At 44.0% G+C, this 144,179-nt stretch overlaps 2 protein-coding genes across 14 annotated transcripts in view; one reads left to right on the plus strand and one right to left on the minus strand.

The window, feature by feature from the left end:
* The first annotated feature begins 25,122 nt into the window (after window positions 1–25,122).
* CASP8 (caspase 8) lies at window positions 25,123–93,820 on the plus strand. 4 transcript variants are annotated; one of them, XM_029606245.1, is made up of 10 exons: window positions 25,123–25,172; window positions 34,443–34,764; window positions 45,329–45,437; window positions 52,790–52,928; window positions 53,012–53,089; window positions 57,535–57,606; window positions 60,717–60,787; window positions 67,271–67,409; window positions 76,052–76,553; window positions 92,961–93,820. In XM_029606245.1, exons 2-10 carry the CDS (start codon window positions 34,454–34,456, stop codon window positions 93,094–93,096), a joined length of 1,557 nt encoding a protein of 518 aa, XP_029462105.1. In that variant the 5' UTR covers window positions 25,123–25,172; window positions 34,443–34,453; the 3' UTR covers window positions 93,097–93,820. The 4 variants fall into 4 exon arrangements, with proteins under 4 accessions (XP_029462105.1, XP_029462103.1, XP_029462106.1 ...); XM_029606243.1 differs by lacking the exon at window positions 25,123–25,172 and adding an exon at window positions 25,895–25,944; XM_029606246.1 differs by lacking the exon at window positions 25,123–25,172 and adding an exon at window positions 25,895–25,944 and having other exon boundaries at window positions 53,036–53,089.
* Window positions 93,821–112,392: 18,572 nt separating this feature from the next.
* Window positions 112,393–144,179, minus strand: part of FLACC1 (flagellum associated containing coiled-coil domains 1) — a 238,547-nt gene continuing 206,760 nt past the window's right edge. For all 10 annotated transcript variants that reach the window (XM_029606249.1, XM_029606250.1, XM_029606255.1 and 7 more), the window contains 2 exons: window positions 115,602–115,711; window positions 112,393–114,427 (listed from right to left, as the gene is read on the minus strand). In XM_029606249.1, the coding sequence (XP_029462109.1) occupies window positions 114,358–114,427; window positions 115,602–115,711 (180 nt within the window). In that variant the 3' untranslated portion in view covers window positions 112,393–114,357. The remainder of the gene's footprint in view (window positions 114,428–115,601; window positions 115,712–144,179) is intronic.

A 144,179-nucleotide genomic window follows, 5' to 3' on the forward strand; every position in this document is an offset into this window, starting at 1 on the left:
TTGGCTAAGCACTTAAACTGGATTCTACCTAATCTAGTGCACCATGATCAGGCAGGATTTATCCCTAATCAGTCCGCAGCAGATGATGTTTGTAAAATTGTTGATTTACTATGGTGAGTACTTAAAGAAAGTGTTCCTGACGGAGATCACGTGATGCAGTAAGGGAATCAGACATGAGATTTCCCTTCTCAGCCTTACCGCCTCCATCCTAGCCCATCCGAGGCATCCCTTCTCTATTTCACTCGGATGAACTAAAGCTTTAATATCGTGGGACTGCCTAGATCACAAATTTTGTAAATATGATGTCCCCGAGCCGCAAAGAAAGATTAAAGAAAAGGAGAAGGCCCGACCACCTGACCAGGCCCTTGGATGAGGAGCCCCATCACTCGGGAGGCCTCTTCGCCGGGGGCGCTCACAGAGATTAAATCGGCGGTCCGGGAGGCCTTGGGGCCCGAATTGCTAGCCATCCCTACCCAGCTCACAGAACTGAACGCCTCTATTGCGGGGTTCGAGTCCCGTTTTCTTGCAATTGAACAGCGAGTGTCTGATATCCAGGACGACTCTGCTGACACCAGACGGGAGCTGGATGCCCTGAAAGCCACAGTGGGAAAGCAGGTGGACCGGTTAGAAGAACTAGAGAATCGATCTCGACTGTCAGACTTACGGTTTGTGGGCCTGCCGGAAAGAGTGGCTGAAAGGGCCCTGGCAGCATTTTTGGAGGAATGGCTGCCCCGGGCACTGGAGATTTCCCGAACCCATGGGCCATTGCGAATTGAAAGGGCCCATCATATAGGCCCCAAACGTGATGCAGAAGCGCGCGCCTGCGCGTGACGATGCCAACATTTTAAATTTTCAACATAAGTCAGCGATTTTGAGGGCTGCGCGCACTGGAACGGGCCTGGTGCATGAAAACAAAAAATATTGGTTTTCCAGGACTTTTCGGCCGGGCTCAGTCAGCCAACGAAGGACAATGGCCGCCATATTGTACCTGCCTCTACACGCTGAAGATCAGGGCGACTCTAGTCTACCCGGCCCGCATCCGGGTCTTTACTTCGACTGGTATGTGCTGGCTTAACAATATCGAGGAAGCCCAGCAATATTTGGCTTCCGTTGCCCACTTTGGTGCCGTGACAGCGGGGAGCCCCGGAAGTGAACGGAGCAACAACTAATGCTGCACGCAGTAGACTGGTAAGATCTGCGGCCACTTGGTTTCGGAGGATGGATTGGTTGCGCCCCACATCTTACTATGCAGTACTTTTTTTTTTTTCCGGCTCTGTTCCTCCGGTACTGAGCCTGTTTCCCGCTGGGCTGCTCGGGATACTCCGAAACGAAGGCTCGGGGACCAGACATGGCTGCTGCACATGGTTCCACCGCGCGATCCACCATGCGATTTTTTTTCTTCTTTGGTTCGCTCTACAGGACTGCTAGCATGCACCTGTGCTCCAAGCCCACCTTCCAATCTTGGATTTTTGGTATTTTCTTTTCCTTTTCTTTTTTGTTGCCCTCTCCTAACAATTTTTGTACTCCAGAGCTACTCGCTGCCTTGGACATGGGGCTCTGATTTATGCTACTGCTCTGTTATATATAACCTTTGAATGACTCTGGGTTCCTTTGGGACCATATAGTAGACAAATATGAATTTCTGGGAGGTTTTCCTACATTACTTGTTCCTCCTTTCTCATTGTTCATCTAATTGAGTTATCCATTTTACATTTATACATGGTGGGTGCTGGGTGGGGGGGGGGGGGGGCGGAGGAGCTGTAGGCATTGAAGGGAGGTATACTGATGCATTTGGGTGTTTCTTATGCTGTGATGGGGGATTCGACCTCAATATTCCCTTCTCTAATGTAACTTGGGATATAGGGAAGTCACGTACGGAGATCTCGGCTGGGAGGATCTCTGTATTTCAATGTACTCTTTATTTTTTCATCTCTTTCACTGTTGTCATAGACACTGGCTAGACAATCAATTTGATTGATTTCTTGGAATATATGTGGTATTAATTCTCCCATTAAGAGAGTGTAAATTCTCACCCTGTTAAGGAAAAAATCTGCGGATATAGTGTTCCTTCAAGAAACGCACCTTACAGATACTGAACATCAAAAACTATGTCGGGATTGGGTGGGGTCAGTGCCTTTTCTTCTGCTACCACTAAATCCGCTGGTGTCGCCATTTTGATACACAGAAGACTGCCTTTGTCTATTACACATGAAATCAAAGATCCCTTGGGTAGATATATTATTTTGATTGTGGAATGCTTTCAACGGAAAATGGTGCTCTGCAACCTATATGCCCCTAATAATCCAGGCATGGCATTTTTTCAGACTATACATGATCATTTAGTGTCCTTTATGCATCATGGTCTTGTGGTGGGAGGAGATTTCAACACTATCAAGATCTGCAATTGGACAGAGGGGGAGATACTAGTCACACTAGAAGTCATTGGGGTAAACCTTTTTCCCTGTTTGAACAAGAACTGAATTTATTGGATGCATGGCGCATTTTAAACCCCACAGCTATTGATTTTACTCACCTTTCTCGTGCGCATGCCACTTATTCCCGCATAGATTACATCTTGCTTAGCACTGGTCTGTTTTCCCAGCTTACTGATGTGGGTATAGATAACATCATCCTCTTGGATCACGCCCCTATTTGGATGGAGTTGACTTGGGTGGTGGGGACCCCTGCTACATTCCATTGGCGCTATCCATATTACTTAGCTGAGGACAATGATTTTAGGGCGCACATCCAGGCCAAGTGGAATGAATATGCTTCCCGTAATGTCCAACACATAGAGGATCTGGTATTATACTGGTATGCTTCTAAAGCGGTTCTAAGGGGGGAAATCATTTCTTATGTAACGCACCGGAGGAAAATGTTAGATAAACGGATTCTTACTTTAAGCTCTCCACTTCGCAGTGCTCGACAGCATTTGCTTGTTGCCAACTCCCTGACTTTAAGGGCCCAGTATCTATCCGTGCAAGCCGCTCTGAACACTTATTGCACCAGAGGGCGAAAAAAGTGTGTTGTATTACCAACATAAGCTTTTCCAAATGGGGAATAAGCCAGGTAAAATGATGGCTAATTTAATTAGGGCCAGACGAGCGTCCAGTTTTGTGGCGGCCCTAAAGACACCCACGGGCCAGCGGGTTACGGATACTTTCAGTGTCCTACAGGTTTTTAGGGACTATTATGCTACCTTGTACTCTGCTGAACCCCGGGAGGTAGTTCGAGGCCAGCAGTTTTGTGCTGGGCTAGAGCTGCCCCGTCTTACTCCTGAGCAGCAAGATCAACTAAATCAACCAATTTCAGAGGGGGAGACTCGGAGGGCTATTTGGCAGGCAAAGCGTTTCAAAGCACCAGGGCCTGATGGCTATACTGCTGAATACTGCAAGGCTTTAACAGACGCCCTGACTGGTCCCCTTACAAGAACTTTCAATGCCTTGGTTGCCCAGGGTACATTTCCACGACACAGTAATGAAGCCTCTATCACGTTGATACCTAAATCAGGGAAGGACCCGCAATCCCCTGCTGCATACCGACCCATATCGTTATTAAATGTTGATCAAAAATTGTTGGCAAAAATATTAGCTGATAGATTGGCACTGATCCTTCCTTCTTTAATTAAACCGGACCAAGTGGGATTTGTACAGAAACGTTATGCCCTTGCGAATATCCGCAGGGTACTGGCGGCCATGGCGTTATGCACACAGTTTCAAGAGCCCTTTTTGGCCATAAGCTTTGATGCGGAAAAGGCTTTTGATAGGGTGGAGTGGAATTACTTATTTAACATTTTAGATGCAATGAATATCACCGGCTGGTTTCAAGAGGCGGTTTATCTTCTTTATAGGGACCCTGTAGCGAGGATAGTGGTCAATCATTCTTCTTCTGACATCTTTCCAATATCTAGGGGAACTAGGCAGGGTTGCCCTTTATCTCCTTTGTTGTTCTTGCTCCAATTAGAACCACGTCTATTGGCCATTCAGCAGGCTCGACAAATAAAAGGGGTTCGCTTTCAGACTCAGACCTTTAAGTATGCGGCATTTGCCGATGACCTCCTGGTCTTCCTGACAAGTCCCAAAGACTCTCTGCCCCATCTACTGTCCCTTTTTAATGATTTTGGTTCTTTTTCAGGCTTTCGCTTAAACCCCGATAAATCAGAGGCACTGGCTTATCCGGATGTGCTGCGAGACCAATGGGAGGGTCCAATTCCCTTGCTTTGGGCGCCGGGGCGCATACGATACTTGGGGATTTGCATATCTACGGATCTATCTCAGCTTTATGAATTGAATGTACGTCCCCTTTTAACTTTCACTTTAGAACAGATGCATCGATGGTGGTCTTTACCCTTATCCTTGGGAGGTCGTATTAATCTTTTTAAGATGATTATCCTGCCCAAATGGCTTTATGTTTTTCAAAACTTGGTGCTTACTTTAAAGCTTAAAGACATTAGACGCATGGAAAGTGGTATGCGTGGGTTCTTTTGGCATGGGAAAAAATCTAGAGTGGCTCTACATCATTTACAGAGTAAGTGGGGGTTTGGGGGTCTCAATGTTCCCAATCTATGTTTATATAATTGGGCAAGTAATTTACGGGTGGTTCGGGAGTGGCTGTTGGGAGAGAGCTTTTATACATATTTAGCGGCAGACCGTATGATCCTGGGCACCCGTGACTTGAGGTTTGTTTTACAGACCACTTGGATAAATTGAATCTGCCGGAGCCGTTGGCGGGGTTGATTTCCCCGATTCGGAGGGCATGGCTACGTTTATTAAAGTTATTGAAGCTTCCTCAGGGCTGTGCATATTTTCTACCTTTGCAAGGCAACACTGATTTCTCCCCTGGTACAACCTCCATAGTTTTCCAGAGATGGGTGGCCCTTGGAATTACGCAAGTGGGTCATGTTTTTGATGATATGGGCCAATTGCTTACTCTTCAACAATTGGCTGCACGCTATAGTTTGAAGCCTTTATCTGTTTTTGCGTACCTGCAGCTTTCCCATTACATTAAATCACTTCTGAGGGGCAGTCTGGTACCAGAGGGGGTTCGGGCGATTGCGGATTGTTTTCTGCTGGAACGGACCTGAGTACCCTCCCTTTCGCACTATCACAATCAGTTGCGGAATTTAGTCTATCAGACTCCCTGCTCCGCCTTGGCGGAGCATTGGAATAAGGAGGGGCTGTTTAAGGTTACGGCCACACAATTGGGAACCTGTTTTAGGCACATTGCCAAAGTTTCCTCTACTTCTTATTATCGTGAAATGCAATTTAAATTTCTCTGGAGAGCATATGTATCCACTCAGGTGGCGTTTCGTTCTGCTCTGGTGCCAGCAGACATGTGTGGGAAATGTAATCGGGAAAGCGGCACTTTATCTCACTTGTTTTGGGGCTGCTATGTCATTCAACATTTCTGGAGATGTATCATATGTTATTTGGCTGGGTTACTGGGTCTCCCCCTCCAAGCCTCTCCTCTTTTGATACTTTTTGAATGTATTCCTTTACTACGTATCTGGGACACTGGGCATCGTATGTTGTTTATGAAAGCTTGTTTTGTGGGGAAGAAGTTGATTCTATTGCAGTGGAAGGAAGCGTCGGCGCCCACTTTCTGGGCCTGGAGGAATCACTGGCATCGTCTGATGCAGATGGAGTGGATGTCGGCCCGCACAGATCCAAGACACCGACGACTGTTTCTACAGATATGGGATCCTTACCTTCAGACATTGCCACACAGGGTGCGGAGTTTGCTCCTTAATGACTGATTCCTCTTGCTACTCAGTCTTGATCTTCAAGTTAAGGGGTTTGTGAACCCGCATCACAGTATGATTCGATCAATTGTTGGTTTTGGAGGGGGGGGGGGAGGCAAGGGTGGGCAGTGATCTAGTTGTATTCTGACATATTAGTGATTGCATTTGTTGTTCTATTTTAGCTTGTTGAATGCTGAAGGACACATGTGTCCAACCTGCTGTATGATTATTGTGGATGTATGCAAAATGCAATAAAAATTGTTTATACAAAAAAAAGAAAGTGTTCCTAGTATATTTTTATCTGTCAATGTGGAGAAAGCATTTGATATGGTGCATTGGGCTTTTCTATTTAAGATGATGTTGAAGATGTGTTTGGCCCTTTCTTTCTCCAGTAGCTTAAAACACTATATAACTCACCAAAAGATCGACTGGGGGTCAATGGAGGTTATGGGGACAGTTTCACAATTGGCCGTGGCACAAGACAGGGATGCCCTTTGTCCCTCTTACTTTTTCCCTTTTTCTAGAACCTTTCACTACTAACATAAGAACATGCCATACTGGGTCAGACCAAGGGTCCATCAAGCCCAGCATTTTGTTTCCAACAGTAGCAAATCCAGACCATAAGAACCTGGCAAGTACCCAAAAACTAAGTCTATTCCATGTTCCCGTTGCTAGTAATAGTAGTGGTTATTTTCTAAGTCAACTTGCCCCCCCCTTCCCTCCCACCCCCCCCCCCCTTCTCCCCCTCCCCAGTTTATTTTATCAGGTTCTTTGTAAAGCCCTGTTGGCTACTTATTGTTCTATGGAAAACGATGTGATGTTTTCTTAACGAATGTCGGTATACAAAACATTCAAATAAAAATAAAAATAAAACTTAATTAATAGCAGGTAATGGACTTCTCCTCCAAGAACTTATCCAATCATTTTTTAAACACAGCTATACTAACTGCACTAACTACATCCTCTGGCAACAAATTCCAGAGTTTAATTGTGTGCTGAGTGAAAAAGAACTTTCTCCGATTAGTTTTAAATGTGCCACATGCTAACTTCACGGAGTGCCCCCTAATCTTTCTACTATCCGAAAGAGTAAATAACAGATTCACATCTACCTGTTCTAGACCTCTCGTGATTTTAAACACCTCTATCATATCCCCCCTCAGCCGTCTCTTCTCCAAGCTGAAAAGTTCTAGCCTCTTTAGTCTTTCCTCATAGGGAAGCTGTTCCATTCCCCTTATCATTTTGGTTGCCCTTCTCTGTACCTTTTCCATCGCAACTATATCTTTTTTGAGATGCAGCGACCAGAATTGCACACAGTATTCAAGGAGTCTTCTCACCATGAAGCGATACATAGGCATTATGATATTTTCCATTTTATTCCCCATTCCCTTTCTAATAATTCCCAACATTCTGTTTGCTTTTTTGACTGCCGCAGCACACTGAACTGATGCCTAGCTCTCTTTCTTGGGTTGTAGCACCTAATATGGAACCTAACATTGTGTAACTATTTTTCCCTATATGCATCACCTTGCACTTATCCACATTAAATTTCATCTGCCATTTGGATTCCCAATTTTCCAATCTCACAAGGTCTTCCTGCAATTTATCACAATCTGCTTGTGATTGAACTACCCTGAACAATTTTGTATCTTCTGCAAATTTGATTACCTCACTCGTCATATTTCTTTCCAGATCGTTTATAAATATATTGAAAAGTAAGGGTCCACTGCCCACTCTCTTCCACTGAGAAAATTGTCCATTTAATCCTACTCTCTGTTTCCTGTCTTTTAGCTTTTCTAATGACATTAAGGGGGTCGGTCTGGGTGAATTGTAATTTAAATTATCATTATTCGCTGATGATATCCTTTTCACCCTTACTGATCCCTATTCTTCATTGGAAGTGGTTTCAACTAAATTGAATTGCTTTAGTGTCATTTCAGGTTTTAAAGTTTACTTTGAGAAGTCTGAAATCTTAAACATTAATTTGGATAGGCCTACTGTTAACATACTATGTCTAGCTTTTCCCTTTAGATGGACTAAGAGTTCTTTAAAATATTTGAGGGTTTATATTGGGGCCTGCGTGGCTGATTTGTTTTCTATAAATTATGGGCTGTTGGTGAAAGCTATAGATCGACTTGAGTAAATGGGATAGGGAACATTTCTCATAGCTGGGTCGAATAGCTATAATTAAAATGAATATTCTTCCGAGATTTCTCTGTTTGTTTTTAACTTTGCCTATATATCTAACTGCTGCGATTTTGCGTTCTTGGCAGAAGAAGAATTTTTACTTTATTTGCAAAAAGCGTTCCTCTAGGGTTTCCCAGGTAATATTATTTCAACCTAAAAAGCGGGGTGGTTTGGGAGTCCCCAACCTACTGTGGTACTTTGCGGCCTCTCAAATTCGTGCACTACTTGATTTTCACGGATCTAGTACTATAAAGCAATGGGTTGTACTTGAGCAAACCTTGATTGGTATGATGCCTTTATCTGCACTCCAGTGGCAACCCCAGTCCACTTGCACCCTCTAAAATGTTTCCCTCTAGCTTTACAAATGATGTTGAGGGTATGGTCCCAGTGGAAGTGTAAACTGGAAAGTAATAGCTCCTGTTTTTACCTCTCTCATCTCTTTCATAACAAGTCCTTGCAAATGGGCCTGCACTCCAAAGCATTTGAGACTTGGAAAGCAAATGGTATAACACAAATATAGCAGCTTTTCTGTAATAGCACTTTCTTGCTTCCCATTGATATTTCTGATAAGTATCAATTGGAGAGGCTGAACCTTTTAGAATATGCTCAGCTTCGGCATTTTCTCAAAGTCATTACAGAACACATCAGCTCTAAGGCAGGGGAAGTCTTTATTTGAAAATGATTGTGGCCAGGTCGATACACTAAAGGGTTTAGTTTCTAAAGTGTATTGTCTGATCAATGGGCCCATCTTGGATAATTATAGGTTGTCCTATATGCATGCATGGGAAGTGGATTTGGGAGTTCATTTGAGTGAAGATGACTGGAACTCTTTTTTTCTGGTAGATGCTCCATTTCTGCTAGCCTTCAAGAGAATTATTACAAGCTGTTATTTCGTTGGCATCTAACTCCTGCCAAGCTTCATCATATATATCCCTCAGTGAATGACTTGTGTTGGAGGAATTGTGGGGATGTGGGAACTTACATGCATATCTGGTGGCATTGTAAAGTTATTGTACCCTTTTGGCAACGAATTGCTGAATAGATATTGACTATTATGGGGGTGGGGGATGTATTTTTGATGCCTGTTACATTCTGCTTGGGAAACTGGTTGAAGGTCTTGCAATTCACCAGCAGCAATTGTGTCAACAAATCTTCATTGTAGCTAGGTGCGAGGCAGTTCTACTTTGGAAACATTCTGATGCCCCTTCTCTTTAGTATGTAATATCTCGCTTATAAAAACACCACAGACTAGCTTATCCCACAGCCATGCACCATAACCATTTGACACTATCTAAGAAAATTTGGGCTCCTTTAGATAAATGGCACTGGTCTCAAGGTGTGAGTGCTCTTTAATCCATGCCTAATTGGGTGATGTATTAGATAGCATTTCTAAACGTTATGATTTATTATTAGTTTTTATTTCGATGCATGCTCTCAAGGTGACTCCTTAGAATGTTGTCTGGGGTAAAGTATTTTTGTACTACTTTTTTGACATGTCCAGTGGGGTTTCTGGTTATGATGATACATGATGTGATTGGGGTGGATGTTGAGAACTATGGCTGTTTATTCATCTTCATTATTGTACTGTTTCTTTGTGAACACCCAATAAAAATGTTATAGCCACTAGCCACCTCATGTCATGTTATAGTCGCTAGCCACGTCATGTCGTGCTTGGCTCACTACTCCCGGTACACTCGCGGCTCTAGCCAGTCACTGCTGCCGCGTTCCTCCTGGCTCCCTGTGCTCCATGTGGCGGCTGGGACGCCGATGACCAGCGTTCCGACCCTGGTCCTCCCTAGGCCGCGCACGTGCGCCATCTGTCCTCCCTTTAAAGGGCCAATGCGAGAACTCCAGGCTGGCCCCCGGCTGATGACATCACGGGCCCGGGATATTTAAAGACTACCTCCAGCCACCACTAACCTACTTGGCAACGAGTTCCATGGTTCCCTATCTGGTATCTGCTCCAGTACTCCGGACCTTTTGTTTCTGCTCTACGGATCCCTGTGCTTCTTGTTTGGTATCCTGTCTCAGCACTTCCTGCTCCTCTGGGCCTGGCTCAGCGCTACTCCACCTGGGACCCTGTCTTGGCATTTTCCGCTCCTCGGGGCCTGGCCTAGCGCCTCTGCACCTGGGACCTCATCTCAGTGCTTCCCACTCCTAGGGGTTCGGCTCAGCGCCCTCTATACTTGGGACCCTGCCACAGAGCCTGCCGCTCCTCGGGATGGGCCTCAGCACTTCTGCACTGGAGATCCTGTTTCAGTGCTTTCATTCGTCAAGACCTGGCTCAGCGCTGTAACACTACTGGACTGTGTCTCTGTGTCCCCGCTCCTTGGGGCACCCCCCAGCGCTACTACAACAGAAGGTTCTACAACAGAAGGTTCAAAAAAGAGCTAAAAACTTGGATGTTCACTAAAGCATACCAAAACACCCAATGACTCTGTGCTACATATAAACATGAAGAATCAATCCAATGAACGTAACTAACCTCTACAGCTTATCAAATGAACTATGCTTATAACGACTATGCTTACAATGTTAACAAGCATGTGAATTTCTGTACACTGTTAAACATCGATACTTTGTAAACTGTTGTGATAGCGAAACCGAACGACGGTATATAAAACTCAATAAATAAATAAGGTCCTCTCACTGCATTGCCGTGTCTCAGGCGGTTCCTCTGCTCTGCCACTCTGCTCACACCTGCCATAGCGGATTCCCCGCTCTAGTCCTAATTCAGCATACTACTATACAAGTCCCTGCTTCTGCACCTCCTCACCTCGGGGCCACTCCCACGTGGTTCTGATCTACAGTCTTCGGAGCTGCAGTGGTCTTTCACCCCTTGAGACTTTCTCTCCCTCTCCTTCTGGGAGTACCTCGGACTGTACCTAACCTCATTGACACTCTCTACTTCCAGTTGCCTACTCTCTCCGGGACCAGCCGGCCCTGGCACCCAAGGGCTCAACTTGCGGGGAAATGGCGAAGTTCCTTTTGCCTCTGTTCCCGGCCAGCCTCGCCTCCCGACGGTGGGGACCTGTGGGGCCCAACCCCTCAGGTAGCATCAACCCCACCTCGGGCCAAGGATCCACAATTCCTATCAAAAAGTTTCCAATTGTAAAAAGAAAACTGTTGCCTGAACATTTGGCCTCTTAAGTCCTCTGTGTAACCTGCCAAACAGACCCAGCTATCTCAGAGCCTATGTTCCATCAGAGCTTTTAGTCATTACTGTACTTGCAATCTGCCAGACCGACCCGGCTGCTAGTTCAATTCTATAATTGCTTCTCTCAAAAAGTTTAGAACGCACTGTGGTGGGTCCGCTTGCCACTAGTGATCATAACATGATCAAATTTGAACTAATAACTAGAAGGGGAACAATATGTAAATCTACAGCTCTAATACTAAATTTTCAAAAGGGAAACTGATAAAATGAGGAAAATAGAAAAAAAACTGAAAAGTGCAGCTGCAAAGGCTAAAAGTGTACAACAGGCTTGGACATTGTTTTAAAAAACCATCTTAGAAGCGCAGTCCAGATATATTCCATGCATTAAGAAAGGTGGAAGGAAGGCCAAACTACTACCGTCATGGTTAAAAAGTGAGGTGAAAGAGGCTATTTTAGCCAAAAAAAAAAAATCCTTCAAAAATTGGAAGAAGTATCCATATGAAAAAAATAGGAAAACGCAAAAGCATTGTCAAGTTAAGTGTAAAACTTTGATAAGACAGGCTACTAGAGAATTTGATATGAAGTTGTCCTTAGAGGCAAAATCATAATTAAAAATAAATAAATAACCTTTTAAAAATGTATCCAAAGCAGGAAATCTGCATGGGAGTCAGCTGGACCATTAGATGATCGAGGGATTAATGGGACTCTTAGGGAAGACAAGACCATTACAGAAAGACTAAGAGGCAGATTTTAAAAAAGTACGCCCGCGTGTACTTTTGTTCGTGCACCCGGCACAAACAAGAGTAAGCCGGATTGTAATAGATTCACGCATATACATTAAAATCCGGGGTCGGCACGTGCAAGGCTGCGCAAAATCAGCAGCCTTCCTCCGTTCCCTCCGAGGCCGCTCCGAAATCGGAGCGGCCTCGGAGGGAACTTTCCTTCCACCTCCCCCAACCTTCTCCTCCCTTCCCCTACCTAACCCACCCCCGGCCCTAACTAATTCCCCCCCTACCTTTATTTCGAAAATTACGCCTGCCCGAGGCAGGTGTAACTTGCGTGGGCCGGCTGCCGGTGCGCCATGTTCCAGTCCGGGGGCTGGTCTGGAGGTCGCGGCCACCCCCCGGGCCTGCTCCCGGAACACCCCCTGATGTCGCGCCAGCCGCAACACGCCCCTGACATGCCCCCCAGGAAAGTCCCGGGACTTACGCGCATCCCGGGGCTATGCACATGCTGGCAGCCTATGCAACATAGGCTTGGCGTGCACAGGGGGAGCTTGGGCAGGTTTTCGGGGGGGGGGGGGGGGGCGGGGGTATGCGCATATCCTTTTGAAAATCTGCCCCTAAATGAATTCTTTGCTTCTCTATTTACTAATCAGGATGTTAGGGAGATACCGGTTCCGGAGATGGTTTTCAAGGGTGAGTCAGATGAACTGAACCAAATCACAGTAAACCTGGAAGATGTAGTAGGCCAGATTGACAAACTAAAGAGAAGCAAACCACCTGGCCTGGATGGTGTGCACCTCAGGGTTCTGAAGGAACTAAAAAATGAAATTTCAGATCTATTAGTTAAAATTTGTAATCTATCATTAAAATCATCCATTGTACCTAAAGACTGAAGGGTGACCAATATAACCCCAATATTTAAAATGGGCTCAAGGGTTGATCTGGGAAACTATAGACTGGTGAGCCTGACTTCAGTGCAGGGAAAAATAGTGGAAACTATGCTAAAGATCAAAATCACAGAGCATATAGAAAGACATGGTTTATATTTGTGAAGTCTTTCGAACGTTTTATGCTACCCTGTACAAGGCTGATCCGGATCTGCCCCCTGATATTGAGCAAGGGTTTTTTTCAGATATCTCTTTACCCAGCCTTTCTGGAGCTCAACGCGAATTCTTGAACCGCCCTATACAAACATACGAGGTCACTAAAATCATAAATTTGATGCCCTCTGGCAAATCTCCAGGACCAGATGGGTTCTCTTACGACTTTTATAAACTGTTGGGAGTCCACACGGCGGTCCCACTAACTAATTTCTATAATGTGGGCTTGGCTACGAATTCCTTTCCTAATGAATTCAATAGTGCCCAGATCATAGTTCTCCCTAAAGCTGGAAAAGATGCGGTCAAACCGGAATTTTATAGACCTATATCCCTGTTAAACAGCGATTTAAAAATTCTTGCTAAGATTCTGGTGGAACGGCTCAATATGATTCTCCCCCAATTAATTTCCTCTCAACAGGTAGGATTTGTCAAGGGCCGGAAAGCTACGGGTCATATTTTAAAATTGCTCACGGCTATGCATTTTTGCCAACAACAAGACAGGCCAATGATAGCCATGGGCTTTGACTCTGAAAAAGCCTTCGACAGGGTAGCATGGCCATACATGTTTTCTGTATTGGATAGATATGGTTTTGACGGTGCCTTCCTAAAGTACATCCGACTCTTATATGACGCTCCTATTTCCCGGGTCATTGTGAATAATACCTGTTCCGATAAAGTGTTAATTCAGAGAGGGGTGCGCCAAGGCTGTCCTCTGTCACCACTTCTTTACATCCTTACAATAGATCCACTCCTTCGAAAAATACAAGCAGATCACAACATTCGAGGATTTGAGTTAGCTGGTCATTCGTTTAAAATAGCGGCTTTTGCTGATGATATTCTGGTTTTTTTTGACTAGCCCATCTACTTCTCTGCCCCCGTATTGTCTCTACAAGAAAGATTCGGTGCTTTCGCGGGGTTAAAAATCAATAGGGACAAATCTGAAGCACTAGCTATTACGTCTTTGGTACAATCACAATGGCAAGGAACCTTTCCCCTCTGGTGGGCTCATGAAGAATTTAAATACTTAGGGGTCTGCATACCGGCACATTTAGAGGATATTTATCGTTTAAATATCACACCTAAGATCCAGTCTACTCAGGACACACTAAAGCGATGGCACAACCTACCACTATTGCTGTCCGGCAGAATTCACCTTTACCAAATGGTAATTCTGCCAAAATGGCTTTACATATTACAGATGCTGCCCATCTGCATCTCTACACTAGATGTGCGGATCATTCATAAAGCCCTTCGGAAATTTCTATGGGGAGGGCATAGGGCTCGGATTCCTTTACAGATGTTACAACAACCACTAGACAAAGGGGGGTTGGGATGCCCGGACTTAGTTTCTTATAATATGGCCTGTAACCTACGCCTGGTCAGAGACTGGATTTTTCACACCTCTGTTTACCTACCCTCCCAAACTTTTATAGCATGGTATGGGGTCTCGTCTCTTAATGGTCTCCTACACATGCCATCGACACACCTCCCATCCCATCTAAAAAGTCACTTCTTAGTACTGACATGCAGAACTACGTGGACACGTGTATGCCGCCTATATCAGCACATTTAAGGGAATCTGGGAGTACTCCTTGCTCAAGGGAGAGATTGGTGATGTCGGCGATGGGTCTTGCTAGGCAGTTCAGAATTAGCTTGAGTGTTTTTGTTGAGATGGGGTCCAGTGGGTGTGCTGCTGGGTTGATTTTTCGAATGATGCGATGAATGCGACTGCGACAAATAGCCTGCTATCCCTAAACCCAGGGTTTGTAAAGCTTTTTGCAAGACACGACTAAACTGGTATCTTTTTAACAGGACCCCAGACGAGTGTACCAACAGCGGTCCGCCACATGTTGAGTGCTGCATCCGCAAATATGATTCCGTGCAATGCACTGGGCAAGTGGATTCCCCATACCATTCGCGGAGGATAACATTTATTCCTGATCCCAATTGGTCGGTTTTAGACCTGCGAATGCAAAGGGTCAGTTTGCCATCCTCAAGCCTCGCATCCGCCAATCGCACGCAAGCATCTGAAGGCCCATTCCTAGAATGAGCCGTCAGCTTGCTAACACGCAGAGCCGCATAAAAGGCCAGGGAGAACGCACATTTAAATAAAATAGATTCAGCGATATTAAAACATACAACCTCCAAGCACCCAAATATGTTTCTGAGGATCTCAATAGTTATGGGCTTTCTCATATCCTTTTTCTTGGCGCTCTCCCTGGCCCATCCCAGCATAGCTCTCTTTATTGGGAACAATTCTGAATAGCTGGGGAACCCCTGCAGCCTGGAAAAGAAGAAAATTCCTGCTAAGCGATTCACCACCACCGCTCTGGACTTTTCTTGCCTCTTGCAGTGCAGTACATATCGCAATAGTGAGGTCACCGAGATTGGCCAATCAACTCCCTCATGTGGCTCCTTCCCCAAGAAGCTCTGTAAATCAAGCAGAGCGAGGCGGGTAACTCTTCCACATGTTCACCGACAGTGACCTCAAAATCAGACCCCAAAGTCCGGAGGGCCAAATTGCCATACCACTCCGGGTATGGGGGTTGGTAAACGGTCTGCCATCGGGCGAGGCTTCGGAACATTGTGAACTGTAAACGGGAGAGAGAGTCTGCAATGTTATTGTGCCTACCAGGAATGTGGGCCGCTCGGCAAATAATATTGAAGCGCAAGCAAGTGAGCACCAAATGCCTGATGAGAGCATTAGACTCGAAAGTGCGTGCAGACAGCACATTAATCACTTGAACAGCAGCCATGTTGTCAGATTTGAACACAATGTGGGACCCGACAAGTGACTCATTTATTTATTTAATGCTTTTCTATACCGACATTAGTGTACAACATCATACTGGTTTACATTTGAACTGAAAGGTAGGAAAATACAATGAACAAGGGTAGGGGAAGGGGGAATCATAAGAAAATTTCAAAAAACAAACAAGACAGTGAGAATTAAAGCAAAAAACTAACACTCTTCCCATATATGCAGGGCAACAACAATAGGGAATAACTCAAGGAAGGTTAAGTCCTTGGTGACCTTATGCTGTCACCAAACAGGTGGCCACCGCTCTGCGCACCAAGCCCCTTGAAAATAAATTCCGATGCCAACACCCCCCACCGCATCCATGAATAATTCTAGCTCACTATTCTGCCTGGGAGGATCCTGCAAAAATGATACGCCATTGAAATCCCTTAAAAAGGTTTCCCACACAACCAAATCCTGTTTGATTGTGCTGGAAACCCGTATTCAGTGATGTTTTTTGCGCACCCCAGCCGTAGCTAATGATAACCTGTGTAGGAAAGCCCTGCCCATAGGAATTACTCTGGAAGCAAAGATAAATAACCCAATCAAGGACTAGAACTGCCTCAAGGTGGCCTTCCTAAGGCGGTGCATTTCAGAGATTGGCTCGCGAAGCTTGTACACTTTTTCCTCAGGAAATCTCGACAACTGGGCCACTGCATCTAGCTCAATCCCGAGGTAGGTAATTTGTCTCGACGGTCCTTCCGTTTTATCCTCTGCTAAAGGGATGCCGAAATGTCTAGCTACCTCCTTTGTAGTGACAAGTAGGTTATGGCAGTCGGCGCTGTCCCTCCCCACCAAAACGAAACATCGAGGTTGTGAACCACCTACCTCCCGACCGATTGCTGTTCGATTACCCACTTTAAAAATGAACTGAATAATTCAAACAATGCGCAGGAATCAAACCGCCCATCGGTATGCAGCGGTCAAAATAAAACTGCCCCTTAAAATGAAAACCCAGCAAGTGGAAGGATTCTGGGTGCACCGGCAGAAGGTGAAACGGCGACTCTATGTCTACCTTAGCCCTGTGCACACAGGGTCCCGCATTCTTAAGCATCTGAATAGCAGAGTCGAACGAAGAGTACGACACGGAACATAGATGAGGATCTATTCGGTCATTGATCGAATTACCAGGAGGGAAGGAAAGGTTATGTATAAGACAGTAGTGCCCCGGATCTTTTTTGGGAACCATACCCAGGGAGGATAATACTAAATTCAGAAATGGTGGGGAAGGAAAGGGACCCACTATCCTGCCTAAAGACAATTCTGATTATATTTTCTTCTCAGCCTCCTCCTCATGCATAGATAGCGATTGGGCGTTGCCAGGTGGGGGATCTGGCGTCAGAGGGGCCATAATTTGACTCGGAATTTGGAAACCGTACGTGAAACCACTGCAAATCTGCTCAGCCCTTTCAGGGAAAGGATAACGGTCAAGCCAGGGGCGCATCACATCATTGCTGACCGGGGTTGGGGCTCGAGAACTCAGCCGGGTGTCCCCCATGTGGCTGCTGTATCTGTCTGCGATCCCTGGCAATGTGGCAATGTATGGCAGGGTGGGAACCAAAACCGCAGGACGAGCAAGCGTGCTTAAACTTGCAGTTCGCCCACATGCAGTGGCCAGCATTGAACTGCTTGCACATGTCATGCCTCCCTGAACCTTGAAATGTTCTCCTATCTCTAGTATATGTACTCCTATCTCTCGTATATCCGGAGAATGAAACAGCTCTATCCGCCCATGAGGACTTCTGGATAGTCATCTCATCCAACCATAGGTCTATTAATCTATGTTTCCAAGAAATGGAGGGATTGTGGGATATGCTTTTCCGAAAGGGAACATCATAGTTTAGCCAAGCCCATCCCCCTGCCTCTGCGCTGTCATTATGGTGTCCATGTATCTAATAAGGAAAGGGGACTGGTCAGGCTCGTGTTCCACAATGACACTCATGAAAATATGAAATGCCCTAATCCAATTCTGTATGTGTTTGGCCACTTTGGGTCGTTTTTCTTTTATCTCGCCCGATCCCCCTTTTTCTGGCTCAGCTTCCAAATCAGTAATCAGAAGAGAAAATATATCAATAAATTCACGCTTCCATATCTTCTCTTTAATTGTAGCCAGAATGCTGTGAGCCAGACCTCGCATAAAACTTCATCCACTACCTGTGGAGCTGACGTTTGGGATACTGTAATGGGGATGTGGGCTATAGGAGGAGTAACATCAACCGGCGACTGAGAGGTATGAACCGGCAACTGTGATACTGGAAGTGGGGGTGAGGTTGGCAGGGGAGGTGCAAGGCACGGGGTGATCTGAGGAAGAGGAACCATTCCTGCATCCACCAACGCGGTCGCATTAGCCAGCATACTAGTGCCCCCCCCCCGACTCATTCAAGGAGTGAGAATCCCAGACCGCTGCTGCTGAACCTTTGTGCCCCGTATTCCTCTTTCTTTTGTAGGAGTGAAGCGCATTGGCCAACTCCCTCTCAGTGTCACTGCCTTCAGAAGACAAGAAAGTATCGAAATTTGAGGGCTTACCTCGTCCTATGTCAAGGGTAGTAGCCTTCAAACTAGGAGCCGTAGAAGCTCCAACCGATGGACTAGGGGCTGTCAAAGCTTCCTAATGCCGCCGGCACCAGCCCGGAGTAGTGCTGGGGCTTATCAGTTTCTTGGCTGGGGCCAACAGAACGCCTTTTCTTTTCCACCAACGCTGATGCGTTTTGGCACTTCTTTTGTGCAGCGCTGTTGACCGACCTCGTTGAGATGAAGAGAGCGCTATCACTTCTTGCACTGATGCACCTTCCTGTGTGAACACATGCTCTACTAACGGAGGTCCCTCGGCCATCCTGCGAGACAAAAGGGGAGGAGTCCCCGAGATGCACTGCCTTACCCATTCAGTCTCATGCGCAGCTGCGTGTTCCTTAACCTCCAATAACAGCTGATCAATATCACTTTTTTGGATCCCTCCTGCTTCCTGCACCTGGACTTCATTGTAGTCTGCTTTCTAGCTGTCCGATTGCTGCTCCTTTTCTTGGCTGTGGTCGTCCTCTCTGCAGTGCCCTCCGCGGTCACACCCTCTTGGGGAACCTGAGGCCTTGCCAAGATACAGGCTGTACCGACATCAAGCTGTGTTGGAACTCTTTTGGGAGACGCCATCCCAAAATAGGAAGTACTGTAAAAGGTGTTGTGGAAAAGATATAATTAATAAATAAGCAATACTACCAGGAAACAAGTGCCCCTCCAATTTTATTTTTTTTTTACTGTATAAGATGGCCACCGCCGCTTCTACCCTAGCAGTAATGGTAGCCACTATGAGGTCCCAGTATGAAGGCCGCCAACCATTTTGCCCCTTGAGCAAATTGACTGTGGGCAACGATTAATATAGCTGCAGCACTGTGGCCCATATGCACCAATGGTCACTGCCATGCTTCCCCCATCGCCAAGTGCTGGCACCCAACATGGCCGCCGCCATGTGCTGGCTCACAACAAAAGGCAAAAGTTCAGCGTTGGTGCACACAAACTACAGGAAGACAAGAAAGTATCCATTGCATGTCTGGGGTATAATGGATGCATTAATTATATTCAATCAATATCCACATGTGGGGCACTTTAATATGAACCCTTTTTTTTTTTTTTTATAACAGATTGTTCTTATTTTAAACATTACAAGGCCGCTGGCCCTAACACGATAATGTGCCTTAAACGCAGGGTCTCTGTCCATTTAAACAGTAAACATGCCACAGGACCTTTAATACCAATTTTTTAAATAATAAAACATATATATAAATTGGTTTATCCAGCCTTTTGCCCTGGTACAAAGCTTCTAATCATTTCATTTTAATCTTACTTTCCAAAGGAAGAAAAGTCAACTTTTGCAATCACCGTGTGCATGTGTGTGTGTGTGACCAGCAGCCACTACAACACCAAATTTTAAGGGCATGCAAAACCTGGAAAGTAAGCTCCATTAAATCTGGGGAACTTCTTGAAATGAAGACCTGCCCTTTGTACATAAAATTCCCAAGATATATAAATATATATATATATATATATATATATATACATAATATATACTCATGGCCAGTTCTCCCCCAAGCATGCTTTAATAATGTAAAGATAGGGTCGCCGACCCTATCAAGCGAAAGCAGCTGGCCGTGTTAAATAAAGCCGCTGGCCTGTAGTGCTTTCATGGGCCACTGGCCCTTTTATTAACCTCCCCCCCCCAATTAAAGCCGCTGGCTCCCCCACTCATGGCCTGATAATTAAGGCCGCTGGCCCTTTAAATGTTAGACCCAAAAATGTATATATATATATATATTTTTATATACTACTGTGCGCAGCTCTCTGGGATAGCGAGGATGCCATGTGCAGCCTCCGTGGGAAACCGAAAAGCCCTCCGCCGACCGGTCTCGGATTCTCTCCCCTGCTCTCCGGGGCTTCCGGCTTCTTGTGCCGCCGCTGGGCTTCAGCTGCCTTGCAAAAAAACCGGCAGGTGAGCTGCCGTGCAAAGACGGCAGGCTTCGTGCTCAGCCTCCTGAGCTGCCTGGCTGTACAAGCCGCACAGCCACCTAGCAGCCTGCCTTCACAAGAAAGCGAAAAATACGAAAGTGAAACCTGCAGCAGCTCGCGACGAGAGAGAAGAAATTGAAATCGCTGCAAAATGATGCCGAAGGTAGAGTAAAACAGAACAAGTAACCAGATCCCAAAGGTGGGAGATGAAGCTGCTCTGACGGTGCCTGGCCGAAAAGGGGGGTCCGCCCACACTGGTTCCCCCTTTTCTACCAGCCACCACCCCCCGGCCCTCTCCTACCATTGCCTACCTTGCCTTCCACACCCCCATTGTGCCCTGCTCCCTTACTAAGTCGCCGGCTCTTAATACCTCTTTATTGCTGCATAGTGAGTCCGCACCTTAAACACTGTAATTCTTGCCACCACATCTTAAAAAGATACAGTTGCACTGGAAAAGGTGGAGAGAAGGGTGACCAAAATGATAAAGGGGATGGAATAGCTCCCTTATGAGGAGAGGCTAAAGAGATTAGAGCTGTTCGGGGCTGAGGGGAGATATGACAGAGGTCTATAAAATTAGGAGAGAACAAGAACTGATAAACATGAATCAATTATTTACTCTTTCAGATAATACAAAGACTAGGGGGCATTCCATTAGGGTCGCAAGTATATATTGAAAACAAATGGGAGAAAATTATTTTTCATACAATGCACAATTAGACATCTGGAATTCATTGCCAGAGAATGTAGTTAAGGCAGTTAGCATAGCTGTGTATAAGAAAGGTTTGGACAAATTCCTGGACTGTTATTAACCAAGCAGTCTTAGGGAGTAGCCACTACTTTTTACTGGCATTAGTTGCATGAGATTTATTTACTGTTTGAGTACTTACTTGCCTACTGTTGAAAACAGGATGCTGGGCTTGATGGACCTTCATTCTGACCCAGTTTGGCAATTTATGTTCTTTTAACCAGTTTCAAGCACACAATAACAGTACCAATTATTCTAAAGAAATAAGTCCCTCTACAGGATTATGAAAGCCCCTCAATCTTAATTTACTGCTAAAATGTTTTGTTTAATTAAAAGGATCCGGATTTATTAAGGCTATTTTATTCTACATCTGTGTTTAGGGAAAAGCATAATAAATTAGGCACAAAGAGGATAAATTAGCACAAGTTTGAAACTTTGGTGCAGTAGCATTCAATATCCACTGTCAAAAATATTCTGCACATTTCAAATTATGGATAACATGCTTGCTTCAGCCTTAAAGCTAACTGACCTACCCATATCATCACTCTTTTAGGGACAGATACATATTGTAAACTGTATGGAGAAAATAACACAATGTTAAACAATAACCTTTTGCATATGAAAGCAGATTGTAAATGAAACTCCACCCAGGAGTGTGGTCTGTACAAGGATGGATTCCACCTCTGCATATAGACTTCTGAAGGAAGATGTCCTTGAATGAGTTCCTATTAGTGCACTCAATCCCTCTACCCTGTGACCCAACATCAAAGTAAAACACTGCTGTTATTATTTCAGGAACCAGGACTATGGTAAGAGAGTTTCACATAAAGGATCAAATGTAGACAGGTTTGAAACATCTATATACAACGTAAAACAGATTTTAGTTTTTCATTTACAATTATCCAAGGATTTTTACCCTATTTGGATATCCCCTTACCAACTCAGCCGGCCATGGTAGCAACAGTTCGCAGTTCAGGATCATCAACCATAGCTCCCTATAGAATCTGGCTAATAAGGACCCTAAATGTGGTTAGTGCAGTTAGTGTAGCTGGGTTCAAAAAAGGTTTGGATAAGTTCTTGGAGGAGAAGTCCATTAATGGCTATTAATCAAATTTACTTAGGGAATAGCCACTGATATTAATTGCATCAGTGTCATGGGATCTTCTTGGTGTTTGGGTAATTGCCAGGTTCTTCTGGCCTGGTTTGGCATCTGTTGGAAACAGGATGCTGGGCTTGATAGACCCTTGGTCTGACCCAGCATGGCAATTTCTTATGTTCTTAAATCTGGTCACTAGGTGGCGCCATTTAGCAATGATTTGAGACCATCCCTGGTGAAAATAGAAACTAATACTAATCTCAAATTCCTACATAATAGGGATTGTAAAATAATCCTAAAATGTATGCTGGTGCCATGAAATAACATCAATTTCCTGGTGTGTAGCCAGATGGACTCAGAACGAATGGGTATAGTATGCTCGTGCTAGCAGTTGGAGATGGATCTGACGTCAGCACGGGTATATATACCCCCACAGGAAGCGCAGCAACTCAGTAATTTCCATCTCCAAAGCAGTTTGGAGAGCCTGCACGCTCGCTGAGCGTGTTTCCAATCTACTTTCTATTTTCTACTTTCTTCGGTCCTTGATGGGAGCCAGTCGGCCCACAGCTTGGGATTACCTGCAGGTTCTCGGTCTCATGGCATCCACCCTGGAAGTGGTACCCTGGGCAAGGGCCCATATGAGACCTCTACAATGCTCCCTGCTCTCTCGATGGAGCCCCCGCTTCCGGCATTACTCCATGCATCTACCTCTACCGGCCAGAGTGCGGACTCAGCTACGGTGGTGGTTGCAGTCCAACCACATGAGCAGGGGGTCAAAGATGTCCTCCCCCACGTGGACTCTGCTCACCACAGATGCCAGCCTGAGCGGCTGGGGAGCACACTGCGAAGAACTCACCACGCAAGGGTGGTGGAACAGAGAGGAGTCCGGGTGGAACATCAACCGTCTAGAGGCACGAGCAGTCCGGCTAGCCTGCCTGCAATTAGCTCACAGACTGAGGAACAGAGCAGTCAGAGTGATGTCCGACAACGCCACCACTGTGGCATACATCAACCGCCAGGGCGGAACCAGAAGCCGACAGGTCTCTCTAGAGATAGCCCCGCTGATGTCTTGGGCAGAGGCGAATCTTCAGGACATCTCCGCCGTCTACATTGCCGGGAAGGACAACACCACGGCAGACTTCCTCAGCAGAGAAAGCCTAAATCCGGGAGAGTGGCAGCTGTAACCCACAGCCTTCCAGATGATTGTGGATCACTGGGGGATTCCGGACATGGACTTACTGGCGGACAAGTCCAATGCTCAAGTACCCAGATACTTCAGCCGTAAGCGCGATCCGTTCTCACACGGAATCGATGCCCTGGTTCAGCCATGGCCTCCAGGGACTCTGCTATACGCCTTTCCTCCGTGGCCTCTGCTGGGCGCCATCATCCACAAGATTCAGAAACACCGGGGCCTAGTTCTTCTAGTGGCACCAGACTGGCCAAGAAGACCCTGGTACGCGGACATGAGAAGACTGCTGGCAGGGAGCCTCTTCCCCTGCCTCCTCTCCGGGACCTTCTACGTCAAGGTCCCATCCTTCACGAGGATCCGGCTCAATTCTCTCTTACGCTCTGGCCATTGGGAGGGCTAGACTGAAGAAAAGAGGTTACTCGGAGCCAGTGATAGATACACTCCTCCGAGCGCGCAAGTTCTCCACATCCCTCACCTACGTTAGGATTTGGAGAGTGTTTGAAGCCTGGTGCAACACTCATGGCACCAATCCACATGCGACTACTATCCCTATTGTTCTGGATTTCCTGCAGGATGGGCTTCAGAAGGTCTATCCCTAAGCTCCATCAAGGTTCAGGTGGCTGCGCTGTCTTGCTATGGTCCCAGGAGGGATGGCAAGACCATTGCCACGCATCCAGATGTGTCTCGCTTCCTGAAAGGAGTTAAGCACATTCGTCTGCCACTGAAGTGGCCAGTGCCTTTGTGGAACCTCAACCTTGTTTTGGATTTCCTCGCGGGATCCACCTTCAGACCCCTTCGGGGCCTGTCTCTCCGTTCTCTAACCTTGAAGATGGTGTTCTTATTGGCAGTGTGTTCAGCACGCCGCATCTCAGAGCTACAAGCACTGTCCTGCCGTGATCCCTTTCTCAGAATCACTCCGGAGGCTATCCATCTTCGCACGGTTCCCTCCTTTCTACCTAAAGTGGTCTCACAATTTCACCTTAACCAAACTATATCCTTGCCTACCACAGCGGGTTTGAAGAAATCTGAAGAAGGGCGTTTACTACGCCATCTCGATATCGGCAGATTGCTGCCCAGATATCTGGAATTGACACAAGACGTACGAAAGACAGACCATCTGTTCGTCCTGCACAGCGGAAAGAAACAAGGCGAAGCGGCCTCTCGGCCCACCATCGCCCACTGGATTAAAGAAGTTATCCGAGCAGTTTACGTAGAGGCCGGGAAGTCTCCGCCTCTACAGGTCAAGGCTCATTCTAGCAGAGCACAAGCGGCATCTTGGGCAGAATCCAGGATGCTGTCGCCTGCAGAAATATGTAAAGCAGCGACATGGTCCTCCCTCCATACCTTTTCCAGGTTCTACCGTCTGGATGTCCAGGCCAGGGAGGACACAGCATTTGCGAGGGCAGTCCTACACGGTCCTCAGGCAGCCTCCCACCCAGGCTGGGAGTAAAGCTTTTGTACATCCCATTCGTTCTGAGTCCATCTGGCTACACGCCAGGAAATGTTGAGATTACTTACCTGATAATCTCCTTTTCCTTAGTGTAGACAGATGGACTCAGCATCCCACCCAGCTGCCAGTGTACATGGGTTTCACCGATTCAAGGTAAGCCATGTCATTTGTTTACATAAGAGCGTCCCCTCTTGCCAGGTGTTGACGCCTTCCGGTTGGGAATGCTGGTGGTCTCCAGCTACTATCAATCGGTCAGGGGAATCCTGTTTCACTATTTCACTGAGCGTCAGTACACACATCCATAACAGCTTTTGCAAGGAAGATTACTGAGTTGCTGCGCTTCCTGTGGGGCACTAGGTGGCGCCATTTAGCAGTTGCTAGCAGGTGCTAGCAGTTGGAGACGTCAGATCCGTCTCCAACTGCTTGCACGAGCATACTATATCCATTTGTTCTGAGTCCATCTGTCTACACTAAGGAAAAGGAGATTATCAGGTAAGTAATCTCAACATTTATATCAAACGTGGGCTCATGCTGAAACCAGATAGAACAGTAAAAACAGTGCTTACTGATCATAGTCATCTGACCACTCCAAAAAGTTGTATTTACAAAACTTAAAAAAATTGAGGAGTGCTCTAAAAATAGTAAAGTGACAGTGGCCATTGTTTTGCAATCAATTCCTGCAGCGGGGGTGGGGTCCATAGGAGACTCTCAATGCAAAAAAGAGGCAAGTGAAGGAGAAAGAAGTAATCAACACAAATTAATATAGAAATTAATTAATTTCTAAGGAAGAGAAGCCCTCAGATATTAAGAATGCACATAAGAATAAACTTTAGGTATACTGACTGATATAATCATTGGTCTGGAACTCCCACCTCCTTCTTTTTTAATATTATTTTGTCTATAAAATTCTTTATTGATATGAAAATTTCTTAATTTTTCAATTTCAATTTTTTTTATTTTTTTAAGATTAAAAAATTGTGCAAAATTCTTATTTTGTGTCTTTCTTACTCAAGAATCTTATCCATGAATCAAAAGCCAAAGATCACAATTTGTCAACTCTCAAAAACAAGCTACACGCTGAAGGCCACACATTTTAAAAACTGGTTTAGTTGTTGTGATCTAGACTGTGTGTGTGATTCATATAGGTTTTCTCTTACCGGTAGTAAGAGAGTGCAAAACTCAGACAGGAAGTTGTAGCAACTTCCCTGTCCAGTCTTATGCTTCCTCGTTGCAGGCCTGAAGCCTCAGGCATCACATGGCACGGGTAAGTAAGCACTTTGCCTGGCCGCCCCATCATCCTGAGAATGCTGGACTATCAGCTCTTTCTTTCCTAGGGGTTTTGGAAGCTTTTCAGACGAGATCTCCCAAAGGTTTGACCACGTTTCTTTTTCTTAGACAGGGCTTTCACTGAGTTACAGACTTAGCTGTTTCAATTTCACTTCTCAGTGGTACTTCTGAGAAAGATTATGCTCTGTTTTTATTTTGCAATTGAACAAGGAGAAAGGAGGATCAAGCAATAGGTCGAAGGTCAAAACTTTATTGGACTAACTTAATATTATCTGGGCCTAACGTTTGAGAGTTTTCCTCCCTTTGTTAAGGAACAAAACACAACACTGTAAAGACTGTCTATAAACGCATTTAGATTTATTATCACTGCTTTTGTGATAGGTGGCTAAACTGTGTCTGTGTATGTAGGTGTGGGTGTTTGTGCTTTGTGTCAGAGGAGGCAGAGGGGAAGGGATAACTTTCTGCAATGTCCTGAGAACGGTCTGGAGTTCAGATTTTAGGAGATGGGTAGGTGTTGCAGTGGTCCTAGGGTGCAGAAGTATGCAATAAATCCTGATGATAACAAAGTCCAGTCTTTTCCATCATAACAATATTGGGGATGCAGCACAAAAATATAAAGTCAGAGGAAAAACAGTAATGCTACAAATAGATTACCATAGAGGGCAGAACCTGGAGTGATCCTTATGTTTATTCCCTAGTTGGAAATCCTTCCCTGACTAGTTTATCCTAAATTAATTAAAACACTCCTAATTCTTTGGCATTTCTTTTGCTTCAATACAAGACTTGCTTCTGATTTGACAGTGAAAACATTACAGTATTTTCGATGGGAGAAACCCTGGAAAAAAAGCTTTAAAAACTCTGCCTCATGAGGGTCCTCCCATTTTTATCCTATTTATAGTTTGCTTTTAATTTTTAAGTTTAAAATAAGACTGAAGACTTTGGAGCAGATTAGCTCAGTGACACTTTAACATCAGTGCTGGAAACAGTTCCCCCAGTACTGTAGGCCAATGGTGATGAGTCTTCTGGCTTAGGCCTGGATTCACCATTTTAATCCAGAGAAAACGGGGGTGGGGCCTGCGAAAGCCAGCAGCCTTCACACCACTGCGGTCTTTTCGCTGCCGGCTTTCGCATCCAATAGCTCCACCATGAAAGGTGGTGCTATTGGGTGCTACTGGCGACGATAACGGTGCTTACCTTATCGCCGCCAGTGAAAACATCGCAGCGTCCAACGCCCCGACTCCTCCCCTCGCCTCCCCAACTCCACCCCGACTCTGCCCCCGGCAAGCTATCGCATGCGATAAGCGATAGAAAATGACCCCCTTAGACAGAAATGTCCACCTTGTGACCTGCAATGGTGTGAATTGACACACGACAGGTTGCACAGCTGAAAAGATTTGTACACATACCAACAGTGCATTGTAAGGCACAAGGTTGAAGGATGCCCATTTAGAGGTGTGTATGGAAAACAAGTTCATTTTGTTTAATTTGTCATCTTTTTATTTTGTTTCTTTTTCCCATCTATTTTTTTTTGTTTTTTTGTGTTAGTCATTTTGTTTTTGGAATGCACAAATTTTTACAATGCAGGCTAATTTTTTTGCAAAGCACATTATTATGCAAGCATGATTTAGTCTATTTATTTATTTATTTATTTGTTTGTGTATGTATGTATTTTTATATATCTCGGCACATTCGGAACATCACCTCGGTTTACATGTAACAAAAATGCAGCAACAGGCTTTACAAGCAACACATAAGGGAAATAATATAGCAACAGGCTTTACACAGTAAAACATATATGAGAGTATTAGTGTGCTTTTCATTTGCAAATAACATGTATTGCAAAAAATAGCACAGGCTAAAACAACACAACAGAACTACATTAGGTTTTTGTCTTGCTTCTGATGGAAAATAATCCAAAATGAAACAGGAAATTTCATTGGTGTTCCATATTCATTTAAAAATGACAGCACATCCCAATTGCCTGAGCAACCTCATCAGCCAAAACTTAAGAGAAAAATCAGGCTAGAACTCCATGAGCACACAGCCTGCAGTGTTAGTTTACTTAAAAACTGTTTAATCTTAATATGAGGTTAAAAAATTCTATTAAACAGTTTGTAGTCTAAAAGAGATGCTGAATCTTTTAATTTGTAAATTTGGATCTATCTACAGCACTCAATACAATTGATCATGATATTCTTACTAATCAAACATCTGTTTTGGGGATTAAGAGACCAGTGTGGCATCGGTTTAAATGTTTTATTAAAGGAACAATCCCCACAGATTGGCCTTGAGTGATGTCTTGTGCCTTGGCTTCAGCCCCAATGTTCCATTCTTGTGCCTCTTCTATGCAGTCTGTAACATGAGAGTATTAGCAGGCTTGCTGGAAAAATCTAGCACACGTTTTCAAATGTTTGTGGATGATATATAGCTCTTTGTCGTGAGTAAAAGTGTCTTCACCAATGAAATGAAAATGCTAAACTTTGCTATGTATCGGTTGCACACTGAATGAATGTGAGAGAAAAAGCTTAGACTGAACCTTTCAAAGTAGAAGTACTGTGGGTAGGAAATTACCACCTCCAAACTTGGCGGTTCCCCTGTGCTTGGGTGGATTTCTTTGTCATCTCAGGTCCGTGGACTTGGAATAAGGCACTATATAATATGACCCCAAATTATTTAAAGAATGCTCTTTTATCTTATTAATGCCCTGTCTAGAATTCTGCACTCAGCACACCTGGGCCTTTTTGCCTTAACCAATCTGAAAAAATTCCATTTGACTAGCACAAAGAGTTAAGCCTTTGCTTACATAGATCCTTACCCATGGAATCTGCTTCCCAAATAAATCAGATTGATTAAGGATGATCTAATTTTTTGAGACAAGTTAAAACTTGATTATTTCAAAGAGCTTTTAGTTGATTTTTATTTGTGGGTTTATTTTGTTTTGTTCTCAGTTTGTTGGAGAGTTTTTGCTTGCATTTTGTTGGGGGTTCATTTTCTTCATTGCTATTTATTTTGTCTTGCTTTGCATGTTTCATATAGGTCTCAATATGTGTTTATTAATTTTTTTTCTGAGTAATATACCTAAATTGCTTTAGATATGTGTAACCCCCTAGCGGGGCACAGAAAATGCTGAGAAGCTCTGACACCATTGGGAGCCTTCTGCCAGTCTCTCAGGTTTTTAGGGTTCAGCAAGATAGGCCAAGCATATGGCATAGTGGAACCGAGCTAGAAGCAGGCAGAGAGCCCTGTTTTCTTGAGCTGGACAAGGAGGGCCACTCACCCAAGAATCCCTTCTGTGAACCCCAATACCTCTCTTTTATCTGGTGGTTGCTGGCAGTCAAGGTGACCCCTGCTCCCAAACAAACTCAACATCAAGCATTCTTCCACAACATTGAACTTTTATTCCTGGGGTACCAGCACAGAAACTATTTACAAAGATTTCAAAGAGGGTATTGCACGTCATTTGCACAGGCTTCACAGCCAAGATATAATTTTGTCTAACTCCAAACACAATTAGAAATAGATTGCAATAAACTTAAGCTGTCACTTTACCCAATACCTCCTCCAAACTCAAAGAAATATGTTGCTCACATTTCTATTAGATCCCACAAACACAATGTAAACTGTATATCCCACTCCCACCTTCAGCTGGATACTTCCCATCCCTCCATATACAGCCACATCTGCTCCCAGAATGAGATCAGCTCTTCACGATGTGGACAAATACAGTACTTTCTCCTGGTCCTGCACTTATGTTCCCAGCAGCATTCACGGACATCCCCAGCATCCTTAACACTTCTTCTTCTTGTAAGCGTTCCCTCTTCTCCTTCCTCTGCTTTCCTTCTGGAAAGGGGCCACCTCCTCCTGGTCCTTTCTCCTGTGGGGAAAGCCCAGACTGGTTTGCTGGAGCAATCCTTAGTGAACAGGATGACTTCAGCCTTGGGCCTGTCCCCTAGAGAGGGAAAGCTCCTGCAGGGCCCACTCCAAAACGCAAGGGATCCCTGGGCCCACCAGTCCTGGCTGGCAGCTCCTTCTCACCCCTAATCCATGGTGGGCTCTCCTGCCAAACCTTTCATCCATAACATTCCCATTGACAATGTACGACCTTTTCAGTTACCATTTATTTTTGCAACCTGGTGGCAATTCACTGGCAAGGAACATCCATTTTTTTCCCCAAAGAGTCAACCTTAGGGCTCCACCACTCAAAGACTCCTCCAGCCCTTACTCTAAGACATGGCCACAGTTTGGAGATCCCATCACACATGTTTATTGTTCTATGTATTTTAATTGTCTTATACTATGTTTATTGTTGCATTTCTATTTTTGCTATTGTTCTAAATATAGTATTTTAACTGTTTTGATGTTTCTCGCTTTAATTGTTTTGTTTTTTTTCCTGGAAAGGTAAGTAAAAAAATTGTAGGCATGACTAAATTTATTCATTGAATACATTAACTTTTATATGACCATCCTGAGGATTATCCAAAAATTATATTGTAATGCATGAGCTTTCAAGATCAAAGCAGAGCTTTCTTCAGATTGACTGAGGAAGGCATTTTTGTGGCCTCAAAGGCTCATACATCATCCTCTTTGCATAAATTCTTATGTTGGTTCAATTTAAAAATATTCTAGTTTACAAAGATCCCAGTTTTCTCTGTGACTAATACAGTTATCAGAGCTCTGCACTACAGTCATTTATGAAGAGCATTAGCAATAAATGGAAAAAAAGATCCTAGTACTACTGGAAATGCTAAAATAAATATGATATACAGGCTTATTCATTTTATTAAACCTAGGGGCAAAATGTTGTAAACCAAAATAAGTTGCAGCTGACAAAGGGCTACCCTGTTCTTGTTTTGTGACATCATACACAAACAGCTTGGAAACCTCTCTGCCTGAGTTAGCACCAGGGGCCCAGGAGAGGCATGCCCAGACATGCCTTGCATGCAGATTGCTTGCCATAGATGTATAGAATCCCCGTCATCTTTCTGCTGTACTGAATAACAATCCCAGGTGCATGTTAATTTGGTTCATCTTTGTACGTGTTCTCTTTTTGTGTGTATATCATGCATGGCTTTTGCCTGCAAGGCACTAATGTAGCCTTGTTTTTGCTTGCAGAAATGCTTCTTTATTGTTGTTGTTTTTTGTGGTTTTTTTTTTAAACTTGAGCATATCCTGTTTTAGGGGCATTAAAAATGGGGTGGAGGGTTGGATAGATTTATGTGGGGGCCATGATAGTCCAGATCTGTGCAAACAGGCATGCTGGAGATGAAAATGATACTCCCCCACTTCATACAAGTACAATACACAAGCCAATGGTATCTGCCTAGATGTCATCACAGTTGGCTTGAATCTCCATATTTGGTGGAAGAGACAGAAGGAGAGGATGTGGAAAAAGGGGCATCTTGATGAAATGGGGCATATTTGGCCTGCTTTGTGAAATTCTTACAGGACCCTGAATGGGGACAGAGGTTTGGAGCTCTGCAAGGGGTTCTGTGGCCTTGATCCCATGCATTACTTGCATTCTTAACTCAGCCGCTATTTGATAAAGCATTTATACATGTTAAATAAAAAAAAGAAAACTTAGACAACATTGGGGCAATATTGTAATATTCAATTATGCATATTTATTTCTAGGGTTCTATAGCTGTCCAATGTAGTAGAATACATAATTTAATATCAATGTCTCTATTTTTTGGCAAATTTTGTAGAACTGGGTTCCTGGGAAAAGCTGGATATCTGTGAATTGTTTGGTTGGTTACTCATCCTGAGCTGTGATTTTTCAGGGTTTTCCCCATGTGTTCCATAACTTTACATATTTGCTATGATAATTTGCCATATGTTTTGTACTGTTCCCATCTGTTCTACCAGCAGGCCCAGCGCCATAGAGTGTGCAAACCATGCAATTGCACAGGGTGGCACACCTGGGGGGGGTGGGGGGGGGGCGGGCGGTGCCAGGATCTGGTAGAGGCCCGTGATACCGCCAGTGGACCTGATCTCACCGGCGTGGAAGAAGCAAGAGGCCCGTGAGGCCGCTACTGGACCCCATCCCACTGGCAGTGGAAGAAACAGAAGGCCTGTGTGGCTGCCGGTGGACTCCATCCCGCTGGTGGCAGAAAAAGCCCATCCTGCAGCTCCTCCTCAGGTGCTGGCCCCATGGTAATTCACGGTGCTAGCACTTCCTGTTCAGTTGCAGCAGACTAATCACTGTAGTGCTGGATTCTGCCTTCATTTTTCACCAAGACAGTAGCTATAAGCAGAGCCCCCAGTTTCCTGGGGGAGATTTTTCAAAATTCTGCAGCATATTTGCATAATTTTGCATAAAGTTTCACAACTCTATGTAGAAAAGTCAAATTTTATATTGAAAACCATTCATCTTGTTTAAAAACAAATGTTTAAATAAATGATATACAAATAAATGTATCAACTACAAAACTCAACAATTTATCAAGTCAAGATATACCCCCACACTGGAAAATTTGAGGGGAGAGAGTGGCTAGTTATAACCATTTCGTATCAAGACAGATCTATAATTAGACATTCATGTTACAAGTAAGTAAACCATTTTAAACACAGTGGTCTAGTGGTTAGAGAAAATAGACTGAGAACCAAAGAAACCAGGATTCAAATCCCATTTATATTGATGTTCCTTGTTTTCTTGAGCAAGTTACTTTATCTCCAATTGCCTCAGGTACACACTTACGGGCCGATACAGTACAGTGTTAGCCCGAGTTTGGCCGCGCGTTTTCGACGCGCTAGCTTTACCCCTTATACAGTAAGGGGTAATAGCGCGTCGAAAACGCGCGGCCAAACCTGTGCATGTTGATGGCCCTATTAGTTATTCCCGTGCGATCCAGAAAGCAAAATGTGCAGCGAAGCGTCAGCTGACAAAACCCGCTGACAGCTGCTGCTCCTGTCAAAAAGGAGGCGCTAGGGACGCGCTAGTGTCCCTAGCGCCTCTTTTTACTGTGGGCCCTAATTTGCATAGGCCACCCTCCTGAATCGCGCGCCCAGGAGAGTGGCCTGTGCGTGCGCCGGGTGAGCGGGCGCTCGTCGGCTCTCCCGCGCATTTTTCTGCATCGGCCTGCTAGATTGTAAGCTCTTTTGGGACTTATTGCATTTGAATTGTAAAAAAAAAAGTTATTTAAGCTGCCTTGAGCATTATTTGGAGAGATAGATACAAAATCTAAAATAAGTAACAAATTTAACAGTGAACTGTCACAGTTAAAATTGAAATAGTGCAGCCATCCTTTTTATATTTTCTTGACAAAGTTGTTTTCATCTTTCAGAGTGTATGTGTTTCTGTATGCTAAAAATGCACTAGGTATCACCAGTTTATCATACTGTTAATTACACAGAAAGATATTAGCACATATATTGGATGATATTTGCACATATATTGGTAGACTCCTAGTAATAGATACAAAAGGAAGTTGATTTAGCAAAAGTGTAAAAATTGTCAGCAGCAGTGTGAGTCATCAAGGCTTCTATGAATTGAAGTTTAATGCTTTCTTTGCCAGCTTTCTGTGCCAGCTATGAGACACCAGCAGTTACTGACTTCCTAAATACATCCAAGTCTATGTTAATGGTGTGTGATTGATTAATTATATGTGCAGTGCAAGAATCTTTTTATAAAGCTTACAAAGATTTAAGAGATCTTTGAGGGATCAAACATTCTTGACAGCTTCACATTCCCTCCACTCACTTCGGACAGGAGGAAGGGAATGCTGAGGGAGAGAGAGAGAGTGAGTGTGTGGGTGTAGGGGAATAAAAGAAGAAGATACTCTGCAGGCTGTTTGTGAGGGGAAGGACTGCAGTAGGAGCAGAGAGCAGAGACTGAAGGCAGATAGGCTCCCCTGCAACTTTGTGCAAAGAATTAAATTAAGGAGTGTTAAAGCTTTCAGCGGTGTTGATTCTGTGTCAGATTGTAAAATAATAAGCTAATTATGCAGATCTCTGTGGATCCCACAATCACAGGAGGCTAGGGCAGGGATGCTTAAACCTATTCTTGGGGGGGCACAACAATCAGGTTTGTAGGACAAATGAATATGTATGAGAAATATTTGCATACATAGGAATCTCATGCATATTCATTAGATCTTTCTTGAAAACCCAAGGACCGATTTGAGCATCTCTGGGCCAGGGGCTAAGTTACTTATCCGGCCAGCTCTGAATATCGGACCCTATTGTGTTGTATCCTAGTGTTCATTTCCACCAGAAACAGTAATTATAGTGTTGCATCCTGGTGTTTATTTTCAAAACATAGTCTCTGTAGTTCTACATCCTGGTACTCATTTGTACCACAGGCAGTCGCTTATTATTGTTTCAGATAATGATGCTCAGAGTCAGTCACTGTTGTCTATCCCAACATTGGTACTTCATATTCCTTCAGTAAAATTAGATACATTAAAAACAGAGGACAACCATCACTATTTGGGCTTGCAATGCTTCTTACATGTTTTCCTCTCACTGCTTTTCTAGATAAAAACTAAATGAAAATGGATTTCCATAAGCTCCTGTACAGCATCAGTGAGGATCTGGATACAGATGAGCTCTCTGCTCTCAAGTTCCTATGCCTGGAGCTCATCCCCCCAAAGAAGCAGGAGGGTATCCGAGATGTTAAGGACCTCTTCCAAAAGCTCCAGGAAAAAGAGCTCTTGGAAGACAACAATCTTTCCTTCCTGAAGGAATTGCTCTTTCGAATAAAACGAAATGACCTTCTCATCCGAAAACTGAGCATCAGCAGGGAGGAAATGAAAAGAACACTCCAGGTGCCGGGCATGGCAAAGATTTCTCCATATAGGTAGGTGGCAGATGCAGGAAGCAGCACTCACTCACTCCTTTGAGCAATTACTTTACATTGTTGGAAAACTAAAGGTATTTTTGACTCTGGCTCTTACTGCAACAGTGGTTCACGAATCCAATGGTGAGCAACCTCAAATAGGCAAGGTAAGCAAATGAATCTGGTTCTTTGACCAAAATGATTGGAAATATATCAGATTAATGTGGGCATCCTGAAAAACAGACCTGGTAGACTTGAGGACATGATTTAGGAGCCATTACTTTACAACTTATTTTTAGTGTTCCTAATGAAAATATAAAATGAAATGCCCTCTGAGCTTGATCCTGATTGACTTGAGAGACCTTGCTATCTTAACATAGGAAAGAAGAAAGGCAAAATGAAAATTTTCCTAGCATGTAGACAGATGGACTCAGGACCAGTGAGTTATGCTCCCCTGCCAGCAGATGGAGACAGAGCAAGCAGATGTCACGGTATATATAGTCCTGCAATGACCCTATCCTGCCAGTATTCTCTGTCTCAAGCAGAGACGGAGGGGGATTGCCTTCATTTTGAAAGGTGAATTCTAAATTGAGGAAAAGGAAAAGCCCCGCTCTCCCTCGGTGATACCTAAAAGGTCCCCCCTCAATTGAAATATTCCTGAGGTGATTTCCATGGTCACTCAGAGGTGTACCTTGGTTTGGAAGCCAGTTCCCAGCGTGGACTTTGCTGCTTGTGCAGCTCAAAGGCAGCAGTTACAGGAGGCTGAGCATGGCAGTGACAGCGGCCTTGGAGAGAACGGGCAGCACGCGCAGGGCTCGGCGCGTGCAAGTTGCACAAATGTGCACCCCCTTGCGCGCGCCGACCCCGGATTATATAAGATACGCGCGGCTACGTGCGCATCTTATAAAATCCGGCGTACTTTTGTTTGCGTGGGCGCACTTTTAGAAAATCTACCCCAGAGTGTATGTGGCGTTCAGTGTGCCCTCACGTGCACAACTTTTTAGTGCATTCAGCAGCGCTCCGACTGGGCGCACGTGTTGTACGTGCACCTTGTCACGCTTATTCCTTGGTGCCAGAAGTTTGTGCGCATAAATTTTTCTGCACGAGCCAATTGCATGCACTGTTACCGACGCTAATGGCACCAGTAACCAAGAAGCCTAAATGCCTTTCTCTGCGTTGCCTGTCATATTAGGGCTTCTCAGCCTGACCTGTCTTCCAACATGTGTAAGCGCTGTGCAGATGCTCAGGTAGAGTTGTCTTCCTTGGATTTAGCTAAGCCTGGATCCTCCCATTCTGAAGATGGTCTGGTTCCGGTGCTGGATCTTGGTGCTTCCTTGATTGGCTCCTCCACAGGAGATGGCAGTTCTGTTGGACCCAGTCCAGTATCTTCTGGACTTGGCCTGGATCCAGCTGCTTTTTCTCAGATCGAGTTTTTTCAGGGTTTACAAGCCTTTGTTCAGGCTCAGGCCTCTGCTTCTCCCACTCCTGTCAGTTCAGACCCTAAGCCGGTGGCCCCTCCCTTTTCTATTCCTATGGTTAAGAACCGAGGCATACCTTGTTTCACCACAGGTTTCCCCGGCAGGGACCCAGATGGCACAGATGATGAGGCGTATCCTAATTCATTGGAAGATGGGGGAAATTCCTCCTGGTTTGGAATCATATCTGACCATGTTACAGTTCTTTCATAAAGATGAACTGCCGGCCCTGATTTCCCAGACCTTGAAGATGCTGAGAATGCCTGGGGCAGATCCTATGTCAGAATAGAAGACAAATCCCATTTTGGTTTCCTTGCGTAGATCTTCTTGCATTTTTCCTGTTATGAATGCTAATCAGGGGCTGATTGATCTTGAATGGGATGCCCCCGGAAGCGAGTTTTAAAGGGGGCTGGGCATTAGAGGGTTTCTACCCTCTGGATCCAACTGCGAGAGAGCATTTTGAATTTTCCTAAACTGGATTTGTGCCGTCTCTAAGTGGATGACTATTCCCATGGAAGGAAGAGTGGCCTTAAAGGATGTGCATGATAGAAGGCTTTTGATGCAGTGGCAATGACCTTACAGATTGCTCTTGTGGCCTGTTCTTGTCTGCTTCTCTCTCAGGAGGTGAATGATTCTGGGGTCAATTCCAGAGCAATTATGGATCCCGCTGCCAACTTTTTAGCAGATGCGGGTTGTGATTTGGTCCGTATTTTGGCCAGAGGAGTGGCATTGGTGGTAGTGGCTAGACGTCAGCTGTGGTTGCAGAATTGGTCAGTTGATGCTGCATCTAAAGCTAATCTTATGAAAATGTCCTTTAAAGTGGGGTGAGTCTCCACTCCCCCGGAAGATAAGAAGAAACAGTTGCAGGGCCCCTTTTCTATGAAGGGGTCATATTAGAGGTTCCCAGTGTTTTCATTCCTACAGGAACTCCACATTTCAGAGGCCTTGGCATTTTGATAGGTCTTAGTCCTTTCACCCCGACAGTCTAAGAGAGACCTGTCCTTTGCTTCCCAGTGAAGGTTTGCCGACACTCCTTCTGGACAAGGAGATAGGGGGTCGCCTATCTCTCTTTTATCAGAGGTGGGTCGAGATCACATCGGATCATTGGTCCTGGAAGTGATACGGGAAGGATATGCACTGAAATATTGCAGCACTCCTTGGGACATGTTTATGGTGTCTCCTTGCTACTCCTCGCAGAAGAAGCAAGCAGTGGAATCTATGCTTCTAAGGCTCCTCAGGCTGAGGGCTGTAGTTCTCATGCATATGTCTCAGGAAAATATGGGGCGTTATTCCATTTATTTTGTTGTGCCCAAGAAGGAAGTTTCCTTTTGTCCCCATCCTGGACCTCAAGAGTGTCAACAGTGACTCATTTTCATATGGAAACCTTGTGCTCGGTGATAATGGCCATGCACTCGAGGGAGTTCCTGACTTCCCTGGATCTGTCTGAAGCATACCTTCATATTCCCATCCAGTTGGAGCACCAATGTTTTCTGCGCTTTGTGGTACTGGATCACCATTATCAGTTTTGGGCACTGCCCTTTGGTCTAGCTACCACTTCCAGAACATTTTTCAAGGTTATGGTGGTCAGGGCGGCGGCACTGAGAAAGGACGGAATCCTGGTGCACCCACACCTGGGCGACTAGCTGATTTGAGCCAAGTGCTTGGAAGAGAGCAGCCTGGTGACCAACAAGGTGATCTCCTTGCTGCAAGAGCTCAGTTGGGTGGCAAACCTGGCCAAGAGCAGTCTCCAGCCTGCTCGGTCGTTGGAATATCTGGGTGTTCAGTTCAATATGAGGCTGGGCAAGGTTTTTCTGCTGGATGCACGGATCCAGAAATTGATGTCCCTAGTGTGTCAGTTGATGAACACGGTACACCTGGCGGTATGGAGCAATCTTCAGGTGCTCAGTTTGATGGCAGCAACCCTAGAACTTGTGCCTTGGGCGAGGGCACATATGTTTCCTCTTCAGCACTCACTGCTGTCTCGCTGGAACCCGCAATCTCAGAACTATTCGGTTCGCCTCCACTTGCCGATGGACAACTGTTCTCACCTGCAGTGGTGGTTGCAGGAAGCTCATCTGAGAAGGGTTATGTCCTTGTCCTCCCTGAATTGGCTGGTTCTTAGGACAGAGTGAGTATCCTGGGTTGGGGAGCTTACTGTCAGAGCTGGTGGCCCAGGGACAATGGATGACTGAAGAGGTCCTCTGGAACATCAATTGCTTGGATGCCCGGGTGGTCCGGTTAGTGTGCTTGCAGTTCAGCCAGAGACTTCAGGGTCAAGCGGTCCATGAGATGTCAGACAATGCAATGATGATGGTCTGCATCAATCACCAGGGATGAATCAAGAGACACCAAGTGTCACAGGAAATAGATCTCCTCATGGAATGGGAAGACTCTCAGCAGTGAGAGTCTGCACCCTGGAGAGTGGGTGTTGTCTGCCAAGGCTTTTCAGTGGATAGTAGGCCGTGGGGCCTCCCCGTCCTTTAACCTGGTGGCCACTGCTCGCACTGCAAAAGTTCCTCGTTTCTTCAGTCACAGGAGAGATCCGTGGTCCCTGGGCATCAATGTACTCACATTCAGGCCTGGCCGGAAGTCGAGTTGCTTTATGCCTTTTCTCTGTGGCCTTTGGTGGGCAGGATCATTCGCAGGATCGAAGACCACATGGGGCTAGTACTTCTGGGGGCTCCAGGTTGGCCCAGGCATCTATGGTAAGCGGATTTGTGGAGGCTTCTGACAGAGAACCCCTTTCATCTTCTGCCACACACAGATCTTTTGCAGCAGGGGCCAGTTCTTCACAAGGATCTGGCTCGGTTCTGTCTTACAGTTTAGCTCTTGAGAGGGCGCGCCTGTTGAAACGTGGCTATTCTTCTGCTGTGATTGCCACCTTACTCTGCACTTGGAAGTTCTTCACTTCTCTAGCATGTGTGTGTGTTTGGAGAGTGTTTTGAGGCCTGTTGTGAGGAGTCCGTGTTCTTCTTCGTTCAGTTAAGATCCCGCTTATTCTGGATATTTTTCAAGATGGGTTGCATAAAGGTTTGGCCCTTAATTCCTTGAAGGTTCAGGTTGCGGGTCTTAAACTGCTTCAGGGGTGAGGTGAATGGTATCTCCTTGTCGACCCATCTCAATGTGGCTCATTTCTTGAAGGGAGTGAAGCACCTTCGGCCTCCCTTGAGGCTGCTAGTTCCCTTGTGGTGTCTTAATTTGGTGATGGATTTTTTGGTGGGACCTATGTTTCAACCACTGCACAGCCTTTCCTTGTGGGTATTAACCTTGAAGACTGTGTTCCTGGTGGCTATATGTTCTGTGCATTGCATTTCTGAGCTGCAGACCTTGTCTTCCCAGGAGCTGTTCCTTCGGGTGACTCCAGGGGCATTACAGCTGCGTACTGTTCCATCCTTCTTGCCTACGGTGGTCTTGGACTTTCATTTAATTCAGTATATTTCATTGCCGTCCTTGGATAAAGTTAGGGATGTGGAGGAGTATCGTCTCCTGTGTTCCTTAGATGTCAAGAGACTTGTAATGCGGTATCTGGAGGTTTCTGAGCCTTTCCTGAAGACAGATTGCCTGTTTGTCCTTCATGGTGGAAAGAAGCAGGGTGAACCAGCTTTGTGGGCTTCGATAGCTTGCTGGATTATGGAGGTGGTCATGGCTGTGTATGTGGATGCTGAAAAGCTGTTGCCTACTCAGGTTAGGGCTCATTCCACTAGGGCTCAGGTAGTGTCATTGTTGGAGGTTAGATTGTTATCTCCTATCAATATCTGCCAAGCTGCGACGGGGTCCTCCTTACACACTTTTTCTAGATTTTATCGTCTGGATGTGCAGGCCTGGGAGGACGCAACTTTCGTGCGGTGTTGACTGGACCACAGGCAGCCTCCAACCCTGTTCGGGAGTTGCTTTGGTACATCCCACTGGTCTTGATTCAATCTGTCTACACGCTAGGGAATGGAGAAATTACTTACCTGATAATCTAGTTTTCCTTAGTGTAGACAGATGGACTCAGCTTCCTGCCCTTGGCTGCTGAATGCTTGTATCAATGGTCCTCCTGTGGGGCTATGGTTCCCAAGGGATTACTGGTAAGTGTTCAGACAGTCCCTAGCTTGAGGTACCTATGTTTTTACTTGAGTTCAGTGTTTATTGTTGGTTGAGTACAGATATGGTTGACTGTTTTTTAAACATGTTTTTAATCAAATATTTTGCTAATCTGTCCACAATTGCTTTTGAAGAGAATACTAGCAGGCTGGGGTCACTGCAGGAGAATATATACTGTGATGTCAGCTTGCTCCATCTCCATTTGCTGGCAGATGGTCCTGAGTCATCTGTCTATACTAAGGAAAATGAAATTATCAGGTAAGTAATTTCTTCAGTGCCCTCTGTCTTGCCAATCTTGGGTCCCTTAGATTGAATGTTATTGCAGATCCTGAGCAAGGGTCAGCCAGATGCATCCTTGGGAGGTCAAACCTGGGGACAGAATCCTCATGGGGCTTGCTTCTGGACTCAAGATCATCCTTGAGTCCCAGCCTCCCCTTTGCTCTTTATTGCAGTGGCATGATGAGTAAGCAGGATGAACACATCACCTGAGGAGGTGGTGGTAGAGCATATCTCTGTGAGAGGGCTGCCCCCCTCCAAACCCAGAAGTCATATCAGTGGTGAGGTTTCTGAGAGCTGCAATAGAGGGAAGCTTATTGATGCAGATACCTCAAGTACTGTTCCTTCCCTCTGATCTGATAGTTGTCCCCCTTTTGGAGGTTTTCATTTACCAGTAGGTGCTTTAACGTAATGCGGTCTGTTTCATCAGGCTGAGCTCCATAGGTGTGCGCCTTTTGTAGTGACAGTCTTTGGCCAAATGTCTTCTCTTCTCACAGTTAAAACAAGCTGGGGTGGCCTGAGCTTTGTGACTGGGTTACAGAACTAGAGCTGACCTGCTCTGAAGATCGTTGCCGGTGTCCCACACTCTTACTTTATGCTTTTTATCCATGGCTTGGGCGAGTTATCTTTCTAGTTTCTGCACTAATTCTGGCATCAATTGGGTCTGGTGGAAGGCATCCGCTACTTCCAACACTTTCTCTAGGATGAGCCCTGGGTGCTAACACACCCAATTCCACATAGACTGTCCATCCGATCCAGCAATTTCTCTAGGAGGACCTGATTGGCTATTTTGAGGCCTGTCTTCAGCTTTGACAGTAGCCACTTCTACTTGGCATCATTTAGCTGATGAAGAAGGCTTCATGGACTCTCCACAAGTTGTAGGCTACCCCTCCCAAATAGATGCCATTATGTTTCCATAGTGTAACCTGCCCTTTCCAGGATTGTGATTTTAACATCTGAAAGCTGGATTTCCCATCTGGATTAGCAGCTTGAAAGGCTGCTCAACGTTTGCTTGTAATTAGATTTGAGAGGTACATGGACCAGTCTTGCAGGCGGTCCTTTCAAAATTCTTTAAGAAAACTTCTGGATCTTTACCTGCCTTCATTTTAAACAAGATTGGAAGCAATGGGATTGTTCATGGTGTGGTGACATGCACTGCTTGGGCTAGTTTGGAAACCTGCTCATGTAAGAGTTGAACCCCTCTTTGGAGCTGCTGCTGCCCTTTGAAGGTCTGAATTACTTGCTCCATATTAGCCTACTGGCTACGGCAACACAGGGTTCTGCCCTGTTCAGGAGTGCATACCAATAAAAGTCTCCCTTTCCCTCAGGAATAAAAGAAGGTAAAAACCTGCCTGTTACGATCTGACTCAGTATATAAATCCAGGCAGAGCTAATCTCCTTAGCCTACTATAAAATAATCTTTAAGAACATAAGAAATTGCCATGCTGGGCCAGACCAAGGGTCCATCAAGCCCAGCATCCTGTTTCCAACAGAGGCCAAAAACCAGGCCACAAGAACCTGGCAATTACCCAAACACTAAGAAGATCCCATGCTACTGATGCAATCAATAGCAGTTGCTATTCCCTAAGTAAAATTGATTAATAGCTATTAATGGACTTCTCCTCCAAGAACTTATCCAAACCTTTTTTGAACCCAGCTACACTAACTGCACTAACCACATCCTCTGGCAACAAATTCCAGAGCTTTATTGTGCATTGAGTGAAAAAGAATTTTCTCCGATTAGTCTTAAATGTGCTACTTGCTAACTTCATGGAATGCCCCCTAGTCCTTCTATTATTCGAAAGTGAAAATAACCGAGTCACATCTACTCGTTCAAGACCTCTCATGATCTTAAAGACCTCTATCATATCCCCCCTCAGCCATCTCTTCTCCAAGCTGAACAGTCCTAATCTCTTCAGCCTTTCCTCATAGGGGAGGTGTTCCATCCCCTTTATCATTTTGGTTGCCCTTCTCTGTACCTTCTCCATCGCAACTATATCTTTTTTGAGATGCGGCGACCAGAATTGTACACAGTATTCAAGGTGTGGCCTCACCATGGAGCGATATAGAGGCATTAGGACATTTTCTGTTCTATTAACCATTCCCTCCCTAATAATTCCTAACATTCTATTTGCTTTTTTGACTGCTGCAGCACACTGAGCTGACGATTTTAAAGTATTATCCACTATGATGCCTAGATCTTTTTCCTGGGTGGTAGCTCCTAATATGGAACCTAACATCGTGTAACTACAGCAACGGTTATTTTTCCCTATATGCAACACCTTGCATTTGTCCACATTAAATTTCAGCTGCCATTTGGATGCCCAATCTTCAAGTCTTGCAATGTCCTCCTGCAATGTATCACAGTCTGCTTGTGATTTAACTACTCTGAATAATTTTGTATCATCTGCAAATTTGATAACCTCACTCGTCGTATTCCTTTCCAGATCATTTATATATATATATATATATATATATATATATATATTGAAAAGCACCGGTCCAAGTACAGATCCCTGAGGCACTCCACTGTTTACCCTTTTCCACTGAGAAAATTGACCATTTAATCCTACTCTCTGTTTCCTGTCTTTTAACCAGTTTGTAATCCACGAAAGGACATCGCCTCCTATCTCATGACTTTTTAGTTTTCGTAGAAGCCTCTCATGAAGGACTTTGTCAAACGCCTTCTGAAAATCCAAATACACTACATCTATGGTTCACCTTTATCCACAGGTTTATTAACCCCTTCAAAAAAATGAAGCCGATTTGTTAGGCAAGACTTCCCTTGGGTAAATCCATGTTGACTATGTTCCATTAAATCATGTCTTTCTATATGCTTTACAATTTTGTTCTTGAGAATAGTTTCCACTATTTTTCCCGGCACTGAAGTCAGGCTCACTGGTCTATAGTTACCTGGATCGCCCCTGGAGCCTTTTTTAAATATTGGGGTTACATTGGCCACCCTCCAGTCTTCAGGTACAATGGATGATTTTAATGATAGGTTACAAATTTTAACTAATAGATCAGAAATTTCATTTTTTAGTTCCTTCAGAACCCTAGGATGCATACCATCCGGTCCAGGTGATTTGCTACTCTTTAGTTTGTCAATCTGGCCTACTACATCTTCCAGGTTCACAGTGATTTCGTTCAGTTCGTCTGTTGTAGCCAGGTCCTGGGGGAATAAAAACTTTCCCCTCTCTTTTTGGTGTGGTTCTCTCCCTGTGCAAGACTTAGGGCAGAAATCCTTGACTGACACCATATATGACACTGTGAGCAGTCTTGGGTTGGTCAAAGAACAGATTCAGGCTAGACTCTGGCTGTTTTTTTATAAGCTTCTTTATTAATGATCAGAAAACAAAACAAAAACAGCTCTGCTTAACTTTGCAGTTTAAAAAATAAAAACAGCAATATAACACACAATTCAGCAGTATTAGCTTTCCCTAGACTTTTTTTCTTCCCTGACACATCATGTTTTCCCTGGGCCTAACTGCTTCTTCCCTTCTAAGGGAACATTCTCAGAGACATATTCTCTTCCTGTCTGTGGTTTAGGTGGACCAGGCTAAATACCTAGTCCTGGACTTTTATTACCTGGTCTCCTTTACAATGTGTTTTCATTGTAAGTTTATCTTACAATTATAAAGAATTAAAAAAAAATACTGTTTAAATGTACATGTTAAAAATTCCTACAAATTATATCCAGAGGAAAATATTGTCTTAATAACAGTACATGAAAAAACAAAAGACAAGTGAGATATAATATGAAATAATTTATTGGTAGACTCAATCTCAGCTTATTTAAAGTGCATCAGTAACGAACTTGTAAAACTTGCTGTATAGTGAGTGCTAATTTTTGGACTATTAAGGCAAATTTCAAAAGCCATTTAACTGAATTAAGTGACTGTTTAGAAATTGCACACATGTCCTGGGTGAAACGACTGAGGGGGGATATGATAGAGGTGTTTAAAATCATGAGAGGTCTAGAACGGTTAGATGTGAATCGGTTATTTACTCTTTCGGATAGTAGAAAGACTAGGGGGCACTCCATGAAGTTAGCATGGGGCACATTTAAAACTAATCGGAGAAAGTTCTTTTTTACTCAACGCACAATTAAACTCTGGAATTTGTTGCCAGAGAATGTGGTTCGTGCAGTTAGTATAGCTGTGTTTAAAAAAGGATTGGATAAGTTCTTGGAGGAGAAGTCCATTACCTGCTATTAAGTTCACTTAGAGAATAGCCACTGCCATTAGCAATGGTTACATGGAATAGACTTAGTTTTTGGGTACTTGCCAGGTTCTTGTGGCCTGGATTGGCCACTGTTGGAAACAGGATGCTGGGCTTGATGGACCCTTGGTCTGACCCAGTATGGCATTTTCTTATGTTCTTATGTTCTTAAACTATGCCCGGGGATTGACAACATGCTTAATTTTACCCATATTCAGAGTAGGCATTTCCTGGGAAGGGAAATGACATGTGTAGATTACGTTTTTCAGACCTATTCATATTTTTTTTCAAGAGAAAAATTATCTGCAGAAAAAAGCAGGTATAAATCTCTGCTGATACTTTCCCCTGAGCAATTTTTACATGGAAAATATACGTGAGTAAACAGCACTGGTTTAAACCTGACTCTTAGCACCTGGTCATTTGAATTGTTTGTTCACTGTCACACCAAAATTAAACATGAGCTAGCTTCCCGCCTCTTGCTCCCCCACCAACTCACAGTGAAGCCAACTATCTTTTCTGTATTCCAGGAACCTACTTTTGCAGCTGGCCGAAGATATGACAAAGGAGGAAATAAGCGATTTCAAGTTTTGTTTGGGCAAGAAGCTTCCAAAATCCATACTGGAGAATGAGGATACAGTAAGAGGATGCCATTTTTATGGGTTCTTGTGAGGTTTCTGAGAGTTTGCACACCCAGGGCAGCAACAAGGGAGAGGAGTCTCTCAGAATGACTTCATAATCTTCTTATAGAAATGCACACAATGCCCTAAGGAGGATAAAAATGTCCTGTCCCAACTATCTGATGGCTGCAGGACTCTAACAGCAGCTAGAAATATTCATCAAGACTTAATTTGTTTGAATAACTAAGTAAAGTAACTGATTATAAGTAACAAAACGATAGTTTTGTTACTTATAATCTGCGTAAGTGGCAGCTGCCACTGCCACTTACGCGGATACGTCAGTAATTATCCGGTTAAGTGGCAGCAGCTGCCAGCACATACTCAGAGAGTTCCTGACTATTTTTAATTTGTGTTTTTTGTTTTTGGTTTTACTATTTTTTATCATAGCACTGGAAACTCAACTCCATCCCTGACCCAAGGGGTAAGTTTCCAGTGCTGAAAAAGGCATGCTGGCCAGATGCAGTCTCTCTCATGGGGAAGTACTGCTTAATGCCCTCATTTGCATGGAATTTTCATGCAAGGGTACTTAGCAGTGCTCCCATTTAGGAACATGCATTTTCTGTGCGCAAAACTCCTTGCTGGAAGGCCATAAGATTTGTGCCCAGAAAATGTGCACTCAAATGCAGGCAGAAAGATGCATTCGATTAAATGCACCTTTCTGCATCAGCCTGCCTGAGAGGGAAGCAGTACAAGAGAGAGAGTCTGCATACTGACAGAAAAACAGAATAGGTCACTGCTGACTCACCCCCTGGCAGGGCTGCAACAGATTCAAGGGGAATCATGACATCCCTTGGAAAATAACTCTTTGTCCCGGAAGACCTATCTCATGTCGGGGTCCGGAGCCCAGCTACAGGCCGCATGGACGTCGGAGCCGCACCTCCCCCCCAACCCAGAAGGAAGTGCAACGGGAACTACGGCACTGACCTCTTCGGGAGCAGGCTTCCCAGCTCTTTAAAGTAAGGCCGGGACCTGGGCATTGCGCGCCTTCCGTCGCGCGCCTAAGGAGCGCAACCAAGGAGCAGGCCCCTTGGCGTGCCCCTTAGGTGCGCACTGCTGCCCCCGAACTTTCTCTCCAAGTACTGAACTCGCTCCACGGCATTGAACTTTCTCTTATTTGTACTGGACTCACCTCTGTATTGAATTTACCTTCTGCAATCACCCCACCCACACCCAGCAGACAAATCTCTCCACTCCCCCCTCTTCCTCTTCCTACCCCCGCCCCAATGGCCACTCACTATATCCCTCGCATCCACCTCCCCCACAACAGATGTTCCCACCAACCAGCCCACCCTCCACCTCCCCCCCATAAGTCCCTGCTCCCCATCCTCACTACCCCCTTCACTCAAATTCTAGGAATCACCACCCTCTCGATCATTGTGTTCAACGCCCAATCTCTCTCCAAGAAAACCTCTATCCTCAACGACCTCCTCATCGACTGCAAACCAGAGAAACAGATACGGTCCTCCTTAACCAACTACCCACCCTCTCATATGAAATTCTCTCTATCCCTCAACCCAAAAAAAGAGGAGGTGGTCTCCTCCTGGCTTTCAAAAAATCCCTCAACCTTAAATTAACAAACATTGCTTCAGCCCCCAAACTAGAAGTCGGCCTATTTAAATCCCCCACCCTACAGATATGCCTCATCTACGCCCCCCTGGGCTCCATTGAACGTGACCCCTCACCCGTAATTGAATTCATCACTGCCAATATCAACATGGAAATCCCATCCATAGTACTGGGAGACTTCAATCTCCATGTTGATGCCACCCCCCTTACCTCCTCCTGCGAAACCTTCCTCACCTCCCTCCATGCCATAGGCTTCAAACAGATTATTACGTCACCTACCCACCAAGCTGGACACACTCTAAACCTCATCTTCATTAATCACAGCATCGTACCCTCCCCCCCCCCCCCCCCCCCCGACTTGCTCCCCAGTTCCCTGGTCAGACCACTTCCTCATCGAAACGTACCTCCACATAAACACCTTGACAACTCCTAACCCACCGCAAGGCACCACAATTGTATTTCGAAAACCCTGTACTGGCGAGGAACTATCCCAGGCAATTGCCAACTCCATACACGACCTCGACTGCTCTAACCCTGAGGCGGCCCTCACCTCCTGGACTGAAATCACACTTGAAATCGCCAACAAACTCTGTCCCATCTCCAGACGTGAACTGCAACCTAATTCTAAAAACCACCAACCCTGGTACACAGCTGAGCTGAAAACCCTAAAAAATATACTCAGGCAGCGAGAAAGAATCTGGCGTAAAGCCCCCTAGCCCCAACACGCCTCGAGCTATAAATCTGCCCTCCACCACTGCAGGACAGCCACCCTCAACACCAAATGAGACATTAGAGAGTTCACCATTAAATCTGCATTGGGAATAAAAGACATCCCCAAATATTTAAAACCTCTGGGAGACCACTTAATTATAGAGATGGGCAGTGAAGATTACGTACAATGAATATTAAGTGGTATTAAGTCAGTTTTGTTCCAATTAACCTTAAAACCAGAAAAAGTTGAGTATTCTACCATTAAGATTAATAGATCATTTAAAGTATTCTCAGGATACAATAAGAATAATAACAAATCATCAGCATATGCAGATATTTTGTAATTTTGATTTCTTACAGAAATTGCAGAGATGAGAACATTTTGCCAAAAGGCAAGTAAGAGTGGTTCTAACATTAAGATAAAGAGCAAAGGTGATAAAGGGCATCCTTGCCTAGTACCTCTGTTCAAAGAAAAAATATTAGAGAGAAAGCCATTGACCAAGATCCTGGAATGCTGATTACTATATAACACCTTTACATATTTTATGAACACATCCCCAAAACCAAAACATTTAAATACACTAAATATGTAATCCCATTCAACTCTATCAAAAGCCTTCTCTACATTAATAGATAAAGCTAACAGTGGGTATTGTTTTGTAATGGCAATGGTAATAAAATCATGGAAAATCCTAGAAATATAAAAAATGTGTCTACCTTTCATAAACCCAACTTGGTCTGGATGAATCAGTTTTTCTAAAATTGGGTTTAGCCTTGTAGCTAAGATTTTAGAGTAGATTTTTCAATCTACATTTTTCAGTGATATTTGTCTATAGTTGTTGTTTTTTTTTTTAACCAATAAAGGGTCTTTACCTGGCTTTTCTAGTAGTATTAATGTAGCTTCTAAAAAATTACCAGGAGCGTTACCCAAATGCATAAAATGAGAATATAAGGTCTTAAATCTGGGAATTAAAGCGGAGTGAAAAATTTGATAAAAATTTATTACATAACTATCAGGACCCCGGTGATTTTTGTGAAGGGAGGGAACTAATTGCCTACTTAATGTCTGTCAATTGGGGAATCTAAATAAATCTTATCTTCCTCTGGCAGATATGGTACATTAAGTTTAGCAAAAATTGCTTCGCAGTTTTTGCTAGCTTTTTTTCATCAGGGACCTCAGATGTATACAAAGATTGGTAATAATGCTGAAATTAACATAAAATTTCAATATTTTTTAGCAAAATGGAGGACTTAGAAGTTTTTATAGAATGAATATGACTTATTTTTTTGATAGCAAGATACTGTGTGAGGAGCTTTCCTGACTGGTTTTTATCTGTGTAATATTGGGATTTTTGTATAAAAATTGATTTTCCAGCTATTTGACTAAGCAAGGCATTATATTCATATTTCAATTTAGTAAGGCGAAATAAAACATGAGGTAAGCCCTTTTGAATATGTTCATCCTCTAGCACAGCAATTGCTCATTCTAAGGAGTTTATCTTTATATAATTTGATTTATTTTTAAATGCAGCATAGCTTATAATTTCACCACAGACAGTAGCTTTAAAGGCTTCCCAAACAATATGACAAGGGGTTTCATTTACTTCATTAAGAATAAAGAACTCATGAATTTTCTGAGAGATATTTTACTTATAGACTTATCTTCTAGCAATGCAGTATTTAGTCTCCAATTGGGTGATCTCTGATTAAAATTTGGAATGGAAAATGACATAGTAACAGCTGCATGATCTGAGATCAAAATAGGGAGAATCTCAGCTTAAAAGATTTCTGACATAAGAAATTTGGACACTACAAAAAAAAAAAGTCTGAGAGTATGATTGATGAGGAAAAGAAAAAAAAGTAAATTCTTTTCCTATGGGATGGAGAATGAGCCATGGATCAACTAAATCTAATTCTAATTGAATGTCGTGCAGCACCTGCAGGGATTTAGTTTTAACTGGTCGAATTTCGACTGCCTATCTAAAATCAAATCAAGAGGCTGATTGAAGTCCCCAACTAAAATAATGGGAGTATCATCATATCCCAAAAGGAGCTGCGCTAAATCTTTTAAAAAGTCAGGGCAGTCTACGTTGGGCGCATAGATATTTATAAACAATAAACATTGCCCAGCCACCGTACCAGTGTCCATCTACTCTTTTAAGTCAGATACTTGGGAGATAATTTAGAGTGCAATAGATTTCTTGAGTAGGATTGCTACTCCATTTTTCTTTTCAAAAGCTGCTGAATAGGTACAATTCCCCATCCAGTTCTTCTGTAATTTAGAAGATTCTTTTGCATCCAAATGAGTTTCATTTAGATAAGCTATATCTGCGCCATACGTTTTAATATAGGACAAAATGTTTTTTCCTTTTAATGGGGTGATTTATACCATGAACGTTAAGGCTGAGTACAGTCATAAGACTAAGAGATCTCATTTTTAGAAAAGAAAAATAAAGAGGTGACATTGTGGAATTAATTAGTTATAACTTGCCATTTATTAGGGATGTGCATTCGTTTCATCCATTTCCTATACAAGCATGTAATATGAAACGTATGAAACATATGAAATGAATGCACATCTAATTGACATGTAATGGAAAATGTATGAAACGAATTAAACGAATGCACATCCCTACCATTTATAGCTCTGATTGAAAATTGTGGAATGGGGATTCCAAATTGTTATCTCCTATGCATAAAAGAAAAGAACATATAGCAAACAAATAGCTCACTCGAAATTCTCCAAGTAGGGGAGAAGACAGCTGTAAAAAAACAAACTGGACCACATGGCGCTGAGGAAAAGAGGTACAAGGATGCAGTTAACTCCAGTGCTCAATTACAGAAAACTGCAATGTCTTTACTACTTAAAAGTTTAAATCCAGATATATTGCCTGTAGGAGACATAATCCCTGAACAGACAAAACCCCAAATAAATGCATAGGGGCAGATTTTAAAAGCCCTATGCACGTAGAACCTATTTTCATAGGCCCGGCGATGCGTGCAAGCCCCGGGATGCGCGCAAGCTCCAGGGTTTGAAAAAGGGGGCGTGGTGTGGGCGTGGCAGGGCATGGGCGGGGCCAGAGGCCTCCATAGGGCCACTCGGCTGGCGCACGCAACCTACGCCTGCCCAAAGGCAGGCGCAACTTCCAAAATAAAGGTTTGGGGGTTTTTAGGTAGGGCTGGGGGGCAAGAAGGAAAGTTCCCTCCGAGGCCGCTTTGATTTCAGAGTGGCCTCGGAGGGAACAGGGAAAGCCATCGGGGCCCCCCTAGGGCTCGGCATGCGCAATGTGCACAATTGTGCACCCCCTTGTGTGCGCTGACCCTGGATTTTATAACATGCTCGCGGCTGCACGCGCATGTTATAAAATCGGGCGTAGCTACGCCCGCGCGTACGTACTAAAATCTGACCTATATTGTGTATCTGGGGATACTTGAGGACTTTAGTTACTTATAATATTACTTAAAATTTTTACTGCACGGTCAAATTTTTGCCTGAACTTATGACTTCCCTACCACAAGAACCAAAATGAGCACAGTATGCTGCATACCATTCTGTGTCGTCATAATGTTTTTCCCTTTGAAACACAGATCTTAGTCAAAGGAACAGCAAGTAAATATCCACAACGTATGCGCCAAGCTAAGGACGCGTGAGCATCAAAGAGAGTTAATTACCAACAAACACGCTATATAACCGCCACATAAAATGTAAAAATAACAGATCATTATGGCTACCATGTGATTTCTAGTAACCGATAATATGAATGTCTATATCCTTAACCGCTAATTTTGAAGAAGTAGTCAATAAAGTTAGCTTAGCTCCATACAATTCTGCCCTTTATTTATAAATGCTTCCAGTTCAGTGGGGCCTTCACAAGTTTTAGTTGAATTATTATGTTATTTTCATTCGGGCTGGGTAAAGGAGCCCCTATCTTGCTCCTAATTGCTTAAGCTGTGGCCGCAGAATTAGGAGCTGCTTATGCCTGGCAGCAGTAGACTTTGCAAGGTTGGGCGTGAAGAAAATTGTTTTCCCTTCAAATAGAAGCACCATTTTTAGCCGAGCAGCTGAGAACATTTCAAGAGCCTGCGGGTACTTTGATTTTGGAAGTGGTCGCGATGGGACACCATGTGCTCTTTCCACCTCAAATGGCACATCAGACTTTAATTGCAGCATCCTGGGCACCGCACCTTCTATAAATTTGATCAAGTTAGAGCCCTCAACACCTTCAGGTATCCCTAAAGGCAAATATTATTGTGACCACCTCGATTCCTTAGATCCTGTAAGTCCTTCCTGAGGGAATTGATCTCAGCAGTATTTTGCTGAACCTTGCAGAGTTAGATGAATGAATTTCACACCTTCCCAGGGCAACTTGTAAAGTGGTGACTTGAAATGCTAATTTTTCCAAGTCAGACAATGTCCCTAGTTGTTTGGAAATGTTGTTCCATTAAATCCTTTATTCCTTGTAACTCTGCCAGAACCGAGTCTCCAGCTGCAACCTGCTTCATTTTAACCTTTTCGGGAGTAGGAGGATCTTGCTTAAGGCGTTTAACACCGGCACCGTAACTTGAATCAGGTTTTGTACTTTTAGCAGACATTCCTCATGACTTACAATAATGCGCAATAAAGAAAATATGTATGTGAGAGACCATTAAAACACCAAAAACTGAGCTGGTTGTTGACGAGGAAGGAGTTAGGCATCCATCTTGTGCTGGCTCCATTCAAGTCCCCCAATTCTATTGTTGTTTTTAAGTTTTATTTGTGATTATGTACATCGCTTAACAAATTTTATAAATAAATAAATACTTCCATTTTGAAAATAGGTGCAAAGTTTGTGGGTGGAGTGTCCATGGATTTTGCTTCAGTGTGGGCAGTTAGAAAAGCAGCTGTGTGTTTCAGTGGCTTTTTTCCCCCATCAGTTTTGAGAAGCACTTATTCTAGTTTAGAGTAAAAAAAGAAAAATCTCCATAGTTGTGGTAGGTGCAGGGTTTAGGGGGAAAATATCATTCTTCTCTTCAAATGTTTCTTATCTTTTGCAGACCATGTTGGAGATTTTCATTGCAATGGAGAAGAAAGCAATATTGGGAGAGGACACCCTGGATACCTTGAAGGAGTTATGTGGGAGAATTAACAAAGAGCTCCTGAAGAGAATTGAAAAATATCAATTAAACAAGAGAGGTAATGCCAGAATGCAATTTTCTTTAAACTGACTTGCAATAAAAAAAACAAAAGTTCAATAGATTTCATTAACTTCCTGTCAGCATGGTGTATATTGTTCCTTTCAGCTTCAGTGGAAATGGTGACCCTGCCTGAAAACCTGAATTCAACCGTGCAGACTGGTAAGCCAATGTTCGGTCAGCAAACATTTCCAAATGTTTTTAGCATTTTTCCCAACTCACCTTATCAGTTGCACCTCACAGTCCGTATTATTGCAAAACTATTGCTATGGAGCTTCCGGGAAACTCCTAGGCTGCCTGCTCTTCCTCGTACCTCTCAGATCACACGCTGGGACTCCTGGTGTAGCAACTCATTGGTTCGTTGTCCCTGTGGTGTCAGCTGCTGCTGTTGCTCCTTTTCTTCTCCTGTCCCATAGCTTTGCACATGCACACTTCCAGATCAGGAAGGAAACTGCTCTTCTCCAGACCTGAAGCTGTGCACGCCTGCAGGACAGGAAGGAAACACGGGCTGCTAGGGGGAAGGGGAGGAGAAGCAGCCAGAACAGCTGTGGGAACATGTGTGAGCTCTCAACATGTTTCTGCTCATACTGACATTCAGAAGGTAAGATAGGGAGGGTAGGAGGTGAAATGGTGGAGATGGGCGACAAACTAAAAGGCACGGTGACTGAGGGAAACTAACGGGGACTCCAAGGTTGTGGACGACTATAAAAGGAACACAGTGAACTGAAATGGGATGGCAGACTAAAAAGAGAACATGAGGGCTGGAGGCAGACTAAAGGGGACATAGACAAGACCAGCCAAAGCACTAGGCCATCGCCTTGAGTGCCAAAACTTTGGGGGTTAGCAGCCGTGGCAAAAAAAACTGGTGTGGGAAGGAGAAGCAGGGAAAGATCAGGCCGAGGAACCTGGCATCACTCCACTGCCATGGGAGGGACGAGGAGACTGGTGGGGGGGGGGGGGGGGGCTTTCCAGAACAGCTGATGATGCAGAGGGAAGAACAGCTGCTGCTGCCTGCCACAAAGTCTCTCCTCCTAGCACCTGCGCTATCCCCTCCGCTTAGCGGGAGGAGTTGGCAAGCAGTGCTTCTTACCTGCTGCTGCTTCCTCCTCTGCTGGTTGCTGCTTTCCTCTGAAGTTGGAATGCGTGAGGCCAGTGGTCCTGCAAAATTACAGAGTTCCTGCACACTTACTTTACAGGGAGGTGGCAGCAGCAGGTAAGAAGTGCTTCACTTCCTGTGACTCTTTCTGCTGGCCAGAGGTAATCCAGAGGGAGGGAGTGGGTGGGTGGTGCTGGTGGAGATAATTATGCTGCAGGGAGAAAGGGGGATCAAGGTGAAAGAATTGCTAGGGTGCCTAATACCTTTGTTCTGGCCACGGACATGAAGATTGGTGGGTGAAAGACTATGAAGGGGACATTAAGGCTGTTTATGGATTGAAGACTAAGAAAGACACATGGGGATTCTTGGAGGAGTTGGGAGAATAAGAAAAGCACATGGCTGCAAGAAATTGGGGTGAGAGAATAAGAGGGGGAGATGGAAGGCTTCTAAGAGGGTAAGAGGTAGGTAGAGAGGGGGAGATAGTGGACTGGGAGGAGCCATGTGGAATGTGTATAGGCTTTTGTTGACGTAACCCCCGTCCCATTCTGGTCCTAAGCCCGGGGGCACTCGGGAAGGGCCATGGACCATGCAGGGCCCCACGACCTCCTGGGGTTCCCGCACAGGAAGGAAAAATAGTCATTTCAAAGCCTTAGGGTTTTATACTCACAGGGGCACTTCCAGACAAAGAGATGATCCACACCAGTGCCATTGTTCAAGATAAAGTCTTTGCCAATAAACTGATGGCAGGGCAAAACACAAGACCAAAAAATACACTTAAGGTAGTGTGCCAGAGCAGTGAATCAATCCAAAATCACCAAAAATAGAATTCAGTCTCTCGTCTCCTTTTCATCCACAAAGATCAGTTCTTCAGGTTGGGACCCCCTTCCTCCCTGGATCCTCCCAGTACCTGTACGGCAGCTGTATTCTTTTCCTTAGCTTCCTTGTCTCTTTCTCTCTCTCTTCTTTGGACAGATTGTAGCTGACTCAGACTCTGGTGAACTTTCCCAGGCAGGCTACCCTTCCTCTGGCACCTCCCAGTATGCTTGTGCCCAGATCTTCAGGACCTTCTCTCTCTCTTGCCTCCCTTCTGTACTTCTAGGGAGTCCTATCCTAAAATCCTTCTCCTCCACTCCTTTGAGCTTTCTCTGTGAAGGGAAATGCCCCTGGTGTTACGCTGTGAAGAGATAGCTCCACTCTCCAACAGGACTCCAGTTCTTAGAATCTTCCCCTTGGATATCTCCTGCTTCATGTGGAAGCAGAGATTTATACTCTCACATCACCCCCCTCCCAGTAGGGAGTGGTGTTCCTCCTTAGAACAATGACATCTCATGTAGGCAAGGTCCAGTGAGACCTCTGTCATACCCCAGTGAGTGTATAACCAGTGCCAGCTCCTTGGTAGCACTGGCGTCTTTTCCATCCTCACCAACAAGGGAGAAATTCTCCTTGATTTCTGTCACTTTCTCCTCTGGGAATGATTCAGTCAGGAGAGGGACTTCTGCTGCTGTCCACTAACACAGCTCACTGTTCCTGAAGGTTCATGATCCCTGCAGCCTTTATTAATTTGCTCCCTCCTTATGAGGGTTTGATCACTCCTACCTTCAACTGGTGCCTTCTTCAGAGTCTCGTCCATTTTCCACTGGAACCATATAAGTATCAAGACCAGAATGAGGAGTGCTTCCAAAATCCTTCCCATAGGGTGTCACCATCTTGAGTCCCATATCTTCTTTTCCCTCTCCGGGACTTTCTTTACTGGAGTAGCCTCTCTCCCTGTACACTGCCACCATCATGCCAGGATTGGGTGGGCTCTCCACAACCTGCAGGGCTTCTGGAGTCCTGCCGATTTGTGTTGGCCCCTCTGGCTTCTCCAGCTGGGACAGCCTCTCTGGCTTCATTTCTTCCTCAGCCCTTTCCACTTTCCCAGTGGTTTCCAGCTGTTCCTGTACTTGTGATATTGGCTGTTCTCACAGCAGCATTTGCTGTGGCACACACTGGTTCTAGCTTAGGACTTGTAACTGTTGCTGTCCTTCTCTTAAGGTCTGCACAGTATTTGCATCTGTTGCTGGTCCTTAATGAGCTGCTGCAGTTGCCGCTCTACAAGATTTTGGCCCCAAGCTTCCATGTCCTTCATGGACTTTGGCAGAGGTTTTCTTGGCAGCCCTACCATTATTCATAGAAACATAGAAATGACGGCAGAAAAGGACCAAATGATCCACCTAGTCTGCCCAGCAAGCTTTTGCCAGTATCTGCTGCACTGTGCAGGTTACCCCCATGCTTATCAGTTTACCAGACTGTAAACGTCAGGGCCCTCACATGCTGTTTGAATCCAATTTCCCTTAACCATTGCCGTGAAAATGGAGAGCAATGTTGGAGTTGCATCAAAAATGTCAGGCTTACCTCTAGATTCATCAAAATGCTATAATTTTGCATGGATAATGCCTGCAATAAGAAAAAGGGGTGTGTCTATGATAATTTTTGAATTACTGCACCATGTGCTATGCATAGGTAGTATTGCAGGATGTGTTAAAATTTTCACACCATTTGTGTAGTACCCAGGCAGGGTAAGACAGGGAGACTCTTTATAAGGCCTTTATAGTAGTCAACTATTTATATCACTATAGGAGGGCCAGCTAATAACTCGAGGTGGTTTAGTGTTTTGAGGCCAGTTTTACATGCAGAGTGAGATATATGAACAGCTCAGTACACCTCAGTGAAGATTTGATGTCATTGAGAGTGAGGAAAGTCTCACAAAGTTGAGATTTCTACAATGTTCTCTCGCCCTAGCTTGATGGGCTCTATATACCAGAGTATATTAAGTCGGAAGCCCCAAAAATCTAAAAAAACAAAAACTTCTTTAAAAAAAATATATATATATGCCCATGGGTTGGAAAATGGACACTCAACTTTGCTGGCGTCCGTTTTCCGAACCTGTGGCTGTCAGCGGGTTTGACAACTGACGCCGGTAAAATTAAGCGTCGGCTATCAGACCCGCTGACAGCCGCCGCTTCCGCCAATAAGGAGGCGCTAGGGAAGTGCTAGTGTCCCTAGCGCCTCCTTATTACCACGGGCCCTAATTTAAATAAAGAATCGCGTGCCCCAGAGAGGTGCCTGGGCACGTGTCGGGAGAGCGGGCGCTCGCCTCAGAGCGCTGTCTCTTCCACAGACTTTATTGAAATGGCCTGACTGTGTCTTACACCTTCTGCTCTATTATCCCTTGTTTGAGGGGAGAGGAAAAGGGAGGTGGGGTGACAGCACCAACAGTGCCTAGGGGTGGCAAAAGTCTAAATCCATCACTGCTGGCTGGGGGTCCTCCAGGACAAGTTTGGTACCTCTGCTGTACAGCAGTCCTAAAGTTAGCTGAATAAACTTATGCAACTCTCTTTAAGATAGTTGGTTGTATTTAGTGGTAACACTGTGGCACTGAATATTCCAATAAAGTTAGTCAGATAAATTTGTCTGGCTAACTTGCTGGCTGGACTCCTAAATTACTTTTTCTCTCTCTTCTTTCCAACAGGGGTGTATCCTATCTCCCCAGGGAGCAGCATGCAGTGCTCCATCCCTGATGCTTGTGTTGGTAGTGATGAAGGTGAGCAGAAATCCTGCATTTAAAGGGATTCCATGCATTCCCCTCTCACACTGAGAACCCCGTGCCATATTGTAATGAAACTGAAATGGATTTTATGCATTCAAATACTCGGAGAGTTTCAATAAAAATTCACAAGAGGGTAGCATTTTGGGGTGGTTTGGTTTTATTTGGTCCAGTAGTTTCCTCTGGTTCTTGATAGGAATTGGCCTATAATGGGGAAATGATGCAATGAGCCTTAATTTGCAACTACCCTAGGTTTGTTCCCCATTTTAAACCTTTTCCCTTTTCCATGTAGCCTAGTCATTGAAGTAACAGCCCTTGGACAGGTGCCACATACGGCAGTTCCCTCCAGAAACTGATACTCGTGCATACTGAATTTGGCCACTAGGTATCACTATTATGCAATGGCCAACACGTGCCACTCCTTTCTCCTCCAAGGGCTGTGACTGCCGCCTTTGCAGCATCTTCAGCAAGCCTGGGAAGAAGAAATTAGACTTGGGAATCAAAGCCAGATCTCCCACGTAGCAGTGCCCAGAGGGTAGCATTTTCAAGAGAAAAGAAACTCAAGGACCAAGAAGGTCATGATGTGACGTTGGAATGAGGGATGCTCTGAGGAGGTGTATCTTGATTGAAAGGATCTGTTAACAATTATAAATGGTCACCGAATTCAAGCTTTCAAAGTTGAAAAAGGCACTGCTAAGGACAAAGGGGGACAATGACCAGAGATCAGGTAGGGTCTGCGGTGATACAGTAGGCAGCACTGCTATCACGAGGCGTGTGCTTAAAAGGGTGACTGCCCAGGGCATCAAACTAAGGAGGGTGGTACTAACATGCCACCCTTTGGAGTCATTGGGAAGGAGAGAGCTTTCCGGAATGAGTATCAGTTGAAGGGGGGCGCCAAAAGCAGCAGTGGCCTCATGCACCATTGTTTGTCCAGCAACTTCCCTGGTGCAGGGGCCACTGGGTAGACTGTGTGTGGCCAAATGGCCCTTATGTGCTGCAAATAAATACTTTGCTGCTGAGAATTCTGTAGTGTGTCATATGTTTATGGAAACAGGATAGGGAGGTGTTACATAGATATTTTGTTTTCATGTATTAAGAATTGCATCAGTTCGAAAAGGCCTTAAAACTTGGTTTTCTCTTCCACTTTTACAGATGAATAAGTAATTATTGTCTAATTAGGATTGAATATATATTAAATGGTTTTTAATTATGTTTCTAAATTTTGATTCAGACTTTTTGTGATCATTTTATTTAGTTTAGTTTTATTATTATGGTATTTATATATTTAATCTATTTACTACTTTATTATAATTTTTTACAGCTACTCCAGGAAAGGAGATCATAAATAAAAATAAATAAAATAAATTGCAGGAGAGAAACGTGGTTTCAGTGATTACAGAACAGGAAATCCGTTCACAAACTAATATTTATAGAAACATGATTATTTAAAACTTTGATTTCATGGGGAGCCCTGCCTAAGACACCTAATCTGAATTTAAGTGTTGTAAGATAATCTTTCTCTGGTGTAAAAGAGGGTTTAATATAACTAAATTGAAAGAAAGCTATAAATGCCTTTTCTGTAATTGTTTTTATTGAGTTTTGTAATCATATAGATAATTCATCAGAAAAATTGACATTATAACGTATCTCTCTCTCTCATATATATATATATATATATATATCCTATTGGAACAAGATGAGGAAACATTTCAAAGTAATTTATCTAGGTAAATTGGCTGTTTGAATATTGTTCGGCCTTTTTCTGCCTGCATGCAGAGATCAACAGCACACACCCTTTTAAGTGGGTAACAACTTGATGTATCCAGAGGTGCAGTTCAGCTGGGAGAGGGAAATAACACACGTGCATTACATTTTCAAATCTATGTGCATTATTTGCAAAGGAAAAGGTATATGCAAAAAAGCAGACGCAAATCTCTGTGGCTTTGTTCTCCTAGGCAGGTTTTAAAGGGAAAGCACACTCTGACTTTCCTTTTGAAGATTAGTTCCAAGCCCCTGGGTCCCCTGGGTAAATGTACTAACCAGCAGACTTTGAGACAATATATTAACCATTTTTCAGAATTGCTCCTTTAGTACATAACCATGCCCTTGAAAAGTCTACCGTCCTCGTAGTGGCATCCTGCCATCTGTCATTTCAAACTACACAGTCAGTCTTTCAGTAACAATAACTGGACCCCAGATTTTATAGAATCTCTCCATACAGGTTAATATTTCACTTTCCCAAGGGATCACAGAATTGTTTCATGCTATCAGTTCAAAACTGTCTGATTTGGTGCAAAGTCTGAGGTTAATTATTACCCACAAAATTTGCACCAAATTTCAAATGAAAAGTACGTGCACACGTTCCTTTTGATAATAGCCACAGGTACAAAGTACCCACAAACTATTGCACCTGCTTTTTGTGCAGATAGAATTTGTGTGGAAAAATAATGCATGTTGTCTTAAAATGCAATTCATGCTTGTTATTTTCTGATCCTGTTCAACACACAACCCCTAAGAACATCGGATTGTGTCTGAAAATATGCACATTGTGAAACAGGAACACTAGGCATATTTTTAGCTGGATGAAGGGAAGGCAATGTCAGCCAATTTACCCAGGAAAATCATTCCTGGCATAAATTATTTTGAAAATTGCCCTCTTAGAGGATAATTTTCAAAGTTATTTCTGTCGGTAAAGTAGTGCTTTACTTGCAGAAATAATCTTTTAGAACACTGCACGACCATTAGAAGTATAAAATAACATGTATATACATTATGGAGTGAATTTCCAAAAGGGTAATGCAAGTAAAAACGCCTTGTTATGTGCGTACATCCATCGTATGCACGTATAAACAATTTTAAGATCAAGGCAAGCACGCGCATACATATGTGATCGTGCAAAGCAGTGAGTGTGTACAAAATGGGCATGTTTGGGCCATATCATGGTGTGATTTAGATCAGTGGTTCCCAAACCTGTCTTGGAGGACCTCCAGCCAGTCAGATTTTCAGGATATCCACAATGAATATGCATGAGATAAATTTGTATGCATTGAACTAATTGCACACTACACCTATTCATTAATGGGTTGTTATGGATTTTTTCATCCAAGGAATCCTTTCACCTGAGACTGCTTCACCCACCATGTGTGATTTTCCAGCAAGTCAAGAGGAACAATTGCAGGTAAAATGGCATAAAAATAATAGATTTCTAGAGGGTTCCTAATAGCTCATTTTTATGCTTTATGCCATATGGAATATTGGAAAGAATTTTATAAAAGAGTTCATGTCTGTATATACGAGCGCAAATTAGCTCTCCAAAGAAGGGATGGAAAGTCACTGAATGGAAAAAAGTGGGAATATCTTGGTCAAGTCTAAAAACCAGAAACATCCGTTCAATATTTTTGGTGAATATCACAAAGGAGTAGGGATGAGAGGTGGTCAATATTTTCCTAGAACAGATTCTCTCAAAAAATCCCAATAGTTTACTTCTTCCCAATACTTTAAAAAAATTTCCCAAGCAGAACTTACTGATTTCTTTCAGCCACCAGCAAGGTGATCCTCTCCTTTCAGTGCTCCCACTAGATTGTGGGTTACTGAGTTCCTCCTTTGCAATATTTCTTGTGCTTCTAAGGTAAATTAGTGCAAAACAATCCCTTTGGAGATTTACACTACAGTTAGTTGTCCTGAGTGACTCACTGCTGTCCTGATTAACAAATGTTGGTACCTAATCAAATGAAATCACACAACCTTAACACCTTTCCAAGGTGAGTAACTGAATTTTTCAACCTTTAAACTTAGGTATACACTGCTCCTAGCTTATTTCTAGCTTCTGGCTATCCTTTTTTTTTTCTTTTTAATACAAACACCCTAACTTCTGTTTATTAGCTGCCTTACTGACTATTTAAAACACAAACATACTAACTTCTCTTTATTAGCTGTCTTACTGAGAATTTAAAACACACACTAACTTTTCTTTATTAGCTGTCTTACTGAGTATTTAAAACACAAACATACTAAATAATATACCCCAATAGTTTATTTCTCCCCAATACTTTAAAAAAATTTCCCAAGCAGAACCTACTGATTCCTTTCAGCCACCAGCAAGGTGATCCTCTCCTCTCAGTGCTTCCATTGCTATGGTTCTGCATTCACATTGGCTGTCTCTTTAGTTACTTATTTGTGTTGCCAAGGTTACAAGGTGGTGTGTGGGGAGGAAGATGCCACCTGGCTGGTTATAAGTGTAAACAAACAAGTAATAATAGCATTAAGTTCTAGTCAGCATAAGCATGCAATGCACGTGCATATTTTGAATTTGCCAATTCATGTTCATTTTGTGAAAAGGGCCCTGGCATTTTGCAATATGCATACTTTGAATCACCAAACCCTGCTTCATTTTTTAAAGAGCACATGGTAATTGGTAAAAGTATATTTTGATTCTGCCATTTAAGTGGGTTTTTTGGGTTGTTTTTTTTTGCTAATTTGACTCTTGAGTGAAGATATATTAAGGGGGTTCGGGTTGTTGCTTTGCTTTGGGTGACTTGAGGGGACAGCATAACTTTTTGTTCTTTTCAAAGAGATAGTAGTTAATACTTTTTCAAGATTTAAAATTAATCATCATTGTATTATTAATTGGTGATTGATTTAACATAGTAACATATAGTAATGGCGGCAGAAAAAGTCCAAAATGGTCCATCTAGTCTGCCCAGCAAGCTTCTCAAGGTAGTAACTGCCGCTCCATGCAGGTTAATCCTGAGCTTCTTTATTTATTCCCATCCTCTAGCCTTTAGAGATCCACAGTGTTTATCCCATGCCCCTTTGAAATCCTTCACAGATTTAGTCTTCACCACTTCCTTCGGAACGGCATTTCAGGCATCCACCATCCTCTCCATGAAGAAATATTTCCTGGCATTGTTTCTAAGTCTTCCTCCCTGGAGTTTCAAATCGTGACCCCCTAGTTCTACTAAATTGTTTCCAATGGAAAAGGTTTGTTGATGATCATGGATCATTAACATCTTTTGTTGGGAATCCCGGCCACGGGTTGCCGCAGCCGGGCTTCCTTTCCTCTGCCGGCAGGTGCTGGCTTCTGCCTTCCTCCCAGTGGCGTGGGGCAGGCCGCTCCCAGGCCCTGCAGCAACGCTCCTTCCACATGGCCTCAGATGCCGCTGGCTTCCTCCTCGTGTCTGACCCTCTGGGAGTGTGCATGTGGCATCTGTCGCTTCTTAATGGGGCCGTGGCGGGAAACCTCGGCCCGGCCCCCCAAAATGATGTCATCACTTAGGGCTATTTAAGGCTAGCTCACTGCACTGTCTTTGCCTTGGCAACGGGTCTGCTCCTCAGAGTTCCTAGTTGCTGCTTTCCTGCATTCCTGTGTTCCTGATCTCCTGTTCCCGTGGTTCTGCTTCCAGTCCTCAGATTGTCTTCTCGGTTCTGACTTCGGCCCAGCTTCCTGATTCTTCTGTCTGCTGCCCGTCCTGACCTTTGGCATGTTCCCGGTTCCTTCTTGTCTTCTGCCGGCCCCGACCTCTGGCCCGGTTCCTCGTGGTGAACCGTTGCTGCCTGTCCTGATTCCCGGACTGTCCTCGTCCATCCGAACCTCTGCCAGCCTCGACCCGGACTGTCACTCTGCTTCCTTCCATAGATATCTCTGCACCAGGAGACCCTCGCAACTATAGTTAGCTGGATAACTTGTCCTGCATATTCTTTTTTGAATTATATCCGGTTAGGTTTTCAAGTTATTCAGCCTTTTATGGCCAAATAACTTTCCAGTTAACTGGATATTTAAGTGGTTCTGTCACTGTCACCCACCCCCAACAAAAAAACCTCAAAGGGCCATGGCCCGATTCTGAGCCTTCCTCCCCCCCTTTATACATAAATGGCCCTGTCAGGCTCAGCACCCCCCCAGCCCCAAAATAGGAACAATCCCTTCCCCCGCCACAACCTTTGCCTGGTGTCAATAAAATTGTAGGAATTGAACCCCCTCAGACTTCATCCCCGACACACAATCAACAGACTCATCCCTGAGCAGTTAATGCTTCCAGTGCTGCCTATCAGAAGCAGCGCTGGAGCCTCCGGCAGCGGGTGAGTAAGACTCTTGCTTCCGGCAGGGATAGATATTGAGCATCCGGGGCGGGTGGGGGAGGGGTGAGTCTATTTGTGTGATGTGGGGAGGGTGAAATCTGGAAGGTTCCGATTCCTACATTTTTACTGAGATGAGGCAAAGGTTGCGGCAGGGAGTGTGGGGGAAGGGAATGTTGCTATTTTGGGACTGAGGGGTGCTGGGCCTGACAGGGCCATTTATGGATAAGGGGCAGGAGTAGGCCGCAGATCTTTTGGATTTTTTTTTGGGTGACTGTGATAAAGCAGGTCTAAAGTTAACAAAATATTCAGCTAAATTAGCCGGATATCCTAGTCCCTCCCCAAAACACTCCTTTTTTATATGGCTAAATATCTGAATAGACTGATAACTTGTGAGTTATCCATCTAAACAGCTTTTGAATATTTGACCTGTAGGCTTCTGTTTGCCCTTCGTCTTGTGGCCCGTGGCCCACTGACTTCAGTGAATGCTCCAGTTTATATTAATATTTGGTGATGGTTGTACACAGCCACACACTGCATAGTGCCCGTTCTAATTTCTAAATTATAAATTTAAGTGCAGTACGAGTTCTATATACACTACATAGTGTAGCAGTGGTGCACTTGTGGCACTAGATGGGCAGGCAGGCAGTCAGCACTGAATATTACATTTTCTTGGTGTACAATTTGCTGTCATTGATTGATTAAGATTATCATACTATCTTTGCTAGCTAAGGTGTGTGTTTGTCCTCCGAGTGGGGTGGATGAATGGTGAGAGACTGGTATGAGAGGTGACTGGTGAAAGCGAATGACAGAAACTGGATGGGGGTGACTGGTGGAGAGAGAGAGAGACTAGAGTAGGGGATGATTGGTGAGGGGTGATGTGAGTGAGAGAGACTGGTTGGGGGGATGACTGGTGAGAGAGAGGGATTGGGATGGGGTGATGACTGGTGAGAGAGTGAGAGACTAGTGTGAGGGGTGACTGGTAAGAGTGTGAGAGACTAGTAGGGGTGGGGTTAATGGTGAGAAAGAGATTGGTGTGGAGGGGACTGGTGAGAGAGACTCTGATTAGGGGAGACTGGAATGGGGGGAAATTGGTGAGAGACTGATCTAGGGAATGACTGGTGAAAGAGAGAGGCTAGTTGGGGTGGGGTAACTGGTGATAGTGAGGGAGATTGGTTGGCAGTGACTGGTGAGACAGAGATAGGGACTGGAGTGGAGGGTGACTGGTGAAAGAGAGTGACTGGTGTGGGGTTGACTGGTAAGAGAGTGAGAGGCTGGTATGAGGGGTGTCAGAGTGAGAAGGAGAGACTGGAGGGGTGACAGGTGACTGAGGGTGAGAGAATCTGTCTGGGGGACCTGGTAAAAGGCTATAGTGTGGTAAGAGAAAGGGACTGGTGTGGGGATGACTTATGACAGAGAGAAAGAGAGACTGGTGTGGGGGCTGGTTGAAAAAATGAGAGACTGGCATGGGGATTGGCTGGTGTGAGAGAGACTGGTTTGGGGGGGGGGGGGTGACTGAAGGTGGCAGGCTGTGCTTCAATGCTTATCACAGGTACCAATGTACAGGATCATACTTAATGCACACTAACCATAAAAATAAGGAAAAAACTAAAAAAAAAAAACCCTAAAAAATTTTTAAAAACGAAATTGAGCAAAGAATGACATGAAACAAAAACACACAAAAAAATCACTGCACACCCCTACTCCTCTCCAATAACTTTTGTACTATTTATATTTCTGCCACAGGTAGTAGAACACCCAATGACCCCTAGATTCCCCTTGTCATGTGCCTTTAATCTCCTACACACACACACACATATATATATATATATATATATATATACACATATATACACATATATATACATATATTGGAGAAATTACTTACCTGTATACCAGTATTATATCATTCCAAAACATTCATGTGATCCTGTTGTTGAACTCATGCTCTTTTCTAAAAAGTTTGAAAAACTGAAAGGAGAGCAAAAGGAGGCATCCCGAATAAACATTTCGAGACTTGATTTCCAAGGCTAAAGACGCAGCAGAAGTTTGGAGCAATGAAATCTATGAAGGACAAAGCTGATGACTGATGAGATCAAGCAGGCTGAAGGTTTTGTCTGGACGGCAGTATTGAATTAAATGGAAGAGATACAAGTTACAGCTTGTGAGATGGTCAACGGGAGAAGTTAAGACAACGGTTTATAAGCATACATACAGATGAAGAAATTTAGTGTTAACAGCAAGAAGTTGGTATTTCAAGGAAGACCAGTGGTGTGTCTACCAGATTGGCAGAATATCGTGTACTTGGTGTTATAAACAGAAAATCCATAGTTCAACTATTTCAAATTCCCCTGATGAAGCCATAAGGTGGAACGAGGGCCCGGTTGGGATTAATAGAAAAGAGCATGAGTTTAACAACAAGATCACATGAATGTTTTGGAATGATATAATACTACTGGTATACAATAAATACTAAGTGATTTCTGCTTGGAGACATCAATGTTAACATTAAGGAATTTGGGTTCTAAAACCGTGTATTGCAATATTAAGTACTGATTGTTTCTTGTGAAAAAATATGTATTGATTGCTTTGTGTAAACAATTATTTAGAATTGTGCAAATTTGGAAAGAAGTTTTGAATATAAATTGGTATGTATGAGTATGAATGGGTATGGTTTTTATTAGATGTGATGAAGCACAGATGTGAATTGATGAAACAGACATGAATGTTAAACCTAGTTTTTATGACTGATTAATATATTGGGAATATTTGTTTTTGATATTTTTCTATAAACAGAATAAAAGAGTAATTTGTAACAAATTGTGCTTTTATTCCAGTCCTTAGGGAGTGTTTTTTGAGATATATATATGTATAGGTGGTGCAGTGGGTGCTCAAAGCACCCTCTAGCCTCCGGGCCCATGGTGGCCATTTTCCAAAATTGCAACTGCCTAGTCTTTCCCCCAATCATAGAATGGGGTTCCAACATTTCACAGAAGTCATATTTTTTTCTACCTCATATGAACTTTACAATGTGATGTGTGTACTTTTAACAAAAAAGGATGAACTCTTGTCTTAGAATTAATCTACCATATTTACAGCTTCTGGAGGAGGAGAGAGATTCAGCACAACAGAAATACCTGGGTGCCAGTTTTCAGAGAGATGTAGCAGTCTATATCCTCAGTTAGCTGGCTAGATACTGCAGAGGTGAAGCTAGGAAGCTAAATTAAACTGCTCAAAAAGTGGGTGGTCCTGGGAGCAGGGAGAGGAAGTTAATTGGCCAAACCTGGGTGCAGCTATTACAGGCTTACATCTCTGGCTGACTTTAACTGGACAGATAGGTTGTGACTGAAAATTAGCTTAAGATGGAGAACTGAAATACAGCCGTTATCTTAAAAGGTGTCTTAAGTTGTATCTCTATCATTTTTTCCTGGCCCGTCAGACACTCACCTGCCTTGCTCCATCTCCTGGGCTCATCAGCATTAATAGATACTTCTGAATTTTGCTCACCCTGCGGGGTAGAGCTTTCATTCAGCGTTTTTCATTTTAAACATCCTCTACAAGGCTATCTTTGTTGTTTATCTTCTACCAGAATAACAGTGTTTATAAAATGAATAGCCGTCCTCGGGGGATATGCCTGATCATAAACAATCACAATTTTGAAAAGGCAAGACTGGAGATTCCCAAACTGCAAAATTTACGAAACAGAAATGGGACGGATATAGATGCAGGTACGTGAATTGCTAGAAAGTGACAGAGCCATATATTTTTATATATACATGCACATTTGTATTTATATGCCTATATGTATATAAACAGATATGGAGATATTATGTAGCAATACATGTGAGATGAATACACATTTACATTATGTGATGGGGGGGAGAAAGACTAATGTGCAGAGACTGGGAGAGGGACTTTGGAGTGATAGTGTCTGGCGATCTGAAGGCAGCGAAGCAATGAGACAAGGCAGTAGCTAAAGCCAGAAGAATGCTGGGCTGCATAGGGAGAGGAATAACCAGTAAGAAAAAGGAGGTGATAATTCCCTTGTTCTTGTCCATGGTGAGGCCTCAGCTGGAGTACTGTGGTCAGTTCTGGAGCCCGTATCTCAAAAAAGGATAGAGACGGGATGGAGGAGGTCCAGAGAAGGGCAACCAAAATGGTGTGGGGTCTGTATCAGAAGACTTACGAGGAGGGACTGAAGGATCTGAATATGTATACCCTGGAAGAGAGGAGGTATAGGGGAGATATGATGCAGACCTTTAGATACCTGAAAGGTTTTAATGATGTGTGAACTTTGGTCCTTTTCTATTGGAAAGGAAACTGTAGAACTAGGGGTCAAGAAATGAAACTCCAGGGGGGAAGACTCAGAACCAACATCAGGAAATATTTCTTCACAGAGAGGGTGGTGGATGCCTGGAATGCCCTTCTGGAAGAAATGATGAGGATGAAAACAGTAAATGAATTCAAAAGGGCATGGGATAAACACTGCAGATCCCTAAATGTTGGAAATAAGAAAAGGGTGCATGGGGGTAACCTGCATGAGGTGGCAGTTACTATCCTTAACAGGAGGCATGGAGATTACTACTCTTAACCAGTTAGCCTTGGTGGTTTGTTTTTTTTTAACTTTTCATTTTTCTATGAAAAAACACAGGACAGAAACAAGATCCATAACATCACAGAAGGAAGTACACAGCCAGCAAAATTAACAATTGATAAAAACAAGACCAATAAACATTGCACAATATAACATTCATATACATTGTCAGTGGGAAGAGCAAAGAAAGAAATAAATTGGGAGGTAAAGTAAGATTAAACTAACTTTAATCTGTACAACTGAGGACGTAAGGAACTGGATGCAAAGAGTAATTCGGTGTAAATTCAGAGCTTCCACTAGAAGTAGAGATTTTACTAGAACAAGTGGAGTCACAAGTTTATTCTATCTATCTGCTGTTCATTATTTGACTTTGATGAAGAAAACAAAATCTAATCTGTAATATTATCAGTAAAGAAGTTGGAAACCATAATTCCTATGCTATATGTTTATTAGATGCTGAGACTGTATAATTGTTGATGCTGGGAACTAAAGACGGAAACAGGACTTAATTGCAAAGAAGCAGAGTATAAGTGCTATTGTTCGTTCCCACATATTGGAACTCTGCAGATAGGGTCTGTCTCTACTTTTTCTTTCTATGTACCCCTGGATGCCAAGTAAAGGATTTATCCTGCCCAGGGGTTACACTACTGATATAGAAGCATGATTAGAAATAGTAAAATAATTTATTTTATTTTATTTATTTATTGCTTTTCTATACCAGTCTTCATATATACATATCAAGTTGGTTTACAATAAAAACAAATGCCAATTAAAACATTTGCAATTCAAAACTATAAAAGCAAGAAAGTTACAAATACATAATTATCAAAAATTCAAAAATTATAAGCTTGTAAAAGTAACTCATTTTAAACAGTTAAAATAGAGAATTAAAACATAGAATAAAAAACAAGAAAATTAAAATTATTAAAATGCTTGATGAAATAGCCAGGTTTTTACTCAATATCAGAACTCTGAACCTTAGCAAATAATAATAAAGGAGAAAGAAAAAAATTATCAATCTGAGAATATCAGTCATATGAAATATGCTTATGAATTCTGGGATTTTATGTTTTATCATCACAGTAGTTTCTTGTGTTTTTAGGAAATTTGATGTTTTAGTCTATATTTCACGTTCAAGTCTCGTTAGATGTTTTTGATACGATCTTTAGAACGCATGATGTTTTAGTTTAGATCCTATCTTTTTTAAAATGTTCCATTAGTTGATGTTGATGTATTTTAAATAACATTATTATTTTATAGATAAGTTATATTTTAGGGACAAACATTGTATTAGCTATTAATGTCGTGTTGTAAACTGTTATGATGGTTCCCCTCCGAATGACTGTATACAAAACTCGCAATAAAAAAATAAATGTGGCGGTGAATAGTATGAGAAATCATTGTCTGTCAGATGCAGCACTCTCCAAATATCTATAAGTTGAAGCCCTTTCATTTAAAAATGGCTGTTAAACTTCCCCAATTTCTAAGGAGGTTTTGCATCCAATATTGGATTACACATTAAACTGAAATCTCCTCCAAGGATCACAGTATGACCTGAGCATTGACTCACTATAGTTATCAATTGTGAGAAAAAGTAATGAGAATATATATTTAGAGTATATATATTACCCAGCATGTATTTCTTATGAACACCAGAGACAAAGAAATCTACCTTCTGAATCTGTTATGGTTTTGTCCATAACAAAAGGCAGATTCTTATCTATTAAAGGCCTTTAAGATACACAGTAATCACGCTGGACGATGAATGCGATTCCAACCTAACCTTACTGTAATTGTATGGTGAAACGAATACGTCCATTATATTCTCATTTTCCAATAAATCTGACTCTGTACTAATGATTTAATCTGATCTCTTGTTTCCATATCCCATTCCAATTTCAGGGGCAGTTTTGGAGCTTCCTCCCAGATTGGTAGATATGATACTTGGATTAGTCTAGATGGCATAATTCAAAGTTCCATGTCTCAATCCTTGACTCAGATTTCAAGAATAAGCTTCTTACTTCTTATCCAACTTCCTCACAGAATATCCCAATGATATCTAGTGGTTAATATCCGTTTGGTGCCATGGGCTCTCCTTTCTTCCCAACCTTCTCCTGCTCCCAAGAATGAATAAAGATCCATTTCTTGCATGACCTTTGAAGAGTCACTGAATCTCTCTGGGTGAGAGACTCTTCTGAAAAAAATCCTCTTTCAAGGAGGGTAACTAAATTCCCTTGGTCAAGAGGAATTTAGCTGGCTGGTAAAAATAAAAGCAAAATCCAAACAAAGGGAAGAAAGGGTGAACAAAAACTTCCTTCAACAAAAATGACACACATGACCAAAATGAAATAATATTGCTTAAAATTGAGAAAAAGACGCCCCTTTGACTTTTTCCATATCCAGGCCTTAATACATAAGGTCTAAAGGAACCTGTCCCAAAAATAAGAAAAAACAAAACAGGAGCAGGAACATCCTGCCTCCTAGAAAAGATAACTAAAAATCCACACACTTTCTAGATGTTTCCCCTTTTTAACAGTGGTAAGAAGCAACCAACACAGCAGCCCACAAGAGGGAGTTGTAATCCACTTGGAATGCTTTACCTCTACCTACCCTATTGGTATGGTCTTAGTAGAAATCCGGTAGAGGTCTCTACAGTAGTCTCTTTTTTCCAATTAAATCAGTCTATTCTTCTGACTTTCTATCCCATACCTAAAAAGGGTTGAATTAACACAAATTTGAAACTTGTAAGCAGCAGCACCAGTCCCAAGATCTCATACTCAGAGCTGAATCGGTCTTGCATATTTTAGATTGTAAAAGGATAAAACTCTTTTATAACGACAAAACTAAAACTGTCAGAAAACCTACCCAGCTGTTTATCTTGTATGACCCTAACAGACCAGGGCTAGCAGTCATAAAGGGGATAATTCAGTAAGGGGCGGGTTTTAAAAGCCCTGCTCGCATAAATCCGCCCAGATTTACGCGAGCAGGGCCTTGCGCACCGGCGCGCCTATTTTCGATAGGCCACCGGCGCGCGCAGATCCCCGGGACTCGCGTAAGTCCCGGGGTTTTCAGTTGGGGGTGTGTCGGGGGCGGGGCCGATCGGCGCGGCGTTTTGGGGGCGGGATGCGGCGTTTTGGGGGCGGGCCTGGGGGCGTGGTTTCGGGCCGGGGCGGTTCGGGGCGTGGCCGCGCCCTCCGGAACCACCCCCGGATCGCGTCTCGGCGTGCCAGCAGCCCGCTGGTGCGCGTGGATTTACGTCTCCCGGGAGGCGTAAATCCACGGATAAAGGTAGGGGCGGTTTAGATAGGGCCAGGGGGGTGGGTTAGGTAGAGGAAGGGAGGGGAAGGTGAGGGGAGGGCAAAAGAAAGTTCCCTCCGAGGCCGCTCCGATTTCGGAGCGGCCTCGGAGGGAACGGAGGCAGGCTGCGCGGCTCGGCGCGCACCGGCTGCCCAAAATCGGCAGCCTTGCGGGCGCCAATCCTGGATTTTAGAAGCTACGTGCGTATCTACTAAAATCCAGCGTACTTTTGTTTGCGCCTGGAGCGCGATCAAAAGTACGCGAACGCGCCGTTTTTAAAAATCTACCCCTTAGAGCCCACATAAAATAGCTTAAACTGCTTTTGCCCACAGAGGTGCTTTTGAAAATGACCTCAGTATTTACGATTGCAAAATGGATCTCAAATGTATATCTCTTTGCTGTGCCAAAGTAGGCCCATCTCTGGAAGGCCTTATAAAGGCCTATAGTGAAAAAGCAATGGCAGCTTAACTCTGGCTGGCTCTACCTTTGTTGATGAAATATATTAAGTTGCTACATGGAGTTTAGTGCATACATTTACCTCCCATTACTGTTTAGATTCTGACTCATGCCATGATAGTAGATTTGGCCAGTCAGTACTAAGAAATTTATTTAAAAATTGTCTAAACTTTTTCTGTTCAAATCTTTCCCACCAAACATCCATGTGTTTCATCGTCTTAAGGAAAGTATGGATAATGGACTTTGAGACAACCCTTAGCTTGGGAGTCCCCACATGTGGGACTGATTTAGTCCTATTTATCCATGGAGAAAGCTTACCTGTCACTGATAAATCAGTCACATCTACCTTTCAGCTCCTCTTTGGGGTTCAAAATCTTTCTCTCGTAAGCTATGATATATGATTGAGGGGGCTTCTCAGCATACATCTGTGCGGGGCCAACTGCACATCAGCAAAAAGGCTTCCTAGACTTTTCTAGCTGTAGCTAGCATACATTCCGTTCTTGGTGCTGTCAGATGACATCACCTACATGTGTGACATTTATCCTGCTGTCCACAGAGAACACCAGTTGTAGAAAAGCAGCTTTAATTGGGTTCTTTTACATGCAATTTGTCGAACAAAAATTTGTGGTACAATACAAAGAATAACTTCATTGCCCATTGATTCCTATAGTGCCAAAACTGCATTTAAAATGGGGTGTGGCTGAGCGTTCTTGGTTTTTGTGTCCTTCTTTTGTGCTGACATCAGCATGTGAGCATGCTCACTGAGCTCTCTCTGTCTCTGTTCCAGATGTCCATGTGGTCTTCAGCACAATAGCTGAAGACCTCATGCATAGGAATAATGAGGACTATGCATAATGAATCATATATTCTACTTTTCAGAGCTGGAGCCAGCCTAAAAAACTCTGAAAGATATATAAGGCCTCTCAGCACATTAGTAATATTAGGTATTAATTTATTTTGATTTAATTTGGCAAAGTCAATAAATACATTTTTGCCATAAAATTTTCTAGGTGCTGAATTTGGGGGAATTGAGCTCTTAGAGATTTATGAACTGAATATGCCCCTTGAAAAAGAAATTTCAAACAGAAGTTTATAGAAAAGAAATCTCATTCTAAGAAATTCATGATGTAATGCTACTCACCTTCAATATGCAGAGTATTAAACTAGCAGCACTAGCTAGATACTTCAAATAATAATCGTATTTATTTTATTTATTTATTATATTTATATACCGTCTGTTCTGTCCCCAGCAGTGGGTACATGTTGGTACCTGTATATACATTGCAGTTTAACTGTGTCTAGTGCAGTTCTTATTTGTAACCCATGATAAAAGCCTGTGAGCCCTGCCTTTAAGGGGAGCTTTGCCTTTAAGGGAAACTCCCTCCCCCTGCTTCTCTCATTGGGAAGGGTCTGCATGCTCTCTCAATCTAACTTTAGTCTTCTTAAGTGCCTTATTGGCTCAAGGGACTGCCCTTCATGTTCCCCCCCGTGTCACATGAATCCTAGGCTCGCTACCATAGGATCTCACCCTCTAGCCCCAGCTTGTGGGGACGTTTCCTGTAATCACTCTCCAAGACTGTTAGTCAGTCTCAAGCATGCTGCCTCAAAGCTAGAAGTACCTGCAGCCTCTGTAATATAATTAGCTTTTTAAATTTCTTCTTACGGCTTTAATTCTAAAGACTAATTAGCTTCAGAACCCTTTGTCTTCTCACCCTGAATCCCAAGAAACTCCATCTCCCTTCTCCTGCCTACCTCCAGCTACAAAGATCTCTGCCAGAGGCATATGCGTTTGGAATGTGAATAATTGTAAGTAATGGAAAATTATCTGTACAATAAATACTTTCAAACTTAAAAAATCTTTGTCCTGAGGACTGATTAAGAGGAGAAGTTATCTGTCTGGAGGAGAGAAATTTGTATATTTCTTATTGAGCCAGCACACCGTCAATCTGTTAACAATCATAACGGTTTACAACACAAGGCTGAGGACCTTCTCCCTCTCCTTACCTCCTCAGTAGGTCTGATTTTCATAGTAATCAAAACAGGTAAACTGGCTTACTCATAAGACTCAACACACACAGACATATTTCATAAATAGGGATTTTAGTTTCCAGTTTTATTTTGCCAGGGAATTTCAATGTGATAAAAAAAATAGTGGAAAAATTAATGTATTATAAATACAGGAAAATAATCAGTGGTAGTGTCATTTTTTCCATTTAATTTTTTTTATCACATTGAAATCCTAAGGAAACATGAATAAAAACTAAAAATGAAGGTTCTTAGTCATAAAATATTTATTATGTCACAGCCTGAAAAAGTCAGGTGACATAGTTAAGAACCAATGCACTGACTATGCTCCAAGATTTGGAAATTGTTCATTGAACACTAATATTCGCAGACATATTTTTTTCTCTGTGAAAAAGTATAGAAGGAATGCATTTATGCTGTTAACTATTCAATCTAAAAAAAAAAAATCAAAGCTAATGTAATATTCATTAGACACCACTGACAAAAGATCTATACAACCCAATTATCCTCGTCCATTCAGAGGCTTAACAATTGGGAGTTATGAAAAAGCTCCTAATAAAAAAAAAAACAACAAAAAGAAAAAAACTCCAAAACTTTCTAGACTACTCCAAATCACAGCAAGTTTGCAAGATGGTGTTCTAACAGCCGAGCTGAAAACAACAGATAAGTAACAATTTTCTGATGTATCTGTACAAGATATTAAAGTCAGACATCAAGAAGGATGTATCGTATCACAGCAGTTACAGGAAATGGGCCTGGAGGTCACAGCCTGCCAGCAATTCCTATCTTTCCAAACCTATTTAGATTACAGTAACTGTTCAGTGAAGAATTACGTAGACGGTGGGTTGCTTCCAGAGGAGGAGAGTTTGATCCCTGAGGAAGTTTAGTTTAATTTCATTTCATCTTACTTGTTTGTTGGCACTGTCATTGCTTCTTATAGTCATATTCCTCAACGCCCTTTCTTTGTGAGTGCGGATGTAATTATTTTTTTCCGACGCCCTTCACATGGAATATAAAGTGGCCTCATATTGCAGGCATGCCCTGACTGTTCTGCAGTTGCTCATGCTCTACTAATGCTCTACTTGTAATACTGTGATACTTGAATGAGATTCTGATGAAGAGCACAGCAGCTGCTTGATTCTGTATTTATCTGTAATCAAGTAATTTAAATAAATAATAATACATTTTGTTAGTGCTGCGGCTGTTATGAAGTTCAAATAATACGCAGATGAGAAAATATTATGTATGCTATGTGAAACCAAGATGCGGGACTTTTGCAGAACTGCTAACCTGCCTCCATGTCTTCTTGGATGTGAGCCCAATCCTGCTTTTCTATTTGACATCCCAGTGGAATCCAGTCCTGATTTTCCTACAGAATGCTTTGGAAAGGGGGCTTTAAAAGGACTGAATTAATATCTCATGATGACACGAAGGCAAGTTGGCACCTTTGCTTTTGAGGCATGTAAAACCTTCATTAATCTGCTTGTGTATACATTTGTGTATTTAATGCTGGTGATATGGTAAGCATTTTGTTCCATATTATACGAATGAACATCTTTCTGGTACATGCTAAATTCTACCTACTGATTGATCAGACTGGAAAACATGAGTTAACTATCATTAATATTGAATGAATCCAAATGTCTTCCTTGTTTCTGCATAAAACAAAAAAAAAAGCAGAAATATTTGAAAGTGAAAGAAAGGGGGCAGTTTAGTGCTGTAATGTACTTCTGTTATGTCTTTACTTTTACAAGTTGTCTGCTTGAAGATTAAATAAAAAATGAAAAGAAAGAAAGAGAGCTAACGGAGTGGCCTAGGTTCCTTGCAGCTGTTCTGGGAATTTCCCTCAAATTCTTGGATTAGAAACTTTTTATTGGTTTTCTGTAAGATATACACCATATCAGGACTTCTGTGTGGGTGGAGGTTTTCTGATGTTGCCTCTCTGTCTCTGGGAGTTTGGTAGTGTTTTGATTGCCTTGTTTAATGTGTCTTATACAGAGGATCTACGCAGTGTCTTCACAATGCTTCACTTTAAGCCAGAAGTGCACCAAGACCTGACTGCACAGGGAATTTTGAAGACACTGAACAAGTACAGTACCAGGAACCATCAGGCCAGCGACTGTTTTGTGTGCTGCATCCTCTCACATGGTGATAAAGGCGTCATATTCGGTACTGATGGGCAGGAAGTACCTATCCCAAAACTAACTACTTTTTTCAGTAGTAGCAATTGCCCTTCACTTGCAGGCAAACCCAAAGTGTTCATTATCCAAGCATGCCAAGGAGTATCTTTTCAGAAAGCAGTGAACGTTGAACCAGATTGCCGAAGCTCCTTGGCGCAGTGTGAGGTGGATTCAAACTCCAGAGGTGAATGCATTCCGGAGGAAGCGGACATCCTGCTTGGCATGGCCACCGTAACAGATTATGTCTCCTATAGAAGCCCGAACCAGGGGACCTGGTATATACAATCCCTATGCAGCCATTTAAGAGAAAGCTGTCCTAGGTAAGTACCTCAGAATTAGCAAAATATGTTCACCAGCACTGCTCTCAGGAGAGATTCCTGGGCTGTTCCACTATTTACTTTTCAACATTGGGAAGACTGACCATTTAGTTCCACTGTCTATTTCCTGTCTTTTAATCACCGACCAATCTACAATAGGACATCATCCTCTATCCCATGACTTTTTAATTTACTAAGGAATTTCTCATGAGGGACTTATCAAATGCTTTCTGAAAATCCAGCCATACTTTATTGACTGGCTCACCCTTATTAATATGTTTATTAACACTTTAAAATAATCTAATCGATTGGAAAGGCAAGAATTCTCTTTGCTAAATCATGTTGGCTCTGTCCCATTAGGTGTATTTTACTATATGGTAAGTTTGTGTTTAATAATAGCTTCTACCATTTTGCCTTGCATTGAGATCTAGCTCGCCAGTCTATAGTGTCTGTATCTCCCCAACATCCTCCTCAGTGCAGATCGAAGCAAAGAATTAATTTAGTTTTTCTGCTATGGCCTTTTTATCTAGTGGTCCAATTGACTCTGTCAATGGCTTTTTTCTTCAAATGTACTTCAGAAAGATTTTATTAAGTTTTTACAAGCTTTTTTCACATTCTCTCTTGGCTTGCCTTGTTTATTTATTTATTTATTTATTTATTTATTTAAGGTTTTTTTATACCGGCATTCATGAACTCGTTCACATCATGTCGGTTTACAGAAAACAGGGGTGCGGATAATACAACCAAAAAACATAAATAACGTGATGAAGAGAAGCAGTTACAATTAACAAGGGCTAATGAACTGGGAATGTAAGAAATAGAAAGAGATAGAGGAGAATAATTATATACAAAATGTTAATGTTTTATATCTAACTTGCCAGTGCTTATGCTCTTTCCTGTTTTCCTAATTTGGATCTGCTTTCCATTTTCTGAAATATGTCCTTTTGGCTTTAACACTGCCTCTTTCACTTCATCATTTAACCATGCTGGCAGTCATTTGGTCTCCTGTGACTTTTTAAATATATGGAATATTTTATCTGGGCTTCTTATATGGTGTTTTAAAACTAAATCTATGCCTCATGTAAACCTTTAACCATTGTGACTACTCATTTTAGGGGTTTTTTTTCAAATTAGTTTTCACATGTATTGTACCTTCCCTTTTTAAAGTTACATGCTTCTGCAGTAGTTTTACATAATGTCCTCCCTCTAGCGATTGTCAAATTTGATTGCATTTATGATTAATTTTGCTAAGCAGCCTCATCACTGTTATTCCTTGTACCGGTTCTGTCTTCCACTGTGGACTAGATAAAAAAAAATAGCTGCCCTTGTCATCAGTTCCAGGGCCATCTTCTCCATAAAGCAGTCATTTAAGGCATCCAGAAACTATACCTCCCTAGCATGTCCTGATGAGACATTGGAATCTCCTATTATTGCTGTGTTGCAAATTTTATTTTCCTTTCTAATTTCTCTTAGCATTTCACTGTCTGATTATTCATTCTGGCAGGTGGACGGTAGCATATATCCACAGCTATACTCTTCCCCATCACACATGGAGTTTCTATCCATAAAGATTTCACAGTGCATTTTGTTTCTTGCAGCTCTTTTATCCTGCTTGACAATATGTCATCCTTACATAGAGTGACACCCTTCTACCAGCAAATTATATTTTATATATATATATATTTATATTTATATATTTTGTTAAACATACTAAGTAAAGTTTAAAGAAAACTTTTTATTTAAAGTACAACATTACAATGGTACAGAAGCAATTATATAAAAACAAAAGTGTAAGATTAGCATTCATTTGTAGTTCTCACAGATCCTTCGTTAACATATTTATATCAAAGTAACCCCTCCTTATCTACACTCTTTTAAAGCATTTTCCCCTGAGACCTCTCCTTGCCATGTCCAGCACCTGCCCCAGATGTAATCATAAATGTCCAAGTCCTGTTTTAATGCATATTTCATTCGCTCCAGAACTGCTATTTCCACAATGTTACTATTCCATAATTTCAGTCTTGGTGTCATTTTCCATTTGTGGGCAATCATGATACAAGCAACATGCAAGAGCTGATTAATTAACTTACGTATAACACCTGAGATAATACCTCTATTTCATAGCCTTAGAAAAACATATTCAAAATGAAATTGATCCTACCGAAATCTTTTGAGCAATCTGAGCCTCCGTACCCTGCATCTCCATACACTCCTACTACATAACTTCCCTGTTGTCGACAGCTCCTCCAAAAACAGGATTCATGTTGCTAAATTTAGCATAAAGAGAGGAATGCAGCAAGTATGTTGCAAAATCGTAAATAGAAGTTCTCTATCCTTACAGCAGATAGAAATCTTTTTTTTAAGTACATCATATCTGGATCCGTTTTTCCATCCTACTTTGGGTGATTATTTGAGAGGTCCCTATCTCGCAATTTCTTCTTGTATATAAATATATACCTAGTACTACTACTAGTACTTAACATTTCTACAGTGCTGCTCAATGGATGCAACACTGTACAAACAACACATAAGAGACCATTCCTGCTCAATAGAGCATACAGTCAATACAAACATACAGGTCAAGAGACACTAAGAGGGGAACTTTCAAACAATTTCATGTGGCCGCATCTATACATGAATATACGGCACACATACTTTTCTTACTTATTTTACAATCACAAGTACATATATTTTACACACAAAAAAATTACAACTTACTCTCGTAAACCCTGATTTACACACACAAGTCAATATATTTTAAAACATGTGTTCAAAATTATGATACCTTCACCAGTTCATCCAGTCCTTCTCCAGGTCAATGAGACCATCCTGTTTCTTCACCCTGAACTCTCCAAATTCACCAAAACCTGCCACCTAACCAATAGTAGACAATAGATGAATCAGATATCACTTGTGCAAGATAATTAATAGGTGTAAAATTACACAAATAAGTTGCCACAAGTACACGCATGAACTCTTGTAAATTAGCAATTTGCACATGTATCTTTTGACTGTGACCCATATTTGTTTGCATAAATATTCACATGAGGCCAAAAATATGCCCATAGTTTTGATGTTTATAAAATAACATGTGTGCAAGTGCAAGCTACTTATTCGTGTATTAATTTTAAGTGCATAATATTTTTGAATAATGTTTTGAAAATACATCCCTAAATGTTGATTTTTATTTGGGTAACTCCTCAAGTCCCTCACAACTGCCATCATTTGTTCCTCTTCAAAGATTCTGAAACCCATATTCAGTCACTTCCAGATAGCAAAGTTAGCTGGACACACCGATCTGGCTAACTTTGGAAGTAAATTCAATAGAGCAGCCACATTATTGAATATAGTCAGATAACTTTAGGACAGATGTATGGACCGACCAGACTTAGACCTAGATTATCATTTTGCTATAAATACTTACTGCATTGCATGGCTTTTCCCACTTTTTGGGCTGCTGCTGCTGCTGCTGCAGAGAGAGAGAGAGAGAGAGACTCTATAAGGCTCTCACATAAGTAAAATGTTTATACTATCGTAAGAGGGGCAACTAGTAATTCGGGGTGAGGTTTTAATGGTGGCCTAGGTTTGGGGGGGGGGGGGCAGTTTATATGCACAGTTGGACATACGAGCAGCACAGTACACATCATTGAAGGTTTGATGTGATTTGGAGTGATGACAGGTACACAAAGATGAGATTTATACATTGTGCTCTCAACCTAGCTTGATAGCAGCTAGGTAGAGAGTGCATCAAACTAGGTCTAGAGTACATTGTGGTAAAAAAAAGTTGACTAATATGTGTGCCTCCCCAGAGGCGCTCTCTCTCTCCGGTCCAAAATGGGATTTGCAACTTTTATCGCAAATCCCATTTTGGGCATAATGCAGAGCATAACGCCAGGAAAAAAGGTATAGTTATTTCTGGCATTAAATTGTGCAATAATGTGCATTACGCTATCGCATGCAATGTTGAGCAACCCTAATTTTCATTTACTCCTCCCACTTGACTACATTTTTAAAATTTGCATACGCATCTCGCGATGCATTATTTATTGCATGCGTTATGGCTTTATCATGAAGGTTAGGTCGCTAACGCCCACGATAAGGCCCTAACACAATTTGATAAATGACTCTTTTAGCTGGCTAACTTATCTAGCTAACTCAATTCCTCCCAGTTATGCCCCCAACTTAGCTGGCTAAATTCTAATTGGCTATCTTTTTGGCTGGCTAGAATTTAACTGGATAAGTACTCAAATCTTTATTTGGCCAGCTAAGTTCTGAGTTAGCTAGCTAAATACTTATGAATATGGACCTTATGATTAATATTTCTGCACAGATGTAGATATAAATAATGAGGATAACTTTCAAAACACATGTATATGGGTGCACACAAATGTACTGCTATATTTTATAACCTACACATAAATGAGATGTGTAGGTTATAAAACACAAGCACATATGCACACAAACATGCATGCATATGTAAAAATTGTGAGCCACACACGTTCAGGCTTATCCGGAGAAGTTCCAATGTATGTGGTTAAGTAGCAGCACTTAGCCGGATAAGTCTGAAAAGCACTACTTGTCAGACTAAGTAGCACTTTTCGGACTTCTCCGGGTATGTAAGATAGCTGGATAAGTCTAAAAGACAATGCTATTTATCTGGGTAGATCCAAAGTTGTCCATCTAAGTAGAGGCAAAGGAGCTACTTAACTGGATAAGTTAGAATTTAGCTGCATAAGTGTGTGCAAATGATATACTCTTGTGTTTTTACTTCAAATTTTAAAGGGATATGTAAATAGATTTTACTCATGTTATTTAGATGCATTTTCCCCCTGTAAGTTGGCTTTTACACTCCAGAGTAAGGGGATTTTATAACATGCGCGTGGCAATGAACTAACCAGTTTTACCAGTAGTCTACCAGGTCGTCCAGCCTTCTGCAGCTTCTGGCTCTTCAGCCTGAAGTTCTCAAATTTCATCCAGACCCTCTACCCAGTTATTTTTTTCACTTTTAAGATGTCTATGATCATTTACACCAGATACTGAGCACAAGTGAATATACACAAGTAAAAGACTTACATATTAGAGATGTGCGAAGCCCAAACCTTCTGCTGTTTTTTTAAGTACATATCTTTTGAAAATTCACCCCAATGTGTATAAATAGGAATCTGAAATTCCACTTTAAGTTCCTGAAAGCCCTTGGAGCTTTGCCACTCAAGCAGCTGGTCTAAAAACCAAAGGAGTAATTAAGGGGTAGATTTTTAAAGAAGCGTGCACGTGTCCATGTGCGCGTGCTTCCCGGCACGCAAACATACTCCCCTTGCGCACGTATGTGCGGGCAGCGCGCACAAGGGGTGTACACATATGCAAATTTTGCGTGGCAACGTATCCCAGCCTTCCCTGTTTCCTCCCAGTCCGCTCCAATTAAGAAGTGGACTGGAAAGGAACTTCCCGGCCCCCTACCCTAACCTCCCTTCCCCTCTCCTCCCCAACCCCTAAATGTTGCTTTTTTTTTTTCCCCCTTGTTTTTCAACTTACTTCAGGGCCTGACCTGAAGTAAGTTGCGTGTGCCAGCAGCTGGCCGGTGTGCGAGGCTCTGGGACAGCGATGAATGGTGCTGTCCCGGCCTGCGCCCCGCCCCTCCCTGCCCAGGACACACACTCCCCAGGACTCGCCCCTTCAAAGAGGCCTGGCAGTTCTGCGCATAACAGGGGATAGCGCGTGGCCGGGCCCCTTTGAAAATGCGCGTAGCGTGCTCAAGGGCCGGCCACGTGCGTAAGCCCCGTTTTTAACGCGCGCGGGGGATTTAAAATTTGGCTGTAAATGAGCAGCTACATTCTGAATGATTTGGAGCAGTCTGAGTGCATTCTGTGGAAGACCTGCATATACAATAGTGAGTTGCAGTAGTCTGGTCCTGTGAATATTGACGACTGAAGCCAGTATGATCAAGCAATGGTTTAAGATGTCTGAGAAGTCTAAGCTTGGAAAAGGAGGTCTGCAGTACCATTTTTACATGTGGTTGCATTGATAATTTGGGGTCAAGGATAACACCTAAATTGGGTACCTTCTGTGATATTTATAGAATCTGATTATCAAAGGAAAATACTGATGGAATTTGATATATGGGGGAATGACCTAAAATTAATTTTTTTTTTAGATTCAAAGATAGTTTATTATAACAGAGCCAACTTCTAATAGAGGATAGGCAAAGTGATGCAAATTGAGTAGTCGCAGACCAGGAAGATTTCAGTGAAAAGTAGAACTGAATATTGCCTGTGTATAGCCTGTGTGACAGATCTAGTGTGGAAAGCAAATGGCACAGTGGTGAAAGGAAAAAGTTAAACAGGGCTGCTGATAAGAGTTGAACCCTGACAAACGCCAGTTGTGATAGATTACCAAGAAGTGGAGGGGAGGCTTTTCTGCTTTGTTGTGTTTGGTCATGGAGGCATGATTAAACCAAGTTCCCTGTACATACCCGGATCAGTCCAGACAGTAGGTTGTGTACCCCTTCCAGCAGATGGAGTCAGAGCAAAATTGTAAGGACGGTCCCTTATAGGTTAGAGCGCCCTCTGCGTCCCTTCAGTATTACTCTGACTCCAGCAGAGGAAGGTCACAACTGCAGTTTCCCTTTTTCTTCATAGGTTTTCTTACTAATTTTCTATCTTGGGATGGATCATTTTAGAAAAAAAAAATGTCTAACTTAGATGATTTGTGAAGGAGTTTCTCCTTCCATTCTGTGAAACTTACAGTCAGAACTTGGGTACTCCCTCATTGTCTACTTTTATCTTTGTTTTGGGGTAAGTTCTGTTATTTTCTTTTCACAGGAATCCTCTTCCCTACTGGCTGGGGTGCATGTCGGTGGTCCAACCTCTCCCCCTCCGGCCGGCTGCTTGAGACGTCGTCTCCCTCGGAGCAGCTCCCTCAGAGAGGCGCCATTCCTCTGTGCTCCTCCTGCCTTACCTTGCCAGCGCAGGCTCCGTTTGTGGCTGCTGTTATTTCCGGAGGGTGGTTCTTGCAGGCCCCGTTTCCCCTCCGATGCCACGCCCAACGCGATGCTGTGCCTGTGGGGAGCCCGGATCTGTGCCTGTGGGGAGCCCGGCTCTCCCACGAAGGCCTATGTTCCAGCTGCCTCTTCGGGGGGCCGTTCTTCTTCGCATGCGCACGACTTCAGACAGGCCAGCCCCGTTCCCGTCCAACGTGGGAACGGCGGTCTTGCCTCCTCCTCTGCCTGCCCTGGAGCAGCCAGACTCCATTGCTGACAGCGGTTTTCCACTAGTGATGCCGATTTTGACTCCCACGATCCTCCCAGCCCCAGAGCCTCCCTCGGGGCACCCTTCAGAGAACCCCCCATTGGGACCAACCCTGCCCCCGCCCTTCTCTGCGGACTTTATTCTTTTTTTTTGTATAAATGCTTTTTATTGGTTTTAAAGAAGTAAAGACAACACCCTGGTGGGTAGGAACTCTGCAAACCCCACCAGGTGAAAATTAAACATGGCAAGCGAAAAGTTTCCTTCCCCCTCCCTCCATATCATACCTCCCTTCCCCTGTCCCCCCCCCCCCCCATTCCCCGCCGAGAAGTGCATAACAATAAAGGCAACAGTCAGTAATCCGAATTCGACAAAGCCGATATTGCTTCCAACATGGCAGTTGGTAGGTGGAGAAAGTCAGACATCATTGACAATCAAACTGCAAGCTCTGTGAGGCAGGGATTGCAAGTAGGGCTCCTAGACCTTTATGCATAATGCATACTTAGCTCGCATGGGACCCTGCCTCCGCCCCACCACCTGCCAAGGTTTTCAGGATAGATGAGCCTGGGAACACTGGGGCTCCCCTCCAACCTCCAGGGCTCCCACGAGGCCCGGGGCCCGCTCTGCCCCGGGGGCCTACTGGGGAGCCAGTACCCCCAGTGTCTGAGGCTCCATCTCAAGGGTCCTCCCGGGTACGGGTGGACACTCACCCGTCCATTCCCAGTCTCCCTAATCAGGATCTGGATACAGACACCTCCCCGGACAACCCCTCCCCGTCCACGCCAGTCTAGGGTGATGACCCTCGAGTGTTATGTCTTTTTCAAAAGGATGAGCTGGATCCCCTCATTCCCCATGTGCTTGACGAACTGGACATTGAGGCCCCAAAAGATATCTTAGGCCCCAGCACAACGTCAAGGAAGGGAGATCCTGTCCTGGCGGGCCTCCGTCCATCAGCCAAGACGTTTCCTTTTCACCCTATGCTCCTTCAGTTGTTGTCTCGGGAGTGGAATACTCCAGACGCTTCTCTGCGGGTCAGCAGAGCAATGGACAAGTTGTACCTACTTCCTGAAGACTCGGATCTTCTCAAGGTCCCCAAAGTGGACGCGTCAGTGTCGGCGGTCACGAAATGGACAACTATCCCAGTCACTGGGGGTGCAGCGCTCCGGGACATGCAGGATCGCAAGCTGGAGGTATACCTCAAAAGGGTCTTTGAGGTGTCTGCTCTAGGAGTCAGGGCAGCTGTCTGTAGCTCCCTTATGCAAAGAGCAGGCCTCAGATGGGTGCAGCAGCTTCTCGGTACCCAAGAGCTATATCCGCAAGAGGCTCAACAGGCGGAACATCTGGAGGCAGTCATAGCTTATGGGGCGGATGCCTTCTACGACCTACTCTGGGTACTGGACAGGTCCATGGTCTCGGTAGTCTCTGCCAGGCATCTGCTTTGGCTCCGCAACTGGTCAGCGGATTCCTCTTCCAAATCTCAGCTGGGCTCCTTGCCTTTCAAAGGGAAGTTACTGTTCGGGGAGGAACTGGACCAACTCATCAAGTCCCTGAGTGAGAATAAGGTGCACAAGTTACCCGAGGATCGTCCTCACAGTACCAGGACGATCACTGCTACTCGCTCCCGATTCCAGGGCCAATGTCATTTCCGCCAGTCATGGACTCTCCCACAGAGGACTCCCTCCTCCAGGTTGCAATCCCATTCCTTTCGGGAACGGAGATCAAACAGGGATAGCCTCTCGCAAAGTGCCTCTCGACACCCAGGATAGGGAGTCGGCTGTCTCGCTACTACGAGGAGTGGGTCAAAATCACCTCAGACCAATGGATCCTGGATATTCTAAAGCATGGCTACGCGTTAGAATTTGCTTGACATCTAAGAGATCGATTTGTCTTCTCCCCTTGCAGACCAGTGTCCAAACAATGCATAGTTCGCCAGACACTGGATCGTCTCCTGGACTTAGGGGCCATCCTCCCGGTGCCCTTACGAGAACAGGGGTCAAACCATTATTCCATCTACTTCGTGGTCCCCAAGAAGGAAGGCTCCTTTCATCCCATCCTCGATCTCAAGATGGTCAACAGATCCTTCAAGATTCCCCGTTTCCGGGGGAGTTCCTAGCTTCCTTGGATTTGACAGAGGCCTACCTACTCATACCCATCCTCCAGGATCATCAGCGCTATCTCCACTTCAAGATCCTTGGCCTGCATTTCCAGTTCCAGGCTCTCCCATTTGGACTGGCGACAGCGCCATGCACGTTCACCAAGGTGATGGTGGTAGTAGTGGCGGCGCTCCTGAAGGAAGGCATCCTAGTCCACCCCTACCTGGACGACTGACTTATCCATGCGAAGTCCAAGGATCTCTGCTAGTGGGCGGTCATCAGAGTCCTCCAGCTCCTCCGTTCCTTGGATGGGTCATCAAGCTGGTGAAGAGCAGTTTGGCCCCTTCACAGACAATAGATTTCCTAAGGGCTCAATTCAACACCAGGCTGGGCAAAGTTTTTCTTCGGTAGGACAGGGCACGAGCCCTCCTCGCCCAAGTACAGCGCTTCAATTGCCTTCCACTCCCCACGACATGGGACTACCTCCAGGTCCTGGGCTCTATGGCTTCCACTATAGATTTAGTTCCGTGTGCCTTCGCACATATACGTCCTCTACACGTGCATTGCTCTCTCGCTGGAAGCCAGTCTTTCAGGATTTTCAAGCACAACTACTGTTGCTGGACTCAGCCAGGGACAGCCTGCTCTGGTGGCTTCGTCTAGGTCACTTATTGCGGGGAGTGGATTTGGAGATCCCTCAATGGGTGATCGTCACCACGGATGCCAGCCTATCCGGCTGGGGGTCCGTGTGTGAGAGACTGTCGATGCAGGGTCAATGAACCTCTGACCAAGCACGATGGCCGATAAATCATCTAGAAACCAGAGTGGTCCGCCTTGCGCTGCAGCATTTTCTCCCCCTGGTCCAGGGTCGAGCGATACGGATACTCTCTGACAACTTGACGACTGTGGCATATGTCATAGGTCAAGGAGGGACAAGAAGCCATCACATGTCCCTGGAAACGGACAAGTTGATGGCATGGGCGGAGCTCCACCTCGCCCGCATAGCGGCTTCTCACATAGCGGGAGTAGAGAACGTTCAGGTGGACTTCCTGAGCCAGCAACGCTTGGATCCCAGAGAGTGGGAACAGTCTGATGCAGCAGTTCAGTTGATTTTCCGTCGATGGGGAACTCTTCATCTCGACCTCATGGCCACTCGAGAGAACGTGAAAGCTCCACGCTTCTACAGTCGCAGAAGAGAGCATGGTGCGGAGGGAGTGGATGCCCTGGTTCTCCCCTGGCCGCGACACCTTCTTCTCTACGCGTTCCCTCCATGGCCCCTGGTGGGGAAAGTGCTTCGACGATTAGAGGCCCACCAAGGGCCAGTGATTTTCGTGGCACCAGAGTGGCCCCCACAGACCGCGGTTTGTGGACCTAGTCAACATGGCGGTGGACGGACCTCTGCGGCTGGCTCAGCTTCCGAACCTTCTACGTCAAGGTCCAGTATTTTTTGAACAGGCAGATTGCTTCTGTCTTGCGGCCTGGCTTTTGAATGGTGCAGGCTGAGACAGCACGGTAGCCCCGATGCGGTGGTTTCCACCTTCCTTCAAGCCCACAAACCTTCTACGTCCATTGCTTATGTGTGAGACCTATTAGTAAAAATTTGTAACCTATCATTAAAATCATCCATTGTACCTGAAGACTGGAGGATAGCTAATGTAACCCCAATATTTAAAAAGGGCCCCAGGAGCGATCCAGGAAACTACAGACCGGTTAGCTTGACTTCAGTGCCAGGAAAAATAGTGGAAAGTGTTCTAAACATCAAAATCACAGAACATATAGAAAGACATGGTTTAATGGAACAAAGTCAGCATGGCTTTACCCAAGGCAAGTCTTGCCTCACAAATCTGCTTCACATTTTTGAAGGAGTTAATAAACATGTGGATAAAGGTGAACCGGTAGATGTAGTGTACTTGGATTTTCAGAAGGCATTTGACAAAGTTCCTCATGAGAGGCTTCTAGGAAAAGTAAAAAGTCATGGGATAGGTGGCAATGTCCTTTCGTGGATTGCAAACTGGCTAAAAGACAGAAAACAGAGAGTAGGATTAAATGGACAATTTTCTCAGTGGAAAGGAGTGGGCAGTGGAGTGCCTCAGGGATCTGTACTGGGACCCTTACTTTTCAATATATTTATAAATGATCTGGAAAGAAATACGACGAGTGAGGTAATCAAATTTGCAGATGATACAAAATTGTTCAGAGTAATTAAATCACAAGCAGATTGTGATAAATTGCAGGAAGACCTTGTGAAACTGGAAAATTGGGCATCAAAATGGCAGATGAAATTCAATGTGGATAAGTGCAAGGTGATGCATATAGGGAAAAATAACCCATGCTATAGTTAAACAATGTTAGGTTTTATATTAGGTACTACAACCCAAGAAAGAGATCTAGGCATCATAGTGGATAATACATTGAAATCATCGGTTCAGTGTGCTGTGGCAGTCAAAAAAGCAAACAGAATGTTGGGAATTATTAGAAAGGGAATGGTGAATAAAACGGAAAATGTCATAATGCCTCTGTATCGTTCCATGGTGAGACCGCACCTTGAATACTGTGTACAATTCTGGTCGCCGCATCTCAAAAAAGATATAATTGCGATGGAGAAGGTACAGAGAAGGGCTACCAAAATGATAAGGGGAATGGAACAGCTCCCCTATGAGGAAAGACTAAAGAGGTTAGGACTTTTCAGCTTGGAGAAGAGACGGCTGAGGGGGGGATATGATAGAGGTGTTTAAAATCATGAGAGGTCTAGAACAGGTTAATGTGAATCAGTTATTTACTCTTTCGGATAATAGAAAGTCTAGGGGGCACACCATGAAGTTAGCATGTGGCACATTTAAAACTAATCGGAGAACGTTCTTTTTTACTCAATGCACAATTAAACTCTGGAATTTGTTGCCAGAGGATGTGGTTAGTGCAGTTAGTTTAGCGGTGTTTAAAAAAGGATTGGATAAGTTCTTGGAGGAGAAGTCCATTACCTGCTATTAATTAAGTTGACATAGAAAATAGTCACTGCTATTTCTAGCAATGGTAACATGGAATAGACTTAGTTTTTGGGTACTTGCCAGGTTCTTGTGGCCTGGATTGGCCGCTGTTGGAAACAGGATGCTGGGCTTGATGGACCCTTGGTCTGACCCAGTATGACATGTTCTTATGGAAGGTATTTTAGACTTGGTGTTACGCCGTGCTGGTCCCTCGTTGTGCTTCAGTAGCCAACATTCTCTCCTTTTTGCAGCAGGGACTAGACAAAAGCTTGGCCTACAATTCTCTTAGGGTCCAGGTGGCAGCCCTTGGCTCTCTAGTGCGTCACTGGGATGGTGCTCCTCTCTCGTCTCATCCTGACATCGTCCGGTTCTTGCGCGGAGCGAAGCATGTGAAGCCACCGTCCCACAGTGTCTGTCCCTCGTGGAGCCTGAATTTGGTCCACTGGATCCTAGCCGGCCCGCCTTTCAAGCCATTGACAGGAGCCTTCCTTAAGGATCCCATACTCAAGATGATTTTCCTAGTGGCTATCTGTTCCGCTCAAAGGATCTTGGAGCTTCAAGCGCTGTCGTGCAGAGAACCATACCTCCGTTTCTCCGTTACGGTTCCTGCTTTCCTGCCAAAGGTGGTGTCCACCTTTCATGTGAATCAAATGGTGGAATTCCCTTCTTTTTCAGATGCAGACTCCAGAGAACTCCAATGCCTTGATGTTAAGTGCGTTCTCATCCACTATTTGGAGGTCACCAACGAGTTCTGCTTATCAGATCATCTCTTTGGCCTTTGGAGCGGGCCCAACAGAGGACACAAGGCTTCTAAAGCCACCATTGTGCATTGGCTCAAAGCCGTGATCTCTGCCACGTACATCGGGTCGGGTCGTGTTCCTCCGGTAGGTATCAAAGCTCATTCACTTCGTGCTCAAGCCACCTCCTGGGCAGAAAGCCAGGCCATTTCTCCTCAGGAAATTTGCAGAGCGGCGACCTGGAAGTCGTTGCACACATTTGTGCATCACTATCACTTGAATGTACAGTCACCGGTGTTTGGTTCTTTCGGTGCACATGTTATTCGAGCTGGGCTATCCGGGGCCAACCCTGTGTAGGAAGCTTTGGTACATCCCACTGTCTGGACTGATCCGGGTACATACAGGGAAAAGAAAATTATTCCTTACCTTCTAATTTTCATTCCTGTAGTACCACGGATCAGTCCAGACGCCCTCCCTAAGAATCTGGGAAAGGGATTGCTCTCAGCCCGACTACTTGCTTTTACCTAATTCTGTTATGTGCCTACTAGTTCATGTTTGCAAGTTTCTGGGCCACCTTGATGCTCATTCCTAGTTTTTCCGGTTCAGTGTTATCTGTTTCATGATCCATCCCATGGTGTTCTTAATGGCTTGGATATTCTTAATACTGAAGGGACACAGAGGGCGCTCTAACCTATAAGGGGCCGTCGTTATAATTTTGCTCTGACTCCGTCTGCTGGAAGGGGTACACAACCCACTGTCTGGACTGATCCGTGGTACTACAGGAATGAAAATTAGCAGGCAAGGAATAATTTTCTTATAGTTCTGACCAGCTATCCCCAATATTGGTAGATGGGATCAGAATATATCATGGTTTAAAGTATCTAATGCAGCTGTAAAATCTAGAAGTAATTGCACAGGAAAACGGTGGAGTAATTGAACGCACACATTCAGTACAATCAGGCCTATCCTGTAAAGTGCGGCCGCGTTTACCCTGCTCCTAAGCCGTTTTTAACTTCGTTTTCGGCCGCGTTAGCCCTTCCTGCGATCCCGAATCCCCTTTAACCCACTCCTACCGCGTCCTAAATTCCCCGGGTAACCCCTTCCTCCCGCGGCATGTATATTGCATGCAAACGAGCGAATTAGCTCGATATTGCATGCAAACGAGCCAATTAGCTATTCCCCTAGCATCCCGTAACCCGCGCCCCGACTAACGCTACCTTTCCCTGCCGTTTTGTCGCGCGTTTAACCTGCAAACTTACCGCCTACCCTGACCCAGGCGGTAGAGGCATGGGTAAGGGTAGGTGGCAAGCTTTCCCCCAGCCCCCGCTCACCTGCCCCGGCCGCGATCATGGGTGCCGGTCTCCGTGGCAGCCCCAGTCCTCTCCCCTGCTCCCGAAGCCAAAAAAAAAAAAGCGAAAAAAACGTTGCAGCCCCCCTCCGATGTCCGGAGGGGGCTGCAATGTTTTTTTCGCTTTTTTTTGGCTTCGGGAGGAGGGGAGAGGACTGGGGCTGCCACGGAGACCGCTTTCCCCTGTGCAAGTAAGTTGTTTCGCCGCTCAGGTGTCTCTTCTCCCCCCTCCCGGAGCAGGACACGAAAAGCAGCCTTGCTCTGGGACGGGGGAAAATAGAAACTGAGCGGCGAAGCTAAAAAAAACCAAAAGCAATTTTGGTTTTTTTTTTAAAAATTGACAATTTTGGTTTTTTTTCCGACCCGACCAGGACCCCCAACCCCGACCGGACCCGACCCGACCTGACCGCTGTCAGTCTGTTCGCCCTGCTCCGGAAGGGGGGAGAAGAGGTGACAGCGGCGGAGCAAATTTGGCAAAACTTATCTTTTTTGCAGCCATCATCAGGAACAGGATCTGGCCCCGTAGCTCCTCCCAACAAGATGGCCGCCTGCATGGGGGAAGCGTACAATTGGCCGCTGAAGACGTGACGTCACGAAGTCACGTCTTCAGCGGCCAATTGCACGCTTCCCCCGTGCAGGCGGCCATCTTTGAGTTCGTCGGGAGGAGCTACGGGGCCAGATCCTGTTCCTGATGTTCCTGATGATGGCTGCAAAAAAGATAAGTTTTGCCAAATTTGCTCCGCCGCTGTCACCTCTTCTCCCCCCTTCCGGAGCAGGGCGAACAGACTGACAGCGGTCAGGTCGGGTCCGGTCGGGTCCGGGTTGGGTCCGGTCAGGTCGGGTCCGGGTTGGGGGTCCGGGTCGGGTCGGAAAAAAAACCAAAATTGTCAATTTTTAAAAAAAAAACCAAAATTGCTTTTGGGTTTTTTTAGCTTCGCCGCTCAGTTTCTTCGCCGCTCAGTTTCTTCGCCGCTCAGTGTCCCCCCTCCGGACATCGGAGGGGGGACACTGACAAGTCGTTTCGCCGTTGTTTCTGCGCTGTCGCCGCCGTTGCTTCCTGGTATCTGTCATTTCAAATGACATTTGAAATGACAGATACCAGCGTGGCGTGAAGCCTTAGGCCCGCGCACCCGGGATCCTGTATAGGCGCTCTATCCAGTATCCTGGGTTGCGCGGGCCTAAGGCTTTTCGGACGCGGCTTACATTTACATATAATTAGGCTTCAGGATCGAGCGGTAGGTGAGCTGCACTGTGCGGGCGGTAACCGCGGGTGCCGTAGCCACTAACGCAGCTCTTCCTACCGCTCGGTACTGGATAGGCCTGAAATAACGAAGAATTGTGCAATATCACGTCAAGCTGTTCAGTAATATCAAGTGAGATTTGTCTATTCAAAATAGCCATTTATTTAAAATGCTCATCAAATAATTGCAATAGACTGTACAGTCCCTCGACACAGCCTTGTTTCGCCAAGGGGCTGCGTCGGGAAGATCCAACAAGGAAGACTCACATCATTTCTGAAGCAGTTTCTAAGGAAATTTGAGCATACAGAAGATACACGCGTCATAAGGAATATTCATACAAGAGACAGAATTATTCATACAAATACAACAAAATGTTGCCAAAAATGCTGCTGCACTTGTATTTGCATGAATATCACTTATCTAGTTATATTTAGCAGCATAGCCATGCTTCTGAATATCCCTTCTAAGTTAGCCAGATAAGTTATATCTGGCTAACTTACATAATCAAATATCTTTGAATTTTGGGCCCCATATGTTTGAGTTATGTTCAAGTAGGAGATTAAAAAATCAAAGAAAAAAAATATATCTATAGGCAGGCACCCCTTTCAATTTAATGTATTGCATTACATGGAATGCATGGTATCACAACTTCTATTACATTGAACAGTATCCATAACATTGCTGTCAACCATTTTGTAATGGTAGGTTTTCACTTAGAATTGATCAAGTTATTGATTAATTTGTAACCCTGCCTTTATGTATTTTCCAGAGGAGAAGATCTTCTTACCATCCTTACAAGAGTGAATCACGAGGTGAGCAGAAAGATTGACAATAGGAATCAAGGGAAGCAGATGCCACAACCCAGCTTCACTCTCCGGAAAAGACTTGTCTTCCCAGTGAATTGAACACACTAAAAACAATTTTCAATATAAACTAAATCGGGGCTTCCCAAGCCTGACCTGAAAACCTGTAGCCAGTTGGGTTTTCAGGATATCTACAAAGAATATGCAAGAGAGAGATTTACATACATTGCAAATCCATTACATGCAAATGTATCTCATGCATATTCATTGTTGATATCCTAAAAACCCAACTGGCTATGGGATCAGCAGAACAGATGAGAGGAACCCTGAACTAATTTTATTTTATTTAAAACTTGTATCCTGCCTTTTCAGACCACAGACCTGTTATGGAGATTTAGCGCTTCTCTCATACAGGATCCAAAATTCAAGCAGCTTGTTTAAAAAATGATTAAGGACTTTTATTATTACAATCCAGTTTCTGAATACAATCCAACTCTAAGGTTGGAAAATCTGCAGTTTGTCTTGAGGGGTAAGATTATTGTGTATGCCAGTTATGTGAAAACAGCTAGGTTGGAAAAACAGGAAAGTCTGTGTGACAGGGCTTTTGTAAGTCACTAACGTTTGCTCCCAAGTAATTTTTCCAGCAGTGGTCAGTGGGAGGGAGTTTTGATATGTGAGATTCCTCCTCTTGCCATAACCTCAGCTGGGCGAAAGCTTTTTTTTTTTTTTTTTTTTTTTTAAATCTTTATTTTACACAAGAGGGATACAAAGAAATGTAATAAGCCAAGAACTGTACGGTCATGTGTGAATGCATAAACTTTTATTACAATAAAAGTCTAATGAAATCCCGTTCCTGTGTGAAGTTTTTGAGCTACACATCACTCACACATATCATTCATACACTAATCCAAACATCCATTCCTCATTCACAATAACATTCACCCTGCTGCATCATGATGCCACCTCAGAGCTAGTGACCAGAAGAAGCAATACACAAGATTTAGTAATGTATAAATTAAAAGTAAGAGGAGATCCCCAGTCTAAACATCAATCAATTTAGCTATCTTAAATTACCAATCAATGGCATAGCCACTTACAAGTTACCAACAATCGGGCCAATACAGTAAAGCGCGGCCGCAGTTACCCCGTTTCTAACCCGCTGTTTACTCACAATTTGGCCGCGTAAGTCCAACCCGCGATTCACTATCCCTTTTAACCCATCCTTACCGCTTCTTTAAATCAACGGGTAACCCTTGCCGCCCGCGGCATGTATATGAGATGTAAATGATCGGATTAGCTATTCCCTCCCATTCAGTAACGCGCGCCCCGACTATCGCCTTTTTAACCTGCAGTTTAGCCGCGTCTTTAACCTGCTAAATTACCGCCTACCCCTACCCCTGCGTTAGAGGCCGGGGTAGGTCGGGGCAGGCCGGGGCAGCCAGAAAGCGGCTTCCAGTGGCCCCCGCCGGCGAAGATGGATGAACGCAATCTGCACATATTTATTTATTTATTTATTTATTTATTTCAAATTTTTCTATACCGACATTCTTGAACAAAGATATCAAATCATATCGGTTTACAATTGAACATAACTGTCGCGGCTATGGCGTTACATCGAACATAGAACATTGAGCAATAAACAATAAACATAGAACAGGTCAACAGTTCAACAATAATATATAGTGAAATGCTTCATCATAGAGTAACATAATATATATAAATAGGGGAACAACAACTGGGGCGACTGTATGCGTACTATCAAAATACGTTTAATGAAGTGTCATTATGCAGCTGCATAGTGGATAAGGCGTGGTGGCAGCATAGGGCATAAGGTAGCTATGAGAGTAAGACTGAGTGGTGGAGGGAAGGAGGAGTATGTAGGCAGGAAGGGAGTGAGGCATTGGAACAAGATTAACGGGATATGATGTGGGAGTAATGGGTGATCAAGTCTCCATAGAGATCCTTAAGGATCGGGTGACTCCTTAAAGAGTATGGTACGGAAGAGATGGGTGCTCAAGTGTCTCCTTAAAGTCCTGATATGTCTTATGTCCTGAGGTTACCTTGTGTCATGTTATGTCTTTTGACCCGTGTCAGAGTAATGTTGAGATTCAGGAAAGGCTTGTCTGAAGAGCCATGTTTTAAGGTGTTTTTTAAAATTTTGGAGAGAGGGTTCTTGGCGAAGCTCGGGTGGTAACGAATTCCAAAGGTTGGGCCCGGCTGTGGACATGGCGCGTTTTCTTAAAGTGGTTTTGATCGGTGGTGCGTATAGGGCTCCTTTGTAGGCGTTTCTAATAGGTCTAGCAGAAGTTTGAATGCGGAGTTGAGAGCTTAATTTGAGGTGGGCGATGCCGTGGATGTCCTTGTGAATCATCATTAGTGTTTTGAAGGTGATCCTGTGTTTTATGGGAAGCCAGTGAAGACTTTGGAGTATGGGTGTGATGTGTGCTCTTTTGTTTGAATTTGTGAGAAGTCTTGCTGCAGCATTCTGGACCATCTGTAAAGGTTTGGTAGATATAGCAGGGAGGCCTAGGAGAAGAGAGTTGCAGTAATCTAATTTTGTAAGGATGAGAGACTGGACTACAAGCCTGAAGTCACTGAAGTGTAGAAGAGTTTTCAGATTTTTGAGGACTTGCAGTTTATAGAAACATTCCTTGGTTGTATTGTGGATGAAAGATTTTAGGTTGAATAGGTTGTCAAGCCGCACCCCAAGGTCTCTGACGGAAGAGGTGTGATTTATGAGTGTATTAGTGGGTTGTGGTGTGCTTTGTGGATTGATGAGATTGTGTTTTTCATCTGGCGAAATGATAAGGATTTCTGTCTTATTTGAGTTAAGGATGAGGTTGAGGTTGGTGAGCAGGTTGGTGATAGATTGTAAGCAGCAATTCCAGTGTGCCCAGGTTTTTTGCAGGGATTCAGTGATAGGAAGAAGAATTTGAACGTCGTCGGCGAAAATGTAGTATGTTAGTTTGAGGTTGGCGAGTAGATGACAGAGAGGTAGTAGATAGATGTTGAAGAGCGTCGGGGAGAGGGATGAACCTTGTGGGACTCCTCTGTTTGATTTGATTGGGAGAGATTCTTTATTATTAATTCTGACCTTATAGAATCTGTCTTCAAGGAAAGATTTGAACCATTCATGTGCCTCACCTTGGATGCCGATGTCTGTTAGGCGTTCCAGTAGGATGGAGTGGTTGACCGTATCGAAGGCGGTGGATAAGTCGAGTAGAACGAGAAGGTAGGGTTGTTTTTTTTCCAGGTTGAGAAGGATGGTGTCAGATAGTGATGTGAGTAGGGCTTCAGTATTTTGTGATTTTCTGAATCCGAACTGGAATGGGGAGAGTATGTTGTTCTCTTCAAGGTAATCAGACAGTTGCTTATTTACAAATCTTTCCATCACTCTTGAGATCAGGGGAAGATTGGCTATTGGACGGTAGTTGGCAGGATCAGTTGAAGGAAGGTTAGGTTTTTTTAGTAAGGGTTTTAGAATGGCTAGCTTTAATTGATCTGGTACCTTGCCTTGTGTTAGAGAGCAGTTGATGATGTCTGCTAATGATTGAGAGATTGTGTTAGGAATGGAGAGTAGGAGATTGGAGGGTATGGCGTCTAACGGGTGAGAAGAAGGTTTTAGCTTTTTAAGGATGTTTATGATCTCCATTACGGAAGGGGTCTCAAATGTTGTAAGGCTAAAGCTCCTATTAGGTAGAGTGGAGCTGAAAGGAAGTGTTGTAGGTTGAGATGAGGCGAATGGTTTGAGTAGATTAGATATCTTGTTGTCAAAGTAGATAGTGAGTTCGTTGGCTTTACAGGAGGCTTGCTCATCTGGGATGATAGGGGGCGAGGGTTTTGTAAGAGATGATACGATAGAAAATAATGCTTTAGAGTCGAATGAGAAGTTGTGGATTTTTTTTTGGCGAAAAAATCTTTTTTTGCTTTGAGAATGGCAGACCTGTATGTATTGAGGTGGGCTTTGTAGATTAAGAGAGAGTTGGTAGATGGGGTCTTGCGCCATTGGAGCTCTTTGTTGCGGAGTTTTTGTTTGATGTTTTTAAGATCTGGGGTGTACCATGGATTTCTGTTGGCTTGGGGTGGCTTAGAGGCTTTAGTAATGATTGGGCAGGATTGATCGGCAACCTCGCTGGTTATCTTGATCCATGAGTTAATGGCTGAGGGTGCGTCAAAGAGATCAAGTCGTTCCAGTTCTTTTGAAAGCAGATTGCTGAGGAAATCTGTGGAGCACGGTTTCCTGTATTGTAATATGGTTGTCGGGGGAACAGTTCTCGGGTGATCAATGATTTGGAGTTCAGCGGAAATACTATAGTGATCTGACCATGGAATTGGGACACAGGAAGGTATAGCGGCAGCTGATAGGCCATCATTGAGGAAAATCAGGTCTAATGTGTGACCTGCTTTATGTGTGGAACCATTGACAATCTGGCTGAAGCCCAATTGGTTGAGAGCTGTCAGTAGGATGTCACAGTTGTGGGATCGTGGAAGGGTGTCCACATGGAGATTAAAATCTCATAGTAGGATTGCTGGTTTGTCCCTCTTGAGATGTTTAGCTGTGAATTCGATAAGTGGAGATGGATCGGAGTCTAAGGTTCCTGGGGGAGAGTAGACTAGGGCAATTTGGAGATGGTCCGAGTTGAAGAGTGCTGTTTCTAGGTTACTGATTCTGGGGGACTGTTGATGGGAGAGTCCAAGTCCCTTTTTTGCTGCTAGTAGTAGGCCTCCTCCCCTTTTTTTGAATCTGGGAATTGAGTGGATATCATAGAGTTGGTTGGGGAGGTGGTTTAGTAGGACTGAGTCCGAGGGTTTCAACCACGTTTCGGTAATGGCGCAGAGGTCTGGGTTGTTGTCAATCAGGTGGTCATTAAGAAGATGAATTTTTTTGTAATAGATTGGGCGTTGAATAGGGTTAGGGTGAAAAGAGTGAGCCCTAGGGATTGGGCGATTGGGGATGTCATGATTGGGAGCAGTCTTTGGTGACGTAAACCTAGAATCCTGGGTTTGCTGGTTTTGAGTTTGGGTGTGTAGGGAATTGTGGGTATGGGAAGTGGGCACCACTTGATGGGGTACATTTTAAAGGGGTAGATATAGACCGTTCTGCTAGTGAGGAGTTGCTAGGGGAGCTTCGAGGAGTGATGTTGCAAGTGAGTTCGAGAGCTCTCTTTAGGCCTGAGTTGAGGCGGCTAATTTGAGCCGAGTGGTCGAGATGTAGTACGTGGAAGTCGTAATCAGTCTTGTAGGGAGTGTTGCAGAGTATCAGTCGGATGGGGTGGTTTGATTTAATTCTCTGTAGAATTCACTAAGTCAGACGGGATAGGAGCGTGCGGGCTTTCCTCAGGGCCTGCACGAAGGGGCGCACAAAGGGGCGGGCCCCTTTGTCGTGCTCCTTTGTGCGCGCGACGCCTGGCGCGCGGCGCCGGAGAGAGTTGGAATTTAAAGGCCGGCTGGGGCGGCTGCTGATTGGCTGTCCTGGCTGGTGGGCGGGACGCTGCAGGCCGACGGCGGCGGTGCGTAGAGGCAGGCCGGCGGGCGGAGATCGGGCCGGCGGGCGGAGAAAAGCCTCGTGGTCGGCGCCTGGGAGGCTGTGGGTAAGGGTGCTACTGAGGCCTTACCCCGGCGGGTCCTGGGCGCCGAAAGCGCAGGCCTGGCTTCGCACGCCTTCCGGAGCTCAAAGGGGTCTGTCGCTGGAGAGAGGTGGAATTTAAAGGCCGGCTGGGGCGGCTGCTGATTGGCTGTCCTGGCTGGTGGGCGGGACGCTGCAGGCCGACGGCGGCGGTGCGTAGAGGCGGGCCGGCGGGCGGAGAAAAGCCTCGCGGTCGGCGCCTGGGAGGCTGTGGGTAAGGGTGCTACTGAGGCCTTACCCCGGCGGGTCCTGGGCGCCGAAAGCGCAGGCCTGGCTTCGCACGCCTTCCGGAGCTCAAAGTCCGTATATTTCATAGTGAAATCCATATTTCACTATGGATTTAGTAGAAATAGATAACCAATGTGTAAAGCCTAATAAGAGAAAAACATCAGTAAAAGGTGGTTTCTGTTGAATAATGCATTCCATGACTTGAAGCACTACACTCCAAAAAGGAAATAAAGTAGGACAAAGAATAAAACAATGTATGAGTAGCCCATCCCTGTGACACTTTAGACAAATATCCGTAGCACTGATATGCATTTTACAGGCACATACATTATCGATATATAATTTAAGAAAATGTTTAAACTGCATTTCTTGTAACTTAGTTTCTACCGTTGTAGTGAAAACATATCCAAGGTATCCCATCATTTATTTCTCTGATATCGAGTGACCCAGCATCGCAGCTAACAGTGTATATGTCTGAACAGACTCTTTACTAAAGCATAATTTATACCAGAAAAACTGAGTTGCTATACTTTTTAACTTTTAGTAAACAAAGTAATTACAGAGTCTGAATCAAAAAGACTAGGACTGTCAGCTATCACTTGCAACAGGTAATGTCTCCATTGCAAAAACATATAAAATTGCCGATATGGAACATTGTATTGAGATCTTAATTGATCAAAAGAGAGCACCATTTTTTGAGATGCACAATATCATTTTTCTATAGAGGTTCTACCCACACATTGTGTAGTCCGAGCAAAAAAGATGGATTGCCAGTCAGACTCAGAAGCTTAGTAGCGAATGGATCTACCCCCAATTCATGGCAAAAATACTGCCATGCTAGCTGAGCCTGTTGCAGTCCTGGGCCGTGCCCCGGGACCTACCCTGACCACGCGGCCCGGTCTGGCCGCGGGAACGCCTCCGCTTTGGCCTCCCAGGCCCGAGACGCAATCCTCCGCGGCGTTCTCCCTGCGAGGGAGACGCCGTCGCTGAGCCGCAGCTGGCCCCGCCCCCTAGGCACGCGCCGGAGCCTTCAGATTTAAAAGGGCCAGCGCGGGAAACCTCGCACAGCCCCGCTGATGATGTCAGACACTGCCGGGTTATTTAAACCCGGCAGCTGCAGCTATACCTCGCCTTGCAACGAGGTTCGCTCAGTTCCCCTGAGTCTCTAGTTGCTGCGTTGGTCTCTGGATCGTCTCTGCTGTCTTCTGGCTTCTGACCTAGCTCTGTTCCCTGACTATGTCTTCAGCTTCTGCCCCTGGCTTTGGTTTGTATTTACTTCTGGCTTCAGACCCAGCTTCGTCTTCTGACAATATCTTCAGCTTTCGCCCCTGGCTTCGGTTTGGACCTCTGACTCCTGGCTTCTGACCCAGCTTCGCTCCTGGACTCCGACTCTGCTTCTTCCACCATCAGGTATCCGGTACTCGCTGGCCAAGAAGATTCTCCTAAGTCCCAGCGGCTCAGGCTCTCACGGGCTCCTCCCGGGAGAGCCGTGGGCTTCCGAGGGTGAAGACTCTTCCAGCCCCTGGGTCCAGCTGTTCTCTTCGTCCACCTCTCCGGACTCTGCTCGGATCCTTGGTCGCATAGGGTCCCACCTAAGTCCAAGAGGCCCAGGTTCCTACGGGCTCCTCCTGGGGGGACCTCGGGCTTCCAGTGGTGAAGTCTTCTCCAGAGTCGCTTCAGCGCCGCCTCCTGGCTGGGACTCTTCCTGTGGGTTCCCACAGTATTACATCTACCGTCTCGGCCAGCCCAAGGGTCCACGACCACAATAGAGCCGGCTTGATTAAGATATTCTTTAACAGGTAATGGCAGATCCTTTCTCTGAGTGTGCAATACAATACATTCATAGGTTTCAAAGGGTGCAAAATAAGTTATCAAATCTGGAATCTCGAATTTATATTGTGCGTGATAACATTCCCAGCAATAGTGCATCTGACATGCCATGTTGTAAAAATAGAAATGTGGTACCTTCAGACCTTTATATTTTTTTATAGGATATAAGTACTGTATAGCTTAATTGTATTAATGTTTTACGCAGTTGTAAAAAGTCCTGGCGCGTGAGCCAGACTGGAAGCATCTGTAATTTATATAGTAATTTCGGCAGTAGAGCCATTTTAAACAAAGCACTTCTACCAAAGAGCGATAATAGGAGGTCCTTCCACGCCATTAGCTGATCTTGAATGTGCTCTACAAAGGCAGTGATATTCAAGGCATATAATCGGGATAAATCTCGAGGTATCCATAAACCCAAGTATTTAAATGACCCCTCTGACCACGATAATGGGAAATTGCCTTGCCATGTATTTTGAAGGGAAGCCGAAATAGGAAGAGCTTCAGATTTGGAGAAGTTTATTTTCAGACCAACAAATTGTCTGAACTGTTTATTGAGGGACATAATAGCGGACAGTGCCGTATCAGTGTTCCTTAGGAATGAAAGCATATCATCAGCAAATAAGCGAATTCTGTATCCTTTTGTTCCCAGGTCAAAACCTTGAATTTCTAGGGCAGTCTTTATTTTGAGAACCAATGGTTCTACCGTCAATATAGAGAGCAAAGGGGGGGGGGGGCGGCATCCCTGCCTAGTGCCGCTTTTGAGTGCAAAAGGCGCTGATATTTCACCGTTTATATTAATGCAGGCAGTTGGAGCAGAATATAAGAGTTCAATCCATGTTATAAAGGGTTCTGGGAAGCCATATTTCTTTAATAACCAGAAAATATAATCCCACTGGACATTATCAAACACTTTCTCAGTGTCTAGACTAACAATCAATTCGGATTTTCTACATCACCTGACCAAATGGCCTCTATTAGTTTTCAAATATTTGTAACCCCATTTCTATTTTTTACAAAGCCAGTTTGGTCTGGAGCTATGAGATCTGTGATGATTCCACTTAATCTGTTGGCCAATATAGGAGCTAAAATTTTAATATCCACGTTAATTAGTGAAATAGGTCTATATGAGCCTGCTTACTTTAAATCATTTCCAGGTTTGGGGAATATTACAATAAGAGTTTTGTTCATATCAAGAGACCAGCTGCCTTTAGAAAAACACATCTGGTATAGGTTTTGTAAGGGTGTTATCACTTCCTCTTTTAATAATTTATAAAATTCGGCTACAAAGCCATTGAGGCCCGGTGCTTTTGCCAAATAGTATATGATATTTCTGACGTGGAGATAGCACTAGCTAATCTCTGGCACAAGTTCTCTTGTATCTGGGGTAGTTGTATTTGTTCAAAAAAATTGTCCCAAACGTTCTCATTCTTTTCTTTCCTATAGTACAGTGCTTGGTAGAAATTAAGCATGATTTCCATAATTTTGGCTTGAAATGTATGAATATTCCTGTTAGTTATTAGTGAAAAAGAGCTTAGGTTTAATATTTTTTATTAATCTTGCTAATAGTTTACCCGCTTTGTTTCCCTACCGGAACAATTGGGTTTTAAAATGTAATATATGCTGAATTTCCCTTTGATATATTAAATGGTTTAATGTCTTTGTTACAGAGATTAACTCATCTTATAATGAGTTAGTCAGGGTAGATATATGTGTTTACTTCAAGGTTCGTAGCTGACTTTGGAATGATATAATTTCCTGATCTCTAAGTTTATTTTTATGAGCTACATACGCTATAATCTGTCCACGTAACACCACTTTAACAGCATTCCAAAAGAATGGGAGATCTTCAGCATAGTTAAATTCAACATATTCTTCCCACTTACTCTTTAGATAGACTGCAAACTCTTTATCATAATATAGAGCAGGAGAAAGCTTCCATTGGTATGAGGTTTTCAAGCGTGTGGATAAAGCTAGTTCTATGGATATATGAGCATACAGTTATTCTCGGTGACTTTAACCTCCATGTGGATGCCACCCCTGCAATGCCTGCCTGTGAAACCCTTCTAGTCACCCTCAAAGCCCTAGGCTTTAGGCAGATTATTACACCTACACACAAAGCAGGCCACACCCTCGACCCCCTCTTTGTCAACTCCCACTTTTCAGTACCCAATACCCCCCCTAGCCTTCCCCATCCCCTGGTCTGACCACTTCATCATCAACACCCATATTAATTTTAACACCCCACCTATAATCTCACAAACACAGAAGAAAACTATCTCATTCCGCAAACCCTGCATCTCAGATGTCATCTCCCTAGCGTTTGATAAAGCAGCACAGAGCCTTGACCTGTCCAATCCAGATGCCGCCCTACACTCTTGGAACTGCATCACCAACACCATAGCCGATGAACTCTGCCCCATGATCCATAAACAAATCCCTCTCTCGCAGAGAGATAAAAAACCATGGTACACCAACGAACTAAAAAAGATAAAGCAGGACCTCAGATCAAAGGAACGCCCTGGCGCCGCCAACCCTCCCCCACTCACAAGACAGTATACAAACACACACTTCACAATTATCGACAGGCCACCCTCAAAGCTAAGGGACTTCTATTCATCCAAAATTCATGATTTTCAATTCAACGCAAATGCTCTCTTCTCCTATGTCACAGATCTTACAAAGTCCTCCCACCCCACAGACCACGAAAAAAACACAAAAAAAAAATGCGAAGAGCTTGCAAAGTACTTCCAAAACAAAATCTCCAACATTCTCATGTGCTTCCCCACCAAGCCAACGCTTATTGCTCCCCTCCCTAACCTTAATGGCATCAGACTTGGATCTCTTGACCCCACTACTACCCTAGAGATAGAAACCATCTTAAAAAATATGAAACCATCCAACCACATCACAGACGCAATCCCTGCAAAAACTCTCCTCTCCATTACCTCCACCATTGTTAAATCCCTAACCGATATAATTAACTGCTCACTCTCATCTGTCAAAGTTCCAGACCCCCTCAAACTTGCGGTTGTTAAACCCCTCTTTAAAAAACCCACCCTCGACTCCACTGACCCAGCTAACTACCGGCCCATCTCTAACTTACCTTTCCTCTCCAAAATCCTCGAGAAGGTAGTCAACACACAACTTACTGACTTCCTCGAGGACCATAACATTCTACACCCATCCCAGTATGGTTTCCGCAAAGGTCGTAATACTGAGAATCTCCTGCTAGCAATCACAGACACCATCCTCATAGGCCTGGACCAAGGGAAATCTTTCCTACTCGCCATACTAGATTCTCGGCGGCCTTTGACACTGTCAACCACCAAATCCTTCTCTCCCGCTGTATTGCTGACACAGCTTTATCCTGGTTCTCCTCCTACCTCACCCACAGAGAATACGTAATAAAAATCAACAACTCTGAATCAGCTCACTACCCACTCACGCAAGGTGTACCTCAAGGCTCCTCACTATCCTCCACCCTCTTCAACATCTACCTACTGCCCCCTCTGCCACCTCCTCTCCGACCTAGGCCTGAATTTCTTTCTATATGCCGACGATGTGCAAATTCTCATCCCCATCCATAATACACTCAATGAAACCCTTCTATTCTGGGAATCCTGCCTAGTCTCCATTAACTCCCTACTATCCAACCTCCACCTTGCTCTTAACGCAGCAAAAACTGAAATACTCATTATATCTAATCAACCAGAACAGACATCTGCCTTCATTCTCGCCCTGGCACATACCATTTTAACATTTAAACACTATTACCAATTTTTTTTTCAATGTTTATTTATATCAGTCGGAAAGAATAAGTACACGAAGATACAACTTCAAACAGAAATGGTAAATCAACTAAACAACATGGGGCGGATTTTAAAAGGATTACGCACATAAGTTATGCGCGTAACCCTTAAAAAAAAAAACCTGCGCGCGCCGAGCCTATTTTGCATACGACGAGTGAAATTATCAAATTTGCGGATGATACAAAATTATTCAGAGTAGTTAAATCACAAGCAGACTGTGATACATTACAGGAGGACCTTGCAAGACTGGAAGATTGGGCATCCAAATGGCAGATGAAATTTAATGTGGACAAGTGCAAGGTGTTGCATATAGGGAAAAATAACCCTTGCTGTAGTTACACGATGTTAAGTTCCATATTAGGAGCTACCACCCAGGAAAAAGATCTGGGCATCATAGTGGATAATATTTAAAAAATCGTCTGCTCAGTGTGCTGCAGCAGTCAAAAAAGCAAACAGAATGTGAGGAATTATTAGGAAGGGAATGATTAATATAACGGAAAATGTCATAATGCCTCTATATCACTCCATGGTGAGACCGCACCTTGAATACTGTGTACAATTCTGGCTGCTGCATCTCAAAAAAGATATAGTTGCGATGGAGAAGGTACAGAGAAGGGCAACCAAAATGATAAAGGGGATGGAACAGCTCCCCTATGAGGAAAGGCTGAAGAGGTTAGGGCTGTTCAGCTTGGAGAAGAGACGGCTGAGGGGGGGGGGGGGGGATATGATAGAGGTCTTTAAGATCATGAGAGGTCTTGAATGAGTAGATGTGACTCAGTTATTTTCACTTTCGAATAATAGAAGGACTAGGGGGCATTCCATGAAGTTAGCAATGTAGCACATTTAAGACTAATCGGAGAAAATTCTTTTTCACTCAACGCACAATAAAACTCTGGAATTTGCTGCCAGAGGATGTGGTTAGTGCAGTTAGTGTAGCTGGGTTCAAAAAAGGTTTGGATAAGTTCTTAGAGGAGAAGTCCATTAACGGCTATTAATCAAATGTACTTAGGGAATAGCCACTGCTATTAATTGCATCAGTAGCATGGGATCTTCTTAGTGTTTGGGTAATTGCCAGGTTCTTGTGGCCTGGTTTGGCCTCGTTGGAAACAGGATCCTGGCTTGATGGACCCTTGGTCTGAACCAGCATGACAATTTCTTATGTTCTCTCTTTTTCTCACTACCCTCTTCTACTTCTTCACTCCCCTTTTCCCCCTTTCCTTCCCTTCCCCCTCACTTACTCAACCCCTCCCTGCTTTCATCTCCCTCCCCTCTCAATCATTTACCACAATCACCTGCTCGCCTTCCCTCTCTCTACCCCTCTTCCCATCCCTTTTTCCCCCCTCATTCATAGCCTTTCCCTTCAGTCACAAGCCACAATATGATTCACCCCGCTGGTGGTCCTCATCATCTTCTTCCTGCTGGCTGAGGTTTGGAAGTCCATCAACAGGTCACCATTTGGCCCACTGCTGGACAAGCGCTCTATGTGGGGCCTCTTCTCATTAGCAAAGAATGGGAACCCTGCCAGTGCATCACCACAGATTGAAGCCCTGACTGCATGCCATTTCAGTGCCCGGCCTGCCCCTTAATCTGGCTCTGAGTATGTGCACTGTTTATAAGCTGTCAATGCCCTCCTACAGCCTGGCAACTAAGGTCCTTGGCCTTCCTTCAAGTATGCCACTGCCTCACGGTTTCTCTTGCCTGATCCCTTTCCCCCCCAAGCTGCTATATCCCTCCCTCTCTTGCCTCCTTCCTCTCTTCCTCTGCCCACACTTCCCTCTTTTCCTTTCCCTCCATTACCATCCCCCTTTCCCACCCGTGCTGATCAACAGCAGGAGAAGAGCAGCAGTGAGGCCTCAGGCCATTCCCTCTTCCTCTGCCATCTGGTCTGACTGCGACATCGCTGTACAGAGACTTATGAGGTTCAAAAGCAGCAATCGAGCCCAGAGCCGCTCCGCTTCTCCTGCCACCTGCCCAATCTGGCCCGGATCTCCCCCAGCAATTCTGGGGGGGAAGGTTCAGATTGCGGTTGGGCTGTGGCCCACCCCATTCCAGCATCTCTAGGGTCGTTTACTAAGCCACAATATTCTCCCCTCCGAGTGAATCCCACGGGCGTTTTCCCCGGTGGTAAAATATCACAGTCAAGCAGCCCCGAAGCCACACTGATGGTGACCCCACATCTCGAGGCCAGCATCTTATAATTGGGCCAGTGCAGGTCATAGACTCTCCCCCCCCTGCAATGTAAAAACTCCTGAGGTTCTCATCAGGACCTCTCTCCCATCCCCCACCCATTGTCCCCTGAAGTGACCAAAAGTTGTTTAAAGTAAATAAAGAAATGTAAACTTTGTGGTCATTGTCCCCCCCCCCCCCCCCCCCCCGACCCCCTAGGTAAACAATTCTCTTCAGTCTTTCCTTCCTCCCCAGAACCCTCCACTCTAGCCCACCTCCAGAACTTCTCCAAACCACGTACTTATAGTTCCCTGGGGTTTAGTGGTTACAGACTGGGCTGTTAGTGATGCACGGCTGCCCATGTGCATAGTCTAGAGAAAACACTATCCAGAATAAAATAATATTGTAATTAGGGTGCGTGTAGGGGCAGGGGAGGAAGGATTTCAGTTACCAAATTAATCCAAAATTAGATAGATCTGCACAGAGCACTAAATAGAAATTAAACACAGATGAGATACTAAGAGCAAAATGTACCAAGCATTTTCCTCATAGACATGAAATGGGCAAACACCCTTTAGCTCACCTGGTCCTAAATCAGAAGCTGGAAGACGTGGATGTGATTTATTTGTGGAGAATGTGGTATCCAAACAAACGAGAATTATAATGTCTGTCTATGGTGCATGATGTAAGGAGAAGACTGGACTACAGATTAACATTGTCAGTGTCTTTACAGAAGATTAATTACATACTGTATGAATAAAGAAGTTGCTCTGATTAGAAATCATTGAATATAAGCTACTAGCCGTTAAGCCCGTAACAACGGGCTACATTAAAAAAAATTTCGGTCCATTTCCTCCCCCCTCCCCCATCCCCCTCATTCTCCCTTCACCCTCTATTCTCCCTCCCAACTCCCCCCTCTAGTCTCCCCCCCTCCCCCATCCCCCCAGTCACTCCCTCCCCCCCTCAGTCACTCCCTCCCCTCTCCATCCTCCCCTCAGTCACCCCTCCTCCCTCTAGTCTCCCTCCCTCCTTCTCACCTTCCCCCTCCCTCTCTCCTCCCCCTCCCCTCAGTCACTCCCTACTCCCCCCAGTCACTCCCTCCCCTCTCCCCCCCTCCCCTCAGTCACCCCCTCCTCCCTCTAGTCTCCCTTCCTCCCTCTCACCTTCCCCCTCCCCTCCCTCCTCCCCTCAGTCACTCCTTCCCCTCTCCCCTCAGTCACTCCCTCCTCCCTCCCCTCAGTCACTCCCCCTCTCTCAGCTCATTCACAACCCCTTCGGATGGCACAAACGGAAGATCTCCGGGGGAGGTCCCTCCCTCCCTTGCGTGCGCCGCTGCTGCTACCGCTCCTCCCAGCGCCGTTTTTGTTACAGGCAAGCTCTGACCGACGTGCTCTCTACTGCGCATTTGCAGCACGTCGGTCAAGCTTCATTTATCTAGTAGATTCACTAAGTCAAGACATTCCTACAGCTAAGACAGGGAGAATGAATGACAGCTTTCTTAAACAGTACATAAAAGAGCTGAGACTGGGGAATATTATAGGCTCAATTTTAAAATCCTGGCATGCGCAAATACCAGGAGATATGCGTGTGGTCGGGCCGCGTGCGTGCCGAGCGCATTTTCAAAGCAGTCCGGCCACGTGCATATCTCCCAGTACATTCGGAAGAGTTGGGTTTCAGAAAAGGGACAAGCCGGGAGTGGGGGCTGACCTGGTGAAATATGTGCCGGCAGCCGGCCAGCGCGCGGAACTTACTGCTGCTCGTGAGAGCAGGTAAGTTCTAAAATTAAAAAAAAAAAAGGTTAGATGGGGGGAGTTTAGGGAAGTTCCCTCCCAGTCCGCTCCTTTATTGGAGCAGACTGGGAGAGAACTTGGGAAAGGCCTACTCGCATCAGCACGCATTTCTTAAAAAATGTCCCCCCCTTGCGCGCGCGAGTTGCCACCTGCCTGCACGTGTGCATGCAGATATAAAATCTTGCACACAAGTGCACACAGGTATCGGATATTATAACATAAGGGCGTCACCGTGCGCATGTTATAAAACCAGCACATCCATGTGTGTGCCCCGGGAACCGCACACACATGGACGCCCGCGCACCCCTTTTAAAATTGACCCTTTAAAGAATAGTAGCCATTTAATAAACAGTAAATCAATTTTAGTTATTTATTCAGACTACGGGGTAGATTTTAAAAGGTTGCACGCGCGCGCACACATGTATGCCCGATTTTATAACTTGCGCGTCCCCACCCCACCCACGCCTTTTTGCAAGCCCCAGGACTTACACAAGTCCCAGGGTTTTAAGCGCGTCGCCGGGCCTTTTGAAAATAGGCCCAGCACGCGTAACCCTTTTAAAAATCGGACCCTCTGTTTCTTGGGAACCATATTTTTTGCCTCCTGTGCCTTGATTGTGTAAAGTGAACTGAAATGGTTAAAGGGGTTCACAATTCATTGCAGAGCCTTGGAGACTTGTATTTTCCATTCCCCCATCAAGAACCCTGTTTATTCATTTTATGTAACAAAGAGGTGGGGGTTACATAAGTGTATTCCAGAACCTCATAGTACAACCCAGTTATCTGTGAAATCATATATTTAAGCCCCTAGTGGTATGGTTCCAAATAAAAATGTTGTGAGCATGTGTAACTTTTACTCCTTCTGCCTTCATTAGGGCTTGCAGGATCTCTTTCTCACTGTGAACTGCGCATTTCACACAAACGTTGAGGGGTAGATTTTCAGACGAGCGCGAACAGCCTACTTTTGTTTGCGCTCCAGGCGCAAACAAAAGTACGCTGGATTTTAGTAGATACGCGCGGAGCCGCGCGTATCTACTAAAATCCTGGATCGGCGCGCGCAAGGCTATCGATTTTGTATAGCCTGCGCGCGCCGAGCCGCGCTGCCTCCCCCCGTTCCCTCCAAGGCCGCTCCGAAATCGGAGCGGCCTTGGAGGGAACTTTCCTTTGCCCTCCCCTCACCTTCCCCTCCCTTCCCCTACCTAACCCACCCACCCGGCCCTGTCTACACCCCCCCCTTACCTTTGTCGGGGGATTTACGCCTCCCGGAGGGAGACGTAAATCCCCGCGCGCCAGCGGGCCTGCTGCGCGCCGGGCCGCGACCTGGGGGCGGGTACGGAGGGCGCGGCCACGCCCCCGGGCCGTAGCCACGCCCCCGTACCCGCCCCCAAAACGCTGCCGACACGCCCCCGCAACGCCGCGCGCTCCGGCCCCGCCCCCCGACACGCCTCCCGACACGCCCACTCCGAAAACCCCGGGACTTACGCGAGTCCCGGGGTTCTGCGCGCGCCGGGAGGCCTATGTAAAATAGGCTTCCCGGCGCGCAGGGCCCTGCTCGCGTAAATCCGCCCGGTTTTGGGCGGATTTACGCGAGCAGGGCTCTGAAAATCCGCCCCTATGTGTTTTCATGAAACCACATAGGACACTCTAGTTGAGTCCACATGATTTTGTTTATTGTCCACAATCAAAGAATCATAGAATGACAGCAGGGGAAACATAATAACAGTTACAAATCCTTTACAGCGGATGTACTGGCTTGATGGTGTTTAACCCTGGTACTTAAACTCTACTGGACCATTTGCTGAGGTTCATCATTTACAGTCTAGTACACAACCATGGTACTCATTGCAAATGGTTTAACTAAAGACCTACAAAAGTGCAAGATAATAGTTATACTTATTTATGTATTAGAAATCAGAGAAAAAAAAAAGATTTTAGACTCGTATAGTCAGAACCACTGCTAGAGGCAAAAGGCTATGTCAAATTCATTCACAGATTTTAAAAACCTCCATTTTAAAGTGTTTATAATGAAATTAAATTTACAAAAGATAAATCAGTGCAGTCCTTAGCCTAAATCATACTTACAGATACAAAAGCAAATCTGGAAATATTCATCTTTCAATGATATAGCTCATATGTTAATGTTGCTTAAAGGCAAAAGTAAAAAAACGCGGCCATGGCCAACATTTTGCAAATCTTCCTGCTTCAGGGTTCTAGACCAGGGGTTCTCAACCCAGTCCTTGGGGAACACCTAGCTAGTCAGGTTTTCAGGATATCCTGAAAACCTGACTGGAAATCACTCTCGTGCATATTCATTGTGGATATCCTGAAAACCTGACTTTATCAAAATGCTATAAGGCATTTTCACATGCGTTAAGGGCTTATCGCATGTGAAAAGCGCCGTTAACGCATTATAGTGCGATGCAAATCTGAAAAAGAGGAGGGGTTTTGAGAGAGAAAGAGAGAGAGAGACTAGCCATAATGCCCCTAACACTAGATAGGTATTTATATCTCTATGGGAGGCCCACCTAGTAACTCGAGGTGAGGTTTAGGTATTAGTGTAGGGGTTAGGGTCCACTTTCACATTCAAAGTGAGATGTTCGAACAGAACAGTGCTCTCTAGTGAAGATTTGATGACCCTCGGAATGAGGAAACTCACTCAAAGATGATATTTGTGCAATGTTCTCTCAACCTAGCTTGATGGACTCTCTACCTGGGTAACATCAAGCTTGATGGACTCTCTACCTGGGTAACATCAAGCTAGGTTGAGAGAACATTGAACAAATCTCATCTCTGAGTGAGTTTTCTCACTCCGAGGGTCATCAAATCTTCACAAGAGAGCACTGTTCTGTTCGTACGTCTCACTTTGAATGTGAAAGTGGCCCCTAACCCCTACACTAATACCTAAACCTCACCTAGAGTTATTAGGTGGACCTCCCATAGAGATATAAATACCTATCTAGTGTTGGGGTGTTATAGCTAGTCTCTCTGTCTCTCTCTCTCATAGTAAACATGGTCCCCCCCAGTGGTTGTATGTAGGAAATACCAAGCTCTTCACATATGTATTAGCACAAATTGCAATAAACTGCCTATTACCATCAAACATATAGAAACATAGAAATGACGGCAGAAGACCAAACGGCCCAGCAAGCTACGCACTTTATCCATTTTTTTATTTCCCTTTTTCTCTCTCCCACCTGTTACTATTGGCTTCCAGTACCCTCCAGCCCTAATTCCCCTCCACCCCACCACAATTTCCCTCCACCCCATCACCAATGTAGAGAGCAGCACCGTATCTGCATCCAAGTGAACATCCAGCTCAATTAGGGGTAGCAACCGCTGTAACAAGCAGACCACACCCCTGCCCCATACTCTTACCCACCCCTGTTTTTTTGTTTGTTTGTTTGTTTTTTTTGTTGGTTGTTTTTTTTTGGAGATGGCAGCCGCTCCGTGAAGGTGGAACTCCAACCACTGGCATCCCGCTCCGTGAATGCCTCTGTGGCTACTGCCGCTCCATGCAGTGTTTTGCTGCCTCCTCTTTATTCATGCCCTCTAGACTTGATGGATCCACAGTGTTTATCCCACGCCCTTTTGAAGTCCTTCACAGTTTTAGACTTCACCACTTCCTCCAGAAGGGCATTCCAGGCATCCACCACCCTTTCCGTGAAGAAATACTTCCTGACATTGGTTCTTAGTCTTCCTCCCTGGAGCCTCAGCTCGTGACCTCTGGTTCTGCTGATTTTTTTCTGATGGAAAAGGTTTGTCGTTGTCTTTGGATCATTAAATTTTTTCAAGTATCTGAAAGTCTGAATCATATCACCCCTGCTCCTCCTTTCCTCCAGGGAGTACATATTTAGATTCTTCAATCTCTCCTCGTATGTCATCCGATGAAGACCCTCCACCTTCCTGGTCGCCCTTCTCTGTACCGCTTCCATCTTGTCTCTGTCTCTTTGTAGATACGGTCTCCAGAACTGAACACAGTATTCCAGGTGAGGCCTCACCAAGGACCTGTACAAGGTCCTTGGTGAGGCCTCACATGCGTTATTTAGTGCATTTTGATAAATCCAGGCCTAAGTTTGTCCCAAGAACTGGGATAAGAACCTCTGGTCTAGAGCCCTGAAGTAGCTAGGTTTGCAAAATGTTGGCCATGTCTGCATTTTTGGAGGACTGGGTTGAGAACCCTGATTTATAGTATACAAAGTAACTTTGCTCTCAGCAGAGTACAGAGACAGCATAATAGAGAAAATCAAAGCATAAATATCCAATAAAAATGGTTCCGTTTCGGTCTCGAACTATTAGCTGCTGGACAAAAGATAAGGAGCCATGCCACCTAAACCACTGGTTTGTGTTGGTAAAGCCAGATTATGCTAAAGAAGAGATATGGTACTAAAGGAAATTAGGTAAGATTGGTATTAGGCCTATGTTGTTTGTGCATTCTTACAAGCTAATACTGCCCCAGCCTGTAGAAGCTGCTAGAAACTGCAAAGCTTATAGCTAGAAAGATGAAATAAAGATTTATAAGCAAGATATGTACAGGCAGATGTACATACTCCTATCTTTCTTATCAGATTTTCTTTAGAAAAAGAATCATTTATGGTTAAGATAATTGTCATGTAGCAAAAATGTACTTGAGACTGGCAGAAAATTGGGGACGTATTACCTGGCCTATTACTGCCACTTATAGACTGCTGTATGCTATGATCGATATAAAGATAGGGCACTTCTTGATGTGTGAGAATGTTTCCTGTTTTCAAATAGACCACTCTCCTTTTTAATACATTGGAAAATAAATCTGAACCAGATTATTCTGCCACTTTTGGAGTCCTGTCTGATCCTTCTTGGTGCCATGAGGAAAACTGAATAATTCTAGGTCCAACAGTATTAAGCTTGATGCAAATACCTAGCGCGCCAAATAATTGGATCCTGGAGCTGGAGAAGTGGGATCTTTGAGAACACCACACCTGGTTCCCGGCTGCTTTGCTGTACTGCATGGAACTTGGATGAGGACCTCCATAAACCTTGAAGTTATGGAATTGATCTATGCACTCGTGCAAGTATATGTAGCAATGATATCCTGACCTAGGCCTGGGCCTGTTGTGAGTCCTGTGAATGCAGTATTAATCAGGTGGCCTAAGGAAAGCTGAGGAGTGTAACAGGAATTAGATCTAGTTTATAGGATTTGCCAGGTTCTTGAGACCTGGGCTGGTCACCGTTGGAGATAGGATGCTGGACTTGGTCTGACCCAGCATAGCATTTCTTTTATTCTTATGTTCTATCTTGAAGCATTTGGACTTGTTACTTGGGACTGTGGACTCTCCCTTCTCCATGTACATAAGAACATAAGAACTTGCCATGCTGGGTCAGACCAAGGGTCCATCAAGCCCAGCATCCTGTTTCCAACAGAGGCCAAACCAGGCCACAAGAACCTGGCAATTACCCAAACACTAAGAAGATCCCATGCTATTGAAGGAACATATAGTTTATGCTGTATCTTCTGTGCTGTTTCTGTTAACCTTGCTGCTTAAGAATACACTCTGTGTTCTACTCAGAAGAGCAGGCTGTAGTTTAAGTAACTGAAATTAGGAACCTGACAATTACTAAGAATAACTACATACTCACATATAGCAAAAATGATACCTGTCTGCAATCAGTCCAATACACATATCAGTCTCCCACAACCCCAAGGAAAAGAGCAGGAAAACATTAAAAGAGCAAAGTCAGAAAACAAACCGGAAAACCCTAGTGGTTTCAGTACAGATGATCACTTTATTAAAAGAAACTTCTTTCAGTCTTTCCTAGATTGCAGCATAACAGAAAATGCACAGAGAAGAATTCTTATTGTACAGTAACAAAGAAGCTCATGATGGCTGCAACGCTGCTGTGCCACCAGTTCCCATTAGTTCATGGCCTAGTCCAGGCTTCATTTTAACACATTCCTTTCTTTCAGTTTTTCCTGAAGTAGTTCTTCACTCTTTAAAGTGAGTTTACGCCTGTTAGGTTGGAGAAACAGAAACATTAGAACCCTGCAGTAAAGGCAGAAAAGTCCTTACTGCATGTCCCTTGGGCATCTTCATTGCCATTAGAATGCTTTTCTGTCATTTCATAAGCTTTCAGTGGGTGGCGGGATTTGAGGTGCTGGTCTGAAAAGGCACTTCCTACAACTGCTCTGCTCACACCTACGACATGGCCAGATTGTTTCTGAAAGCAATTTATCATTTCTAGATTTGCTTAACCATGGCTTCACTCAATGCTTAATCTATATATTTGAACTACGTTGCACTTAATTAAAGTACTTATAAATTAATTTTGACTCTGCTATTTATGTCTCTATCTATTGTATATAGTTTTGATTTATACATACATATATAGTGATTTTGATGTATCTATCTATTAACCTCATGGACTCTGCCCGGCATAGTCAGCTCTATACCCTTTCCCTGTTTTAGCCTCCTTTTTACTCAGTTACATGTAAGGGCCCTGCCCATAAGTTACTCTGTTTTGCAAAGTTATATGTAAGGGTTTCCGCCCAACTGTTACTGTTTCACTGTAAACCGATGCGATGTGTGAACGGTCATCGGTATAAAAGAGACTTTAAATAAATAAATAAATAAATAAATAAAATAATTTTTGTTTTCCTGTCTTTCTATAAATTTGATCTGCTCACACCAGCAAAGTTTAGAAGTTTCTATTCAGTGTGTTTGGCACTGAGCGGGACAAATTCTGGGATTCAAAACTTCCAATGGTCTGACCTCCTCTGACTTAGCTGGCTAACTTTTTAATCGGGATAAGTTGGGGGTCAGCTGGTGCTGGGCCAGTTTTCTAGCTAAGTTAAGTGAATAAATGCTCATTTTCAGCATTATCTGGCTAAGGTAGCCAGGATAAGTTTGGGTCAGTCAAGAAACAGTCCTAAAGTTAGCCGGATAAACTTATTGGCTACCTTTAAGATAGCCAGGTATATTTGGATTTCCCAGCTAAATTAGCCATTCATTTTATCCACCCAACTTTTCTAACTAGCCAGTGTCTAAATATGGAACTCTTAGTTTTCAGGAATCTGCTTTCTCATGCTCCTGTTACCAAATCCACAGAAGCATGTTCCTTTCCTGGAATAACCAGAAAGTGTCTTCGTTTATTTGATTGTTACCCTCTAGGAGATTCATCTCATACCTGAGATCTGCATTTTGATTCATCAAGAACTGAGCAGCGTAATCAGATTTTTGCTGCGTTCCTTTGATTTTCAGATGGAGCTCTTCCTCTGCTAATTGCATTTGGCTTTTCTGAAAAGAAAAACCACCAGTTAATTTCCTTTCTGCAATAAAGCGTAACAATCCATATATCTCATCATGCTCAGATCTTCTGCCTGAATCTACACCACCTGGGGAACTGGTCAGGTTAGTTCATGGATGGGAGATCTCCAGGGAAGACTGGGTGCTGTAGAAAGCTATTTTAATGACTCAAGTGAAGGCATTTTATATTCTGAACAAGCATTAAACAGTGTTACAAAGCATTATACTCCTAAGGGTGCAGTCATTTGAGTGAGCCTAACAGGGGGCCATCACCCATTTTTTGTTAAGAATATTACGGTAACGGCACACTTGCCATCACCTATCATAATTGATTATTATTTTAGAAATCACATTTGGAGGAGTGCAGTTCCACAGAAGGAGCTGCAGTGATGTCGCTGCAGGAGTTATGTCCATCCAGTAATATCAGTAGCCAAGTGGATATTATTGCAGTACCCATGTTAAAAATAATAATTAAAAAAGAGAATGATTTTTAAAACAGATCTGATTTCCAAACATCACAGATTCTTATATTTTGAGATCACAGTGTACCTTTCAAGCAATATTATTTTTTTCAATTTTTAAAACCAAAATCCTTTGTACTCTGTGGCAAGGGCATAGGATGAGTGTCTGCTATGTGCCCTAGAACACAGTCTACCCTCCTATGTGGTAAATTTTGAATGGAAGTATTGAGGCTTCTACCCTTAGCAGAATTTAAAACCAGGGAATCCTGCCTGGATAAAATATCCCACTTCCACTTCTATTTCCCTACCCTTTCTGCCTTGAGACAAAAAGTTTACTTTCAGAGGTGTGTTCGAATCTACCACAGAAATTTTTTATTAACCTTTAATTCTTGCAGCACATCATGCATAAATAAACCAGTCAGTTTATTGTAAAAATATTTTCTTTATTTCACAGATACAGAAAGGCATGAATAAATATCTCTAAATGACTAAGAATCACTTTTATGTTCAAATCTTAACTTTACCAGAGTATATCCTACAATCAATGCAAGAACCATTAAAAAAGTAATTGAAATTATTAATATCAGATAAATGTCTATTAATGTCATTTTTTTAGAAATTAATACATTTCTAATACATCTGCCAATGTAGAAACAATAGCAATTTAAAGGTTCTCATATACTTGAATAAAAATTATATTTACCAATTTATCTGAAGCACCCCGCTCTGTGTCTCTCTCAATCACGTGCGAAGAAAGTCTAAGTAGCACCTCTCCCTCTCCCTCAAACTGCCACTGTTTTATACACTTAAGACCCTTTGATCCAGTGTCGCTGTTACACTTCCATCAACACATCTATATTTTAGCCTTTGAAGAAGACCTTGACTATGGTTCAATCAATTTTTCATATCAGAACAGTAAAATATAGGATTTATTCTTATTCTGTTTATAGCTTCGCCCATTTTTGATTTTTAATTGGATTTCTTTTGTAGTTCTAAGAGAAAATCTTTTTCACTCCCTTCTGTCACGCTTAATTGGCTGGCCATCTGTTTTTAGGGTGGTCAATCATGACACCTGCGTTAGGATGCTCAATGTCATAAAATGCAGGTGCTTTCTTACTTGAGATAAGAGAAAGTGGTAAACAACTGTACTCTCAAAGTCTGAAAGTGGGACAAAGGTGAAATCTTGAGGTTTTAAGTAGGGGAAAGGTGAAAGCTATGTGCTGAAGCTTTTTCAGCACAGCCATGACCGATGTCATGGCTTTTAAAAGTAAAGGCTTATGGGTATTAAATGCTAACATGTTTTTTTTTTATGGCTAATTGATTACTGACTTCACTAAATATAAGTAATTATCAATAAAGCACAAAATATTAAGATATTTTCTGACACCTACATTACTGTGTGAGCACTACTTTCTTTGATGCAAAAAGCCTATCAAATTTATGCTCACAGCAATCCAATTCTTAGAGGGAACATTAGTTAATCCCTTAAAATAATTGCTTAATCTACTAACAGCAGTTACAATAAAATATGTGAATGAAAAATATTTTCTGCAAGAACATTCAAAACCGCTTTCTGTATGCAAGTGAAATTAATAAAGCGCAAAATTCTGTTTAAAATAGAAATGAAGAAGAGATAACCATAATGTCGTAAAAGTCAGTGATAAGTACCATCATTTTAATAACAAGAATTAAAATTATACAAGAACTGGACCTTTAAAATACATACAGACCCTCATCAAATACAGAATAGAAATGTGTCAACAAAAACTGAAATGGAAACCACAAGCCCAACTGTGTTATGCAGTACAACAATGGAGAAACAGAAACATCAGCATTCCTCTCAAAACATCAAGCAATAAAATTGGAAATATAAAACATTATTCATAATATTAAAACCATGCTAATAAACATAAATGTCAAAACAGCTGACAAAGATCCAAAATACCTGCATACATTTTTCTATTTCCCAAACAGCAATATAATATTTCAAAACCTCTGATGAATAAAACATCTAATTGACAGGCCGATACAGTAAAGTGTGGCCGCGGTTACCCTGCTCCTAACTCGCTTCTAACTCACAATTTGGCCGCGTTAGCCCAACCCGCGATTCACTATCCCTTTTAACCCATCCTTACCGCTTCTTTAAATCAACGGGTACCCCTTTCCGCCCGCGGCATGTATATGAGATGTAAACGATCGGATTAGCTATTCCCCCCATTCAGTAACGCGCGCCCCAACTATCGCCTTTTTAACCTGCAGTTTAGCCGCGCGTTTAACCTGCTAATTTACCGCCTACCCCTACCCCTGCGTTAGAGGCAGGGGTAAAGGTAGACGGCAAACTTTCCCCCAAAAGAAAACCTAAAAACCTAAAATCCCCTCCTCCTGAAGCGACTGGACATATAAAATATGTAAAACCTAAAAACCTAAAATCCCCTCCTCCCGAAGCAACTGGACATGTAAAATATGTAAAACCTAAAATCCCCTCCTCCCGAAGCGACTCGACATGTAAAATATGTGAATAAGTGTAACCAACTTATTTTTTGTTTCTTTTTCAGCCCTTTCAGCCTTCTCTGCCGTCCTCCGGAGGGGGCAGCCGGCGGTGAAAGCGGCTTCCAGCGGCCCCCGAAGCGTACGCCGTGACGTCATGCTCTTCGCTGGCTTGAGCGCCCAAATTGACGGGCGCTCAAGCCAATGAAAGCACATGAACGTGCGTGTGTGACGTCACGGCGTACGTCACGCACGCCCGTCCATGTGCTTTCGCTGGCTTGAGCGCCCGTGCACTACGGGCGTGCGTTCGTCCATCTTCGCCGGCGGGGCCTCTGGAAGCCGCTTTCGCTGCCGGCTGCCCCCTCCGGAGGATGGCAGAGAAGGCTGAAAGGGCTGAAAAAGAAACAAAAAGTAAGTTGGTTACACTTATTCACATATTTTACATGTCGAGTCACTTTGGGAGGAAGGGATTTTAGGTTTTACATATTTTACATGTCGAGTCGCTTCGGGAGGAGGGGGATTTTACGTTTTTAGGTTTTCATGGGTTAAAGTTGGGATCCACTTCCTGGTGCCTGTCATTTCAAATGTCATTTGACATTTGAAATGACAGGTACCAGCGCACCCAGGATACTGTATAGGCGCTGTATAAAGCGCCTATACAGTAAAATGGATTGCACTTCATGGACGCGCTTTGGACTCGGCTTGAATTTGCATGGGATTTTAATACAATATCGAGCGGTAGGTGAGCCGGACTGTGCGTGCGGCAAACGCGGGTGCGCCCGGCACTAATGCAGCTCTTCCTACCGCTCCTTACTGTATCGGCCTGGTAATTAAATAATGATCTAACATTAAAAAATATATATTTTTAAAAACAGAAACATCAAATTACACCCAATAATTAAAATAATAAAGATTAAAAAATATCCTGCTCTACATACCTGGGATCTTTTGATTTCTGGTCGCCCTGAGATTATCATGCATTAGGAGAGCTGCATAAACTATCTTCTCTCTCTCTCTCCCTCCCTCACTCACATACTAACATTCATTCTTTCAGACACTCCCCTCTTTTATACATGCCGATGCTTCTCTCTGACACATAGGCTCTCTTCCTCATCAAAATGCAATCCTTAAAGGCATTGCCTTGCTTTGGACTGCTCCTGGAGAGAGAGAGACAGACTCTTTATAAGGCTCTCATAGTAGTCAACTATTTATACCACTTATTCCACTATAGGAGGGTTATCTAGTAACTCGAGGTGAGGTTTTGGTGGTGGTCTAGGGTTTCGGGGCCAGTTTTACATGCACAGGCAGGCGTACAAACAGCACAGTACACATCAGTGAAGATTTGAAAAGATTTGGAATGAGGAAAGATACACAACATGAGATTTCTACAACGTACTCTTGCCCTGGCATGGTGCACTCTCTACCTAGGTACTATCAAGCTAGGGCAAGAAAACATAGTTGAAATCTCATCTTTGTGTACCTTTTCTCATTCCAAATCACATCAAATCTTCACTGATGTGTACTGTGCTGTTCGTACGTCTGCCTGTGCATGTAAAACTGGCCCCAAAACCCTCTGCCACCACCAAAACCTCACCTTGAGTTACTAGCTGGCCTTCCTATAGTGGTATAAATAGTTGACTACCACCCTAGAGGCTCTTTTGCTCTCCCCCTACTCCACTCCACCCCTCCTCCCCTGCCTGAAACAGAATTTGTGAAAAATCCCATTTCGGGCATAACACACAGCTATCACAGATCATAACACTAGGAAAAATGTGTAGTTATTTCCAGCATTATTGCCCGCAATAGCATGTGTAACGCAAGCACTGTGCCATCACACACAGCGTTACCAAATCTCATTTTCATTCACTCCTCCCAAAATCCGCCCACCTGAATACATTTTGCAACGTTGCATACACAGCAAGCACTGCGATAAATAACGCATGCGTTATAGCATTATCGCAGGCGTTAGGGCCCTAATGTGATTTGATAAATGACCCTGATAGTGTGTTTGCATGTGCACATGCCTGTGAGTGACACACAGGCTTTCACAGGCATGAGCTCACACATAGATATGCACACAGGCTCTCACAGGCACACAATTTTCACACACAGACATACATGCACACAGGCTCTCACACATACAGGCTCTTTTACAGACATATATACACACCTACAGGTTCTCACACAGACACACACACACACACACATGGCCTCCTCTTCACTTCGGGCCGTGGAGGGATGGGAAAAGTTGTGCACAAGGACACGTGCAGCTTATAGCCGTACGTATGCACAAGCACAGAAATGTTTCCATGCACATGTGCAGCTTAGCAGGAACATTGGTGGACTGCAGCAGTTATTGTTCTGGGGGGAGAGTCAGAGAAGACGCAACAGTTTTCCAAGTTAGTGATGCACAGCTCACCCCATTTTAAAGTTGCTGGTGCCTGTGCGCACTGTGCATTATGGGGCAGATCTTAAAACCTGCGCGCGGGCGTAGATTTGTTCGCGCAACCCGGCGCAAACAAATCTACTCCCGATTTTATAACATGCGCGCGCAGCCCCCGGACCGTCACGCCCCCGAACCACCCCCCCGGACCGCCCCTTTTTCAAAGCCCTGGGACATATGCGCGTCCTGTGGCTTGTGCCCACCGCCGAGCCTATGTAAGATAGGGACTATGTAAGATAGGCTCGGCGCGCGCCGAGGCAGCTTGGGGCAGTTTTTCAGGGATTACGCGCGTATGTTACGCACGTAACACTTTGAAAATCTGCCCCTGTGGACGCTAGGCCCATTCTCTGTGGATAATAAAGAAGCTCTGGTACTTTTTACTGAAGTAGGAATGTTCACCTCGAGATAATGACTACATTTTAATATATTTATTAAATGTCCCTTCAACTTCATCAGTTAGGCTGGTGGAAACCAGGAATAGGGCACTCTCTTACATAGGGCCTAATTTCTGGAACTTGAAGCCAAATGAGATTAGAGCTACAATGGATAATGTTTTATTTCGGAAACAATGTAAAGCCTGATTATTCTAAGCTGCTTTCATTGATCCCAACAGCTGATTCTTTTGTATTTTTCTTATTGTCTGAGTCTTAATTTATATGGATTTTTATGCTGGGCCCTCTCTTCCTATACTGAGAGTCACTTTATTATAACCTTTACCATGTTTTATTTGGCAATTTTAATTGTCATTGTACTTGGCCATGCCATGCCGGCTGAGACACTGAGGCCTGCAGCCCCCTGTCCAGCTCCACCAGTGCATGCACCTCTGGATGAGGGCTGAACTCCCAGGGTCCCATCACCTGCTCCTTTCAGTGAGGATGAGGGCCCCTATGACCCCTGGGGGGATGACACCATGGAGTCTTCTACGGATGACTCTGAGGGTCTACCCTCAGATCCCTCTCCTCCAGAGGAGTGAAGGATGTCTCCGCCTTAGGATTTGACCTTCGCAGGTTTTGTACAGGTATTGGCAAAAGCCATCCCATTTCAAGTACTGATGGAAGAAGAGGCACAGGCACAAAATGCTTGAAATCCTCCAGTTCATGGAGCCTCCTAAGGAGATTGTGGTGGTCCCGGTGCATAAGATCCTTAAGGAGTTACTGCTGAGGATGTGGGAACAACCCTTCACAGTGCCTCCTATAAACAATAAGGCGAATGGGGGTTTACATTGTCCAGAAGGCTCCCAGATTCAATAAGCGACGTCTTCCCCACCAATTGGTGGAGGTTGAATCCACTCTCAAGAGCACTAAGCAGTCTCAGACTCATTCCTCGGTGCTGCTGGGGAAGGATCATAGAGTGATGGATGCTTTTGGGAGGAAGGTGTTTCAGGAGGTTATGCTCATTGCCTGTATAGTTTCTTACCAGCTCTACATGAGCTAGTTCTTGCAGGACATCTGGAAGCAGGTGCAGGAGGTGGCTGAGCAGTTGCCTGAGTAGCAGCAGGACACCCTCATGTCACTGGTACATAAGGGCCTGGAGTGCGAAAAACACAAGGTCTGTGCGACCTACGATGTTTTGGAAACAGGCATCTAGGGTCTCTGCAGTGGGAATCGGTGCCCACAGAATGGCATTACTGCTGGCTTTGGAACTCTGACCGCAGGTACAGGAAAGGCTCATGGACATGTAGTGTACTGGGGAGAATCTCTTTAGAGATAGGTTGAGGAATGCAGTGATCCAACTTAGGGACCATCATGAAACCCTCCGACAACTCTCTGCCAACACTCCAGACCCATCCTCCTCTGCTAGGAGATTAGTGAGATCTAGCAGAAAAAGTTTTTCTTCCATCAGAGGAAGTACTATACTCTGTCCCCTCGCTCCTATCATCAGTATCAGGCTTCTGCAGCCAAGCAGCAGAGAGCTGCTTGGCTGCATAGGATGCATTGGCTGCATAGGATGCATAGTCCAGGCGCCCATACCCAGGATAATGGATCCACTGGTCAGGGGAAGGCTGCAGTTCTTTGCAAACCAGTGGCCCAGTGTATCCTCAGATCAGTGGGTTCTTTCCATTGTCTGTCAAGGGTACAGATTAAACCTATTGGATACCCCGCCAAATTGTCCTTGGAGCCTGTTTTGGGGGCTGGTAGTGCAACAGGAGGTACTACTAATAGAGCTTTCTTCCCTCTTAATGGCCAGAGCGTTTGAGCCTGTTCCACCAGGGCAAAGAGGGCGGGGATTTTACTCCAGGTACTTCCTGATTCCAAAGAATACAGGTGGGCTCCATCCCATCCTAAACCTAAGGGACTTGAACAAATTTGTTAAAAAAGAAAAATTTAAGATGGTTTTCCTGGGCACCTTGATCCCCCTTTGTCAAAAAGGGGACTGGCTATGCTCCCTCAATCTGAAGGATGCATACTCTCACATCGAGATCTTCCCTGGTCACAGGAAGAATCTCAGATTCGTGGTAGGAAAACAGCACTCCCAGTATTGGGTGTTGCCGTTCGGGCTAGTGTCAGCCCCATGGGTCTTCCCAAAATGTCTGGCCGGGGTGGTGTAGCACTGCCACAGGCTGGGGTTTAAGGTTTTCCCTTATCTGGACAAATGTTTGGTCAAGAGTACATCTCAGGCAGAGAATCTACTGGAGTGGTTGGGGGAGGAGCCAAGATGGTGGCTTAACGCAGACATTGCTCTGCCTGGCTCATTTCTTTTTAGTTTCTTTTTCAGGCTAAAATGCCCTTACCAATGCAGTCTAGGAGGAAGGGGAGTTATAATTTTCACCACAGACTCCCTTCCTCTTACTGGGCAGCAAATAATTCTGCAATGTCTGGCGGCGGCTCCTGTTTTGGGGTCCTTGGATCCGGCTGCCGCGGTGTGCAGAGGAGAACGCACCCCGGCCTCGGAAGAGGCATCTTCGAGCCTCTTAGACACTTGTTTACTACCGGCAGCACTGGGTGATTCGCAGTAGCTCGTTGAGCTGAGTCCTGAAGTGGTTTCTCAAGCCGTGGACACTGAGGGAGCAGTTTCCCCATGCCGAGAGCTCTTATGATCTGCACTGGTGGCTTGGACCCCCCTCGCTTGATGAGAATCCCCATGAGGGGACAGGAGGTGAGAAGGAGGTTGGATCTCAGGCCTTGGAGGGAGTTCCACTTTTGATTCAGAAACCCCCAGTGGTCACATTGGAATCGTTGTGGGACCTTGTTTCCATGATGGGCAAAGCTTTCTCAGAGTGTTCTTCTAAATTAATTCTGTATCTCAGCAAGTTGATTCTCTGTGTAGAAATAATATATCTCAACAACAGGAGCTTCATCAGAAATGTATACAAGTAGAAGAAGAAATTACACTATAAAAGGAGTACAGAATACTTTAATTCAAAACAGCGACTCATTGAATAGAAAAGTAGAATTCATAGACTGAGGCATTTAAATCTTCAACTGTTGAACTTTCCAAGGATTGTGGGAGAGTTACCACAGTTAACCCTTAAGAGGTATTTTCTTGAAGTTTTGGAGTTTTCTTCTGATACAACTCCGCCTTGGATAAAGTTTATTTTCTATCATCTAGCCCAGGCTCTCGAACTCAATCACCTGCTGTTGACATGGTGAATTTGACAGAATATCTTGAATTATCGAGTTATGAAGTGATAGAATGAACTATACTATTGGTATTGTTTTTCTCTGATAGTGTCTTAAGTTCAGTAATGAAGAAATATTTTAGGAAAGCCACCAAACCTTTTATTCTGTAAGGATATTTCCTGACTTAGCTAAGGACACGCAAGAAAGAAGAAAGGATTCCTGGCATTATGTCAGGAAACCCTAGCCATAGGGGCTACCTTCTTTCTAAAAAACCCGTGTAAGTGTATAGTCAAATATAATAGAGATAACTTTGTTTTTTTTTTCACCCGAGCAACTTAAGATCTTTGTTGATACTAAGAAAATGTCATCACTTGGAAGGAATGAAGTTTAGGTGACGTCTAATATTTAATTTGGGAGCCTTAGTAAGCTAAGGGGCAGATTTTAAAAGCTCTACGCATGTAAATCCAGTCATGCCTTCAGACCCCACGAGCGGTGCCTAGACCAGATGGTTGTGAATCGGATATTTTGTCTCTGGGGGAGCTCGGATGTGGATCTCTTTGCGTCCCCTTGCAACAGAAAGGAGGATCAGTACAGGACCCAAGGCAGACCAGCCTCGGATGCCCTGGCCCATCATTGAGGCAAGGGTCTTCTGTACATGAATCTGTCGATGCCCTTAGTGGCAAAAACTCTCTTGAAGCTTTATGAGGACAAGGGGACTATGATCTGCTTTCTACTCCTATAGGAGTTGTCCATCCAGAGATCAATCAGTCTGGGAATTTATTTATATTCTGCTTTTCATACTTTTTTCAGTGCTTCAAAGTGGATTACATTCAGGTACTGTAGGTATTTCCCTATCCCCAGAGGTCTTACAGTCTAAGTTTGTACCTGAGGCAATGGAGGGTAAAGCGATTTGCCCAAGGTCACAAGGAGCGACAGCAGGACTCAAACCCTGGTCTTCTGGTTCGTAGTCCACTGCTCTAACCACTAGGCTACTCCTCCCCAAATTGAAACAGGTAGCGACATCCTAATCTCCAGGTCTTGTTGCTTACAGCCTAGATATGTTGAGAGCTTAATTGTGTGACTACTCAATCTCTCAGAGGATTTGTCTCAGGTCTTACTGGCTTCTAGAAAGCCTTCTACTAGAAATTCCTATGGACTGAAGTAGAGAAGGTCTTTCATGTGGTGTAAGCAGAGGGCTCTAGATCTGTTCTCCTGCCCCACATAAAAACTGCTTCATTACCTTCTACACCTATCAGAAGCAGGCTTAAAAACCAACTTTTTATAGTTCATCTCAGTGCAATTGGCTCAAGCCACCATGGTGTAGATGGTATGCCCATCTCTGCACAGCTATAGTTATATGATTCATATGGGGCCTGCTTCAATTGAAGCCTTCCCTAAGGCCTCCTATTGTGTCTTGGGACCTCAACATTGTGTTAGCTCAGCTGATGAAAACTCCTTTTGAGCCACTGCACACCTGTGGAAGGTCATATTTTTGGTGGTGGGCACCTCAGCGTGTAGGGTGAATGAGCTCCAAGCCTTAATGACATCCACCTTACATTACGTTTTATCATGATAGGGTGATCTTGTATACCTACCCTAAGTTAGTTTGCCTAAGGTGGTGAAGGACTTCCATCTTAACCAGTCCATCGTCCTGCCAACATTCTTTCCCAGGCCCCATTCGCACCAAGACAAACGAGCATTGCACAGTTTGGACTGAAAGCAAGCCTTAGCTCTCTATCTAGAGTGGACAGAAGCCCATAGACAGTCCACCCAACTTTTTATTTCATTTGATAGGAATAAGTTGGACATGGGCATTGCCATTGCCAAACAGACACTATCCAATTAGCTAGCAGATTGCATCTCTATCTGTTATGCCCAGGCGGGATTGAATCTTGGGGTCATTGTCAAGGCTCATTCTGTCAGGGCCATGGCATCATCAGTGGCCCACTTGCAAGCTGTGACATGGAGTTCTCTCTACATATTCACATTTCACTATTGCTTGGATAGGGATAGCTGACGCAACAGTAGGTTTGGCCAATCTGTTCTTTGGAATCTGTTTAAGGTGGAGAACCCAACTCTCTCCCTCCTAGGTCCCATTGTTTGGGTTCAGGCTGTCTCCCCCTCTTGTAACCAACAGCACCATTGTGGCTGTGCCCATTGGCATCTGTTTGGGTGTCTGTTGGTCCCATTTTATATTAGGGAGCAGCCTGAAGCTAGGGATTCACCCATGTGTGAGGACTACCAACCTGCTTGTCCTTGGAGAAAGCAGAATTGTTGTTCTCCGAGGACTGCAGGATGTTAGTCCTCATGAAACCCAACTACCAGCCTGCGGAGTTGGGTTTCTCCTGTTTTTTGTTATATGTCTAATTCTAAGTTATAAGATTGGAAAAGGATCCCTTGCTCAGTGTGGCAAGTCAAAGTTCTAGAAACTTTGACATAAATGTTTTGCATCGGGGCTCCATCTGATGATGTCACCCATGTGTGAGGACTAACATTCTGCTGTCCTCGGAGAACACCTGTTACAGGTAAGCAATCTTTTCTATCTGCCTTGCAACCTGTGGCTGAATTCAGTCCGGCGACTGGGTAGAGGAGTTTACTGACTGAGGAGCAAAGTGGCATAATGAGCATAAGGATTTCATTTAACAATGATCTATCACGGAAGCCAATAAGATTGGCGTTTCAAATTATTTATTTTTTTTCCAGACTAAGTTGTTGTTCTGCAAGTTATGGCAGAGTTTATATATATATATATGTTTCAGAGGCGTATATTAGAGCATCAGCATGAGCTGGTCATAGTCTTTGTGGTGACTCTGCCAGAAGCAGTGGCAACATAATTTCGCCAGAATTTCTTTTTTACCGACTTGAATGCCTGGGTTTAACTATGGCCAGTTGAGGTGACTGTTCGTTGAAGATAATGCACTATGAAAAAGGATTATAATTTTCATCAGAGAAAATGTACTGTGATGTGCTAATGTTAAAAGGAAGCTAGAAGTGATCATTTCTGTTCCCGTATCAGAGGAACTGGGGATCTTGATAGTGAGCATTGGCTATCTCAGGAAGTCTGACTCTGTGGAAGAAACTTGACTTGGAGCTGATGACTTTTGCGGGCCCCTCAACCCAGAATTATGGTGGCGTGTTCTACTTCTATTTTTCTTTCTCTGAACTGGTTCGTGTTGATCTGCCATAGCAGATTACAGTGACATGGGTTTGAGGCTAATAAATCTGAAGAAAACTGATAACTGTTTCCAGACTCTTTAACCCCCGCCTGGTTTATTACATTTGACTATCCCTAGATATGATGACCAGAGGCCATATGATGTTAGCTCTAGAAGCGGGGATTTTCATTATGGATTAATGATTCCCACCACTCTTAGCAGAGGGGTTTTTGTGCATGCACAGGGGAGTGGGAAGGGGAAAGTTGAAGAAGTTATGCAGTATCGTGGAGGGTTTGTTTTTATTTTTGGGTGCCATCCTTCATAAAATATATTAGTAAGGTTTGTAGGTATGTTACTTTAAAGTTATCTCTGCGATTGAACTGTGGGTATGAGGGTGGACCGGAACTAGGCTTGGCGGTCTGGGACATAGTTGTATTTCTTTGTTGTGCTGGTGTGCTTATACAGATTTTAAATGAGTAAAACAAATATATGATATGTCACCTGGAAATTTACAGACATTAGATCTGTCACCAAGAGGTATAAAATCCTCCAGACCTGGCAGAGAGCTAAGGCAGATATCGCACTGCTACAAGAAACATGCCTAATGAAAGAGGAACATCAAAAACCTAAGAGAGTGGGTGGGAGAGGTTTCTTCTGCCCAATCAGGATCAAAGAGGGCAGGAGTGGCTATATTGATAGGGAAAAATGTAAGTTGCACATAACTAAGATTACAGAAGACTCTAAGGAAAGATACGTAGTGATAATAGGAACGCTTTTTCGAAGTCCTGTAGTCTTATGTAACTTCTATGTCCCAAATGCTTACAACCATAGTTTCTTTGCTAAACTAAATAACATCTTAATAGATTATGACCAAACAACTCTTTAATTGGAGGGCATTTCAATTATCTACATGATCCAACATTGGCTAAAACACCGGCGGGCACTGGGCAGGGTTGGAAGAAGCTTTTGGGTGTTTCCTATTTGTGTAACATCTAGATCTAGTAGATGTATGATGAGTGTTACATCCAAGGCTCGAGAGTTCACCCATATTTCAAGGGCACATAATACGTGCTCCTGATTAGATTATATATGAATTATTAGGCGGCTTTTTCTCAATTGGGGAAAACAGAAATATTAGAAGTAGCAATATCTGACCATTCCATGGTATGGGCAGAGATGGAGGAGTTTTGCCCTCCTGAATCTAGTAGAGAGTGGAGATTTACTATATACTTATACAATGACCTGGGATTTAAGGAATTCTTAAAGAAACATTGGAAATTTTTTCTGGACACAAATAAAGAACAAAGAGTTGACCCATTTCTTTTTTGGGAAATTGCTAAGGCAGTGCTAAGGGGAGATATTGTCTCTTTTCTACTACATAGGTGGAAGGCTATTAACTGGGTAATTCTATGTCTAGAAGATCAATTGCAAAAAGTGAAAAAGGCACAAGTACAAATCCCATGTAATAGAAACAAAGCTAGATTCATGGAAGCTCAGGTTGCACTTAACACATTATTACATCAAAGGGCCAAGAAAGATCTGCTGTATTATAAATATAAATATTTTCATTATGGGAATAAAGTGGGTAAAATCCTTGCTAATCTTACAAAAAGGTGGGGTGGGCACTGGTTCATCACAGATATGAAAACAGTGCCGGGTTGATTGGTCCATACGAATCAGGATATTTGTACAATTTTTACAGAATATTATGGGCATTTATATTCTGATGAAATAACAGACTTGCCTACAACAAAATAGCAAACATCCTTAGCCGCTTTCCTTCTACCCCCTCTTTTGTAAACCCACCCCCAAAAACTGCAAACGCTACCCTAGATTCCCTTGATACTACATCCACTAAAGAAATTGACTCAATATTAAAAAAAATCAAGCCAGCAACCCACCCCTCCGATACAATCCCCACAAAAACCCTGTTAACCATCCCACATATCATCGCCAAACCCTTAGCCAACATTATAAACTACTCCCTCTCCCTTGGCAAAGTCCCTGATACATTAAAACACGCCGTGGTCAAACCCCTTCTCAAGAAACCCTCCCCTTGACCCTAAGGATCCCTCCAACTACCGCCCCATCTCTAACCTGCCCTTTATCGCTAAAATAATGGAAAAGGTGGTTAATACCCAACTCACTGATTACGTTGACACCCATAACATTCTTCACCCATCCCAATTTGGTTTTCGTAAGCACTTCAATACAGAAACACTATTACTCGCCCTATCTGACACCCTCCTCAAAGGTACGGACCATGGTCAAAGTTATATCCTTGCCCTCCTCGACATCTCCTCTGCCTTCGACACCATCAGCCACAACCTCCTCTTTTCTCGCCTTTCCGACATAGGCGTCTCAGGATCAGCCCACCTCTGGTTCACATCATACCTATCCAATAGGCAATACACTGAATCCTCCCATATCCCACTCGCCCAAGGCATCCCATAAGGATCTTCACTCTCCCCCACTCTCTTCAATATGTATCTATTACCCCTCTGCCATCTCTTCTCCGACCTAGGCCTCAAATTTTTCATATATGTGGATGATGTCCAAGTACTCATACCCATACAAGAATCCATCACCAAGGCATTAATATATTGGGATAAATGCCTATCCTCCATAACTACCATCCTCACAAACCTCCACATATCACTCAACACTACAAAAACTGAGCTGCTCATCATCTCAAACCCACAGAATCCTAAGCTAGCCCTTTCAAGCATCCCCTTGTCCAATTCGACATCCACTCAGCCTTTTGTACGTGACCTTGGTGTCATGATTGACCATCAACTGAATTTCAAAAAGCACATCAGCACTGTTCTAAAATAAGGTTTCTACAAGCTCCATGTTATGAAGAAACTTAAACCCCTACTCTATGCACATGACCTCCGCACTGACATACAAGCAACCATCTGCCCAAAAATGGACTACTGCAATTCCCTACTGCTGGGCCTCCCATACGCCACTATCAAACCACTTCAAATGCTACAGAATGCAGTAGCTAGAACCCTCACTAATACCAGCAAATCCGATCATATAACACCTGTCCTCAAAGGACTTCACTGACTCCCCATACCCTCATGTATCCTCTTCAAAACTCTCACCATTATCCACAAAACTTTATACACTCACAACTCCAGTTGGCTTGATGAACCACTGTGCTTCATCCTCCACAACCGCCCCACTAGAACAACCCACAAAGCTACCCTCCACACCCCCTCCCTCAAGAATGCTTATCTCATCACCACGAGAGAGCGAGCCCTTTCTGTTGCAGGACCCATCCACTGGAATGCTCTCCCCACTGAACTCCGCACTGAGCCCTGCCAGTACAAATTTAGGAAAAAGCTCAAGACCTGGCTCTTTAAACAGGCATTCCCAGCATAGGTTTCATAGTCCTCACAATGTTATCTTAATTATGTTAATTATCGTATGCTATCTCCGTGTTAGCTTATATTCTGTTTCTATTATGCTTCATATATATGCCTATATGTAAAAAATCACCAAAGCAAATGATTTCTGAATTATCCCAAACAACTGAAAAGCAGGTTGTTAAAACAAGCAAAAACCACACTTTGAAATGTCTGTATGCCAATGCCAGAAGTCTAAGAAGTAAGATGGGAGAGTTAGAGTGTATAGCAGCAAATGATGAGATTGACATAATTGGCATCACAGAGACTTGGTGGAAGGAGGATAACCAATGGGACAGTGCTATATCAGGGTACAAGTTATATCGCAATGATAGGGAGGATCAACCTTGTGGGGGTGTGGCACTTTATGTCCGGGAGGGTATAGAGTCCAACAGGATAAAGATCATACAAGAGAGTAAATGCTCAGTAGAATCTATATGGGTAGAAATCCCATGTGTGTTGGGTAAGAGTATAGTGATAGGAGTATACTACCGTCCACCTGGACAAAATGGTCAGACAGATGATGAAATGCTAAGAGAAATCAGGGAAGCAAACCAATTTGGCAGTGCAATAATAATGGGAGATTTCAATTACCACTATACAAAAACAGTTAATGATGAACGTGCAACGAACCACACTTATCTCACAAAAAGACGTTGCAAAAACCAAAAGGTTTTTTTTAATTTTTTTGTGCATAGAATTTATCTAGAAATGTGGACCATCATACCACCCTTGGTTGATTTAGGCAGTAAGCCACGCTTTCAACCACAACGGGTCATCTTTAATCATCGGTCCGATAAAGTCTTTTGAATTACTTAAATTCACTACTTTATTAAATTTTCTCTTTTTATCTTTTTTTGTCCATTTATGATAAAATATTTTTGACGGTATTAGAGTAAATATATTTGAAGCGGAATTTCCTTACTTGTGCGGAGCGCCGCCGCGCTTCCAAACCTTTTTCAATGCTGCCGTGCTTTATAGGCGAAGATACTCCAATGGTTGTATGTGAATGGATGAAATAAACTTCCGAATAAGGGTGCTCATACAACTAAGAGCTCCTGTAGTCCGACGTACGTTTTGCGGTTGCGCTGCTTCAGGGACTATGTCCCGATCGGAAAGTTGTAGTATCTGAACTTGAAAAAGTGCAAGGTTAATTCCCGCCAAAATCGCTTCAGTATTTAAATGCCTTAATATTTGCTTCCGTCTAATTCATACGGTGTTTAATGCCTATAGAAATGACAATAGATATGATACCACAAATATTTTTTGCACAAACTTTTCTCAACATAAAATGTGCACCTTCCAAATGGATTACAGAATGAACATGGTTACAGTCTTCTCTTACCGCATTCAGTCGCCTAATCCTCTTACCGGCGTTCTGCTGAATTGCCGCGAGATCTAACCTGATTTTATAGAATCACCCTGCCGCACCTGTGTGTTTGATTTGGCAGGTGAGTGGATTCACATAAAGTGAATCCACTCTATTTCCTTGTTGAGGCCACCAGGGGTCACTGTATGTAATTGGAAAATCCACCGTTGTTCACATTGTTGCAGTTTTTTGATTCGATCTCCCTTTCTCCAATGTGGATGGATGACTTCTAAGATGGTCCATTTAATGTCAGAGAAATTGTGATTACAGTCTCTGAAGTGTGTTACTAAAGGTTCTTCTAATCGACCCATGTTGATACAACATTTGTGTTCAGTCAATCTGGTTCTGAACGGACGTTTAGTCATGCCCACATAGATGAGTGGGCATGGGCAACTGATGGCATACACAACAAAGGAAGATTTACATGTTGCTTGAGGCAGAGGGACTGTCCGACCCGATGGTAATGTAATAGCAGTCTGTGGTGATTTTAGGGCACAGTGGGCACAATTTACACAGTTCATGATGGGGTCCTCAATATTCAGAGACTCACGGAGGCTAGAGTGAACCACTTGGTCTTTAATATTTCTGCCTCGAGAATACGCTATCCGAATTGGTTCCTTAAATAAGGGATTTCTGTTGATAACTGTATTCCACTATACGTATTATCTCCGCTTGGATACTGTCTGTTGGATCTGCATCTAATTCTTGGTAAAATGCTGTGTTTGAAAGTTGACGTTGCACTTCTTCAATATACGCTGATGTGCTCATCACTACAACCGCGCCTCCCTTGTCAGCTGGTTTTATTACTATGTCCCTTCTATCTTGCAATTGATGTAGTGCCTGTGATTCTTCTTTAGATAGATTAAAATAAGAGTGACAATGCGATTTTTCAATATTTTCAACATCATGCATCACCAATGTGGAAAAAGTGTTAATGGCTGCATCTCCCGGTGGTGGTGGGCTCCATTTTTGATTTAGGTTTTACGATTGGAGTAATAACTGCTGGTGGACTCACTACTGGGGATTGAGATAGATAAATTTTTCTCTGAAGCTGCCGGATGAATTTGTGAAAGTCACAACGAAACTGAAAGGGATCATGTCTCTGTGTTGGTACAAAATTTAAACCTTTGTTCAGCACTTTTTCTTCCAGTGCTGACAAGGGATTCCCCGATATATTGATTACTGCTGATGTGGGGGCCAATCCATCTGTCCTGTGGTTTGTTTGTTGGAGGGGTACTGCGACCTGGTTTTCGGTCGATTCCACTCTGCTTGTTGGTAATTTCGAGACTCTCTCCTTCTGCCCCTGTATGTTTGACCTCGCTGTCCTCGCTGATATGAAGGTTTTGAAACGGAGACACTGGGCAATTCTCCAAGAAATTCATCCCTTATTTAAGGAACCAATTCGGATAGCGTATTCTCGAGACAGAAATATTAAAGACCAAGTGGTTCACTCTAGCCTCCGTGAGTCTCTGAATATTGAGGACCCCATCATGAATTGTGTAAATTGTGACCACTGTGCCCTAAAATCACCACAGACTGCTATTACATTACCATCGGGTCGGACAGTCCCTCTGCCTCAAGCAACATGTAAATCTTCCTTTGTTGTGTATGCCATCAGTTGCCCATGCCCACTCATAGTTTTGTTTACGATGCACACTTGTTTTAATGTGAACCAGCATGATGGGACTGCGTTCTCGAATGCCGGTATATAAAAACCCTAAATAAATAAATAAATAAATCTACGTGGGCATGACTAAACATCCGTTCAGAACCAGATTGACTGAACACAAATGTTGTATCAACATGGGTCGATTAGAAGAACCTTTAGTAACACACTTCAGAGACTGTAATCACAATTTCTCTGACATTAAATGGACCATCTTAGAAGTCATCCATCCACATTGGAGAAAGGGAGATCGAATCAAAAAACTGCAACAATGTGAACAACGGTGGATTTTCCAATTACATACAGTGACCCCTGGTGGCCTCAACAAGGAAATAGAGTGGATTCACTTTATGTGTGAATCCACTCACCTGCCAAATCAAACACACAGGTGCGGCAGGGTGATTCTATAAAATCAGGTTAGAACTCGCGGCAATTCAGCAGAACGCCGGTAAGAGGATTAGGCGACTGAATGCGGTAAGAGAAGACTGTAACCATGTTCATTCTGTAATCCATTTGGAAGGTGCACATTTTATGTTGAGAAAAGTTTGTGCAAAAAATATTTGTGGTATCATATCTATTGTCATTTCTATAGGCATTAAACACCGTATGAATTAGACGGAAGCAAATATTAAGGCATTTAAATACTGAAGCGATTTTGGCGGGAATTAACCTTGCACTTTTTCAAGTTCAGATACTACAACTTTCCGATCAGGACATAGTCCCTGAAGCAGCGCAACCGCGAAACATACGTCGGACTACAGGAGCTCTTAGTTGTATGAGCACCCTTATTCGGAAGTTTATTTCATCCATTCACATACAACCATTGGAATATCTTCGCCTATAAAGCACGGCAGCATTGAAGACAAAGGTTTGGAAGCGCGGCGGCGCTCCACACAAGTAAGGAAATTCTGCTTCAAATATATTTACTCTAATACCGTCAAAAATATTTTATCATAAATGGACAAAAAAAGATAAAAAGAGAAAATTTAATAAAGTAGTGAATTTAAGTAATTCAAAAGACTTTATCGGACCGATGATTAAAGATGACCCGTTGTGGTTGAAAGCATGGCTTACTGCCTAAATCAACCAAGGGTGGTATGATGGTCCACATTTCTAGATAAATTCTATGCACAAAAAAATTTAAAAAAAACTTTTGGTTTTTCGACGTCTTTTTGTGAGATTTCAATTACCCCAATATTGACTGAGTAAATGTAACATCAGGACTTGCTAGAGACATAAAGTTCCTTGATGTAATAAATGATTGTTTCATGGAGCAATTGGTTCAGGAACCAACAAGAGAGGGAGCTATTTTAGATTTAATTCTTAGTGGAATGCAAGATTTGGTGAAAGAAGTAACGTTGGTGGGGCCACTTGGCAACAGTGATCATAACATGATCAAATTTAAACTAATAACTGGAAGGGGGACAATAAGTAAATCTGCAGCTCTAACACTAAATTTTTAAAAGGGAAACTTTGATAAAATGAGGAAAATAGAAAAAAACTGAAAAGGTGCAGCTGCAAAGGTTAAAAGTGTTCAACAGAGATCACATGACGCCTTGAGGGAAGGTGGATGTAGCTTTTCTTCGGGAGCTCCTAGGGAACGCTTCCACCCCCATCTACATGTAAAATCGGGATTAAACTTTTCCCTTTTAATACGATTCAGTAGCGTTTGAGGCCAGGATTCACCGGCGGTGATCATGTCGACGAGACTTGCAAAAAAAGACAAAGACAACCCAAAAGACCGACAGCGGCCCCATGATGGCAATATGGAGGCAGACGGCGGGCCGTTGGAACCCCAAGTGCCGGCAAATTGGGCCGAGGTGCAGGCGGCGGTAGTCGCAGCTTTACAACCTGAATTTCAAAAGTTGTCTACTCAGATAGGAGATCTTACCTCCTCCATGGCCGGCTACGAAAAGAGATTTAGCGAGGCGGAACAACGGATATCGGACGCGGAGGATGGCCTCCATGCCACGAGGTCCGACGTAGCTAAAATGAAGGCGGAGCTCGCCCTCCACACCGAGCGGTTGGAAGACCTTGAGAATAGGTCCCGCAGGTCAAACTTGCAGTTTGTGGGCCTACCAGAGTCGGTGGAGGACAAAGATTTGCCCGGTTTCCTGGAACGCTGGCTTACAAAAGAGCTGTCCCTCAACCAGACGGGAGGGCCGCTTCGGATCGAGAGGGCGCACCGTCTCGGCCAAAAAAAAGCGCCAAACGACAAGCCTCGCGTTGTTATAGCGAAAATTTTGAATTATGTGCACAAGATGGAAATACTGCAAATGCTGCGGAAAGGGACTTGCCTGCGCTTTGAAGGCCAGAAAATTCTGGTTTTCCAGGACTTTTCGGTTGCTTTGTCAGCGCGACGCCGAGCAATGGCGCCCCTTTGCACACAGCTGCATAATTTGGGTCAGAGGGCGGTCATCGTCTATCCAGCAAAGGTGAGAGTGGCGGCTCCGAATGGGCCGTGCTGGTTCACAGAAGTGGGGGAGTTGCGCACCTACATTACTAAGCTCCAGCGTGAACCTGGCGGCTCTCAGGCTCCCTCTGATTAACATGGGGCGAGGCTCTGGCCTAAAGTTCTGACTCCGAGATGGCTGGGGTTCCCTGGCCGTGCGGAAATGATGTTGCAGAAGCCAGTTCTTCTATGTTTACTGTTTATGGGAAGTTTTGGTTGCCCCGGACCCCCTGGATTATTGCCTAACTTGCAGGACAGGGAAAAAAAAAAAAAAAAAAAAATTATATTACTGTCTGGGACAGCCGTGGATGGCCCGGTTGTTCATCGCTTTGGACTTTACATCGCCAGGACGCTACCGCTCCTTCTGGAGCCTTCATCCTTTGTTAACTTACAGTTGGTTAATATGAAGTTTGCTGTCTGGACCGGCGTCACATGCAGTTCATGGTGCGTCAGTACTACACCCGGAGACACGACGGTTTCCACGGCATGGGTGCGCCTGTGGTGCTGCGGAGCTCTTCCTTCTGATATCGCCCGGGATGTCTTCCTAGCCAGCTTCGAGACTGGAGGCTCCTAAGCACCCTCGCATGCTGGCAGGTACTTTGGGTGGTTATGAGGGGGTAAGGATATGTATACCAGCAAGACTATCTGACCCTGTGACAGCTAACCCACCTTGGACCAAAGAGAGGGACTGAAAATGGGCTATCATTACAACCACGAACTATGTGCAACCAAAAGCCAGGACAGTTTTTTCCTTTTTGAGCTGGTTGCCCGCGAGGAAATGTTGTTTGGGTCCTTGAGTCCTTATCTCCCTGCATGTTTATTTGTTTGTCTGGGGGTGGGGACCTCCTTGAGGGGTTCCAGTTCCTCCATATCGTTCAGTTAACGCAACTTTCTACTGCACATGATTTTGTCATTGTTCAAAGCGCTTTGGGATAGCGACGGTTAAGTTGGACTGTTTACTTTGTACATTGTGTGGCGCTCCTCTTCCTGATTGCCAATACTCTGATCAGTTAATTGGGGGGAGTATCATTTAGGCATTAGCAGGCACTTAGAACGGGGGGCCCAAGGGGTAGTGAGATGGAGGTAGGTGGGGGTGGGGGGGGGGGTGGGAGTTTCTAGCGTCAAACGTGATCCAATGGGTGGGGTTCTCTGTAAGACTAAGTATGGTGGGGGGAAGGGCTGTTCTGGGAGGGAGGTGGGGGGAGTAGAGCGGGGGGGGGGGAAGGGTGGGTAAGGGGAGATTTAGTGCTCTTAGAGCTTTGAAGGTGACACGGCTTTGGGAGCGGGGGTTCCCACTTTTTGCATTCACGAGTGGGTGGTCCTCTTCGGAGGTGGAACTGGTCTTGCTGGGACGGCCGGTTCCTTACATATAACTAGAATCTAATGTCTTTCTCCGATTGTTTCTTCCGGAGAATGGCTAATCCGGGTCCTAAAATACTTTCATGGAATGTCTGTGGTATAAATTCCCCGATTAAAAGGTATAAGATATTAAAAGCAATGAGGCGTCAATCTGCCGATATCGTAATGCTTCAAGAAACTCATCTATCAGACGGGGAACATGCCAAACTACGACAAGGATGGGTGGGCGAAGTGTATTTTGCATCGACAACCTCCAGATCGGGGGGCGTGGCGATACTGGTACGGAAAAATATTCCTTTTCAAGTGTCTAATGTGCTAAAGGACCCCAATGGGAGATATTTAATTCTGGAGGTGGAGTTCTATCATATCCCTCTGGTGTTTTGCTGTGTGTATGCCCCGAATTCCCAGCAGGCAAGTTTTTATAAAACTTTACGACAAGTGCTGCTCCCATATGTTGACAAACACCTGATGGTGGGTGGGGATTTTAACGCTTTAAAGGACCCAGTTTGGGATAGGATCTCGGCCACACCATATACTGGGAACCCTAGTAAAGAGCTCCAGGCGCTGGAAACTACTCTCCACTTGGTTGATTCGTGGCGGACGCTCCACCCTTTTGATAAAGAATTTTCCCATGTGGCGAGGGCACATGCGACCCAATCTCGCATTGATTATTTTTTTGTAAGCACTTCCTGTTTCTCTCAGGTTCTCTCAGCCGGGATTGGGGATGTCCTGATATCAGATCATGCACCGATCTGGCTGGAACTGAAAGTCAGCCCGCTTGCTCCTAGGGAACGGCAGTGGAGGTACCCATACTTTTTAGCTGAGGACATGGCTTTTCAGGCATATCTTAAGGGAAGGTGGGAGGATTTTGCTGCCAATAATGCACAGCACGTGGGAGACTCCGTTTTGTTTTGGAATACGGCTAAAACGGTCCTGAGGGGCGACGTTATTTCTTACATAGCTCATTGGAGGAAGTCCATTGATAGTCGACTTTTGATACTTAGCGCTCAACTTCACAAGGCAAAGAAAGCTTTGATAGCCACTCCTTCTGCGAACCAGCGGGCTATGTATGTCTCATTACAAACTGAGATAAACTCCTTGTTACATCAACGGGCAAAAAAAAGTGTCCAGTATTATCGCTTTAAACTTTATCAATATGGGAATCGGACCGGGAAACTGTTGGCTTCCTTGGTGAAGTCAGTGGGTGGGTCCCGCCACATTTCAGCTTTGAGAACTGGGACCGGGCGAATAGTTAATAGCACTCCAGATATCTTAGCAACTTTTCAAGATTATTTTGCCACTCTGTACCAAGCAGGCAATTGGAACAAGGAAAGGTGGGAGGATTTTTCTTCCCGATTAGAGCTTCCCTCGATTACCGTGGCGCAACAGAGATGGCTCAATGAGCCTATCACGCAGGAGGAAGTGCGGAAAGCCATTCAGAATGCCAAAAAGCTTAAAGCCCCCGGACCTGATGGCTTTAGTTCAGAATTTTATAAATGTTTGATACAACCACTTACTGTTTTCCTTCCAGAGGTGTTCTCGAAGCTCGTGGATGGGGGTTCGTTCCCTCCACAGGGTAATATCGCTCACGTGACTTTAATTCCCAAACCCGGGAAAGATTTATTGGCGCCCACGGCGTACCGGCCGATATCTCTGTTAAATGTAGATCACAAGCTGCTTGCCACAATACTGGCCGCTCGTTTGGGGGCTCTGTTACCCGGTTTGGTTAAACCTGGTCAGGTGGGCTTTGTTAAACGAAGGTATGCTTTGACAAATATTAGATGGATAACGGCGGCAATGACACTCTGTCGACGGACAGATCTGCCCTTTTTGGTGGTGAGCCTAGATGCCGACAAGGCCTTTGACAGAGTTGAGTGGGGGTTTTTGTTTCAAGTTCTTGAGGAAATGGGGTTCCAGGGGTTTTTTCTACAGGCTATCCAACTACTATACAGTGACCCTCAAGCGAGGATTTCAGTAAATGGAATGCTATCTGCACCTTTTTCCATTCGCAGAGGTACCAGACAGGGCTGTCCGTTATCCCCTCTTTTATTTTTGCTAACTTTAGAACCCCTATTGCTAGCGTTGCAGGCAACCCCTACCATCAGGGGAATACAATTTTATTCCCAAACGACAAAAGCGATTTATAAATACTCTGCCTTTGCAGACGATGTCTTGGTCTTCCTGACTTCCCCTGAGCGCTCCCTGCCCACTCTTCTTGCTTTGTTTGGAGACTATGGGACATTCTCTGGCTTATGCATCAATTGGGATAAATCGGAGGCCTTGGGGTTCCCATCCACATTGATTGAGAATTGGCAGGGACCCTTCCCTTTAAAGGCAGCTGGTAATTCTTTTAAATACCTGGGGATTTTTATTTCAGCCGACCCCACCACGATCTACTCGCTAAACATTCCTAAATTGCTTGTTATGACACGGGACAAACTGGTCTTATGGGGGGGCCTCCCAATTTCCCTAGGTGGGCGTATTAATTTATTTAAATTGATCATCTTGCCCAAGTGGCTCTACGTATTACAAAATTTTCCCTTTAGGATTACGCGGAGAGATTTGGGGAGTTTTGATACTATGCTGCGAACTTTCCTTTGGAAGGGGAAAAAAGCGCGTATTCCGTTGCGTTGGTTAAAGTCCAAATGGGGGGCTGGGGGGATGGGAGTCCCCGATTTGTTACGATACTCGGTGGCAGCGAATTTACGCATTGTTCGAGACTGGGTTTTGGAAACTTCTACCTCGATAGTTTTGTTGGCTGACCAGACTTTACTTGGCCCGCTTGACCTTCGTTATGTTCTCATGTGTCCTAACCGAGAGTTAGCCCTATCGGTCCGCCAAGACCCACTTATAGCACCTTTGAGGTTTGCATGGCAAATGGTGACTAAGCAGCTGGGTACCCCTACCTGTTGTGCCTATTTGGCCCCTATCCGGGGAAATCCAGAGTTTACCCCGGGCTCTCAAACTCAAGTTTTTCGAAGCTGGGTAGCTAAAGGGATTATCTTGATGGGCCACGTGATTGATACCTCTGGGAAGCTTTTTTCCTTTAAGGACCTCCAGTCACTCTATGGGATATTAGGGACGCATTTCTTTGGGTACCTGCAGATCTGCCATTATTGGAGAGCGTTTCCAGAAGCATGTCGGTCCCTTTCGCACTTCCAGGCCCTTGAAAAATTGTTTCAATTGAGCAGCCCTAAGGGGCCTTCATTGTCAAGTTATTATAACAGTCTCTTACAGGGATTCAATAATGATGTGTTTACTACGGCAGTGGATAGATAGAATCGTGATGGGGCCTTTCAGGTTCCTCTTGGGGTTTTCCGGTCCAGTATGCGCACACTAACACGAATTACGAATAATATGTATTACCGCGAAATGCAGGTGAAATTGTTGTATAGGGCATATATTACCCCACAGGTCGCATGTTATGCGGGTTTGGTGCCCACTGTTGAGTGTCCTAGATGCCGGTGTATGCCGGGCAACTTCGTCCATGTTTTCTGGGCCTGTCCGGTGATTCAACACTTTTGGGGAAGAATAGTGGGATATCTGCAAACACTGCTGGGTGTCACCTTGTCTCTTTCTCCCTATATGATTCTTTTTGATTGCATGCCTCGACCTCTGATTCGGGGCTTTGGGACTCGATGGTTTTTGAGGAAAGCATTTGCTGTGGGGAAAAAGAGCATCTTACTTGCCTGGAAGGAGAAGGAGGGCCCTTCTTATTGGATGTGGAGGATTCACTTACATCGTATGATGCAGATGGAACACATGGCGTCCGCCGGCTGTCCTCAGAGGCGTAAGCAATTTCTTCAGATTTGGCAGGACTATATACAGGCCTTGCCTCATCGCGCGAGGAGCCTGGTTCTGAACAACTGAATCGACTGGGAACTGCAGGATCATCTACTCGTGATGTTACTTGTCACTTCGGAACAGTGGGGAGAGAGGGTGGGATGGGTGGGGGGATGGGAGGGGAAGGTAGACGTGGAATGTTAGTACAATAGGGTTGAAAAGGGGACTTAAGTATGGTATGGACTTGCATGGACACCTTTGGTTATGTATCGCGCCTTCTGAGGGTGGAGGGAGGGGGTGCTTGGGAGAAAAAATATTGATACTTGAACATCTCACTACCTTGTCTTGATACGATGCCAGGGGTGGTATTGTGTACACCCCGGGCGTTGTGGATGTTTATTCTATTTGTTCAATAAAAATTGTTTCAAAAAAAAAAAAAAGTGTTCAACAGGCTTGGACATTGTTTAAAAATACAATCCTAGAGGCACATTACATATGTATTCCGCGCATTAAGAAAGGTGGAAGGAAGGCAAAACGATTACCGTCATGGTTAAAAGGTGAGGTGAAAGAGGCTATTTTAGCCAAAAAAAACATCCTTCAAAAATTGGAAGAAGGATCCATCTGAAGAAAATAGGATAAAACATAAGCATTGTCAAGGTAAGTGTAAAACATTGATAAGACAGGCGAAGAGAGAATTTGAAATGAAGTTTTTGTCTAACCAGTTATTCTTTCCTATCTCTTCCTTCTTCTCCAAGTTCTGTGACCCTTGTTAATTGTAACTGTTTCCTTCGATCACCACAGTTTTAGTTTGATGTATTTAATGCACCCCGTTTCATGTAAACCAGCAAGATATGTCCTCATGATTGCCGGTATATAAAAACCTTAAATAAATAAATAAAATAAAATAAAAGTTGGCCAAAGAGACAAAAACTCATAATAAAAACTTTTTAAAATATATCCAAAGCAAGAAACTTGTGAGGGAGTCGGTTGGACCATTAGATGTCAGAGGGTTTAAAGGGGCTCTTAGGGAAGATAAGGCCATTGCAGAAAGACTAAATGAATTCTTTGCCTCCGTGTTTACTAATGAGGATGTTGGGGAGATACCAGTTCCAGAGATGGTTTTCAGGGATGATGACTCAGACAAACTGAACAAAATCACTGTGAACCTGGAAGATGTAGTAGGCCAGATTGACAAACTAAAGAGTAGCAAATCACCTGGAACGGATGGTATGCATCCTAGGGTTCTGAAGGAACTCAAAAATGAAATTTCTGATCTATTAGTTAAAATTTGTAACCTATCATTAAAATCATCCATTGTACCTGAAGACTGGAGGGTGGCCAATGTAACCCCAATATTTAAAAAAGGCTCCAGGGGCGATCCGGGTAACTATAGACCAGTGAGCCTGACTTCAGTGCCAGGAAAAATAGTGGAAACTATTCTCAAGATCAAAATCGTAGAGCATATAGAAAGACATGATTTAATGGGACACAGTCAACATGGATTTACCCAAGGGAAGTCTTGCCTAACAAATCTGCTTCATTTTTTTGAAGGTGTTAATAAACATGTGGATAAAGGTGAACCAGTAGATGTAGTGTATTTGGATTTTCAGAAGGCGTTTGACAAAGTCCCTCATGAGAGGCTTCTACGAAAACTAAAAAGTCATGGGATAGGAGGCGATGTCCTTTCGTGGCTTACAAACTGGTTAAAAGACAGGAAACAGAGAGTAGGATTAAATGGTCAATTTTCTCAGTGGAAAAGGGTAAACAGTGGAGTGCCTCAGGGATCTGTACTTGGACCGGTGCTTTTCAATATATATATAAATGATCTGGAAAGGAATACGACGAGTGAGGTTATCAAATTTGCGGATGATACAAAATTATTCAGAGTAGTTAAATCACAAGCGGATTGTGATACATTACAGGAGGACCTTGCAAGACTGGAAAATTGGGCATCCAAATGGCAGATGAAATTTAATGTGGACAAGTGCAAGGTGTTGTATATAGGGAAAAATGGAGACATTACTTACCTGATAATCTTGTTTTCCTTAGTGTATGCAGTTGGACTCAGAACAAATGGGTATAGTGTGCTCGTGCTAGCAGTTGGAGACGGATCTGACATCAGCATGGGGTACATATACCCCCGCAGGAAGTGCAGCAACTCAGTAATCTTCCTTGCAAAAGCTTTATGGATATATGTGTGACTGACCGATCGATTAAATGAACATGATTAACCTAACCGATTAATAGTAGCTGGAGACTGCCAGTGTTCTCAACTGGAAGGCGTCGACACCCGGCAGGGTGGATGCCCTAT

This window comes from Rhinatrema bivittatum, chromosome 6, assembly GCF_901001135.1.
Source record: "Rhinatrema bivittatum chromosome 6, aRhiBiv1.1, whole genome shotgun sequence".
Classification (NCBI taxonomy): Eukaryota; Metazoa; Chordata; class Amphibia; order Gymnophiona; family Rhinatrematidae; genus Rhinatrema; species Rhinatrema bivittatum.

Excerpts from the sequence above, each read along its gene's own strand:
- CASP8 (XM_029606245.1), top strand. The coding sequence starts at position 34,454 with ATGAAAATGGATTTCCATAAGCTCCTGTACAGCATCAGTGAGGATCTG. Across the intron at positions 52,929-53,011 it reads ATATCAATTAAACAAGAGAG|CATGGTGTATATTGTTCCTT; the intron begins GTAATGCCAGAA and ends ACTTCCTGTCAG. Across the intron at positions 67,410-76,051 it reads TGGGACGGATATAGATGCAG|AGGATCTACGCAGTGTCTTC; the intron begins GTACGTGAATTG and ends TGTCTTATACAG.